This window comes from Mytilus californianus, unplaced genomic scaffold, assembly GCF_021869535.1.
Source record: "Mytilus californianus isolate M0D057914Y unplaced genomic scaffold, xbMytCali1.0.p SCAF_3, whole genome shotgun sequence".
Lineage (NCBI taxonomy): Eukaryota > Metazoa > Mollusca > Bivalvia > Mytilida > Mytilidae > Mytilus > Mytilus californianus.
In genome coordinates, this window is record NW_026262679.1 from 61,467,571 (window position 1) to 61,611,749 (window position 144,179).

The 144,179-nt window shown below is 32.3% G+C and overlaps 3 protein-coding genes and 3 long non-coding RNA genes across 7 annotated transcripts in view; 5 read left to right on the forward strand and 1 right to left on the reverse strand.

The window, feature by feature from the left end:
* Positions 1–5,446: 5,446 nt before the first annotated feature.
* LOC127734956 (uncharacterized) lies at positions 5,447–15,144 on the forward strand. 2 transcript variants are annotated; one of them, XR_007997884.1, is made up of 9 exons: positions 5,447–5,696; positions 7,449–7,668; positions 9,495–9,590; positions 10,739–10,759; positions 11,136–11,217; positions 12,199–12,274; positions 13,067–13,156; positions 14,299–14,382; positions 15,012–15,144. It is a non-coding gene; the product is annotated as an uncharacterized LOC127734956 (long non-coding RNA). The 2 variants fall into 2 exon arrangements; XR_007997883.1 differs by having other exon boundaries at positions 14,299–15,144.
* Positions 15,145–16,564: 1,420 nt separating this feature from the next.
* LOC127734958 (uncharacterized) lies at positions 16,565–20,048 on the forward strand. The gene is made up of 4 exons (XR_007997887.1): positions 16,565–16,834; positions 17,545–17,759; positions 18,361–18,547; positions 19,711–20,048. It is a non-coding gene; the product is annotated as an uncharacterized LOC127734958 (long non-coding RNA).
* A 987-nt stretch (positions 20,049–21,035) lies between these two features.
* LOC127733552 (uncharacterized) lies at positions 21,036–61,937 on the forward strand. Its single transcript, XM_052242897.1, has 13 exons — positions 21,036–21,074; positions 22,103–22,222; positions 38,202–38,270; positions 39,755–39,820; positions 40,390–40,452; positions 41,295–41,404; positions 47,111–47,200; positions 47,394–47,651; positions 57,050–57,750; positions 59,618–59,829; positions 60,107–60,293; positions 61,013–61,216; positions 61,641–61,937. Exons 1-8 carry the CDS (start codon positions 21,036–21,038, stop codon positions 47,590–47,592), a joined length of 756 nt encoding a protein of 251 aa, XP_052098857.1. The 3' UTR covers positions 47,593–47,651; positions 57,050–57,750; positions 59,618–59,829; positions 60,107–60,293; positions 61,013–61,216; positions 61,641–61,937.
* On the forward strand, positions 27,819–34,018 carry LOC127734950 (uncharacterized). The gene is made up of 4 exons (XM_052244999.1): positions 27,819–28,273; positions 29,171–29,350; positions 32,566–32,751; positions 33,318–34,018. Exons 1-4 carry the CDS (start codon positions 27,839–27,841, stop codon positions 33,639–33,641), a joined length of 1,125 nt encoding a protein of 374 aa, XP_052100959.1. The 5' UTR covers positions 27,819–27,838; the 3' UTR covers positions 33,642–34,018.
* A 232-nt stretch (positions 61,938–62,169) lies between the features above and the next one.
* Positions 62,170–64,346, forward strand: LOC127734960 (uncharacterized). Its single transcript, XR_007997889.1, has 2 exons — positions 62,170–62,455; positions 62,713–64,346. It is a non-coding gene; the product is annotated as an uncharacterized LOC127734960 (long non-coding RNA).
* Positions 64,347–101,100: 36,754 nt separating this feature from the next.
* The window catches only part of LOC127734945 (nucleolar complex protein 3 homolog), a 74,237-nt gene continuing 31,158 nt past the window's right edge, over positions 101,101–144,179 (reverse strand). Inside the window, exons 8-21 of the mRNA XM_052244994.1 lie at positions 142,166–142,285; positions 135,664–135,735; positions 135,343–135,399; positions 133,688–133,795; positions 132,171–132,251; positions 131,498–131,598; positions 129,068–129,140; positions 124,958–125,093; positions 120,682–120,752; positions 119,782–119,892; positions 116,680–116,808; positions 115,233–115,327; positions 106,940–107,036; positions 101,101–106,360 (exon numbers count right to left, since the gene is read on the reverse strand). Of these exons, the coding sequence (XP_052100954.1) occupies positions 106,292–106,360; positions 106,940–107,036; positions 115,233–115,327; positions 116,680–116,808; positions 119,782–119,892; positions 120,682–120,752; positions 124,958–125,093; positions 129,068–129,140; positions 131,498–131,598; positions 132,171–132,251; positions 133,688–133,795; positions 135,343–135,399; positions 135,664–135,735; positions 142,166–142,285 (1,320 nt within the window). The 3' untranslated portion in view covers positions 101,101–106,291. The remainder of the gene's footprint in view (positions 106,361–106,939; positions 107,037–115,232; positions 115,328–116,679; positions 116,809–119,781; positions 119,893–120,681; positions 120,753–124,957; positions 125,094–129,067; positions 129,141–131,497; positions 131,599–132,170; positions 132,252–133,687; positions 133,796–135,342; positions 135,400–135,663; positions 135,736–142,165; positions 142,286–144,179) is intronic.

Consider the following 144,179-nt stretch of genomic DNA (forward strand, 5'->3'; position numbering starts at 1 on the left):
GTGTAAAGGCTCTCTTCTTCAAGGTGAAATAGAATCCGGTCAGGGACGTCAATGCACGTGTATAGCTTTAGTAAACTATTCTTAACTCTAAATAATATCCCAAAGTCAGTACAGGAAGTCGATAATACACTCGATAAAGGAGCTACTACATACCAAAGTCTTGCTCGCGATGATAATGTATACTTTCTCATATCAGACTTTCCAGACAGGGTCAGCATTGAAAATGAAATTTTCGATCTTTTAGTCAGAAATTCAATTAGTGGTATGGTATTGCAAGAATTTGATCATTTAGATTCATTGACATTCAAACTTGATTCTGCTGTAGAGCAATGCTTTGATATGGCACCTACATGTTTCCTGACCACTGGAAATAATCCGGGATATACGATCGGGATTAAAAAGATTGATGAGCACTACTATGTTATAGATTCTCATAGATGAAAAGAGGCTATCTTCACCGTTGGGTAAAGCTATATAGTGTTACAATTTAACTCTTTTGAACAATTGGTGAAATATATTAGACATGTGTCATTCTTTATCAAATACCAACATGCAATATGAATGGACTCCAATAGTTATCAGGAAGGCTAGTGTATTGGCACCCTCGACAAGCCCTCAACCCACCGACGATACGAACAAAATCAATCAAAATAATCCAAGTCCTCAATGTTTCGAACCCACGGATATTGAACCTGTCGCAGATGATAATCCATTGCCAGATTCTGATATATCGGTAGATGGAGGTGGAACAGACTCGAACGTACAGCAAAACTTTGATGCTATAGATGTTGGAAATTCAGACCTACTTCTATTAACAGATGATCAAAAACACATGCTTATATGTAATAGGATGCCAGAACCTACCTTCAAATTTCCATCAAAATTGTACAAGGATAGTTGTTGCAAATCAGGTAGTTTCAAAAGATCTTTAGAGAGGGAAACACGCAGTTTCTCTCCCCGTTAGCTTGATTCCCCGCCTCAAGCTTCAAGAAGATATAGAAGCCGCCATACAATGGGAGAAAGACTGGCTCATGAATGTCATTTCACCCAAACAAATGAAACATCATGAACATGACAACCAAAAGAAATCCCATCCACTTATAGGGAACTTTTAGGGAACTACCATTTGATTTTTTTTTTGGGGGGGGGGGCTCGGATGAAAAATTTTGTCCTGCATTTTTTTAGTTGTAATCTCTATCCTGCCTTTGGATCAACTGAACTTGGCGACCACAATACTTGTATACCAGTATTGTCAACAATAGTCGTATACATAAAATGTATAAGTATTGTATTATAATACGAGTATTGTCCTTAAGTATTGTTTATATAAAACATAAATACATTTAAGTAGAGTGTAATTATTACAGCATTTATTCAAAAATATTCAGAAGTAATGTATTGATTTGAAAAATATGTATTTCATGATAGAAAATTAGAAATATTTATTCATTTTTGTATCTCATGATAAAGTGTATTCAAGGGAAATAACCCAAGGAATTTTAATTGATGCACAACAATTTCAGACTCTTTTTGTCCTATTTAGTTAGTCCTTAAAAGGACTGGTTGGCCACTTTGGGACTTTCCAGTTTCTCTTGGATGCGGTGGTATGCCTTCCATTGGTCAGAGTGGACAATGGATCCTGGTCTCACAAAACGTTGTATGATTGGTTGTAGGGTGTCTGCATCCCGTTTATCTACTATCTGCATGTATGTGATGTGATACCAAAAACCCACTGCTCTTTACTGGCCCGGCGTCCTCTGTTGTATTTGTCTTTGTGGCAATCATCTATCTCATCTATCTGTACCACGATACCTGGACCACCTAACTGGCATGGCGTATTTAGGAGTTTGGTGGTGCAAATATCTCTGTTGTACTGGTACACTTGTATAGTTGTCTTTTCAGAAATGCCTATTGTCTTGGTGGTCTTCTTCACCATTGTATCCTGACACGAAAGATACATAAAGTACAATCACTTAGCTAAGGGTACTCTATATCTTTTGAAAAATGAGCCAGACCTGATGGATCGAGTTGTGAGTCTTTAAATTGGTACACTTTTTGTTAATGCATCGGAAACCATAGCCATCTGTAGTGTCTTTTGTTGGTCGAAAAAACACATCAATGAAAATAACAAACCCTATTGATTTTTTTTTTTACAATACTTGTACATTAATTGTATACGAGTATTGTTGACAATACTAGTATACAAGTATTGTGGTCGCCAAGTTCAGTTGATCCCTGCCTTTTTATTTTTCACTTTATTCAGTCCTGCCTTTTTTTTTATTAGTGTTTCCTGACTTTTTTTTTTTACATAAATTGTCATCCTGCCTTTTTTTTAGCAAAGTGTCTCATCCTGCCTTTTTTATTTGGCAGTGTCTGCGCGTACCCATAGCCAAATAGGCCATCGTAGGCTACGCGTACCTGCAACCGATTTTTATATTAAACTGTCGTATGATCATGAATGAAACGTGAAAGATACACGAAAATTAATGATTATTTCCTGATTTTGTGAATTCAGTGAAGATAATGGCAAATAATATTTTTTAATTTGTTAATTTAATGTACTTAGCTAGAAAAATTAAAAAAAAATAAATATCTAAAACGACTAAAAATAAAGTCTGAGTGTATACACAATTTAAAGTAATACGACAAAAATTTCATGTCTAAAACTAGTTGCTTTTGATAATTATATATCCAATCAAAACTCCGGATTTATCGTTTTCTACTTCTACTGTTGCACCTGAAATATTTCGGGTCTTCATATATATGTTTGTAATGCCTTTTAAATTTTATTCTCAACTAAATAAATATCTTATATTCCTATAACTATTTTTAATATCTAAAGAAAATATTCAAAAACTAACCAGGATCGTTTCTATGAAAGTGTATTAGGGACGTAGTATTAATCAAAGTACTGAAGTACTGAACATCGGATGACCACAAGTTCTTGAGGATGGTCAAAAGCACTTGTCTCAGAAAAAAAACAACATATCTCTTTACCTGAAACTGAGGTTAATGTACAGAGATATATTTTTTTCTAGACAAGTGCGTGCGAGTATGATGAATAAATGACAGGAAATTCAACTTCACCGTAATAACTATTATATTGTAGTGATACAAATCAGTATACACTGATTTGTTGTTATATATTATATTAAAATAACAGTTACATATATATGATTTGCATCCGTTTGTATATCATTCTATTCTACTGTTCTAATAATAGTGCAATGCAAGTGCATGGTGGACACTTTTCTTTAAAAATTCGATTTTTCTAAGATTGGATACGAGTAGGCATTCATATTTTCCCGCAAAAACAATTACAGAGTTACCGGTCCTGTCGCAAAACGTTCTTTGAAATATTCTTCCGCATGCTTTAACACAATTTTTCGGTACATGTGCATTGATATTATCAATGATTTTTTACTTATATATATATATCTAACTACAAAACATTTTCACATTATTAATTTATGTTGTAAACAAAAATATTTTTATCAGTATTCATTGAAGAGATGTATTTATATCAAATGACAAGGAATGTTATTTTGCACTCGTTTATGTGCGCATATTTATCATGTTTATAGATCGGTTACAAACCCAAAACTAATTTACATAATGGAAATCTAGGCGATAGCAATACATTGGAGTGACCTCAAGGTCATCGCGATGTAAAAATGAAATAGACATTGAACTTTTTTTTTCAAAGTTAAAATTTTTGACATTTCAAATCTTAAAATCTCTGTGCCTAATCATTTTTTTTTCACTTATTGCGATAATTTAGGGTTTATTTCACATTTTGTTCCAGATCCGATGACATTGAATTATAAAACCAGAGGCAGGTACACTGCCTTTTTATTTACTCAAAACTCCTGTCCTGTCTATTTTTCCCATAAAAATCAAATGGTAGCTTCCTTACTACAACATGTATGGACACATCTTAGAATTAGTAAAACATGCAAAATATCTTCAGATCTAAAATGGAACACCCACATCCAACAAACAGCTGCTAAAGCAAATAAATCTTTATGTTTTATCAGAAGAAATCTCAAAGTCCAGTGACAAAAAAAATGAAAAAAGAGCATACCAAACTCTCATAAGACCCAAATTAGAATACTGCTGTACTTTATGGGACCCATATACAAAGGATCTTTATAAAAAGTACAGAGACGAGTGACAAGGTATGCATGTAACAGACATCACAAGACCAGTAGTGTGTCTGCGATGCTAGACACCATGAAATGGCAAACATTATTAGAACGCTGACTTAGAACAAGGCTAATAATGTTCCACAAAATTATAAACCAAAAGACTGCCATTCCATCCCAAAATTTATTACAGCAAAGTCAGTCCAATACAAGATCCACCAATAAAGATGCTTACAGACAAATCCAATGTAATGAAGACAGCTACAAATTTTCCTCAGAACAAAAAACGCCACTACAGAATTTTTTTTACCTTCAATGGTGCACTCACTCACGATGTGCTCCTTGAAACCTATCCACACCTGAAGTAATCAGGCAATCATGTTTTTATCTTAAATTGAAAGTAAAATAAAAAATGAAATATTCGAAAAAAAATTAGAGAAATTTACATGAAAGTGCATGAATACAAAAGTCTTCTATTAAATATTAATACCCTGTTCATAAAGTATTGATAATAATAATGATTATTTTGTTTTTGAATTTTGTGTAGTTTATATACAATTAAATTACAATATTTAGCCTTTTACCAATTGTTATAATTGTGTTTGTACTAATAAAATAGTGTCTATAGTATTGTCTATTGAATAATAGACCATCAAACTGATAAGATTGGGGATACATGTAATTAAAAAAAAAAACAAATATAAAGGGTCACTTAAGACATAAATTTTTTAATAAAAGTAGTACACTTGTGCATATATTAAAGTCCATTAATTGAGGTTCACTTATGATATTTCCCCCCTTTCCAAGGGAGTGGGGTTGGTGACAAGCATTATACACCCTCTGGGGGCCCCTTCCTTTATACAAGGTAATAGGACGTTCCGCTGGAAAAGGTCATCTTTTCAACCTTGAAAATATGTGAATAGGTCGGGAAGACTATCAGAAATATATGATTAGGTCAATAAAGTTCCCATAACTTCTTCATCTGTCATCTTTCCTGGTGTTCCTGGCTGTTTTTTATCAACCAATTTTCTCTCTTTTGACAATTTGGTACATGTATTCCACTTTTACATTACACAACACAAGAAAACCCAAACAATATGGGAAAAGGTAACATTTTTACCTAAGGAATATATGAAAAGGTATACATTTTTAAAATCTGAATTATATTATAAATGGTGGTGTAAAAGAACTCCAGCGGCACCCCCTATCATTTAAGTATTGAAGTACCCCCCTTCCCCCCCCTATCGGAGTATACACACAATTTAAATATGCCTCTGTCTAGAAGATGAAATAAAAGCATGATATGTTGAACTGAAATTTCTTGTATTCTTATCATATCATGTATCATTTTGAATGAGGTCAGTTGTATTAGATAACTATTATTTTTTCTTTAGATTTGCAAATTTTAGAACGCAGCATGACAGTAGACCAGGTCAGACTGCAGCAGCAGTTGCATACAGAAGGAGGACCAACCCAGTCTACTCTTTAAAGTTGCATGTTTGGACGGCCCTGAATTCACCAGTATAAATCCCATGATGATTAGACACTTGAGTAAGTGTGGTTTAAGTATACATTATTAACTCACAGTTTGGAAAGAAATTACATAATTCCAATACAAGTTACAAAATTTTACATAGTGTGTGATAATGATCTCTCAAAATAATTGTAATTTTAATCTGAAATACAAGGATTTGACAAAACTGTCTGGTAGTAACAATTTTAATAGCTGATTTAGTGTTATTTCCAATAGGTTGCAATTTTTACCACAACCTGTGATCCTGTATTGCTTGTTGCCATTTGTGTTTGACATTGCCTAGCTAAGAAATCAGTGATGCACAGATTTATATTGTTATTTGCAAAAAGAAGGTCAAGAGTTTAGAGTAATTATGTAATAGTTATACACCGAGGGATAGGTGTGTCTGGATAAGAAACCCTGTCGGCCGGAGGCCGGAGGGGTTTCTTATCCAGACATGCCGTATCCTGAGGTGTATAACTAACTTACACCCCATTCTAAACCCTATATTTGTTAACATTGATTATTAAAGGAAAAAAAAAATAAAAAAAAAAAACGATAGCATATTTATTGAAAATATCAAACCATGATTTATAAGAATATTTTTATATTACATGAAACCCCACTAGAAACCTTTCTTTGGTTATCTTTGTTCAAACTTTGACAAGTGAGTATATTTTACAAATGTCAAAGTTGTTGTTTTGCATATTCCTGTTAAACTGTGTGCTAATATGGATCAGCAGGTCAAGGTTGACTGTTTCGTGTATTCTTATTACAAACAAAAAATTCATCATGCTCCTTGTATACAGTTGTCAATATGGACGGGTATAGGACGGACAACATTTTGTGGCAAGCGTTGGATTTGATAGAAGAGACTAAAGATAAAGGCAATATTACAACCCAAAGTACTTACCTGTATCAGTTTAATAAAGGTAATCATAGCTGTATTTTATATCTTACAATTTTATCAAAAACAAAAGCCCCCCCCCTCCTCCTTCTCGAAAATAAACAAACATTCATATTCGAACATACTAAGGGATAGGTGTGTCTGCATTAGAAACCCGACTACCAGACAAGCTCAACATACAATATTTAATATAGAGGAACTCCCTTTTGGGGGACAATCAGGTAATGATCCAATCGGGGGTTCCCAACTCGAGAGAAAGCGGGGGGGGTTCCAACCATTCAAATGCATTCATCTTTAATAACCGCGGAACCCCCAACCCCGGATCGGCCACTGGATAACCGGGGGGGGGGGGGGGTGTCCGGGAGTTAGAATCCCCATTTTTTTTTAAAGATCAATGCTTTAGAATATAGACATATGACTGGGATAAATAAAGTTACCTTCAAGCAAATGAGTATTTAAAGGATTATTTTTTGTATTCAAAATAGATGCTTATTGGAATTTCCTAAAATGTGTTTTTTTAATATCTTGAAACAATTTGTAGTGAACACTATTAAGACTATATAGTTTTTTCTTATGTTCATGCTATTTAAAAAATAATCAATTTCTATTGTTACAAATAACAATGGACTTTGTTTGCGGGATGTAGAAGCAGGGGTTTCCAGAAACCCCCCTCATCACACCCTGTGGTCATAATCCATTGTTATTCGTAACAATAGATCTATTCAATTTACACTTGTTTCAGAAATAGAAACGATGAAGTATAACAATAGAACTGGGGTGTAAGTTATATGATTTTAATTAGGTTTGAATAATTTTACAAATCATATTTAGTTAAGAATTTCCATAAAAAAAACATTGGCAAAAATTAATTTCTTATTTACAGGATCCAGGAAGATTGTAATATCACGGAGTGACTCTGTAATAAACTTTAAGAAGAGAGTCATAGAACTCTTTCCAAAATTAGAAAGGGTTGATTTTGAGTTCTTCCAGCAAAGTTGAGGGAGAAACACAGACTTGAACAAGTAGTGTTTAATTCCTTAAAGGATCTTAAGGCCAATGTGAAATTCACCCTCTATATTAAACCTGCACCACAGCTAATCAATGTGAGTACAGTTAACTTGATGTACCTTTTATCTCCTCTAAAGAACAGGTTTAGATATTGTCTGATATATAAAAATAAGATTGTGGAATTATTGCCAGTGAGACAACAATACACCAGAAACCAATAGAACCAAATGATGTACATATAGGCAACTATATATATAAAGGTTACAGTAAAATCTTCAACCATGAGAAAAACACATTCTATTAAATGGGTATGTAACCTTTTTTACAACTTATATGTGATTGTTTACTTTTCTTATTTTTTTTTCAACAAACTTATTTTGTTCAGTCCTGACCAGGGGTACGGACTCCAATCTTTCATTTGTAATCAGCATTCCAATTCAGAAAATGACTTATTGGGTTTGAATTAATATAAAAATTTGGGATGTCGACGAGTACTAGAGTATCGCTCAAAAGTACCAAGTATCGAATACCAAAATGATACTTGACTAATATAATCAGTTTCTTTAAGAATGTTGTTGCCTTCTTAAATGAAAAATATTTTTATTGAGAGCGCTCGTCCAAGGAAAATAAAATATCAAAATTAAATATGTTTCTAATGTTCAAATTAATTTTCATTTGAAATTCCCTCGGACAGAGGTAGGCTATGAACAACAAGGATATTTCCAAGTCATACACTTTTAACTTATCGTGTTTTAGTCATTCGTCTATCACTGTACCGTCAGAGCAAATCTTTTCATCAGCAGGTCTGTGAGTTATGTTACAAAGTTATTAAAAGAAATCAGTTCATCCAAGAAACAGTTGAAAAGATAATATATCTAAATAAGAACAAATTCATTGCACCCTGTGTCGACCCTCAGAGAATGGTTAAAGGCATCAGTAAGTCACCCCTTTGTTGATCACTAAATGTGTTTTTTTACAATTCACAAATACTGTTGTTTAAGTTATCAGTTTTCTATAGATGCTTATTAATAGATTATTCTGGGTATAGTTTTGTGTTTCCATTTTGTAGATGTTTTTCTGATCGAGTACTCAAGTATCGCTCTGTAAATCTAAAGATTACTCGATTAGTAAATCCTCATCCAGATGACATCCCTAGTAAAAATAAAATTATTCTTTTATTTACCAATCCATGTTAAGTGTTGTTGAAATTCTCATTTTGATATCTACTGGTAAATTTAATGTATTCAACATGACAGACAGAATAAGGAATAGTCACTGCTTTAACCAGGAAAGTAATATCAGACAAATATTAATTTGGAGATATTTCTCATATCATTTCAAAATTCTATCTCATAGATTTATTTTTAAATAAAAAAACAGATATTTCATGAACAATCTATGCAAATTTGGGCGATTTTGCACGACTTGTAGCTTGAAGAATAGTAGAGTATGTTACCCATACTTTTTATTACAATTTTGACAAAAAGCATGGTAAAATCTACATTTTGGCAGAGTATAAGAAAATTCTATTCGAGAAAATATATGCCAATGAGCCACCTTAACATTGGCTGTTCATCTTAAACTGTTATAATCACAAACTTTGACATCTAAACTATAATTTAGATTAATTTGAAGGGAACCATTTATGATAAGTCAATGGTATTTGAATTGGTTATCATTTATATAAGCATTGGCATTTCCCGTTAAATTCATGGAGGATATAAGTCCCTGCACCTTCAGTCATGGTTCATTGGCTTAAAATGTTTTCCACAGTTAACATGGTTGAATATTGCCTATTTGATTTCAACATTTGCATTATACATCATATATCAAAATTACAAAAAAAACAGAATATCTCTGTGTCAGTAGTTTATTTTGAAATCTATTGTGTCTAAAGGCATATTTTTTTTGTATACCATAGATTTCTGAAGGTGAATCGGATGGAGAAGAGCTTCCACCATTGTTCCCTCCCAGAAGAAAAAGACAATCTGATGATGCTAATTTGACAGTACAAGTGGTAATTTTTAGAACACAGCCTAACAATATGCTATTCCCAAGTTACTTAAAGCAATGTGTTATCCCAAATAACATCTAGAATCATGAAAGCATGTAAATTGAAGCATGATCTGTTAATGTCTTTAATGAATTTTCAACACCTGTAAGTTAAATGTGAAAAACATTATTGCATAGATAATTATGGAATTTAATTTAGAAAAGTGCAGAATTATTTACTTTAATGAATGCTGTTTAAGTACAAGAGATCATACATGAAATTTTGTGCTTTCATGTTTGAATATTTTTGAAGTAAAGACGGAATAATGTGTCAATGTGTTCTTATATTAACATCCTGCTCAAGTTTGAACATGTTATATTCGTATCAAGGAGAGCCGTGTAAAATAATTAATTTACATGTTCCATCCTCATTATATATATGCACCTCAACATTATGGACAGCATGGATGAAGACTAAATTGGAGCATAACTTTAACAGTATTTTGTTCAGTTAAATTTTCATGATAAATTAGCAATCTTATCAATGTATAATGAATTTTTATTTTAACTAATACTATGGATTAATTTATTTTCGTGGGTACTAATTTTCTTGGATTGAGACAAACTTGCATTTTAGTGGATATTTGATTTCGTGGTTTTGCCAATGTCTGCATAAAACCTTATAGAAAATTTGTAATTCGTTGAACGTTTTAATTCGTGGTATATCTGTACCTATGAAACCCAAAAAATTGGAACCCCCACAAAAAAATAATTAATCCACAGTATACTGAGATCAACTTTAAAACTGAAATTGGTAATAAGCATTTATGTTTGATAACTAAAGAATTAGTTCAATAGTTTATAGTTATGAACACAGCAATCTTTTTAAATTGACAACACCCGTTTGAAGTCATCTACATGTATAACCATGCACATGCCCTCATCACCTCTATTTCCCCTTGTATACAAGGGTTTAAGGAAAAAAATTTAACATGAATGGGTAATTTAAAATATAAAACCATGTTCAGTACTTTCTGTTGCATAAAAAACTAATACAAAATAAATGTTTCATTGGTCTTGTATACAACTTTATCAATTTTAAGTTTAAAATTAAGTCTACTACAAATTCTTGATTTTATACAGCCACCTTAAAAATAAAATTGCATGTTTCAGATACACTTCAGATGAAAGCATGTAAGTAAATAGAAAACTAACAAAATAGAATGCAATTTATAACAGATTACTTAAAGTTGAAAGCTTTGTACAACATATCTTATTTAGATGCAAAAATTATATTTCGTAATGCCAAAGAAATAGAGTATATTACAGTTATATTGGAAACTTGTAAAGTGCATGATACTGAAAAGTAGTTGTCTTCCATTTAGTTAATGTTTTAACTTTAGTGACAGGTTTGCCCTATTTGCAGTTTCAAAACAAATACTTTTTAAAATGAATTTCAGGTCAAACATGATTTTATTGACCCAGCCATACTGGAATCATATGTTCTTTCAGGATTTTAAGACAGTGCAAAATAATGAATTAATGAATTCTGTCTTCTTTTATTCTGCAGTCAACATCTGACACACCAGATTCGTCAAGAAGTCGTCAAGAGAAATAGTACACTGTCTCAACCAGGTACCAGTGGAGCAAGTGTAAGTGAAAACTAGAACTGCTGTGTAAAATTGATAACTTCAACTTATTTTTTGGAGGTAATGACACCCTGTTGATTAAAAATATAGTTTTACTTATAGTGTCAATACCAATAAGTTTTATGCAAAGATTTGATTAAGGAATTTGGTTCATAATGTTTTTGCGAAAATTTTGTCTTCCACACATCATCATGGGCTACTTAAATACTTTGAAGGTATATTATAAGTCCATGAAACTTATGTTTAATAAAAAAAAGTAGGGAATTTCATTAACCATATGTGTATTTATCACATGTTTTATTTTTGAAGACAACCGTTACATCTGAGAGGTCAAATTCCTCATCCACTCAAATAACAAGTACATTGTCCTGAGACGTCTGGTAGAAATAGAGCAACTGTAAGTTACTTGGAATGCTCTTTAAAATTATAACTTGAAACTAGTTTCTGGTATGATAATCTGTTAAGGCATAAAGGCAACACAACACCATTTTCATTTGTTGTTCTGCAGATGTTTTGAAGATAACAATTAGTGCAAGCATATGCAACTTTCTATAGTAGTTTGCTGCTGGAAATCCCACTTTTAATATAAAGCAAACTCCAAATCAAAATTTAAAAATGTTAGAAATAAAACTTTCTTTTTCAGAATTATTCAACAAAATAACTTTGGACTAAATTATCATTTGACAAAACCCATTTGAAGGGGAGACAAATTAAATAAAGTGTTAGCATGTTCTATCTAACTTATTAAATCAGGGAATGTGGTATGAATGCCAATCAGATAACTATCATAAAGACTTAATAAGAAAGAAGATTTGTAGCCAGCAGCATGCTTTACAATTCCGTGAAATTAAATGTCTTACTAAGAATTGATTCAAATTAATGTCAATAATAGTTCATGTTCCAATCAGTTTATTGTACTGCAAAAAAAAAAATTGTGTTTGCTCTTTGAAAACAATGAAGAGATATTTAGCTTTTGCATTGTAGGTAGCCCTGGAAGGCTCCAACACACCATCATCAAGAAGAGGCAGTCATATCATCTCCTGTTGCAAGAAGATCTAATGTGAGTTTTTAAAGTACACGTCTTGACTATTCTCAACTCGTACAAGAAATTTGTCTGAGATGTAAAGACAACTAACACAAGAAATATTCTATTTTGAATCAAAAATACTTCGACATCATTATGCAAGTAACATTCTTTGATTTATTGACTAAGTCTTTGGTTGAAGTCTTTTATTTGACTCATCCTGCTTGAAATCCTACTTTTACCCCCACGTGGTGAGCAGGGGACAACAGTTCTAGTTATATAGATGTTATTATTGACAGTTCATAACATATATGTACACAATCTAATGGAAGAGATTGATAATTATAAATAAAAAAATTACATTCACCTGTAATTTATCTGTACATAATCAGCGCAAATAAAAGACAAAATCGGCGCAAGTGAAATGCTAATCGGCGCATATGCAAAACGCAGACTTAGTGTCACAATACTAAGAACAAAGTATAAAAATTAATTGAAATTAATATAACTCTCATCAGATTGGTACTAAGAACCAAAAAATATAATGAAAGACAAAAGATATTAAGTTTTGGTCTTGGAGTTCTCACAGTTGCTGAAGGCTGGTTAAACTCCAATTTCAATTACTAAATGAACTCTTTCATAATGGTATCTCTCAACCTCAATTCTTTTTGAAAACTTTGATTCCTTTAGTTTGCATAATTCTACCACAAAGTATATATTGTCAGTTGTCATCAAAAATTGATGAAAATTTCTGTTGTTTCTTCTGTGAACATTTTAGCAAATGCTTTTCATTTGAAGTCTATTATAAATTAGGTTATTCTTTTGTAGGCCACACCATGCAGAACTTGTTTATCATCTAACTCTGGTAGGCAAAGAAGAAGAACTGCTATAGCTGCTGATGATTTTATTCATGCAGTGGTATGTCGTAGTAAATTCTCACACCTCTTCAGTTTTGTATATGTCATTGCTTAAAACCAACAGTATGAAATTGAAACCTTGTGCTGTATAAATACTTTTGGCCATATATATATATATATATAATAAGAATATGTGGTATGATTGCCAATGAGACACCTCTCCACAAGAGACCAAATCAAATGACACAAAAATTAACAACTTTAGCTCACCGTACAGCAATGAGCAAAGCCCCTACGGCATAGACAGCTATAAAAGGCTCATGAATGACAAATGTAAAATGTAACATTTCAAACAAGAAAAACTAAAAACAAACATGATATACTGCAATAAACGACAACCACCTAATGACAGACTCCTGAGTTGACATTAAAAGGTTTCATACCTTGTGGAATGAAAGTCAAATATAAAAAAATGGTCAATGTCCCATGGAAGTAGTGGTCCAAATGATGATTTAATATGGTCAACTACATTTGATGGCAATCAATACTTGCAAGAATGTAAGCTTTCTGTCAAATGGTTTTAGAGGAGTTTCAATCACCAAGTGTCATTGTTGTATTCTAGTTAAAAAAAGGTCCAATTACTCCTGTAAAAATGTTATATCAAAATGGTAAAAAAAAACACAAGATGACAAAACAGTCTACAGATCATAGGAAACAATGATTTACCAAAATTAAGAGGCATCAATGTGGTCAACACAGGAAGAATTAACACTAGTCAAGATTAAATATTGCAGGTGTTGATTAATATCTTGATATTACCAACCAATCTTACAGGAAAATATATTTATGTTTTCAGTACAACTAACTATGGTCATATTGGAATTTTAATAAATAATAATTGATGATGAAATTGGTTACTTATTCAATGTCTTCTGAACCAAAATGAATACAAAAAACAATATATATCAGTTTATGTACTATTTTGTACATAAAATACAGACAAATCAAATAATCTGGATCATAATGCATGAGGTTTTGTGTTGGTAAAAGTTCTTTCATGGTTAAATTGTCATCCATGGAGATTCCTGGACAAAATTCTTAAAAAACAGTATAAGGAAGATTTTAAATGATTTGTGATTCAGTCTGTTTTTTGTATTACCAATAGTTCATCATTTTAAATCTAATTCATTAACTTTATTGCAGGTAGCTCCTGAAGCTTCCAATTCACCATCAACAAGAAGAAACAGAGCCCTATCATCTCCCAGGGTGGTTGCAAGTAGATCGAATGTGAAAAAAAAAACTTCATGTCAAATTTGGCTAGCTAAAATACTACTTTTGTTTAAAGATACTTTACCAAGTATTATTAAATATACAATAGAAACATCCACAAATGAAAATTTTAAAATTTAAACTGTAAAATATTATAGTCATATAAATCATTTACGTGAAATTTTAATGTAACAGTTATGGAAATCATTGAATCATTGAAGTCCTGTATGCACATTTTTCATATTTATTACAAATTATAACATATCAACAAATAATACTTCATTCAGTGACTGTTGATCGCAAGCTTAAAAAGTTTCTAGTTTGTTGGCAAAATTAACATGATCATGATATTTATAAACAACCAATGTAGAGCACGTGGGGCATGTGACGTATAAATGAATTTAATTTTTTCTTTATATATTTTCCATCCATTTTCATTTTTTTCATAAAAGTTTTCCTTAACAGTTGTTAAATGACGTGTTGTATTAAATTTATTCTTTAAGAAAAAGATATGACTATTTTCCTGCATTTTTGTTTACATTCTTTCACCGTTTTCCCTTCTCACTTGCCCTGTGTCATGATAATTTTATAGAGAAACTTTAAAATATATACAAAACTTCTATATTTTTTGCTTTGCTCTTTTTCAGGTAAGTGAAACTACAACTCAAGCCTATCATACTGCTGGTACTCCAACAGTCCTATTCCGATCAACTGCAGTTCCAACATCCACAGAACAAATGGCAACTGGACAATATGAACAACTGTCTACACCAGTCAACCCTCTGTCATATTGAAATGAAGAGATAATGAATTAATGTATGTGAGACATTGATCCTACAAACATGAATTCAGTTATTACACATTTGAAAAGTAGTATGTCCCATATCAGGGTCTTACAATTCAGTGGTTGCTGTTTGTTGCTGTACATCATATTTGTAACTTGTTCATTAATGTGTTTAGATAAATCAGGCCATTAGTTTGATTTTTTTTAACATTTTTTGTTTCACAGCCTTTTACAGCTGACTATGTAGTACGGGTTTTGTTGTTTGCATTGTTGAAGACCGTATGATGACCTATAATTGTTAACTTCTATGTTAATTAGTCTCTGGTGGAGAGTTGTCTCATTGGCAATTATACATTTTTGTATCACATCTTATTTTATATCAAAAAAAAATTGAGATCAAGTATTACATGGGAATTTATATATTAGTTAGAATATGTTTGCATCTTGCACATAAATAGTTTATGCATTTATTTTGTGTGTTTCAGGGATTTGGCTGTAGATGTAAACAATATCAATGCAATTTTTGAAGACATCCCAGAGGTTGGACTATTTGGAGAAATTGGGTAAAATTGATATTTTACAAAACCAAATAATTATAATAGCATTAAGATGAAGGTCAATCTTTGTTTTTGTCCTTGAAACTTCCCTCTGTTCACTTTCTTTTGTGTTCATGCTCTGACTTTTGATCAAGATATCCTGTTTTTAGGAAGATTACATATCATGTTTGGAAGGATTTTGATGGACCTGGTACTTGCTTCATCAATTTCTGATACAATAATACCAAAAGAACAAATTTGCCTGATTTTCAGGAAAACATGTAGATCATACTAAAACAGATAAAGTTCCATTGTGTTGGTTATTCTACCATTATCCTTTAACCTGAAAAAGGCAAAAACATTTGTTTAAAGTTAATTTGCAATTGCATTTTGAATGCTCTTTTCCAAATTAAATTCTCCAAACTTAAGTGTGAATGTTTAAAATTCCAGGTGAAAAATATTTTAAAGGTTTTTATTTTGCCTGCGACGAAATTGGCAGTATTAGAGACCTATGGATAACTGTCTTGGGGCAGTGCTGTAAACTATTTGTATAAAGCCTTATATTTCTGAAGGACAATGACCTGGATGCTTTATACCTTGTATGCAGATACCTTATGTTACGAAGTTATGTTACACCTTTTGGTAACAGCACATTTTGGATTGTATGTTAAGGCAAAGCTTGTAAATATGATACTAGTACTACACAAAATTGTACAAACTAATCTTCAAATACTATAGTTTTATGTTTGTACATGTATTGTTGCTTAAGAGGAAAGTGCTTTCATTGGAAAGAAATTTTTGAAAGATATGAAAGTGATATTCAAAAGACAGTTTGCTGTAAAATGACATCTGAAAGTGATTTTTTTTATTATTTTTAGGCAAAATGAGTGTACAGAAAATTTCAGAAAAAAAATTAAAGAACATAAGGAATTGTTCATCCACAATGACTCGGATGACCCATTACTGATGGAGGTGAGAAGGGAAAATCCTGTGCAGGATTCCTTGGCCTTCATCAGTATCAGCCAAGATGATCTGCACAGCCCACTAAGGATATCTTTCACTGATGAGGACGGTTTTGATCTTGGGGGATTGAGACGGGAATTTTGGAGTCTCTATCTCCACAAGATAACTAGTTCTGTATTTGTTACAGGTATGCCAAAATTAATATTGATTGAATAAACATTAGTTTTTAAATGATAAATTCACAAAGAGGTTAATTACTTTTACAGTTAAGATATTTTGCCATCTATCATTTGAACATTTTAAGTTTTCTGTGCTAAACTTTGGTTGTATATATGCAATCTAAATTGTTTAAACCTAGATTGGGATTGAATTGAAAATTTGAATCACAAATATTCTTAAATAGGGACCAAAGAGGGCCTGTGTGCAAATTTTTACAGAATTTCAAAGAAAAATACACAAATATATCAAATTATAAAATTTTGTTGTATGAAAATTTTTAAAATATCTTTTATTTTGACCTGCATTTTAATCTGGTTATATTTGGTCTGATGTGCGCTTGGATTGACAGTTTTGAAACATTTGGCATATAGCAAAATTACTTTTATTCAGGTCTATTATATTATCAATATTATAAGATAATGTCCTTTTTAACGATTTTAATGATCAAAGACATTGGATGAATCAATGCAAAGTTCCTGTACAGCATTGTTTGTATTACTGATACAGCTTATGTTAACTTTAATGATTTAGAATCCCATTGAACTTCTCATATAATTACATACACCACAATTACAACTGCTTAATATTGCTCTTAAGAGATTCAGTGATTGTATTAAGAGCAGTATAATGTTTCAACTGTATTGTTAGTATGATTTTGGTACTTTGTTCAAATTTCAGGAAAACCAGGATGCCAAACCTTGCGTGACAACTTTATTGCAAGGACCCAGAATATTTTTTTTCATCTGGGACAGCTGGTCGCCTTATCCATCATTCAAGATGGGCCAGGTCTTCCCATCTTTAGTGAAATAGTTACAGACTATATCTTGCTTGGGAAACCCTGTATTTTAAATGTAGATGATTTGCCAGAGGGTTTAAAGAATACCATTGTCATGGTAAGTTTTCTATTCATATTTTTCGTAAAATGAAGATGGGGTGTGAATATTGTATAAATAAGCTTGAACAAAAAATCTGAATGTAATAAAGGAATAGAAAAAAAAATTTCAGCATCATATTTTTTTAAAATTTATTAAATCTCAATTCATAATCTCATGTTCCATAACCTTTATGGAATACCAGTAACTGTTGCAATAAATTATTATTTGATTTTCATATAATACTCTTTTTTTTGTTCCATCATTTTTGTAAATTAAACTTGACCCTTCATTGGACAGGTTACTTAGCCAGTCCCATTCAAAAAATACAAAGTTTTTTGTCAACTTAAATAGATTGTCTGATTGTTGATGAAAGTGGCCAGTTGGGGGGGGATAAGATGATACATAATTCCAATAAAAACAGATAACACTACTGCAAAAAAAGGATTAAGATGAACTTTCAACTAAAAATTAGAGATTGCACAACATGAACACAACAAAAAGCTGGTAAGATTGAAGTCTCCTTTTCAAAGACTGCATACATACATTTGCTCTTTCATGTACAAGTACTTATTTTGTATCTCCTAACTGCAACTATAAATTCTATTAACATTTCTTTCAGATGCAAGATTGCACTTCAGAACCTGACCTACAGAATATGTACTCTGGTATATTTGATGAAGCTGTCGATGCCAGATTTATAATTCCAACTTCATCATTTAATTAAAAACATGTAAACATCCTTCAGGCTGCGTTATTGGAGACCCAACTTAACAAGTGTAAGAAAGAACTTGATCAGTTTATCAAAGGTATTTAACATTGGTTTATGACATATCTAAAGTATGCAGCTTATAATTTGGTATGACACTTGTTCTAAGCTTATTGGTTCATATTCCTATATTGCAGACATTCTTAACTGAACTAGGTTTTCACTGAGCTAATACACATTTTTTGCTTAAGGGGCCAGCTGAAGCCTGCCTCCAAGTGTGGGATTTTCTCGCTGTGTTGATGACCCTTTGGTGACCTTTGGCTGTAATCTGCTCTTTGGTCGGGTTGTTGTCTCTTTGACACATTTCCATTCTCAATTTTATTCTTAATATCTGGATAATGCTTTTATTATAGAAATATGTCTTGATTTGATTTAGGGCTTATATATATCAGTGATAATGCTTTTAGTTCCTGAAAATTTTTAGAAAATCTTTTGTTGAACAACTGGTAGAGAAGTTTTTCCAAAAAAAATAAGTTTCAATATGACCATAATATTTTGTATATTGAGATCTGATTGTCTTTCTTGATTTGAAAGAAATGATTTTAGGGCGCAACCCAGTTGAGCAATTAAGGTTAAATTGAGACAGTGCTCAACTATTTTTAAAAGTAGCATAATTTGGGTCTTTGTCAAATTTTCATGTTCACGATGGTATTAATTTTTCTTTTTCAGGCCCCTCCTATGATAGGAGAGGGGTATGATACTTTCTGGTTTGTGCACATCAGTTGTTATTTCTTTTGTCCATCAATCTGTCTTTTATATGTGAACATTTTTCACCAATTCAGTTAACCATAAAGTTTAGTCACTTTAACTTGAAAGAAATGTTCTTTGCAAATTCCCAGAAAAAAATACAGTTTTTACCCTATTTTTACTGTTAACAATGAACCTTGAAATGGGATAGTCTGAAACCATTACATACATAATTGTCTGGTTAAAGGTTAAAGTTGAGGTAATATATCTATAAGTTGTTGTCACGTCAACTTGAAAGTGGGAGCAGGGAATGATGTTCTATAATCACATATTCTTGTTTGACTTCCCATTTATGAAAATACATTAAGAGAGATGCCAATTAGTTACAAAACAAAATGGAATAACCTTCTGTTTTATGTCAGACTGATAAACATGCATATAATATGTATTTTAGAGAATATTTGATACTTATGAAGTTTTCTGGAAGTTTTCATGATCTAAATATTTTTTAAACAGGATTAGACACTCACCAAGTTTTAAGCCTGTTAAAACAGGATGTCAACATTGCCTGTGCTAGGACACTGTTCAGTGGAAGAGTCAAACCTTTAACAGTCCAAACATTAAGAAATCTGTTGAAGTTCAAGTACGATACAGGGAATGCTGCCTTAGACCAAAGGGCATCCGGTCAAGGATTTTTAACATTTCTTCAGGCCACTAAAGGTGAGTATTTAGAGCTAAACCAATTTATTGACATACAGCATGATCAGACGATATTGATTTGATATTTGGTATATATAGTTTCATCATGACCAGTTACAGATCAAGTTCAAATTTTATTTGGTTCAGATGTTTGTTTTTCAGTGTTATGAGTTTGAAATTTCTATTAACACTAAGCACATAATGATTTATAGCACAGATTTTTTTGAAAAGTGATGTACTCAATGTTCAAAATGATTCCAATTTTATTTTAAAAATTGGAAAGAATCGAGAAGGCAGATTTGAATATAACTAAGATTTTAATGGACAAATAATTTATTTAAGAAAAAAATTCATTGTTTTAAAACAGGTTCCTATGAACTACCAAAAACAAGAGTGTGATATGGGAAACATTACTTCCCCCCACAATATCTATTCAGATGTAATGATCAGGAGTTTTTGGTTCTTCAGCAATTTCAAATTTGCTGTTAATTATGTATGTTATAACATGGTCAGTAGATAAAGATTTTTTGTTTTAAACAGGAACATCAACTGTTGTAAATGGAATTGATATTGGTCCAAAGGAAGTCTTGATGTGGTTGACAGGGTCAACAGCAATTATAGCAATAGGCTTTCACAAGCCAATAGATGTATGTTTCGGAAGCAGGACATTTGTAAACACCTGCGCCTTGGCATTGACCTTGGAGGTTAGACCTGAACTTGCCCCAGCTGAAGCTGTCAAGTTTTACAGCGAGATCATAATCATAATTTTGGCCATCAGTCTCTGTCCTTGAAAACTTATAAATTGTATTGTGTGAAAGCTAATTTTAATTATTTAAGGAATGACTGTAGCAGATTATTTTAAAGTGTGCACTGCATTTTTTATGTTATTTCGAATAGACCATTTACAAAGACCTGAAATGAAAGTTTTATAGTTCTCCATGAAAAGGGAACAAATTTGACCCTGGAAATTATAAGGGTGAATCCATCAGTTCTTACTTTGGCAAGCTGTTTAATAAATTTTTATCTTTAACAGACAAATTAATTTCATAAAAAGTCAAATCTTAATCAACAAATATCAGATGAGTTTTAAAAAAATTGTTACATCTCCTTGTTTTACTCCTAGCTGAGATAAAAATGCAGAAATGAGTCCATTTGAGAACTTGATTCTGCATACTGAGTCAGTAAACATTGAATAAACAATTCTAAAAATTCTATTTGGAATATCATGTATCAAAAGTTTATTAAACAATCCTAATCGCCCTGCTTATCACATATTTTCACTAAAATCAGTAGTTGATCATTATAAACAACAAAATTAATATTTGCAGCTTTTATCGATCTTAAAAAGTCTTTGATACAGTATCGCTTAAAACTTTACACACTTCTTAGTTATATTAATCTAAGTTATTGAGTTTTTTGTTAAAAAAAAAGGGTGGTTTCACATGTCGCGTCGTATCTCAAAAAAGATTTATGATTATTGCTTAAAACTTTTAATCCCTCTTGCTGCCCGTAGTTTTTTATGATTTTCATTTTTTGTGCCAGAAAATATTAAAGCTCGACGTCTGTGACGTCACATGCAAAACAATGACATCATTCAAAAAATGCCGTAATGACCGTTCAATTTTGCATATGAAGAAAAATATTTCTCTAGTTTTTGTGCCATTTTAAAATTTCCAAGTAGGAGTGTGATAAAGGGTAGGCATGCGATAAAGGGTGTGATAAAGGGTAGACATGCAATAAAGGGTGTGATAAAGGGTCTGCATTAAAGTTGAGTGATACAGATTAACCAGCAGGCTATTTATCAAATATTCAAAACTACTGTATTTACTTCTAAATATATGATAAATTATAATAAAGTATTTATATCATCTGGCATTATTTTTCCGAATTGTTCTTGTGAGATTGGGATGATTTACAACCTATTACCACTTTCCATGTGTTTCCGGATAACGTTTTTTTTAATCAATATTGAAATAGATTGTATATTAACTTTTTCTACATCATTATTCAGGTAACTGAATCTCTTATTGTGAGAGAAACTTTACTTAATTCATGTACATATATTTGTAAATCTCTGGAGTAAAAAAAATATAGTTTCTATGATTTGGATTTTCTTTTGTTTTAGATTAATGTGAAAGAAAGAGGACCTTTTGTGTTATGTGTTGTCAAAATGGGACCACTAGTTTATGTATTTTTTCTTATTTTTTAGAACTCAATTGAAAGAAATCCTGCCCAAATTCAATCTGCAGCTGAACCTCTCCCTCTCCCTCCAATAAGACGTCCAAGAAGAAGGACAGCAACTGCAGCAAATGACTTCATCAGAGCAGTTGTAAGTAAATCAATCCAAGATATGTTATTTTAGAATTGAGTTTCAGCTTCATTGAATATTGAATATTGTGAAATATAATCCACTCCATCTATCCTGATAATTATATTCGCTACAGACATAAATGATGGTAAAATTTAGGTAAATGGTAAAAAGAAAGTCACAAAACTTGAAGACAAAAAAGTCACAAGAAGAAAGTCAATATATGACAGAGTAAAGTTATTTACTTTTAAAAAAAATAAACAAAATAAAATGAAAAAATATGTTTGAATGCATAGAAAAGGAACGATAATATTTTTGTTTGAGTTCAATTATTTGTGGTAGATATTAATGGTAGATTTTTTATAATTAAAAAAAAAAATATTTTAGCAGATTTTTATTAAAAATTTCATATATTAAAATATATGTCTGAATGTACCTCTACAGTTTCCAGATCAAAACTTGAGAATGGTGTATGAACAATGGATTTTTGGCCAATGACGTTACGTTATATTGTTCATAAACCAATCAAAATGATTTGGTGTACGTTTCACCCACAATGCATTGGATTCTGAGATGGCAAATTGGAGAACTTTTCAATTTTATATTGTTCTCTATGATATATAGGTTCCATAGAAAATAGATTTACTTATGTACACATGTAATGATGTACAAAACCTTTCGCTATAAAACCATGACTTACTTACATGTATCCTATGTGAAGAATATTGATCAGTTCAAAATGACTGATACATATAATTATATAATATACTTTATTTTGAAACACTTAGACACATACATGTGTAGCAAGAGGCAAAATACATAATCATATTTGTGGTTGCTATAAAACAATGTTGACATAACCATATAGAGTATAATAACAATATTTGAAGTATTATTTCTTAATGAACAGTGATAAGTTCCTCATAACTTTGATATTGAAAATCAAAGCATTCCTTTCATTTTCTCAAGACATGGATAAATGTAGATAAAACAGAATTAACATTTGCATTGTCCGTTAAGCTATGACTTCATGTTTTGAATAGGACGCATTGCCAAACATTGCAATATTTCAATACATTGATCCTAATACACAGGTAGTAGTTTTAATTTTGTGTTATTGTTTTCATTTACATATTCTACTTTTAGGACTAATGTCCAAAGATAACATAGTATAGACTGCTTCATGAGTTAAGTATTTATACCAAAGATGTTCATAAATATGCAATGACATCTTGACGGTGAAACTTCAAAATGAAAATAACTTGAAGCAATTTTCAGAAGTATCAAAATAAAAAAAAAAAAAAAAAAGATTTTAACACAAATTAACTTTTACCAATCAAAGGGAAATAACTCAAAAAATATTCATTGCATTTGAAATTTTTTTTTTTGAAACAAAGAGTGGTGCTATATTTAAAAAATATCAACAAATTGAAACTTGAAAAGAATTATGTGAAGAGTGCAGCTGATTAACTCATAAATCTAGTTATATTTTCAATTCAATGTACACTTCGTAATGTAAACCATTGATCGAAAGTATTACAAATACCCCCTCCAGCAGAGCATAAACGGTAATTTCATTAAACTGGGTGACTATACCCTTTGAAGGTTTATATTTTGTATTTTTTTAACTTACTCTTATTTATTATTTTTATTTATTTTTTACTCAAATTTTTTTCATTTCTTTTCTTTTCCATGTTTTATTATTTTGTTTATTATTTTATTGGCAAATATAGGCAATGATAGGTATAGAAACTCATAGCAGCAGGATTACTATTGGTATCATGTTTGAATCAGAGACCAGACCATTAATTACTACATAACATACATTGGTTAGATATTCATTACTTATTGTCAGTTGTGTGGGACATTTTTCAGTCATTTTATATTTAAATTATGTTATCAAACCAAATGTGTCATATATACTCTGAATGAAAAATAATCTTATTCAGATTGTCTCATACAACTGCCAAGGACTAAATTCAATTGAAAAACGAAGAGATGTTTTAGACTATCTAAGAGCAAAAGATTGTAACATGTACTGTCTTCAAGATACTCACTTTTCTGAAAAAGACGAACAATTTGTTAAGAATCAATAATGTGTTTTTAGTTCCTTTTCTTCAAATCAAAGAGGAGTGGCCATTTTATTTAATGATAATTTTGAATATAAGATTTTACAAAGTAAAAAAGATCAAAATGGTAATTTACTAGGATTGAATATTAAAATTGAAGATAACAATGTTACTTTAATTACATTATATGGTCCAAATAGTGATAGCCCTGATTTCTATGACAAAGTAGGTGAAATAATTGAGGAATTTGATAATCAGACTGACATTATGACGGGAGATTATAATTTAGTGCAAAATCAAGACCTTGATACTTTTAGTTACTTAAATTTAAATAATCCAAAAGCCAAAGAAAAAGTTCTAGATATAAAGGAAATTTATAATTTAACTGATCCCTTTAGAGAATTATATCCAGAAAGTAAAAGGTATACTTGGAGGAAACCAAACCATATAAATCAGGCCAGACTAGATTTTTTTTTAGTTTCTCAGAGCTTTTACCCAAATATACATGACTTAAAGATACAAAATAGTTATAGATCAGATCACTCGCCTATTATTTTACAAATAAAACTTAATAACTTCAGTATTGGGAGGGGTTTGTGGAAATTTAACAACTCTCTTAGTAGACTCTAGTGATATCGAGTTCACAATTAGTGATCAATTATTTTTAGAAACATTATTAACTGAAATAAGGGGGAAAACAATATCATATGCTTCATTTAAAAAGAAAGAAACAAATAAATTAGAATATCTGCTAGCTGAAAATATAAACAAGTTGGAAGAAATAATACAAACAGATGAAATTTTGGAACAGATTGAAAAAAAGAAAACAGATTACAAAATTCTAAGACAAAATAAATTGAGGGGTCAATATATAAGGTCAAAAACACAATGAGTAGAAGAAGGAGAGAAACCATCAAAATATTTCATGAATTTAGAGACAAAAAATTACGTAAATAAAACAATTCCTAAATTAATTGATAAATCGGGAAATATAATTGAAAACCAAAAACAAATTCTAAACAAAGCCAAAAATTATTACAAAAATCTATATTCCAAAAATGAGACAATAAAATATATTAATTTAAATAATGCTATACCCCATAAAGATATACCAAAATTATCGGAAAATATGAAAGAGTCCTGAGAAGGGGAAATATCATTTATGGAGTTGACTGATGCAATTAAAAGAATGAAAAATGAGAAAAGCCCTGGATCTGATGGATACACAAATGAATTCCTAAAATTTTTTTGGATAGATATAGGTAAATTTGTACATAGATCAATTAAATATGGTTATAAGGCCACACCAATTTGATTAATAGTTCTTTGGATTTTCCCGCTCCTGTTTTGGAGAAATCAAGTTTTTAACAAAAAAAATAACTACCGCTTCCATATTTTTTTGGTCCGCATGCTGCTCCGAAATTAGTCTTGCCTTGAAATTTTTTTTTCTCACTGACGCTTTCTTTTTGCATATAATCAAATCTCGGTTCAAACGCACTTGTGATCAATCAATAAAATGTGAAAGGAAATATAAAAATTTATCAAAATGGCAAGTCCAGTTGTTGTGGTTTTGGCTCAATGCTGTGGACAGACAATCATTGAACAAACAGCTATCCGTTGTTCGTCATCATTTACATTTGAAGATATTTTCTATGAAGCGAAAAGGGTAAAGTTCGTCAATATTTCTTTTGATGATATCAAACACATACAAATTCGTCAACAACCGTCGGCATCACCTATCAATGTTTGCACTGACTAGGATATTTCTGTGTTGGGCGAGTTAAACTGTAAATTTGTGAATTTTGAAATAGAAAGACGAACACCCTCAGATCCAAACAATAATTTAAGTGAATTACCAAGAGGTCCCCCTAAAAAGAATGCATTTGCAATGTTAATGAAAAAAACAATAGAACTTCCTAAAAAACCTAAACCAAAAACGTGTGAACAGGGCAAGGAGAAATTGATAGGCCCAGAGAAACTGTTGTGTGACCTTATTGACATAGCTGGTACAATGGAGTGTGGGTGGACATCAGATACTTTGGAATCGGGAATAATTGTATTGAATAAACTAAAAAATGCTTTGTGGTATATAGACCATATCCATAAAAGACTGCAAGAAAATGGATGTCAAGTTCCAACTATGTTTCAGTCGTTTCACGGGTATAATAGTTTCTGGAAATTTCATCATAAGGCACCTTCTGTGACATCTGAAAAACTTGATATTATTTGTTCTGATCTTGCAAAAGCACTCAGTTTTCCATCAATGCAAACTAAACGAAATAAGATGTTGTATGATAATATTGAGGCTCTTCTTCAGTGTTTAACTAAATATAAAACAAAACTAGACAAAGATAATTTTAGACATAAAATTGTGCATCATGAAAGAATGGAACCAGCAAGAACTGTAGAACAGGGTTCTATGACTAAATGCATTCCTGCAGTGCAGAATGTAGATAACCGATACGGAAAACTAGATTCTGCCAATAAGAAAGTTGCTAATTTACAGTTTATTGATCTTGATAATTATTCACCAGAAGATCATATAAAACGACGGATTTATGTTAATGAGTTGGGACTTTCTTGTCCAATTATGCTTTTTTGAATGGCATATGGTGGTTCAATAGGCACTCTAAATTTTGTTTGGCCGACCTCATCAGAAGATAGTGTTGAAACCTCAGAGCGTAATGCCAAAATAATTGCTAAAATTACTTAACTTTGCCTAAATATTCTAGTAGAGCTTTCAGAAGAGATTTTATAAACAAGTATTCACAATTCATTAAAACTCCAAAAAGTGTTTTGAGGCATATGTTTTCTGACTTAACTGGTTGTGAAATTCAAGCTCAAAATAAAGTACAGGATGAAGTTAATCAACGGGTAACTGAAATATTACTAGGAAGTGATGACCCTGAATTATTACTTGATTTCAGGAAGCTTAATGGCAAAGAAGTTGATACTAAATTTGATGTGTTTTATGTACAATTCACACCTAATAATGCTTTCCAAAAATCTGCTTTCTAATATAGTGGAAAATTTGATGTTAAGTTTAGAGTTCAGACATGCCAGGCAAGGGTTAATCATCAGGATGCACGTTTCGTTGCAACATACTTTAAATATTTGAAAGAATTTTGTGTCAAATTAAGACAATTTGTAACATTTGTTTGCCTGGATGATAAGACTATTGTACCAGTTGGAGAACCAGGATGCCCAATATCTACAGGTGTAAGAGGTCACAACAGGGTATTAGCACCAGCATCAGGTCCACAACTTGTAGTTACTGATCATGATTTTCATCTGGCTGGAATAGTTCCATCAGTGGCATTAGTTACCACCATCCCAATACACTGTAATGACAGCTTTTTTCAAGGGAAAATATTTGTAACCACAAAAGACAAAGTATTCGAAGCTTCAGGTCCATGTAGACATGCCACAGAGATCACTAAAAAATTGAGGGAACATTATTCTGATAATAATGTCGATTTAAATACACCTGTCCTTTGCTTACTTACTGATGGTGGCCCAGATCACAGGGTCACATTTGAAACTAAAGATATCTTTGGTACAACTATTTATGCAGCTAGATTTAGACATGCTAGTTGCAATAAGGACAGCTCCAAATCATAGCTGGATGAATCCTGCGGAACGCTGTATGTCCTTATTAAATCTTGCTCTTCAACATGTAGCTTTAGAAAGAAACACCATGGATGAGAAATTTGAAAAAGCTATCAAAAATAAATCTTCACTAACAGCTATATGTAATCTAGCCGAATATAAAGAAGGCTTTAGAGCAGCCTTTTCAACCAGCATTAATCAAGTTATTGACAAAATTAATAACAGGTTCAGTAGAATGAAACTAAAAGGGGAAAACATAATAACATACAAAGGTGTAAAAAAGGAGGAAATTGAAGACAGTCTAGATATTGTATGTCAGTTTGTTCAAGCAGACCACACAAAACTCAATTCATCAATGAACAGTAAAGAATTGCACAAATTGAAAGATTTAAAGGTATGTTTAACATATATTTGTATTTTACCCCCTTTAAGATATCAATTTTAATATTTATGCTTTGTAAAAATGTTTTAAAAAGACATACTTCTTATTATTATAAGAAAGCATTGAAGGGACATGTTTATTTGAATAAAAGGGGATTTGTGATATAAATCTATGAGACAGTAACCCAGCAACAAAAACAATCAAAAGACCAAGAGGACATTCTCAGGACAACATACTGTCTTCAGCAATAGACAATTGTTAAGCTCTATATTGTCATGAGTCTTTAACCAGAAGCAAGATCTGCCGTCATCTGAAACCTAAAAATTCTTCAAATATTTAACAAAATGATTAAAAAAATATACTGTCATGACTGTCTAAATATATAATGCTCTTAATTAATAAAATAGCTTTTTACATGTATCCCCTTGTAATCATAGTAATGAAATACAAACAATTTAACATTGTAAACATTTTACCGACACAACTTTAAATTGGATGTTCACCAAACTTGCTATATGCTTAAATATAACATTAGCAAGAAACTTATTGCAATGCAGTCAGAGGTCAAAATCATACATGTACATGTAGCATCACTTCTAAATTTTGAAATAGGTTGCACAATTAATACATGTACATGTGTATGTGTTTTTTCTGTTCTTTATTAAACACAATTCAGAAGCAGTGTGCATAGGAGGTGTAATCAATCAATTCAGAAGCAGAAATCATATACAGTGTACTTGTATTGCCCATTTAGCAAATAATTGCTTTTGATATAAATTAAATTTGTTTTCCTACAAGTAGAAGTTCTTTTTTAATATCAGTAGACATATAATGTGATATTGATTGTACATACTTCATGTACTTGATTATCTGTGTAATTGAAATGCATTTAATTTATATATAAAACAGGATTTTATTGAATGGCATGGGAAGTCTTGTCACTACGGATTTCAACTGAAAAAATGTGGAAATTGTCCATATTGTGTCTTAAATCCAATAAGACTTGATGATGCTGTGTTCAACAAGCTTCATTTTTTGCCAGATCCTATTCCTGATGAAACAGGCCAGCATTATAAACCATTTGATCAGGTATTGATATACAATGCAATAGTTAATATTAAAATAAAAAGATGTGGTATAATTGCCAATGAGACAACATTCCACCAGAGACCAAATGACATAGAAATTAACAACTATAGGTCACCTGACAGACTTCAACAATGAGCAAAATCCATACGGCATAGTCAGCTGAAACTCAGAATGTTTTCTCATTTACAATCAATCAACTTATGTTTGAAACCTTCACCAGAACACACTTCTTAATGATTTATAATTATTAATTTGGGTATATATACATAAATAACTAATTCACATTTTCAGTTTTGCATTATAATAGAAGTAAATCAAATTTTAATGTACACCCTGGACCCATTAAAAAACAGTTTTGTATGTTAAAGGCCTTTTTGGTCTCTGGACACATCTGTCCATGATATGATTCAGCTCTCAAAATTTGAATGAAAAAAAAATCTGTGTTAATATCTTCATACAATATTTATTAGACAACAGGCATTTATATGATAGAAAGCCAATAAATTAATTGAAAGATGCACTTTTACTTCTTTATCTATATTAACAAGATCCTATCAGCCAATTCTTTTTTAGCTCACCTGGCCCGAAGGGCCAAGTGAGCTTTTCTCATCACTTGGCGTCCGTCGTCCGGCGTCGGCGTTAACTTTTTACATTTTGAACTTCTTCTAGAGAACCACTGAATGGAATGAAACCAAACATGGCATGAATGTTCCTTATGAGGTGCTGACCAAGTGTTGTTACTTTGTAGCCGATCCATCATCCAAGATGGCCGTCAGCGGGGGACTTAGTTTAACATAGGACCCTATGGGAAATGCATACAAATGACTTCTTTTAGAGAACCACTGAATGGAATGAAACCAAACATGGCATGAATGTTCCTTATGAGGTGCTGACCAAGTGTTGTTACTTTGTAGCCGATCCATCATCCAAGATGGCCGCCAGCGGGGGACTTAGTTTAACATAGGACCCTATGGGAAATACATAAAAATGTCTTCTTTTAGAGAACCACTGAATGGAATGGAACCAAACATGGCATGAATGTTCCTTATGAGATGCTCACCAAGTGTTGTTACTTTGCAGTCGGTCCATCATCCAAGATGGCCGCCAGCGGGGGACTTAGTTTAACATAGGACCCTATGGGAAATACATACAAATGTCTTCTTTTAGAGAACCACTGAATGGAATGAAACCAAACATGGCATGAATGTTCCTTATGAGGTGCTCACCAAGTGTTGTTACTTTGTAGCCGATCCATCATCCAAGATGGCCGCCAGCGGGGGACTTAGTTTAACATAGGACCCTATGGGAAATGCATACAAATGACTTCTTTTAGAGAACCACTGAATGGAATGAAACCAAACATGGCATGAATGTTCCTTATGAGGTGCTCACCAAGTGTTGTTACTTTGTAACCGATCCATCATCCAAGATGGCCGCCAGCCGGGGACTTAGTTTAACATAGAACCCTATGGGAAATGCATACAAATGACTTCTTTTAGAGAACCACTGAATGGAATGAAACCAAACATGGCATGAATGTTCCTTATGAGGTGCTGACCAAGTTTTGTTACTTTTTAGCCGATCCATCATCCAAGATGGCCGCCAGCGGGGGACTTAGTTTAACATAGGACCCTATGGGAAATACATAAAAATGTCTTCTTTTAGAGAACCACTGAATGGAATGGACCCAAACATGGCATGAATGTTCCTTATGAGATGCTGACCAAGTGTTGTTACTTTGCAGTCGGTCCATCATCCAAGATGGCCGCCAGCGGGGGACTTAGTTTAACATAGGACCCTATGGGAAATACATACAAATGTCTTCTTTTAGAGAACCACTGAATGGAATGAAACCAAACATGGCATGAATCTTCCTTATGAGGTGCTGACCAAGTGTTGTTACTTTGTAGCCGATCCATCATCCAAGATGGCCGCCAGTGGGGGACTTAGTTTAACATAGGACCCTATGGGAAATGCATACAAATGACTTCTTTTAGAGAACCACTGAATGGAATGAAACCAAACATGGCATGAATGTTCCTTATGAGATGCTGACCAAGTGTTGTTACTTTGTAGCCGATCCATCATCCAAGATGGCCGCCAGCGGGGGACTTAGTTTAACATAGGACCCTATGGGAAATACATAAAAATGTCTTCTTTTAGAGAACCACTGAATGGAATGGAACCAAACATGGCACGAATGTTCCTTATGAGATGTTGACCAAGTGTTGTTACTTTGCAGGCGGTCCATCATCCAAGATGGCCGCCAGCGGGGGACTTAGTTTAACATAGGACCCTATGGGAAATACATACAAATGTCTTCTTTTAGAGAACCACTGAATGGAATGAAACCAAACATGGCATGAATCTTCCTTATGAGGTGCTGACCAAGTGTTGTTACTTTGTAGCCGATCCATCATCCAAGATGGCCGCCAGTGGGGGACTTAGTTTAACATAGGACCCTATGGGAAATGCATACAAATGACTTCTTTTAGAGAACCACTGAATGGAATGAAACCAAACATGGCATGAATGTTCCTTATGAGATGCTGACCAAGTGTTGTTACTTTGTAGCCGATCCATCATCCAAGATGGCCGCCAGCGGGGGACTTAGTTTAACATATGACCCTATGGGAAATACATAAAAATGTCTTCTTTTAGAGAACCACTGAATGGAATGGAACCAAACATGGCACGAATGTTCCTTATGAGATGTTGACCAAGTGTTGTTACTTTGCAGGCGGTCCATCATCCAAGATGGCCGCCAGCGGGGGGCTTAGTTTAACATAGGACCCTATGGGAAATACATACAAATGTCTTCTTTTAGAGTACCACTGAATGGAATGAAACCAAACATGGCATGAATGTTCCTTATGAAGTGCTGACCAAGTGTTGCTACTTTGTTGCCGATTTACTGTTCAAGATGGCCACCAGGATATTTTATTAAATAACGGGACCAATATTAATCAAAATTTGGCCTCAATCATTATTTGGGTATCTGTTATGATTTTTATCTATCTTTACATGATTTCTAAAACCAAAGTAGAGTCAGGTGAGCGACACAGGCTCTCGAGAGCCTCTAGTTTTTTGTTGCAGAACCTAGTTCATAGTTTTAATGAAAACTATTCACTATAATATTAGTTAAATATTGCATACTGCTCAAACAGTTATGCAGTTCAAATGTCAATGCTACTTTGGTTGTCATTTATTTTCAGCTCTATGGAATGATGACTAATGACAAACACAGACCTTCTTTTGCAAATGTGCAGGGGCTAAAAGCTGAAGCAGATAAAATCAACAGGGATGTTTTAAAATCAGGAAAAAGTAGAGATGTGATTTTGTGTAGTGAATGCTTTAAACCAAGATGTGTGTATAGCAACACTAAAATGACAAGAGAGCAGGTATATTATCATTTATTTTTTAACATTTTATCTGATAAAAAGTAAAGGATTTATAATAGAAAATCAGCTTTTCTCATTTAAACACAATGATATGAGAAAGAATGAATATGGGTTAATGGCGCAAAATCACTATTTAATGTTACACACATAACAGACCTCCAAAAGTTTATAAAGCATCTAGAATGTTTAAGGTTCTTGACAGTACAGATAGGCCTAGACCCAGTGTAAATCCATTCTCTTTTTTCTCATTTTGATACACAGGAAAAATGCAAACCATCTTATAGAGATTTGCTTTACAGATTTTCATTTGTTTGATTAAATCTTATATTATTTAGCAAGATGTGACTATGAGTACTCATAAAACTGGTTTAACCCCACTTTATTTTATGCACTAGGCCCACTTCAGTATCATAAAAAAGAATGTCCATATGAAGAATTAAATATAATATTTTTCAATCCTTATATTTACACTAGTAAAACTTTCTTTATTAAAAATCTTATATATATATACATGTGTATTTTATGAACAGTGCATGTAGATTTTGAATTTAACTCTTGTGTTTCAGGATGGAATACTTCTTTGTATTAGAGAAGAGGATAACTACACATGTGGAGATGCCTTTCCTGTAGATAGCGGACTGTTTGTTCGTGAAAGTCTGTCATGTAACTCTGAAGTAGAAATCAATTATTATGGTGCTACTATGCGACATTTTGTTCCACCATGCTGCATTTACTGTGGAAAAACTGAAGATTTACTAGATGATGTGGATGACTATATACAAAACTTATATACTATGTTTTCAGTTGTTCGACCATTATGTAAAACCTGTAGAACTGCAGGAAAAGAAGCTAAAACATGGGGGAAAAAGCTTTTTGCAAAAAGGTCATAGACAATTCAAGTAACTTGATTTGAAGAGCAGTACATTTTTACTGTGAAATGTGTCAAAATCCTACTATCAAAATAAAACTATCTGATATTAAGAATTTATTCATTCCCAGAGTGCATCTTACAATTCACAGTGGCTGTATGTTTTGATGAGAACTCATATCCTTCTGTTTGTCTTTTAGCATCAAAGCAGAGCTCTTAATATAATAATAAGGAGATGTGGTTAATTGCCAATGAGACAACTATCCACCAATATTCAAAAGAAGTGGATGTAAGCAATTATAGGCAACCAAACAGTCTTCAACAATGAGAAAATCCCATGTTTTGTTTTGGTGGAATTTAATTAAACCTCAAACATCGTCAAAAAAGGCTGTTCACCAAAAAGTAACAAACTGAAAGTATCAATTGTCATGTGATTTGCATGCTTTTTACATTTGTGAAGGTCATTGGCATTGCCATTTCTAAGTCACATTTAAGAGTTTTTTTTCAAATATTTGCTGCTGCAAGGTGTAAGAGTTTACAGTTGTTTGCTTAAGAGTCAGAATAATGTATTCAAATGGGATAACAGGCCTTCACCTTTGAAAAGGAACCATGTTAGATAGCCAATTGAATATCTTGCATGTTCTAATGTAAACCAAGAAATATTTCATTCACTAATTATTTTGGTCCTGAACTTGCATGAATATTTATCAAATAATCTCATATATATATACTGAATACAATAAAAATTCATACAAAGGCTTGATTAAAGAAAATGAATAAACAAAAATAAACTATACGACAGTGGATCAAAAAAGACACTTATTTGCTGTGATGTAAGAGTATTTGCCTGGCATTGAAGACCTCATTGTAACTTTGAGATGAAGAACAGCAATAAAAGCCCTATTCCTTTGATTTTTGTGTCATAGATGTGTACCTTACATCCTTTCTTTTCAATGATTTGGTACAGGCAAATTTAATTAAACCTCAAACATCGTCAAAAAAGGCTGTTCACCAAAAAGTAACAAACTGAAAGTATTAATTGTCATGTGATTTGCATGCTCTTTACATTTGTGAAGGTCATTGGCATTGCCATTTCTAAGTCACATTTAAGAGTTTTTTTTTCAAATATTTGCTGCTGCAAGGTGTAAGAGTTTACAGTTGTTTGCTTAAGAGTCAGAATAATGTATTCAAATGGGATAACAGGCCTTCACCTTTGAAAAGGAACCATGTTAGATAGCCAATTGAATATCTTGCATGTTCTAATGTAAACCAAGAAATATTTCATTCACTAATTATTTTGGTCCTGAACTTGCATGAATATTTATCAAATAATCTCATATATATATACTGAATACAATAAAAATTCATACAAAGGCTTGATTAAAGAAAATGAATAAACAAAAATAAACTATACGACAGTGGATCAAAAAAGACACTTATTTGCTGTGATGTAAGAGTATTTGCCTGGCATTGAAGACCTCATTGTAACTTTGAGATGAAGAACAGCAATAAAAGCCATATTCCTTTGATTTTTGTGTCATGGATGTGTACCTTACATCCTTTCTTTTCAATGATTTGGTACAGGCAAATGAATTTTAAATGTACGCATCATAACATCAGTGCTTTTCCTTCATATTCATTTTGATAATCCTAGCATGTATCACTTTAAAAAAAAAAAAAGATATCGCTCGCTCCTCTTGCAGACCACTCGCCTGTCAAAAACTCATTTTCAAGAAATATATAAAAACAAAAAATTTCGCTCGCTCGCCCCATTTTTTTTTAGAGCAAATGTCCGAAGAACTATTTATCAAATTGGTGTGGCCTAATCAAGGGGAAATGTCTATTACTCAAAAACAAGGTATTATAACTTGCATACCAAAAGGTGACAAACCAAAGCAATACATGAAAAATTGGCGTCCGATCAGTCTTTTAAATACTATTTACAAATTAGCATCAAGTTGCATTGCAGAAAGGATGAAATCGGTTTTATCAATCTTAATTAATACAATCAGACAGGATAGATTTATTGGTGAAAATACCAGATTGATATATGATTTACTACACTACACCGAAGAAAATGATATCCCAGGCATTCTCCTCCTCATTGATTTTGAAAAAGCTTTTGATTCTATCTCCTGGATTTTCATAGAATAGGTTCTTGATTTTTTCAACTTTGGAAATTCCATAAAACACTGGGTTAAAACTTTTTTTACAAATACCAAATCAGCAGTAATACAGAATAATTTTCTTTCAGATTTTTTTTACAATTGAGAGAGGTTGCAGGCAAGGGGATCGTTTATCCCCTTAATCTTTTTGTAATGTGCTGAAATTTTAGGAATACTACTTAGAAAATACCAAAATATTAAAGGTATTACTATTGAAGACTCAGAATTTTTTATATCGCAATATGCTGATGACACCACACTTATTTTAGATAGTTCATCAGAATCCTTAGATGCATCTCTTTGTGTTTTAGAATTATATGCTGAATGGTCTGGTCTCAAGATGAATTTAGAGAAAACAAAGGTAGTTTGGATTGGGAAAAAGAAATATAGCCAAGATACAATGTGTGCAAAGTGGGGATTGGAGTGGGGTTCCAACAGATTTACGCTCCTGGGTATTAAATATTCGGTTGACTTACAAGAAATGGAAACACTAAATTACGAACCCAAACTTAAAGAGATAGAAAGAACAATGAAAAGTTGGTCAAACAAATATTTATCCTCAATTGGAAAAATTACTATAATTAAAAGTCTTATAATTTCAAAACTCAATCACTTATTTTTAACTTTACCAAATCTTAACAAAGGATTACTTAATCAATTTATTAAAAATTTATTTTATTTTATTTGGGATGGTAAACCAGACAAAATTAAAAGAGAAACAATTGATCAAATATATGAACTGGGTGGACTTAACATGTTTAATCTAAACCAATATATAAAAGGATTAAAACTAACTTGGATAAGAAGAATAAATAAACAGACTAATAATCATTGTAAGTTATTAACTTGTTCTGAAAAAATTAAATTAAATGAATTGCTCAATGTTGGTCCAAGAACACAAGTAAGAAATCCATTTTGGCAGGAGGTTTTTAATGCTTGGACTGGACTCCAAACTAAAGTAGCTGTTAAGAACGAATATGATTTTACCGTATCTAATCTTTGGATTAATAAACAAATTAAGATTGATAATCAAATCCCTCTGTATAAAAAATGGACTGAAAAGGGAGTCTGGCTAATAAATGATTTAATTGATAATGATGGGCATCTAATGAACTGGCCGGAATTTCAAAAAACATATAATATTGATACCAACTTTCTTATATTTCAAGGAGTAATCTCAGCAGTTAATTCCTATATAAAAAGTCTTAATATTAAATGTAATCAGCTTTTAAAGCTTTATGGGCCAATTATACCAACTACTATTGCTAGATTTCTGAAATCTACAAAAGGATCAAAAGACAATGTTTTAAACGAAAAAATAACAAATATCACATCACAGGAAAAGAGGTCGGTAATCCTAAATAGACAGAATATTATTTGGAATAAAGTATATAGACTGCCGTTTTTACATTACTAAAAATTCAAAATTACAGTGGCTCCAATACAGGATTAATCACAGAATTTTGGGAACAAATAAATTACTCTACAAAATTGAAGTCTCAAAAAACAATAAATGCACTTTCTGTACGGACTCGATAGAAACTATAGAACACATATTTTGGACATGTCCAAAAGTATTTGATGTTTAGGAAGAACTTAATAAATGGATATATTCAAAAGTCCAAATTGAACTAACACTAATTTAGATATAGTCTTATTTGGGATATTAGAAAAAACAGAAAAAAACTACATAAGAAACCTCATAATATTATTAACTAAATATTATATATACGAAACAAAAATGCAATGTGGACAAGTAAATATTGTAGCCTTAAAAAATTATCTTAAAGAAAATTTGTTTATTAAAAAAATAATATTTTATAAAAATAAACCATTGCAAAGAGCATACTCCTGCTGGAACCCCTGGCTCCAACTAACAGAATGACTATACAAGTAAACTTTTACGTAATACATATATCTACCCAATCCATGCTACCCAGGTTAGTTTTCTCTTTTTTTTTACCATTATTATTATTTTTAAGTTTGTCAAATGATTCAAAATATCAACTATATGTACTTGTCTCAATTTTGCTGATGTACTATGGACTTACTTACTATGATGATTTATATTCATTAGCTTTTGCCAATAAACACATTACAAAAAAAACAACAACTTGAGAATGAATATATCATTTCCATAAAGATTATTTGGCCTCACATCTTCAGTCGTGATGCATTGAAACTGATGGTTTTTTTACATTTAAAGATTAATCTATCAAAAGTTGGATATAGACAAGACATATGATATCTTTGTCAACCTGTTTTTTGAGATATTTTTTTTTTATAAATGGTATTTTTCTAACACAGAAAAAACACTGTAATTCCTACATCCACAAAAAGTTATTGCACATTTTTGTAGGGTTTCAATTGATTTATAAATTAATAGTTATCTAGACATGTTTTTGTTTATATTGTAGAATTCTACAGAAAGTAGTAGTAGTAGAAACAGGTCTGCAAGGAGTAATTTAACAAGAGTAACAACACAGGTATTACTTACTTTTGTTAGCTATTATTCGTATGTTTCTCTGTCCTATATGTTCTCCCATTTATTTGTATTGTAGTCCTGTCATGTAATGTTGTCATTTTAATGTTATATTTAACATTGCCATAAAAGCGGGAGGTTTGGCTAGTCACAAAACCAGGTTCAACCCACCATTTTTTTCTTAAAATGTCCTGTACCAAGTCAGGAAAATGGCCATTGTTATATTATAGTTCGTTTCTCTGTGTGTTACATTTTAATGTTGTGTTTCTGTTGTGTCGTAGTTCTCCTCTTATATTTAATGTGTTTCCCTCAGTTTTAGTTTGTAACCCGGATTTGTTTTTTCTCAATCGATTTATGAATTTCCAACAGCGGTATACTACTGTTGCCTTTATTTACAACCTGGTTCTTTAAAACATAGTAGGCTTATTGCATGTGAAGTGTTTATTGTGTTTGTTCTCTCTTGTACCTTGAAGGGAGATAATTGTACCTAATCTCTTTTTGTATAATTCATTTACATGACCATGTAAGTGAAACTCCTAAACTAATTAAAGGATCCTAATGAAACGTGGACTTTCTGTACTAACGGGACTGGTCACTTATAACGATGTCTATACAAATTTTCAGACTGAACTGTGCCGTCGCTGATGTCACATGACTTTATAGCAAATCATTTCATATTTATGAAGTGTTCTTCATAACTATATGTTCAAGTTTAATGAAGTAACATTTTAATGAAATTTAATACATTTTGTCATTGCAAAATACTGCTTTTGAAAAGATTCCTCCTATAGTTTTTTAAATATAGATCTTTAAACTTTGAGGCATTGGTTAGTAAATTTCGAGTGGGTGCCATCTTGCTTGCTCCTTTTGCATGACTGGAGTGTTTTTTAAAACTCTATGTCTCAGTTTAATAATTTAACATTCTTTTAAAATCTTATATTTTTTGCCATGGTAAATGGATATTAATAAGATTTTATATTAACACATATTAAATTGAAATATACTTTGAAATACGCAAATAATTTCTAGCTTCGTATATCAGAGATACGAAACTAAGTTTATTGTTGGGGTGTAGCTTTACACGAACGGCTTGGTAATTAGATAAAATCAATAGATATGAGTCCCGTTAGTATAGAAAGTCCCTGATTAGATGTGATGAAGGATAATCCTATCTAGATGTGCATGAAGAAGAAAAGTAAAAGGGAGATATTGATACACTTTGTTCCCCATGATATGATCTTCTAATTTTAAGGCCAAATTAGTTTTGACCCCAATTTCGCAATCCACTAAACATAGAAAATGATAGTGCGATTAGGGCATCTGTGTACTATGGACACATTCTTGTTGAGTTCGTTTTAATTATAATGATGTTTTGCTAACAGAAAAACATTGTTGATTGAACATCCACAAAAAGTTAAAGAAATATTTTCGTAGGGTTTCAATTGACTGATTATTCACCAGTTATAGACATGTTTTTTTTCTCTGTAGAATTCTACAGAAAGTAGGAGAAACAGTCCTGCTAGACAAAGTGATTTGGCTGAAGTTATAACACAGGTATTTTTCACATCCTCAGGATTAGAAATGTAGTATGTTAATATCATGTGAAGTATTAGTTGTATTAAATATTTTTTGGCACTTTTGTATCTGTTCAAAGCTTAATTTTGTATCCCAACTCCTTAGCCATTGAAAAAAAATATGTATCTCCGATGAAGTTTATGGGGGTAGTTATATATCGAAATCACCATGTCTGTCATAGTTATACAATTCATCAATATAACATCATATGTGCAACTCATCCTTAACTGCTGCTCAGATTTTAATAAAAAAAAAAACTGCCCTTTAGAAAGTACAGCATATGAAGAGAAATTAGAATTTATTGCATGAAGAGAAATTATTCCTCTCTAGTACCTTCAAAGGGTAATTTTACTAGCACTTTTTTAGTACAATTTATTAACCACTTGTCAATAAATGAAGTGTGAAAAACAGTAGATCAATATTCACCAGCAAAACTACAAGGACAAACATTGTTGATCCAACATTAGTAAAAAGTTATTAAAATTTCTTTGTAGGGTTTCAATTGACTGATTTTTGAACAGTTACAGACATGTTGTTTGTTATTGTAGAATTCTACAGAAAATAGGAGAAACAGTCCTTCTGGTCAAAGTAATTTGGTTGGAGTAACACAGGTATGTTGAAACCCATGCATTTTCAAATGAAGTAGGATTGTTGCTGGTGTATTGTTTGTTGTGTTTGTAATACTGAAACTCCTCCTTGATCATTGAATAATTTAATTTTGGATGTAACGCGTCTTCCAATTGGCTGACGTTGTTTTGTTTATCAGCTCATAGACATAATTTTGTCATGTGACCTTGACGTCATCAACGTTTTTTCATGATTTACTCTGGTTTAAAATGGAATTAAGAATTAAATTAAAAGAAATGACTAATATTTTGTCTGTCTATTCGAAATAACATAAAAAATGTGGTGCACACTTTAAAATAACCCGCTACGCAGGTTATTCAGTGTGCACCTCATTTTTGATGTTATTTCTTCATAGACAGAAAAAATATTACAGTCATTCCTTAAATAAAATTTTATGAAGCTAAGAGAAATTGACATTTTGTCTCATTCAACCATGCTTATATGCAAGTTTATTTTTGTTTAATTCAAGGGTAATTTTTTCAATGGCTTCTTTATCAATTCAGGACATTTTCTTTTTATATAAGTGACTTGCAAAATATTTCAACAAAACAATGTTATATTTGGATTTTTTTATCCTGACTGACCTGTATTTTATATTCAGTTATTTTTATTTTGAGGACTCAATATTGCATTTTGACTGTGGCAATTCTCCACTAAAAAAGTTCTCATGTCTTATCAGCAAAACTTCCTAATAATGTGAATCCATGAAAATAGGGGATATTTTTCCTACATGCATTGTCATTATGCATGAGCTCCAATAGGTATTGAAATACTTATACAAATATTTTTTTACCATAAATAGAGTATTGTCCATATTTGGTTTGAGGAGGAAGTAAGAAGAGGACATACGTATCAAGAGCTTGGTACACCAACAGTCCAAATTAGAAGAGAAGTTGCTGAAACAGCCAGAAGATCTATTTTGGACTTATCAACAGAGTAAGCAATTCATTGTATTTGCATATATAGTAATTTGTTGTTGATTTCATTTTTAAATCCTGATAGTTACGCAACTGGGGTTTCAAGATTCACTAATTTACATATATTAATGGACTTTTATGACTTCACTTGTTCTAGACCAATTATATAGCAGGGTTATATATAATACCAAATTAATGTCTCTTTCATTTTACCCATACCACTCTTTAAACACAGAAATGATAATTCTTGCCTTGAGTTGCTGTCTCATATGCATTATTTTAAAACCCAAACCTCAATTTCTAAAAGACACATGTCTGCAGTTTGTAATAAACTATGTGTGATGAGAAGTATACTAATATATACAAAGACTAAGTACTAAACTATTATTTATTCAAGAATATAAAACATGTAAACTAATTTACAATATGGCAACTGGGGACTTATACAACTGCATAGTAAAAACCAATAATGTTCTATCTCCATATGCAAAGGGAGATAACTCTAGCTAAATCTTGAAACTTGGAATTCAGATACATTTTTTTATAGATTGACTAAAAAATTTGTATCGAAATAGCCATTCATAAAATAAAGAAAAAAGTAAGATTTTAACCAACAAATATAATAGGTTAATAAGTACATTTTGTACCAACAATAGCAAAGTCTAAACCATACATAGAATAGTATAAAAATAATAAGATGCTTAGACCATACGTCAGTATGGTATCAAAATGAGATGCTTAAACCATACGTCAGTATGGTATCAAAATGAGGTGCTTAAACCATACGTCAGTTTGGTATCAAAATGAGGTGCTTAGACCATACGTCAGTATGGTATCAAAATGAGATGCTTAAACCATACGTCAGTTTATTATCAAAATGAGGTGCTTAAACCATACGTCAGTATGGTATCAAAATGAGATGCTTAGACCATACGTCAGTTTGGTATCAAAATGAGATGCTTAAACCATACGTCAGTATGGTATCAAAATGAGATGCTTAGACCAAACGTCAGTATGGTATCAAAATGAGGTGCTTAAACCATACGTCAGTATGGTATCAAAATGAGGTGCTTAGACCATACGTCAGTATGGTATCAAAATGAGGTGCTTAGACCATACATAAGTATGGTATCAAAATGAGGTGCTTAGACCATACGTCAGCATGGTGTCAAAGAGGTAATTTAAACCATGTCATTATGGTTTCAAAATAAGAAATTTAGACCATACGTCAGTATGGTGTCAAAAGATGTGTTTAGACCATATGTCAGTATGGTGTCAAAGAAAGGAACTCAGGCCATACGTCAGTATGGTATCAAAAATAAGTTACTGGTATCAAGAGGTAAATTTAACCATACGTCAGTATGGTGTCAAAATGAGGTAACAAGACCATACTTCTGTATGGTGTCAAAAAGAGATACTTAGGACCATATGTCAGTATGGTGTCAAAATTAAATACTTAGACCATACGTCAGTATGGTGTTAAAATGAGGTACTTAGACCATACATCAGTATAGTATCAACAATTAGTTCAATGGTTAATATTTTTTATGTCATTACAGTACAAAGAAAATAAAAAATTCTTAATCAAATAAAATAATGACAAGCAATTGTAAAAATTCTAACAATAAACAGCAAGTATATAATATAAACATCAAACTATGTAACAACATATACAAAATTTAAAAACAAAATAAAATCAATGAAAGTCCCCATGGCACTGACAGCAAGGAGAGCGACGGGGAGGTGGTAGCAAAGAGCTGACCAAAACAATAGAAGTTCATGTTTTACTTGCAGACACATATCATACACAAACATCGTGTGAAGTAATGACGTAGCAAAATTAGATTAAAATTGAATGTGCACTGTGACGTCATAGACCGTGTGTAAAGATAATTAACTGCCCAATAGAGTGAGATGACAAGTTCTTAATAAACTCCAATTATGATAAATATAAATTTAATTTTATGACTTCACTTGTTCTAGACCAATTATATAGCAGGGTTATATCTAATACCAAATTAATTTCTCTGTCATTTTACCCATACCACTCATTAAACACAGAAATGATAATTCTTGCCTTGAGTTGCTGTCTCATATGCATAAACCCAAACCTCAATTTCTAAAAGACACATGTCTGCAGTTTGTAATAAACTAAGTGTGATGAGAAGTATACTTATATATACAAAGACTAAGTACTACCGGTAAACTATTATTTATTCAAGAATATAAAACATGTAAATTAATTTACAATATGGCAACTGGGGACTTATACAACTGCATAGTAAAAACCAATAATGTATAATGTTCTATCTCCATATGCAAAGGGAGATAACTCTAGCTAAATCTTGAAACTTGGAATTAAAATAATTTTTTTATAGATTGACTAAAAAATTTGTATGGAAATAGCCAAATACAGATGCTTGCAGCTGTAGCCCCAAGTTGAATAATGAGAAAAATAAAAATCAATCCACTCCTTGCTGTCAGTACAAATTTTAATTGTTCAAAGTAGAAGTCATTTGAATTTGAGCTTGTCTAAGTATATCTGGAGAGGTATGAATATATTTGGTATAACAATCTGAGGACCATTGTCCCAAAGTTTGAATAAGATGATCTTCCAGTCGTGCTTTGTGTGCAGTAGTTGCAGCACCACTTCTGAATGAATGGCCGTTATACTTTTCACTAGATAATCCTAATTTGTCTAATTTAGATATAACTGTATTGTATTTGAAGCTTTGCGGACATCCATCGGTAGTTTTACTGTCACAAATTTAGTTTACCTGGCGATGCGTAGCGGAGACAGGTAATCGGGTATTTGCAACAGTAAAACTACCGATGGACGTCCGCAAAGCTTCAAATACAATACAGTTATCTCTATTCCAATGCAAAATAAACAAATCATTCAATTTTAGTCATTATTTCAGTGTAAATTTTTCATTAAACGAAAATTCCACGAAATGATGTTATCTTATTTGCCGCCTAAACTAGTTGACATCATATGTGTGCTTCCAGCATCAAACGTAAACACCGGGCGTTTTCTGGCTTCTTGTCCGCTTCAAAATGTAATAAAATTTGATGAAAAGAAGATTTGTAGGTCCAAATGTGAGTTTTTTTGCTTATTATTGGAGAAATTACATGTCAATATATTCAAAATGTCAGCTTCCTTAGTTACAGACAGGGAGATAGAGAATTTTACGCTTGTCGACTTCCAATCAGAGCCATTGATACAAAATAATTGCATTAGAATGTACATTTTACATGAGAAATGAAAAAATTTCTTGACAATGGATCACCTTTATTAGTAATAAAAAAGTACTCAGAATTGCTAAAAATACTCATTCTGAGTCTATAGTATTTCTGAAGTAAAACTACAGGACATATATCTGAAGAGTTTTTAAACAAAGGAATAGTAATACCATACCTAAAAGGATCAGTCTTAGATTTCTTTAGGTGCACAAAAATACAGTCATTTGATATTTGAACATCACTAAGACACAAATTTGATTCAGGATCAAATTTTTTGGTATCATGAACAGAAAATTCACCACATCGTAAAAACCCGAAAAAAGCTGTTACACATGCAGCTTCTATTAAAACATCTGTAAAACTATCAAAAATACAATTGCGTAGTAAAAAACACATTCTGTGTAAAATATCAAAAGTTATAGGTAAATGAATTCTCTTAGGCATAATGGCATGCTTCTTTTTTAAACCAAAACTGATTTTAATTTTGTAATGGTTTACCGACAAAGTTCTCTAATGGATTAACGCCCCCTTTTAGTAAGTAAAAGAAACGTATGCCACATAGGTAGGATTTAATGGTGGAATATCTCAGATGCTTATGAGTTTCGCAAAAGGCTATAAAACGCATCAACAAGTTTTCAGAAACAGGTGGTAACTGGAAAGTTGACCAAGTTGATCCTTGTAGTTGTAAGAACTTAAGATAATGTTCATATCTTTGGTACATAAAGCTTTGGTTGAATCTGCAACAGCGAAATTTTGTAAATTTTCTACTGCGATGTCCAAATAATCTCTTCCAGGGTTGGACAAGGAGTTGCTGCTTTCTCTGCCTCTGGTGCTAACTGATGAAATTTGTTCTTCTGTAAACGAGATAAAGAGTCAGCAATTAAGTTCATTTTTCCCGGCACATGTTTGCTGTTAAAAGGAAAGTTAAATTTTGCTGCACACATAACAAGATGTCTCATCAGTTTCATGATTATAGGATCTTTTGAACGACCTTTAGTCAGAATAATAACAGTCACTAGATTGTCGCAGTGAAATTAATACGCTTTTTAGACCATTCTTTTCCCCATAAAACAGCTGACACAACGATAGGATATAACTCCAAAAAAGCAATAGATAGAGTTTTATCTGAAATAGTTGGAAGGTCTTTTGGCCAAGTGTCACAAAACCATTTCCCTTGATAAAAACCTCCAAAACCAATGGTAGATGAAGCATCCGTAAATAAATGCATGTCCGCTGCAGAGGTTAAATGAGATTCATAGAACATGCTCATTCCATTCCACGTTGACAAAAATTGTAGCCACATTGTCAAATCGGATTTACACTCTTTATTTAAATGAACATAGTGGCGACTCTCTTTGACAGAAGACATCAGTCTATAAAGGTAAGTAACGAATGCCCTACCTGGCAAAATTACTCTTGTAGCAAAGTTAAGATGTCCAAGTAATTGTTCGAGTTCTCTACGTGTGCAAGATTTTTTATCTAAAACAAAACTTATGAATTGTGTGATTCTGTTTACTTTGTCTAAAGGAAGTCTAACCTGCATATTAATCGTGTCCAAAATAATGCCTAGGTATTCGAGTTCACAAACTGGTCCAACGGTCTTCTTACATGACAAAGGAATATTAAGTTTGTTAAAAATTAGGCTTAACAAAGCCATTTTTCTTTCTCCACAATCATCAGGTTTGTCTACAGTTAAAAAGTCATCTAATAGATGGAAAATAACTTTAATATCATAATTATTCTGAGCTATCCAGCACACACTAGTAGATAAAGAGTCAAACAGACGGGGACTAGAACGACACCCAAAAGGTAAACAAACATAATGATAGTACTGACCGTTCCACTTAACACAAAATGGATGCCACTGGTTTTTTTTAATCGGAAGTTGTTTGAACGCATCTGAGATGTCCACCTTACAGCATAGGGACTTTGACCCATATCTTTGAATCACATTAATAGCATCATCAATTTTAATGTATGTCAAGGAACATAGGTCTTTATCTGAGAATTGAATGTGCACTGTGACGTCATAGACCGTGTGCAAAGATAATTAACTGCCCAATAGAGTGAGATGACAAGTTCTTAATAAACTCCATTTATAATAAATATAATTTTAATTTATTGTTTTTGAATGGTCATCTGTTAAATATTTTAGATATACAACCACCCACATAAAATTCCTTCCCTAGGGGTTGTAAGGGGCATAGTATTTCTGGAAATTTTAAGTGTTAAAAAAACAAGAATTTTCTGGGTGTTGTACACTAACTAATTAATTCTTTGAATAATTTTGATAACACTTTGATAAATTATTTTTTATGAATAAATGTGAGCTTCCTTAATTTTTTTTGTTAACTTTAGTATATAAAACTTCTCCTTATCCACTAAATGAAATTCAATTGATAGGTCTTAATGCATATATACTTGTCAGTATAAAAAATGTTTAAGCGGCAACACCCATTTCAATATCTTTTTTTCATTTCAGGAATGTTGTTAATCTGGATGAAACCTTACAAGATGATGTATCTGCTGTTGCTGATTTCATTCCAGCTGTTCCAGCTTCTGTAGTAACAAGGTATTATTAAAGCCTTTTAAGTTTCTTACAAATTGTCTAGTCAGATTATGACCAAATGAGTAAATTATAGCTTTGCAAAAATCACTTTGATTGAGTGTTTTCACTGGATTTCACCTATTCTGCAAGAACTGTATGTTTTTCATCTTTCAAGAAATCTGATCATTAATACAATTTTTACTTTTTCTTTTTTTAGTTCTTTGCCATCAGTAACTGAAATATGTGATGCCATTAAAGAACATAAAAAGAACTTTATTAGTGGTGATGAGGAAAATCCTCTTCTGATGGAGGTAAAAAGGGAAGATGTTCTCAAAGATGCTTTGGGAATTATAAGATTCTTCCAACAGGATCTGCACAATCCCTTGAGAATTTCTTTGTTGGAGAACTTGGAGTAGATTTAGGCGGCCTTCGAGTCTGTTTCTGTACAAACTCTCTAATTCTATGTTCATGAAAGGTACTTATCATATTTGTCAGTCATATTAATTTTAAGAAAATGGGATAAATAAAACATCTTCAGGACTCACACTACTTCAGAATCGTAAGGAGAAGTGACTTCTCTTTTTGAAACTGATAGGGAGATATGGTGAGATTTGAAAGAGATGTGCTTGTTCTTCACAGCGCTACAATGTTTGATTTTTATACGACCGCAAAAAAATTTATGGTCGTATATTGGTATGATGTTGGCTCCGTCATCGTCGTCGTCATCCGAAGACACACTAGTTTTCGCACTCTAACTTTAGTTTAAGTGAATGGATCTCTATGAAATTTTACCATATGGTTCAATACCACAAAAAGAAGGTTGGGATTGATTTTGGGGGTTATGGTACCAACAGTTAAGGAATTAGGGGCCAAAAGTAAGCATTTTTGTAACTTCCAGACATAACTTGTCTGTTAGTGTATGGATCTCTCTGACATTGTACCACAAGGTTCCAAATCACAAAGGGAATGCTGGGATTGATTTTGGGGGTAATTGCCTCAAAATTTTAGGAATTAGGGGCCAAAAAAGGGGCAAAAACAAGTATTTTTCTAGTTTCATGATAATACCTTGTGTGTAAGTGTATGGATCTTTCTGAAATTGTACTACAAGGTTCCATATCACAAAGGGAAAGCTGGAATTGAGTTTGGGGGTAATTGTCCAAAACGTTTAGGAATAAGGGGCCAAAAAGTGGCCAAAAATAAGCATTTTTCTAGTTTCCAGACAATAACTTGTGTTCAAGTGTATGGATCTCTCTGAAATTGTACTGCAAGGTACCATACCACAAAGGGAAGGCTGGGATTGATTTTGGGGGTAATTGCCTCAAAATATTAGGAATTAGGGGCCAAAAAGGGGCAAAAAACAAGCATTTTTCGAGTTTCAGGACAATAACTTGTGTGTAAGTGTATGAATCTTTATGAAATTGTACTACAAGGTTCCATATCACAAAGGGAAAGCTGGGTTTGAGTTTGGGGGTAATTGCCCTAAACGTTTAGGAATTTGGGGCCAAAAAGGGGCCTAAAAACAAGCATTTTTCTAGAATCCAGACAATAACTTGTGTTCAAGTGTATGGATCTCTCTGAAATTGTACTGCAAGGTACCATACCACTAAGGGAAGGCTGGGATTGAGTTTGGGGATGATGAATCATAAGGGGGTTCCAAAAATTTGGGGGAGGGATTTTTTTTTTCTTTAAAATTTTTCATTTTAAATTGGTTATTTCTGATTTATATATAAAAGCAAATAATAATGATATGGTTTGAAAAGGTAAATTAAAATTTTTTAAGTTCTTAGACCACATTCATTCTGTGTCAGAAACCTATGCTGTGTCAAATATTTAATCACAATCCAAATTCAGTGCTGTATCAAGCTTGAATGTTGTGTCCATACTTGCCCCAACTGTTCAGGGTTCGACCTCTGAGGTTGTATCAAGCTGCGCCCGGCGGAGCATTTTATTTTTCAAACGTACAACAAAAAATTAAAGTTGGCATTATTCCAAACATTTTATCGACCAGACTCAGCAATATTAGTTGAAGTCTTATTAGATTGATTAATTTATTTTTGGGAAGTAACACCATATTTGGACCATTTATTTAAATACATTGTATATATACATGTTGATATCCAGTCAAATTAAAAAGTAGAAACTGAACCTTCAGACTTGTTTGAATCGACTGCTAAAAAAATTGTCCTTAGAACCTATACAACAAAAACAAATGATACAAATGCTGCTTCAGATCCTGTTATTTTTATATTTTAAGAGTTTAATAACATAAAAAATTAAACTTATCTCTTTAAAACTCATATATTGGTCAATTGAAATACCTTTGTAATGAGTCGTCACAACAGAGATGATGTGTTTGAATAACAAACAAAAAGTACTACAGTTAAGACATTAAGTACACTTCTTACCCCTACATTTATATTGTTACATTTTCAAAGTCAACTTTAGGCAGATTAATTATCTTATTCATGAAAATGTACTAGAAAAAAAAGTTAGCCATACCTGTTCACCGACACCCCCTATTAATTCTGCCAAAACCCACAGACTTCACTTTTGGATCTTCAATTTTTTATGCCCCCGCCGTAGCAGAGGGGGCATTAAGTTTTACCCTTGTCTGTCCGTACGTACGTCCCAAAGTTGGTTTCCGTTCTCTAACTTTAGTTTGCCTCAACCAAATGTTTTGAAATTATACACAATGCTTATTACCACAAAATACAGATCAAGTTTGAATTTTGGTGGTGTCACTTTTACTGTTCTAGAGTTATGCCCCTATACAAATGGAAAAATTGATGAATTTTTTCGTTTCAGTTCTCTAAATTAAGTTAGCCTCAACCAAATGTTATGAAACTTATACACAATAATTATGACACCAAAACTCAGATCAAGTACAAATTTGGGTAGCATCACTTTTACAGTTCGTCAGTTATGTCCCTTTATAACTTTATATGATATACAAGCGGGTCATCATCTGTGTCCCATGGACACATTCCCCATTTATTTTGTTTTAAATCCACCTTCTGAAATTTCTACTCTGCCCTTTCATGAAGTATTTTTGATAAAAAAAATTTAATGTTTACCAAACTTTCTAAAATTTGCCCAGTTGTGCAATAATTTTAAGTTATTTAAAGGCTTAATATTTATTAAATTATGCTTATTAGGTAGATGAAACATTTATCTTCCAAGTAGGTATTGCAATGATGCAATGTGAATAAAGTTTTCAAGTGCTGAATGACAATTTGTAATCTCTTTAATGTGTACCCTTTTCATGATTGAAAAAATTAATACTAATTATGGGGATACAATTTTGACGAGGTATTAATCTACCTGTTTACATGTATTGTAAGGCAGATATAAAAAGCTTTTGAGAAATCCATCATCGACAAACTGATTTTAACAAATACTTCATGCCAATCATCTAACAGTCTGTGCAGTATGGTCAACATATAAAAACCTTGATTTCAAAACATTGAAACATTTTGTCAAAGTAATCTGACAATTATAATTTGAAAATCTTTTTCTAAAATTTTAGAAAAATTGATATCACACTGACTGGTCTTTTTTTATCCAGCCATGCAGGTTCTATGTGATAACTCAGGATTCTATTAAAGGTTAAATTAAAAGGTGCAGAATTTTGAATTAAAGACATTTCATGAAATTAATGATGTGTTTTATGACTTCTAGAAAGTTTTAACACCTTTTTAATCATCTACTGCCAACTTTTAACATGTTAGTTGCCCTTAAATTAAGAAAAGAGCAGTCAAACTGCTACCAAATTTTAGATATATATATATATATACAATTGCATATAGTTCCTTTGTAAATTAAAAGTTATAAAATATTACTATTTATGAATTAATCTAAAAAATCTTGTGTAAGTATTTGATTAAAATTTGGTAAAAAAATGAATTGACACTTTATGAATTTAATGCATTGCAAGCGTTTTTCTAGATTTTCCTTCATCAAGAATGCTCAAAATCAAATATTAGAAAACCAATGATGTATAAGAACCAAAACATGTGAAGAGCAATATGACCAAAAGGGACCTAAAAATAATTGCCAAATCCATTTAAGGTTAACTTTGCCTGAGGGATTGAAACCTAAGTTTCTTTTAAATAATTTTTGAATTTATAAATGAGCAATTTCAGAAAGGTATGTTAAAAATCATGGCAGTAGGGAAGCATTGACTACTGAGCTGATGATACAACCTATGTATTGATATCAAAGTGGATTCCCATTGTCCCAATTCTTTCCTATGTAAAGTAAGAGTACTGATACAATACCAGTATGATTGACATCTGTTATGATTTACAAACAATTATACTGAAAGGTGTAAGTAATATAAGGCTTGGTTTAAAATTAAGAAGACAATTTATTTAGATAATCCCTGCACTTTACTTGAAAAATTACACTATGCTGTGTCAAATAGTTACTCAGAATCCAAATTCAGAGCTGTATCAAGCTTGAATGTTGTTTCCATACTTGCCTCAACTGCTCACTCCGTCCCTCTGTCTGTCTGTCCATCCGTCAGTCCGGCAAATCGGTTTTCCACACTTTTTTTAAAGATATTGATTTGATATTTGGTGTATTGTTTTATCATGGCAAGTTACAGATCAAGTTCGAATTTTGTTCTGGTCTCATGATTTTGTGCAGAGTTATGGTCCTTGGACTTAGAAAATTCACTCAAATAATCAGTTTTCCACACTTTTTTTCTTCATGCTTGAAGATATTGACTGAATAATTGGTATTATCATGACAAGTTACAGATCAAGTTCAAATTTTGTTCCGGTCTGATGATTTTGGGCAGAGTTATGGCCCTTGGACTTAGAAAATTCACTCAAATAATCAGTTTTCCTCACTTTTTTTCGTCATGCTTGAAGATATTATATGGATAGTTGGTATATAGTTTTATCATGACAAGATACAGATCACATTCAAATTTTGTTCTGGTCTGATGATTTTGTGCAGAGTTATGGTCCTTAGCTATAGACTTAGAAAATTCACTTAAATAATCAGTTTTCCACACTTTTTTTCCTCATGCTTGAAGATATTGACTTGATATTTGTTATAAAGTTTACACTATGACAAGTTATGGATCAAGTTAGCATTTTGTTCCAGTACAATGAATTTTAAACCAGTAGGGGACTATGTATTGCCATGCAATACTCTCAGAATGCTTGTTGTCTATACTTTATAATCATGCCTTAACAATTTATTGTAAATGTGTTTGTGCTATTAAATATTGCCTACTGTCTAAATTGTCTCTTCAGCTCAATAAGCAATTCTTGACCTCAGAAGTATACCTGCAATTACTTTTGATCTACACTAAATAAAAGTATTCTGTAAATTATGTGTCAAAGATGAATAATTAAGGTGGTATGGGAGTATAATTAAAAAATGATAGAATTTTTTCATACTTTGTCAAAATGTATCTTTTATTGTGCTATATGTTCCAAAAAATAATATAAGTGATAGGTCACCAAGCTTGTTTTCAAGCTACAGGTGGTGATCAAATGACACATTTTGTTCAGATTATACAGAGAAAAATCATCATAATGTGAATAGAACGAAAACTAAATGATAGAATATTGAAATAAAATTTGAGAAGATAGCTCTCAATGAAAATGATTTCAGAATATTAAAAGAAAAATGGGCTCACTTTTTTTTTTTTTTTCCTGCTATAAAATAGAATAGAAAAGTTTCCTGTAAATTCCTTTATAAATTTTACTATTTCTGAGTTACCTCCCATTAATACGCAAGTTAAAAAATCGAAATCAAGCAAAAATTTACTTTTGTAAAATTGTTATTAAATATATCTTAAAATTACATAAATTTGTTCATTTAAATGAAAATTCTTATTATCATATTGCACTCCTGCATTGAAATTTGCTCTCTTAATTAAAAATCAAGACCTATAGTGTTCTGCTATTTTACAATCCAAGAAAGATGGCGGAAGACACCCATACCATCTTAAGGTTGCACTTTGTAATTACTGCTGATTCACAAACACTTCTTTTGGGGAGATATTTAAGTGCCAATCTTTTGTTTCCTTGTCCTGTTCTGGTAATTCAAGATATAATTTGGTTGAAATGCACTAGAAATTAAAAACTAAGGGGAGCTAACTCCGTAATTTGCAATCATTCTAACCAAAATTTATCTAGAGATTTCTCGAATTACCAGACACACAGAAAAGAAAGACCTACCATTTCTAACTCAGGATGAGGGTACCTTCAAAATAGGATGGTTTGGTTGGTGGGTTTTTTTCTGCCATGTTTTGATTTTTTTCAAACTTGCCTGATTCTTACAAAGGCTGGCACTTAATATTCATAGATATTTTGTTTTGTTTACCTACTGGTTCCCATTTATGATCTCCATGTTTCATCTCATAGAGACACAACTTGGGAATTTTACCAGTATGAATACTGTTGGATAGCAGACAAATTAAATATTCAGGATGACATAAAGTAAAGGAGTACGTCTAAACACCGCTCAGGACCTCCTGAGTGCACTCAGGACATACAATGTGCACTCAGGACCCTTTATAGTCATAGTATTTGCACACAGGATGGATGAATATATTCGTTACACGCTGCTTATTTAAGAGTTAAATTTTGGTAGAATTTGAAATCGAACTTAGATAGATATGTTAATTCTTATGAAATAATGAGGGCACGTGTCACTGATTACAAAACTACTGAGCCGTGAATTATCCAATCAACGAATTGATTGGATTATTTTTATTGTTGTTTATGAATTGTGTTGTTAGTACTGTGTTACATTTAAAATGAATAACACGATGTTATTAAGTTTAGTGAAAGTTGCAGTGTAGAGAATGAAAAACATTTTCTTATGGAATGCACACTTTATGACGATATTCGATATAACCTTTTTCATGAATGTTCAAAATTTATTCAAGATTTTCACAGCCTTGATATAGATAACAAATTTATTGAAATTATGAACTGGTCCTATATTTTCAATGACAATATTTAGAATTTAACCTTAATAAGACAGATCAGTATTTATTTATATGATTTGCTAAGTCTAATATCTTGGCTGCGTACGTGCTGTCCTTGGTATTTTCCTTTGGTTTGGCTTACGAGCAAGTTTCTGGGGTTTTGGCACTTCAAACTCTGTGCAAGAAGACTTAGTCGTGGTTTGAACGGATTTCATTTACTTACAAATTCTTTAGAAATAATATCCAAATATGATAATTTTCAGAAAACGGAGACAAATTAATTTTTCAGAATTTATTTTCACATTGGAATTCGTTCAAGGCTTGTATTACAGCTAGACAAGAACAACTTTATTGAGAAAGATAAATCTTACTAAATGCTGATTTGTTAAAACATTCGTATTACTCAAGAATGAAATTACTGGACAAGAACTATAAAAATGAGAAATAACACTAACTATATGAGATTTGATTATTTGAAAAGCGTATTTTGGTAAGTACGGCTTCTACAGTTAAGAACGGGTTCCATTTACAAAACTAAATCTTAATTCATGGAAAGTATGACAAATTTATTTCCCTTTTCAAACTCGTTCAAGGAACTTATTACTGGACAAGAACGAGTTTCAATAGGGGAATAAATCTAACTAAATGAAATTTTTATTGAATCGTTATGTTATACATTCACAGCCTCTCATTGGTCAAAAAGTGTTAATTATTTGAATGAATCTCAAAGACAAGAAAATAGAACAAAACACACACACACAATTATATAATTTGAAATAAGAATTAGAACGCAATGATACCAATATTTTTTTTTTAATTGAACGCTATTTTTAGTGAGCGATCAGATTAACTGTTAGCTTGAAAGTAAATTATAAATGGTGTTTCACCAATTCTTTTTTTTTTACTATGGAACAACGCAATTAAAGTCTATTGTAATATATCTAGAGAAAGAAATATTCTTCTTAATTTTTGAACTTAGAATAAAACTAAACTTTTTATTGCACGAAATTTTACTAAAATACGAAAATCTATACAATGAAAATAATGACGATATTTTTTTTATCTATTAAGTTAATGAAATGAATTGAATGAAAATTTCCCAACTATATATGTAGATTTCTCATATTTCTCGAATGGCTTCAATTATTACAAACAAAAAGAAAAATGTTTATTTAACGGTCTTATATCTTCATTGTTCTTTATTTTTCAAAAGACATCTTGATTTTGTTTGTTTGCCAAGCTTACTTGTATGAGGTTAGTACCATCACTTATCACTTCTAATTATTAAAGATCAAACAACCTAATCAACATGATAATTGGTATTCAATATAATCCTCGGTCATGCCTGACATATTTCACAAAAACGGCGTGTGCCGATGAAAACTTCTATAACTCCTTAAATGTTAAAATGATTTTATCAAAACAAAAATTATTAGATGAAGAATTAAATTATCTATCGAATGCATACCTTCACCACTCACTAAAACATATATTTCATGTCCTGAGTGCACTTTGTATGTCCTGAGTGCACTCAGGAGGTCCTGAGCGGTGTTTAGACGTACCAAAAGTAAAGGGAGGGGTAGTACAGAATTTTAGTATTTGTTAAAACTTTTAGTTGTTCAAGGCTTATAAATGTTGAAAATATGCTGCACAAACCCTATGATTTGACCTTTGCATAAACTAGTGCATATGATCTTTCCATTCAAGGATATCATTTTTACGAAACTTTATAGTAAAAGTGGCCAACCTTTAGCCGTAAAAGGAGTTACATGGGAAATTGCATTGTATATATTTACAAAAGTGCAACCTATAGGAAAAGTAGTTGTCTTTTTTCAATCTCAATGACAAAAAATAGAATCACAATACGGAAATGCAAGCAGGGTCTGTTTTACTTGTAAACTCAGTGTCATAATCTTCTGATTTAGTTAAATTTAGTTACAATTATCAGTAACTTGCTTTAAACAATCAACAAAATGATTAAATTGCAAAACAAGACTGAGCACTTCCTGCAATAAATTTATTTGTTTATACCCCTTATATTGCTATTTAGCAGTATAAGATATTTGTACAATGTATATATGAAGGTTGTTTTACCAATATGCCTGAGAATATGATTTGAAATTATGCTCACAACTCTTCCAATATTTTCATTAATGATTTCAAACCTGGGTGTCTATTGTCAAGTACCTCAGGAGACGAAACTTTTTCTGAAAATTTCGTGAGCTGGAAGAGGCAATTTTTTAGTGAAATAATAATGAAAACGAGGTTCAACTTTTTGATCCTTATATAGTATCTTTTTATTAGACTAATGTTTTAAATTGTCCCTTGGTATCTGCTCTCTATATATTGTAGTAATAATAAGAAACTGTTTATGGGCCAAATCCTTTATTTCAAGATTTAATGGCCGTCTTGAAATGTTTAGAGAAGTTGGTATAAAGAAAAAACATTGAAAAATGAGATCAGAGAAATGTCTGACAAGCTTAAAAATTTGCTTGATCACAGCACAGATGATGATTTAATTGTTGGGACACTTTTTTGCTTTTATTATATTTATCTTTAGGAATACTATACTCTGCTGATAAATTTATATTTGGTACAATAAATGCTTTGCTATATGTTTCACAAAAGCAGGAATGCTAGCAGCACCAATTTTAAATATTTATTTTATTCACATTTTTTTATTTTCTAGAAAGTAGTTTAGAAAATTCAAAAGTCAGGCTAAACCAAAATAGTGAATTTTTACAAATAATACCTCAACTTGAGACTTTTTGTTTTGAAAATTTTTATTTTTGAAATTGTTTCAGATTGGAAAACTTTTACACAGAGTTCTAAGTGTCCTAATATTTCTTGCTGATAATAATAAAAATTCATATATATATTCACTTTTCATTGAGTTTAAATTCATTTTGATGTATTTTCAGTTAACAAAATGTCACTTGATGAAGAAGAACAAACTGTACACATCTCTAGAAGAAGGTTGTCAGAACTTGAAATAAAGGCAAATGCTGCAACAGATTTCATCCAACATTTCCAGAATATTGATAAAGAATTTAAAAAAGAAAAAGCTAAAGTGAAAAAGTTCACTAAAATGTTAATAGATGATCAAAAAGTTATTGAAAAATTGACTTCTGTAAGGTGTATTAGTGCCAGTGATCTTTCCTCATTAGACTCAAGGTCATTGATCTATAGAAATTCTTCACTTGTTACTCCACAATCAATTATAGAAACAGATGGCAGTTCAGGATCTTCATTTATCTTTCCAATAAGCGATCCTTTCCTTTCCCCATCACCAGAACCTTCATCAAAGAAACCACCAACTCAGCTAAGTGCTACCCCTCTTGAACTTACTACTCAATCTAAGACGACAACTACAGTTTTTAAAAATCTTCGTGAAACAGACTCAATAAGTAATTCAGGCAGCATTTCACTACCATATAAATGAAGTGCGTCTGTGAATGTAAGCATAACTGGTCCAAAAGCAAATAATGTGTTTGCTGATGTTGTGGATGACAGAGGTAAATCTGAAGCAGTTTTCCTTAATCTAGTTAAAGAATTGAAAAGGACAAAACATTGTTTAAATCAGCTGATGTTAGAAAAGGGCCTCACAATGGAAGAATTCATGGTAAATATTTATATGGTATAAACAAATGTAACCTGATGCATTACAGTAATTAGAGGAGTAACCATTTGATTTTTTTTCTATTTGTTTATTGATGTTGTTATGTAGTATGTCTGAATTATTTGCCATATGAATAACCAAGTTCTCGAAAAGTGGTGGTCCAAGGTTTTGACCACCAAAATTTTAATTTGTTGATATTAACTCACATCTGTGTCAGAATCAATGAAATGGTATGGCATTGTAGACATCCGGTAAAAAATTCTAATAAAATCTGTGCCAGAAGCCATCTTAAACTTACAGTGAGATGTTAGTTTTTGCTCTGCTTTGAAGCTAAGGCCTCATCATGACTTTGAGATGAAGATTAGCAATATAAGCACTGTAATCCACTGTCCCTTTTTTTTCAAGTACCTGTAGGGATTTTGTATTGTTGAGGTAGCTGGGGTGTCAAATGTTCGAAGAGAGATTTTTCTTAAACTTCTGTAAAAGACTTCTGGGTCAATGTACTTTCAAAATTTCAATATAAAAACTAGGGGTCACGGATGTTGTTTCTTTTGTTAAAATACTTTGAAATTAACAAAATTACAGTTATTTTTCATGGGTTATATAGGGGAAACTTAATTTTTATACGCCCGTTTACGGGACGTATTATGGTATACCGTTGACCGTCTGTCCGTCCGTCGTCAACATGTCGGACATTAACTCAAAAAAGTTATAACCAATATGCATGAAACTTTGGTGAATTGTTTATATTTATTGACGTGAGCTCCCTTTCGTTTTTTATAAATTTCAGATTTACTGTTTCTGAGTTTTGGGGTTTTATTCATTAAAAAAGGGGGGATTTTCCAGTTTTCCGACAATAACTCAAGAATGCTTTCACCAACTTGCAAGAAATTTTGGTGAATTGTTTATATTTATTGACATGAGCTCCCTTTCAATTTTTATAAATTTTAGATTTTACGTTACCGAGTTACAGGGTTTTATTCATAAAAAAGGGGGGATTTTCCAGTTTTCAGACAATAACTAAAAAAATACTTTTAGCAGTTCTCATGAAACTATGGTGAATTGTTTATATCTGTTGATGTAAGCTCCCTTTAGAATTTTATAAATTTTAGATTTTACATTTCTGAGTTATGGGGTTTTATTCATTAAAAAAGGGGGGATTTTCCAATTTTTGGACAATAACTCAAAAATGCTTTCAGCAGTTCTCATGAAACTTTGGTGAATTATTTATAGCTATTGATGTAATCTCCCTATTGATTTTCATAAATTTCAAATACGACATTGAGAAGAAATTGAACTTGATGTGTTTATAGTCTGACAACAGATTTACTAAGTATTGCGCAACAGCACATACAGTGTATTGCACAACAGCAAGAAATCTTTAATTGAATATAAATTCAATTCATATAACCAATTTCAAGTTCTTTGACTACATTTATTCAGAAACCTATAATATGTCAAATATTTAATTACAATCCAAATTCAGACCTGTATCAAGCTTGAATATTGTGTCCATATTTGCCCCAACTGTTCAGGGTTGGACCTCTGCGGGCGTATCCAGCTGCGCTCAGCGAAGCAGTTTATTTACATTAAAATGGCAAAATGTATCTTATTTTCTTTATAAATTGTTCAATTCATATCTGAGTATAAAATGAAAGTAACAGTTCAAATTCAAAGTCAAATCTAGTTGCACAATTATATTAAGTCCTTTTTTCAGAAACTATCAACTAAATATCTACAACATGTAGCACTAAAAAGATTTTTTTTTAATCAAATAGGAAAAGAAAGTATAATATATGAATAAGAATTCAATTAAAACAATTCAGTTTATCATTTTTATGCATATTACAATTAACTTTATTTTGTACAGGTACTCCAGGAGCCCAAACTTTCCAAAAGAACATAATAGAAAGGTTAAAGCATACCTACTTCTACCTTGGCCAGCTTGTGACCTTGTTCGTGCTAGAGGATGGTCCTGGAGTAACAATTTTATTTGATGCAACAACTGATTATATCCTTCATGGAAGGATTAAATCAGTTGTTGACAGTGATGTGGGGGAAATACAGGAGGTCTTCCAAAAGGTATTTTTGAATAATCTGAATAATGGAGAGCCATCCAGATTATTTACTTTGCTGTAAAGTTGAAGTTAAACAAAGAATTATCAATCTATCAATCGGCCTGTAAATGTAATGAATATAACTTTTATTTTATTTCATCTTATGTAAATATTACAAGATTTGGTTGTTCACATTCATTCTTGCAAAATACATGAAATAGCATTCACTAAATTATAAATAATACAAAAATTCCATAATATATTTAAATCTTTGTATTGTGTTATTTTATTCTTTATAACAGATGGAGAGTTGCGTCACAGGTAGTGATTTGCAAGCACATTATTGTGACATCATAGAAGAGGCCTCAGCTGTCGGTTTCCTTGTACCAGTGAACAAGATGACAAAAGAGCATTTGCCAGTTTTGAAGACAGCGATGGTTCAAAACCATATCGAAGGTGCCAAAGAAGAACTGGACGATTTTTTTAGAGGTAGACACATTTTTGTATCCCCAAAAAAAAATTAAAACAAACTAACACTTCATAGACTAAGATGTCTTAGACGAGCACAGTGAATACATTTTTACAGGACTTACAAGACATGACTGGTTTTTTTTTAAGTTACCTTTAGGAGGAAATTTTAAAAATTAAGATTCAGTCTTGTGAATCCTGAACCAATTTTGCATACACTGTGAGCATTTCAGGCTCATAGATGCCTCCACACTTTTTGCAGATATGGCTTAATCATCTAGCAGGAAGTATGAGATTTGACTTTACTCAGGGACTGTGTTTTTGAGTTCCACTTGAGTTTGTATAATAACTCACCCATTAAGCCACATCAAGATATGACCACTTTGGCATTTCCTCTGTCAACAATTTTTGTCAACCGAAAAATTCTTAAGTATAAGGTGCAAGGTCCTCCTGCCTGTCAGACAGTTTTCATTTGACCTCAACCTCATTTCATGGATCAGTGCACTAGGTTAAGTTTTCTCAGTTAAGTCTATATCTCAGATACTATAAGCAATAGGTCTTCAATATTTAGTGTTTGGAATGATTGTAAGCTGTACATGTCCTACTGGCAGGTGTCATCCCACATTGACCGTTTTTGTGTTTTGGTCTATTTCTCAGATACTGTAAGCATTCAGTCAATTATATGTATGTAGCAGGACAACATCTTCTACATCATTATCTAGTTAAAAATTTTATTTCAGGCCTGGATACACATCAGATTTTGAGTTTTTTGAGAAGAGATGACAACATCCTTAATGCAAGGACCCTCGTCTGTGGAAGAATTAAACCACTAACAGCACTTGCATTAAAAGACCTTCTCGTGTTTAAATACTCTGAAGGAAATAGGAAAATAAAGGAATTAGCCACAGCTCATGGTTTTCTAACCTTTATTCAAGCGTCTAAAGGTATGTTTAAAGCACAAATTAAATGAAATAAAACCTGACTTCAAGTTTAGGAGGGACCGGTCCGGAACATAAAATGCTGTTTTATAAATAAATGCATTCTTAACACCTTTCCTAGTGAAAATTTTGGATAGGATCACATTTGCCATACAAAAAATGGGTAACTCCTTCTTAACCACTTATTATAATTTAATGAAACTTTCTCATATTTTTTACAACTATAACATGTACAAGAACAGACAAGATAAGATATTTCAATTTCTTTATTTAATCTTATCTGAGTATATTATCCATGCAACTTACAAAGTTTCACTTATTCACTGATATTTCTTCACAACATCATGCAGTGTTCCATATCTCTAGATTATTGGAAACACACAATATTATTAGGCATAAGAAATGATAATAATATTTGATTACATTTTAGGTGATGGTGCAAGTGTTAATGGAATTACAGTGAAACCAGAAAACATTCTGATGTGGCTAACTGGATAAACCCACATACTAGCAGCTGGATTCCATAAACAGATTGACGTTCTGTTTGGGGATGCAATCACCATAAATACATGTGCATTGTGTTTCACTTTGAAATTGAGTGATATGACAATAGAACAGGCTGTTGAACATTATACAGAATATTTGATCAACAGTCAAACCTTTACTGTGGAGTAATACACTATTTTCATATTACCGACTTTTGACTCCGGATTATATAATTTGTCGACTGGTTACCTTGGACATCATGGTACCAAGTCAGGTAAGAGCAAGCTGAAGAAGTAAAACCAAGCTTTCACTCGGTACAATTTTGGGGGAAAATTACCTGCTTAACATTTTTTTTTCACTACAAAATCATCGGAAAACAGTAAACTTTCCCCTCAAATTACACCGATTATATGTTTGATTTTACTTATTTTGGTTGCTCTTACTTGACCGAGTACCATGATGTCCAAGGTAACCAATCGACAAATTATATAATCCAGAGTCAAAAGTGGGTAATATGAAGATAGTCTATTAAATAGGAACTTTGATTATAATTTGATTATATTGTTTGTGTCTTCTGTGTCAGTTTTTGTCTCACCTGTTACATTCTCCCCGACATCATGGTGAAGTGTAATATCAGTCACATGATGGTCAAGTGTACTGTCAGTAACATATGATGGTCAAGTGTAATGTCAGTAACATATCATGGTCAAGTGTAATGTCAGTCACATGATGGTCAAGTGCAATGTCAGTAACATGATGGTCAAATGTGTAATGTCAGTAACATATGATTGTCAAGTGTAATGTCAGTAACATATCATGGTCAAGTGTAATGTCAGTATCATATCATGGTCAAGTGCAATGTCAGTCACATGATGGTCAAGTGCAATGTCAGTAACATGATGGTCAAGTGTACTGTCAGTAACATATGATGGTCAAGTGTAATGTCAGTAACATATCATGGTCAAGTGTAATGTCAGTCACATGATGGTCAAGTGCAATGTCAGTAACATATCAAGGTCAAGTGTGTAATGTCAGTAACATATCATGGTCAAGTGTAATGTCTGTAACATATGATGGTCAAGTATAATGTCAGTATCATATCATGGTCAAGTGCAATGTCAGTAACATGATGGTCAAGTGTAATGTCAGTAACATATGATGGTCAAGTGTAATGTCAGTAACATATCATGGTCAAGTGTAATGTCAGTCACATGATGGTCAAGTGCAATGTCAGTAACATATCAAGGTCAAGTGTGTAATGTCAGTAACATATGACGGTCAAGTGTAATGTCTGTAACATATCATGGTCAAGTATAATGTCAGTATCATATCATGGTCAAGTGTAATGTCAGTAACATATAATTGAGTGCAATGTTGGTATTATATGGCCGAGTGTTTTGTCTGTAATGTAACATGTCAAGCTTCAAGAGTAACATATAATGAAGTGTATTGGCAGTATTATGTGGTCAAATGTAACGTCTGTATCACATCATAGCTATTATGGTAAACATATGGTCAAGTGAAATGTCGGCAACATTTCATGTGTAAATTTTTGCAGAAACATTGTCAAGTGGTCAAGTGTAATGTCAGTAGCATATGATCAATTGTAATGTCAGCAAGATATCATGGTCAAGTGTAATGTCGATTACATATCGTCAAGTGTATTGTCATCAGTTTTTTTAAGCTGTCAGTCCTGCCAATTTGACCATCGTTATTTATGAAATACAAGGAATTGTCTGCTGTGTGAAGTCTTATTCCTGCCTTAAATGAACATAAAGACAATGTTTTGCAATTTTTTTGCATTTAGTCATACATGTATGTAATGTTTTTATTGTAAAACTTTCATCTGGTGCAGCATACACCATCTGTTTTTTTTTAAGTCCATGTGCAGCTATATATATATAAATATATGTACTGTCTTATAGTCTACATATCTATATGTGCTACATTCTCATTTAAGTGTGGCTTAATGTTTGGTTTATATTTTATCATAAGTATGTGCTATAAAATATTAATACATTAATACTTTTTATAAGCTTCTACTGCTACCTTAGTCTTAGTATACTGCTATACATGTTATAGCATCATTTTTTTGGGTTCAAATCTAGAATAGTTGGAACTGTCAAAAGGTCCTGTCCAATACAAATTAACTTGCTGCAAAATTTCATGAAGACATATTTATCAGGCAAAAGTTTGACTCTAAAATATTCCAAATCTGTCAGTAGGGTTGCTTTTAGCTTGCCATTTTTTAAAGCTGAATTTTCAATGTTTTATAAAACATGTAATGATGAATCCATTCTTACAAAGGTAGTTCTTAATCAATCTTCAATTCCAGATTTTGTAGCTTAATTTTTTGATTTGTGTTATCAGTGGAAAAATATCAATAAATATAGATGCATTGTGAAGAGCGGTATGTGCCAAAAGCTCATATTGGAAAACATAATTTAATGTCCTGCAATTTTTTTCCCCATAATATGTCTGATAATGTATTATTTATGATTAAACTTTTGCATGTTAGCAGGTTACATGTATGTCAGATTATGTAGTGTTTGTAATTTATAATGTATGTAAATATATTATATAATGGCTGAAGCTGCATGACCTTGAAAATAAATGAGCAGACATGGTTTCAATTTAAAATCAACATACACATTGTTTTGTTTGTAAATTACTAGGGATGTCAACTCGGTGAAGATTTACTAATCAAGTACTCGTTGGATTTACCGAGCGATACTCGAGTACTCGCTCTGTAAAACATTAAAAAATGGAAGCACAAAATTATACTCATTTTATGTATTGTGGGTCGTTGTCTTATGAACGTAAAACTCTAAACATTATTACCTAGGACTATTACCAAGGAAATTTATACCATAATTAATAGCTCATTAACTACATGTACTAATTATGTAAACTGGCTATAAATTAATCAAGTAATTAATTAATATCTATAGAAAATGATTACTCAAACAACAGTATTTGGGAACCATAATAAAACACATTTAATGATCAACAAAGGGATTATTAGAACTTATTATTTTCTGAAGTTTGACACAGGGTGCAACAGATTTGTTATTTTTTTAAATTATTATCTTGTCAATTTTTACTGGGATGAGGCGATTTCTGAACTGTGCCGTTAGGTATCTTAACAGACCTTTTGTTGAAAATATATGCTCTTGCGGTACAGAGGTGAGGGAATAACTAACATTAACTAAAAGTGTAAGCCTTGGAAAAGTGCTCTGTTTGGAGGAAAACAAAAACATTCGAAACATATTTAAATTTTTATCAAATTTGAATAATAAGTAATTTCCCGGGAGGGGCTTAATGCCTTTTATAAAAATATTTGCTGTTAAAGCTCAAGAAAGCAACAACATTCTTACAGGAAAATGATTAGTTGAGTATCATTTTGGTATTCGATACTCGGTACTACCGAGCGATACTTTGACATCCCTATAAATTACACATTATATAAAGGTTAAAAAAGTGCACAAAGGTCTTAGTTTAGTATATGTGCATGTATTGGATGAACAATTTAGTGAACATAATTTTTACCAACTCGTTTCATATGACCAAGTTTGAATAAAATCTTTTCAGTGGATGGAAGCATTAACTAGGCAACAACATTGAGCCAAGAACTATTTGTAGCTTAAGGTATACCGTATACCGTTAATAATCCATATGATCAGTAGGTCCAGTTTTCCTGTTTGACACTTGGAAACAGGTATTTGGAAAATGCTTCAATTTCAACAATATACCACCAAGATATAATAAATTTTATTTATTTAGAACTCACCAATAGATATTAGAAGATGTGATATGAGTGCCAACATTTTAATGAGACAACTCTCTATCCAAGTCACAATTTATAAAAGTAAACCATCATAGGTCAAAGTAAGGTCTTCAACACGGAGCCTTGGCTCACAACGAACAGCAAGCTATAAATAAACAAGTTTCAATATGACTATGATATTTTGTATATTGAGATCATAATTTGGGTCTTTGTCAAATTTTCATGTTCTTGATGGTATTAATTTTTCAGGCCCCTCCTATGATAGGAGAGGGGTATGATACTTTCTGGTTTGTGACTTATATCTCTGAAACTAAAGCAAAAGTATAACAGTTGCATTATTTCATGCATCAATTGTAAATAAAAATATCAGGTGAGCGACACCGGCTCCTTGGAGCCTCTAGTTTATATTTATGCTTTACATGATAATTTTGACTGTTGGAAGCTACAAGTTTAAACAGATAAGTTCAAAGTTATTGTTTTTAATTCAATTGGTAAACCTTTTTTTGACAAATATCTTATAAAGATTCTTGTGTTGAAACTGTTAGGGTACTCATTATTCTTATTTTATTGTAATGAATTGTAATGGTTATTTCAATATAGCCATTGATACTGTTATGGAAAAGGCAAGAAAAGCCTACTTCAAAATAAAGAAAACTGTTGGTCTGAATAATCCATGTAGACTACTTGAAAAACGGTTTGATTCATTAATATCACCTATACTTAGGTACTGTTGTGAAATTTAGGGTGTTTACTCATCCTAAAGGGACAATTACACATTATATTTATCAAAGAAGCACTTGTGTTCATTTCAAGACTTCATGTAATGCTTGTTGTGCTGGGCTTGGTCCAATTCCACTCAAATGTAAGATTGTATTTTCAAGCATAAATTTTTAGGAACATATAACTTTTTTCCAAAAACACACATGTAAATTAAATTTTCTGTGCTACTGGGTTTTCAAATCCCTGGATCAACAAAACCAAAAATATTTTACAAAATTTAAGATATTCATATCTTGTAGATAAAAGTTGTTTAACAAACTTAGGACAAGTAAATCAAGGAATTTATGATCAGTGCTTGCAAAATCAATTTGCAAATATACCAGAATCTTCTAAACTTAATTTATTTCTTAAAATCTACACAATGTGTGAAAGATTATCATATGTTGATATATTTTAAACAAATTTGAATGATAGAGCAGCAATATGAAAAATACGCATGATTGCACATTCTTAAATGATTGAAAGCTGAAGACATCTTAATATTCCCAGAGAGGAAAGATACTGTCCTGTATGTAATAATAAGGAAATTGAAGATGAAAAACATTTAATATTACAATATGATAGATTCACCTCAAAAAGAGAACTATTACAAAATAAAATAAGTATTTTATTTAAAATATAGCGTTACAAACATTAACCCTGTTAAAAAATAATATGTCTATTGGTAGACAATAGCTCAGCATTACTGTGTAAATATAAGGAAAAGTGAAATATCAATATGTAACTTTTCATTCTGTCATGATGTATTTACATGTAACTTTTCATTCTATCATGTCAATTATTATAATTATCTATAGCAATAGGTCTTAACCATTTATTGTTAATGAGTATGGGCCAATAAAATATATGTATTTGTGAAGATTGCCTCAATTTGATTTGTTAAGCGATGTCATACAATACAGTTTTGATACCATGATGTTGACAAAAATTTCTTTTCCTTCAATTTTTTTTCACCTTAACAATCCAAATATGTAATAAAAAAATATATACCTTCATGTGATACTTTAATAGAATAATTGGGGTTGAAATTTTTGACATTTACTTAAAATTTTGGTTTTTTTTTACATTTCTATCCTTGGATTGACATACATGTACCTTACTTTTTTGTTTTAAAAGAAAAACACAAGTGGATTTTTGTAAAAACTTTTGGAAAATTTTCTTTACATAAGTATGCTTTAGATTTGTTTAACAATTCTTTGGAAAGAAAATATTTTTATCAAAGTTTCAGGATCATTGAAAAAAACATTTTTAGCTGTATATTTATCTAATTTTTATAAAAAATTATTGTTGACTTTTTCATGAAAATTGGTACAAAAAATCTTTATACATAATGAAACCAAATGTCATTTTAAAGAAGAGGGTCCATGAACTCGTTTTCAAGTTAAATCAGTTTGAATGATAAAACTCAGTCAAAAAACACATCTTTTCCCTATATATCAGTTTGAAAAAACAAATTGAACTACACCTATTTTAATTAGTTACTGAAGGTATAGGTTCCCTCTGATCTGAATTTAATGATTCAATGAATAATAAAACATCCTTGTATAACTGAATACCATGAGTTAAGTTTTTATAGTCTTCGGTTAAATTTATCCTGGCTCTCAGCTGTTGCATATCATCATCATCTAAAGGGCTATGAATCAGTGGTAATTGAATTTCATCAAAACTTATCTTCATGATCAGAGTCATTATCCTCTATTCCATAGTCATCCGTGATAGTGATATGTTCTAGTTTTCTATGTTGTGTCATCTGTACTATTATTTGTCTGTTTGTCTTTTTATTTTTGGCCATGGCGTTGTCAGTTTGATTTCGATCTATGAGTTTGACTGTCCCTCTGGTATCTTTCGTCCCTCTTTTCTAGAGAGTCGTTACTACCTGCCTGTAACAACAGGTCAGCAATTGAAACATTGCTTGTATTTATTGTTTATAAAACTCCCTTGATAAATAACTGATAAGGAGTTTTGCTTCCCTCTGTACTTAAGCCGTGATGATTATGCTAGTATACAAACATTTGAAGTGACTTGTTTATTCTTGGTAAAAAAAACATATTGGAATGCCCACAATTGACGTGCACATGTAATGTCTAACATGTAGATATCTTCCATATATGAAAATAAATCGTAGTACTCATTAGATACAGACTCCCAAAGATCAACCCATAATCTTTCAATTCTTTGGTTATGGGCGCTTTTGCATTTTATTGCACTACCTCTATTTGTACCACGATAACCTTCCATGAATGTGCATATATCTACATTTTCACCACCATGATCCACTCTGATACCGGAAGGAACTCCATGTTGTGTAGTGGCCTCAATAAAAAGATCATACACAGTCATAGGCGGATCCAGGGGGCCCAGGCCCCCCCCCCCCTTTTGTGGGAAAAATTTGGTTGATTATATAGTGAATCACTGAAGCATGACTGGAGCGGGCCCCCCCTTACAAAAAGTTCTGGATCTGCCACTGACTGTGGTTGACTGGTTATTATTGCTGGCATGTAAAAAAGTAACAAGGCGACTGTAGCCATCAATACCACCATGGATAACAATATTCCACCTAAATTAAAAAAAAAAATAGGAGATGCCATGAAAAGTCATGCAAAAAATTCCAAATCTAAGTTATTAAAATTTATAAAAAATATCAAAACTATAAACATGTGATAACGCAGCTATAGTCTAACACTTAATGATATACTAGGAATGATAAATGTATTTTAAAAAAGGTTTTGATATGGACATTATTATAGGAAGCAAGACAACTCATCCCACACCAAATCGCGCCACCTTTGCACCAACTAATCCCACTTTCATCCTACTCCTCCACTCTTGTTTGCCAACTCGCCAGACTTATGAAAAGTAATCAAATCCCCACGATTTCACTACTGACAAATCGATATTAATATTTTTTCATAAGTAGAGTGAGTTGGCAGACCTTTATTCATCTGGATTTTACCATTTATCTTAAGAGGCAATTTTGCAGTGCATGGGGAGAGTTGTCATGGATTCATATATTAGTTTATTATGAAACATTACTGGCGTTGATGAGGGTGTTGTCTCTTTGACACATTTCCTATTTCCATACTCAATTTTATTGTGATTTTGTTTGTCTTGTAAGTAGATTCATTCATTAAAAGTAATGCTAATTAAATGAACAGACAGTTTATAATCTTAACCAAATAACAATTTAAAATGTTGCTGTAAACGGAAACTATGACAAACCTACCACGATTAGTAGAAGTAAAACTCCAATTTTTTTTATTTTTTTAAATAACATTATTCGTTTCAATATAGCATGCATCGGACATGGTGCTTTTTAGCTCACCTGGCCCAAAAAGCCAAGTAAGCTTTTCTCATCAATTGGCGTCCCACTACTTCTCGTCTGTTGTTGTTAACTCTTAAAAAAATCTTCTCCTCTGAAACTACTGGTCCAAATTTAACCAAACTTGGTCACATTCATCATTGGGGTATTTAGTTTAAAATTAATAATTTGTCTATTATTTTGTTATAAATAGAGAAAATCTGACAGGGCAAAAATGTTCAGAATGATGAGCTATACCTATTGTCCATAATACGTCAAAACTATCAGACAACTTCTTATTTCCCTTGAATTACAAAAATTACTATTTTTGTTCAATTTTGCCTATTATCTTGAAAACTATATAAATAGATACATGTATAGAGAAACTTTAAATTGCAAAATTCAGCATGACATGTTCTACAAATAAACTTGCATGGTCTTAATCGTAAGTCGACTTCTCATTAGAGTTATAACCCTTTGATGAAACTTTTTTACCGATTTTTGTGATATTGCCTTTTACATATCTTAGAATTTTTAATAGACAGATAGAAACTTAATAAAATAAGCTAAAATGATCAGAGAGACAAAACTTATAATTAAAACGATATGGGGAAATTGTCCTTATTGTAATTATTGCCCTTTGATGACGATTTTATATTTTATTTTTGCGTTTTGCCTGTTATGTTAAAAAATAAAATTCACTTAAATATTAAGGCATGTTCTACTACATGTAACATGTCAAAGTTTGCAGATATAGTTAGTAGACTGTCATTCTTCGTAGGAGTGATTGCCCTTAAATGAACTTTTTGTTTACTCTCTTTCGGGATTTGAGCAAAACTTGATTAAAGAAGAAAAAGGGACACTAAATAAACTAAATGATCAGCAATACAAGAACAACAAAACACGATATTTTGTCATGAATTCTGTTCTCGTCAACAATGTCAGAGAGTGTCATTTGTTGAATATGCATATAGACTAAGATGAGTGACACAGGCTTAGCCTCTAATTTAATATACCTTATAAGTTTGTGGTTCCCATCTATATGCCACAATGAATTTGGTCCAGCAACTTTATATGTCCTATGAACATTTTGTCTTTCAATTGATCTCAAAGCACAGCCAACAGGATCAACTCTGTGGCAAGCATCTCTGAAACGTTGGCGTGAAATATCAGTATTGTCCATGGCAATACGAATCCGTATTGAGTTTGGACCTATTCTTTTATTGGTTCCATTTATGTTCTTGACTTTATCATCCAATTCCTCGTTTGAGATAATAGTTTCTTTTCCTTCTCTTAACTTTATGTTAAACTCTCTGAAAATAATTTTAAAGATCAAATGATTGTACAATTAAAACTTAAATTATGTAAAAAAAATTGTCACTTTGGTTGAAATTAAATTGACCTCACAGTTTCTGCTTCTCCAATCAATAATTGCCTCCTTCACCCTGAATGTCATGAACATTCCTACTACGAAAGACAGAGTCCAAATGATTCCTTGCGACTTAATTATTTCATGAGTTACATATTGCAAAGCCTTTTTAGGTCAACTGAAGCGAACACAAATTCAATCATGTTTCTTATTTGTGAGGCCATAATAATTCTTTAATACCGGTATATGAAGTGAATTTTTTAAAAATATTTTTTAAAGATGTTTAACACAAAGGTTAGGATTTATAATAAATGCACATTATCAAAAGACAACTGCTTTGTTTAACAAAATTTATGATGGGTTATGCAAACCTGAGTCTCCTGCGAATAGTGGATTCTGATATTTGAAGTGTTTGTGCCATTAATGGAGCTGTAAATTTGTACTTCGCAAGGAATACTAATTGATCCTTTGATATATCCAATTTTGGTGCTCCAGCAGTTCCAAGATGTGTCCTCTTTGTTTTGAATGCTGTTATATCTTTAAAAGAAAATATATATACGGAGTGAAGTAATGAAAGGAAACAAAAACCCAAATACAGCCTTTATTACAGGTACTCAGCATAGTATTGTTATATTTTGAATACAGATTACACAGCTGTTTGACGATGTCGAAGGCTGCCATTGAGCATGACATTAAGATATACTCAAATAGATCCATATTTGGATTTGTTTTTTATTAACAACTATATTTTGCTCACACAATGCCATAAATGCAATGTATATCATAATAGTCAATGTCTATATAAATAAGAAGTACTCTCAGATCTGTTCTCAGTGTGTGTTTTTTTGTTGTTGTTGGGATGTACAGTCATGCAAGATGGAGAGTTATCAGAAAAAATCTGGGTAACATATGGAGTGCCTTAGGGCGCCGTCATTGGCCAAATTTTATTCCTTAGATATATTAATGATTTTCTGGAATAGTTACAACATAGCACCATAAGGTTATTTGCTGATGACAGCATCATCTATAGAAACAGCAAAAACAAAGATGATGCATCAAAATTACAACAGGACTTAGATTCAGCGGCACAATGGGAAAAAGATTGGTTAATTTCATTCCATTCAGACAAATGCTCCATATTACTAAGAATCACACAAAAAAAGAAACCAGTCGACCATGATTACATCCTTCATGGTCACATACTTCAAACTGAAACGGCTGCTAAATATTTAGGCACAACCATCCAATCAGATCTCAAATGGAATAAACATGAAGATAATATAACCGCAATTCAGTGGTTGTTCTTTGTTCCGGTGTTACATTTTTTGTTTTTCGTTTATTTTTCGTACATTAATTACGCCGTTAGTTTTCTCGTTTGAATTATTTTACATTTGTCATTTCGGGGCCTGAGCTCTTCTTTCATATATGATAAAGATTTGGTAAGAAGTTTGGTTGTACCTGTCCAATACTTCTTAAGAAACGAAATATCATACCCCAATTTTTACGGAGATGTTGTTTAGATAGCTCGTAAATTTAGACAAGATCCGAGTAAACTAATTAATCCTTAGAATATTCTTAAATGAAAGGTTATCAACAGCGGAAAAATATTTACATATAGTTTTATCGGTACTAACATTGAATTTGTGTTTGAAAAATCAAAGCATAACTAAATAAATATTATTAAATATGCACACTTATGAGAACTCATGAGCTCGTACATCCTCTCGATACTGTTTACTTAATTTTTTGGCATTGCACAAGTTCATGCGTTGCTATGACGTCTTTGGTCTAAATCCATTGGACATATACTGATTGATACTTTAGTCTTGAACATGATTGATCTTTTAGTTGTAATTGGCTCCGAAATAACAATCAGTAACTACAAGTACTCTTTTTTCGGTTCTTCATGTGTATTGTTTTATATTAGATGTTTTTGTATCGAATTTTGAGTCAAACCAATTGCAACTGATTTGTGCAGTTCTTTTTTTATCATGTTGTGAAGTTATACCAGTGTCCCAGGTTAGGGTGAGGGTTGAGAGTTCACATGTATAACCCCGCGTCATTATTTATTTACCTCTCCAAAGTTAGGAGCCTGTAGTACAAAGGTATGTCTGTCATATTTGTTTTTCGTTAATTGTTTAGTTATACATTAGGCCGTTAGTTTTCTCATTTTAATTGTTTCACTTTTTTTTTTATATCGGGGCCTTTCATAGTCGACTATACGGTAAAGGGTTTCTCATTGTTGAATGCCGTACGATGGACTATGATTGCTTACATCCACTTCATTTTACCTTTGGTGGATAGTTGTCTCATTGGCCATCACACCACATCTACTTTTTTATATATATATAAAAATAAAACAGTTGGAATGTGATCTAATTCATTCGACATACAATATTCATCGAGAACCTATGGCTACTATCGTTTTTTAGCTAACTTTTACCAAAATCTGCATTTGAAAGGGCCTCAAATTGTGAAAAGTAAGAGTTATAGAACTTTTATTGGCTATTATATATTTCTTGAAACTTTTTTTTCATCTGGAATAACATTGAAATTCCTAGTTCTTCATTTGAAAAATTGCCGTCAGATGTGCGCTTTTCAATGTTGGCCTTGAAAGACTGATAATTTTATTGTCTACTATTTCGACAAAGTTTACAAATAAAATTTACAATAAAACACAGAAAAGGGTCGCTGATGCCATCTCGAATACCTTAAAAAGAAAGGGATTTGTGACGGTTTTTGTCAACGAATTGTACATTGATTATTTGTAAAAGAGCAACGAACATGACACACTCGGTGAAACGAACGGTACAGTAAGAGGAAACTTCTTTAGTATGATATCGTGTTTATTCTGTGTGTTTATACAACATTTAAATGCACCTAGTAATTTAACGTGTTGTTATTTATTATTTCTTAAAGTATTGCTACGCAAACGTTTATGTAAGAAAAGATATTCAACATTGTTTTCCTCATAAAGCGTAGAAAATTGCACCATGTCTGCGATTTGCGTCTAGCAGTTTTATCAAACGTTCTATACACAATCTGAAACATGCAACAACTGTATAATTGATTAGATAAACTACCATATGTACATAGACACATTGAGAGATTCCCACAAAAGTTCTAGAAAGGCATTCGAAATTGTTGTCATCCCAATTGTTGTCCTGATTATCGCTTCGAACGCATCAACGTCCGGATTCATTTGTATCGGGGTTATACGGGATGAATATGGGCGTATGAAATTTGCGCCGATTTTTTAAAAATTCGATCTTTCATTTGCGCAATTTTTTTTTTTCATTTGTACCGATTGTGTACAGGTAAATTTCATGTGAATATTATTTTTTATTCATCATTCTAAACCTTTTCCGTTAGCCAGTTGTACATATATATGTTATGAATTGTCAGTTAAAACATGTATATAACTGTTGTCCCCTCCAAATAGATTGTTGTCGGTTTGATCTTGCTCAAAACATAAGGAGTAAAATCCAGTCTGTTTGGCTAAGCACAGAGTATAAAGACAAATCAAGTGACCCTGGTAAATGGCTATTGTAAACTTTCGGGCTACCGGGCATTCCTTCCCCAAGATGAAATCGAGGACTGCTTCACGTTTGACATTATGTCTGACGCTTCTTCTAGTGATAAATGTCATACATTCTTAGACTACGTATTAAGTACTTATATATATATATATATGCTCAACTTCACGATATCCATCTTATTTCTGGGCAGCTGCGCTCGTTGAAAACTGTAAGGGGACGAATATAACGGTCCAGATTCGTTTCATTCTCAATACAATGAACAGATCTATTCGCACCACCCTAACATATATGTCTTTATGGATGTCATCAAGAAAATCCAGACCGTTACTAATGTCAACAGAACTTTTGAAATGCCAACGTCTGTACGCAAACCAGAGAAAGAAAAGATGGACTTCGTCAACAGTTGGCAATTACAACAAGTATAGAAGAGATGAAATTACAAGGAAGGAATTATACTGCAGATGTGTAGCATATAAATACCCGGCAAGACCAGATTCATAATTCATTGCATTCCGTTCTTAAGGATTTAAATGTTGTGCTTTTGATTTGAGTGGATGTATTGAAGCACGGTGCTTTTACCTTTAAATTTACTTATCCTGCTCGAAATTCTAATTTTGCCGAATTATGCATAAACGGTCAAGGCCCCCGACCCGTACTACCGTATTACATGGGATCCCAAGAAAATGAATATATTCGATTGACTAATATGAATGTAATACCAGTTTTCCCAGCAACCGTTGACATAACATTCGTTTGATTTCTTTTTTAATATGGAGGGTCAGCTTGTGTACTCCGGATTGAGATCTGTCTCTATTCTACTTGTTTTCGTGTTCAATCTCGTTTTCTTGTTAATTATGGTGATTGTAGATTGTTGTCAGGGTTGATTTAGGCGGTTTTAGCTACTTTTACCACAAAATATTTCTTGCCACGCTTCGCTTGGCGAGATATCTACATTGCACCCAATCAAGAAGAATAATTCGATAATGTTACTTCAACCCCCCCCCCCCCCCCCCCCCAAACCTACAATCCAGAATCCGCCTCTGTTCTATCGTTTTGATATATTTAAAATCCTGGATATTTTAAGCAAATAAAGACACATTTTTGTCATGTTTGATTTAGGTTTCCATAGAAAGATAATTACGTTAATTACTAGTTTTTTGATATTACAATGTTCAAGCAGAATTTCTGTAATCAAACAAAATTATATTCAGATCAGTTTTTTTCTCTCGCCCAATTAAATAATTAAATGCTTCCCTCGATTGTTTTGATCGTTGCGTAAATATAATTTGTTTTAGATAGGAACTATAATTTGTTTTTACAGAAATAATATAATTGCGAACTATCAAGATTGTGGTAGGCGAGATAACTCGACCTATAAACACGATAATAAATGTATTTATAGTAGCAAATCATTAATTTCTTTATTGAGTATAGTTAGTCACGGACTAATCAAACAATGTTTTATTGAACGTGCCAGTCGTGGACGTACTATCCGTTGACTGTACCGATCGGAGATCATTAGGCTGTTGACCACTGTTGGTTCCAAACGTCTGAATCGCGATTGCGTTTTATTAAAGGGACATCACTCTAAATAGAGAAACCACGCCCCACTGGTCATTTAACATGTAAAATTCCGTTAACGACCGCTTTTCTGGTCCGTTTTTCTAGTTAAAGACCGATGGAATTTTTTACTAAAGAATAAAGAATGTCATGTGGCCACGTGTTATCCAATAAGAGAAGCTGATTCTTAACCGATATGAGCTTTTGGTTATCATCTAAAGTATTAAAATTTTCATTAAAAGTTTCAGCAACATAAAATAAATGGTTTCTAAAATCGTCATAAAGAGGACATCTTCAATAAAACCGTCACATATATGGCATACTCTGTTGTTTAAAACAATATTTTCATATCTCCCTGTTTCAATCCTTAGGGGAGCAACACCACACCTAAATTTGGCGAAAGCTCTTCTGTGACTGAAGGGTAAAGCTATTTTACAGTATTCCTCCGGTACAAAATTTTCTTTAAACAATCTGTACGTTCGTAGCTTATTGCCACCTCTACCCGATATAGATTTATCAGAATGTAAAACACCATGCCAATTATCGACATGTTTATCGTGTAATTTTGACATAAATAGTTTTACAATATAGTTAGTGTCCATATTTTCAGGATACGATAAATGACTTAAATTTATTTCACAGAAGGTTTTCCTTACTAAAAAGTTCCAGTTTTTAACACACTTATGCTTAATACTCATACTATCAGCCCACTTATGAACTTTTGCATTTAACCGATTTGAGCTCATGTTATCAAGTTAATCTACACCAAAAACGAATAATATTTTTCCACTGCTTATCAAAAATAGGTGTTTTACCTAAGTCTCCAGTAACTGCAGCATTTGGTGCATATTTTCCTACTCCAAGAAAAAATCTGCATGCCCTATTATGTATGGAATTTATACAAGAATATGTTTTTACACCCCATATACCTGCTCCATATTCTATTATAGGACAAACCAAACTTTCATATAATTTTACAAATACATCGAAACAAACACCACCTAAAAGTTTACACTTGGCTATTACCAATCCTAAAGCTCTATTTGCTGGAGATGCAACGGCTTTTCCAGTAATATTATAGTCTAAATGCTCGTTTAAAACGAGACCAAGATAAGTATAATTACTTGAAAACTTAATAGTATGACCATAACAATTAAAAATTACATCAGATCTAGGCATAGATGGCGGTCTAAAATGTACAACGTTACTCTTGTTTGCATTAATTGTCATCTTGTGGAAATATTGGAAGAGTAGCTTGGATAATCTATAATCATATTCAGGTATGGTATGGACAAGAAAACCGTTTATATATATATATATATATATATAATTTTAAAAGATCCATTTTGTAACATCTTGTGATCCGTTTATTAGGCAATCGCCAATGGCAGTCAGCAGGGTTTAAGAACATCTGTTGTTCGACCTGTTAGTCAAATGCGTTTTGTTAAAATATACTTTTCACTTTTTTGGTCTTTTGGAAAATGTTGTTTGTGCTGTATTTAGACCCCTCTATCAAGAAATTTGTTTTGCATGCACACGTATAAAAATTGCGGTTTTTATCCAACGCAATCATAGGTTTGAACGTTGTTTTCAATTAAGACTTGTATTATTAGTTACATAGTGTGCTAGTGACCTAATACGGTATATATGGGGTCAGTAAATTCCATATGGGTGAGAGCGAAGTGACCTAATACGGTATATATGGGGTCAGTAAATTCCATATGGGTGAGAGCGAAGTGACCTAATACGGTATATATGGGGTCAGTAAATTCCATATGGGGTGAGAGCGAAGCTCGAATCCCTATATGGAATTTACTGACCCCATATATACCGTATTAGGTCACTAGCACACTATGTAACGAATTTATCTTATCGACTATCTTAACGTGTGAAATTTAGACTAGTGACCTATCAAATGAGCAAGTCTTCAATACTGTTAGCATTAAGAAACTACTTCCATTGATCCTACAAAAACAGATACCAACAATAACAACTTGTTAGGTTTAAATGTGTTTTATGAATTAATTTCAATCTTAATCATCACTTTCTTCGTCTGTTGAAACCTTTCGATTTTTTCTCAGTACCGTTTTGTTTTATAAAGGGACGTAACACCACTACTAACCGTGTATGAAATAAGCCCCGCCTCCCTACTACCTTATAAGGAATATAAAGGGACGTAACATCACTACTAACCGTGTATGAGATAAGCCCCGCCTCCCTACTAACCTAATATGAAATATACACGGTCTCCACGAGGGCGCTTTTAACCAATCACATTCCTAGAAATGTATAGGAGGTAAGATATATATAAAATGACTGAATAATAGCCAACGATAAATCTTACAGGGCGATGGATCATATAATTATGATACAGTACACTACAAAATATAATATATAACCAGTCTAAAAGGGTACAATATCACCAAAAAATAACAATAAAATGAACAAATGTAACTATAAATATTTCGGATAACAGATATCCTTCATCAGTATGATCACGATGTAAAATGAATCTTATCAACCTATTCTGATTATAAAACTATAGCAATCTTGAATTCTATACAACAACAAAAAACAGTTTTACCAGAACATCATAGAGACGCTAGTACAATTCTAAAATTTCCAAACATGGCGCAACGACATACCTAAAATAAAAAGAGTAATAATTTGCGATATGAGCTTGCACAACTTTAAAATTCCAAAGGTGACGACAGTTAAGATGTTACAACAACTGCGTAGAAATACATTCCCAATAAACAGCACTAACCGATCTAAGCTTGTATAATATTTCAAATTTGACAACGGTAGAGTAATTAAAACAGTGGCTGCGTTTCATCGATGATGTTGATATGAAATGGATTGAATCCCAACAAAAAATTGAATGATTTTATCAGACATGCAAACAACGCCCACCAGTCAATTAAATTTACATATGAAATTTCCGACTCTAAAATATCTTTCTTAGACACTACTACATCTATAAAGGACGGTGTCATATCAACAGACCTCTACTGTAAACCTACAGATAAACATCAGTACCTTTCTCCCCAAAGCTGTCACCCAAAACACTGTACAAAAAGTATCCAGTACAGTCAAGCTCTCAGAATAAGGAAGATTTGCTCCTCTGGGGAGGCTGTCACTAAACGGTTACAGGAACTTGGCGGATTTTTTACCAAACGAGGTTATAAAAAATGGGACATAGATAAGGGGTTTGCTTGTGCCAACAATAACAGCCGAAATGACCTGTTACAGTACAAACAGAAGAGTCGCAGTAAAATAGTTCCGTTTGTTTTAACATACAATCCTGCCTTTACTAACCTTTCACATTTGATCCGTGCTAATTGGCAAATTATTGCCAAGCACCCAAAATTATCCAAGATCTTTCCCAATCCTCCTGTCTTAGCTTTCCGAAGACCAGCAAGTCTGAAAGACTTATTTGTGAGAGCTGACGTCTCCTCTAATAAAAGCGGTTCAACTGCAAGATGGTGCAAGTCGTGTGGTAACAGACGATGTCTGACTTGCCAACAAATACTAAATACTCAAACATTTACTTGCCACTTCACTGGGTCTGTGTACACTATATTTTGCAATGTAACTTGCAAAACCCAAAATGTTGTATACCTTCTTGAGTGTCGATGTGACATGCAGTATGTTGGCGAAACAGAACAGACAAACGCATGAATGGTCATCGAAGTGACTACACCTGCAAGCCCGACCTCCCCGTAAGTCGTCATTTGAGATCACCTTGGCACGCCCATGCTGATCTCAAAAACCTTACCATTACAATCATAGACTACAACGAGAGTTGGTCAAGGGCCGACAGACTTGCTCGGGAAAGGTTTTGGATAAGAAAGCTAAGACAGTTTCCCCAGAGGGCATAAATGAAAAAACATAGAATGTTTCACTCATTTTCCCTACCATCACTCATTTTCCTGCCATCACTTATTTTCCTGCCATCACTTGTTTCCAGTAGTTCCGGCTTCTGTACTAGACTCCTACATTTTTAAGGAATTTTTTATTTAAACTAGTTTTAATTACAGGTTTCTACTCATTTGGGATGGATGTAAAAGTACGCAGTCACGTTCAATTATTTTTCTTATCATTATCAAACTGCTATTTATTTGGGGTGTTTAAATACGCAGCCACTGTTTTAATTACTCTACCGTTGTCAAATTTGAAATATTATACAAGCTTAGATCGGTTAGTGCTGTTTATTGGGAATGTATTTCTACGCAGTTGTTGTAACATCTTAACTGTCGTCACCTTTGGAATTTTAAAGTTGTGCAAGCTCATATCGCAAATTATTACTCTTTTTATTTTAGGTATGTCGTTGCGCCATGTTTGGAAATTTTAGAATTGTACTAGCGTCTCTATGATGTTCTGGTAAAACTGTTTTTTGTTGTTGTATAGAATTCAAGATTGCTATAGTTTTATAATCAGAATAGGTTGATAAGATTCATTTTACATCGTGATCATACTGATGAAGGATATCTGTTATCCGAAATATTTATAGTTACATTTGTTCATTTTATTGTTATTTTTTGGTGATGTTGTACCCTTTTAGACTGGTTATATATATATATATATATAAGTCTAAATTGAAAACACCGTTCAAACCTATGATTGCGTTTGATAAAAACCGCAATTTTTATACGTGTGCATGCAAAACAAATTTCTTGGCTGAGGGGTCTAAATACAGCACAAACAACATTTTCCAAAAGACCAAAAACGTGAAAAAGTATATTTAAACAAAACGCATTTGACTAAAGTTCAGATCGAACAACGGATGTTCTTAAACACTGCTGACTGCCATTGGCGATTGCAAAATAAACGGATCACAAGATGTAACAAAATGGATCTTTATTATTAATTTAATACCAAACAAAAAACAATAAACTTGCGGAAAAGATGGTATACCGCAAACATGAGGTGCAAAAATTTGTACACCATATCCGGATTTCGACAATTAATGTCTCTTCAGTGATGTTAGGAATCGAAACGGTATTTGGAAGGCCATATAATTTTCCTCAATTTAGGATAGACTCTTGAATTTTGAAGAGTCGAAATAGGATGAACGGATCATATAAACCCGAAGGCAAATATAATACAAGACCAAACGAAAAAATATAAATAAGTCTAAATTGAAAACAACGTTCAAACCTATGATTGCGTTGGATAAAAACCGCAATTTTTATACGTGTGCATGCAAAACAAATTTCTTGGTAGAGGGGTCTAAATACAGCACAAACAACATTTTCCAAAAGATATATATATATATATAGCACTATGGCAGACAGACCTTTGCATTTACTGCAGGTTTTTGTTTTTAAATATGAGCATTTTTTTGGTCGATAATCTGTCAATAACAGCTGGAAATAGTATACAAACAATATATTATATCCCAGATGACAGTGGGTACGACAATAATTATATTATAAAGTATGTGGTATAAAAATAGAAAATTGCGGTGCAAATAATGAATAATTCAATATCGAAATCCTGTATCAAGCACCTGTGAATAAGAACTGTCTAAGAATATACAAGCACAGGACGGGAACCTCATCAAATAAAATATACAGGACAAACTATTAAAAAAAACGATCCGAAAGTAGCAGCAAGATTAAAAACGTCTTATTACAGCACAGTAACGAACCAGGTTGTATGACTTCCATCCTAAACCAGATCAAACAACTTTGAAACAAACTGGTTTTATTTTAGTAAAGGCATGCTCAACAACTTTCGAAAGGGTTAATGACAACTCGTACCTTTGCAAAGTTGTACACTATTCTTACCAACTCCAGAGACATATAATGTTTTGTATTTCTCTGCCAAATTGTACCAAATTTTTAGTAATTATTTACATGCATTGTTGTTGTATTCTTTTTGCCACCTAATAGTAAAATATAAAATAAAACAAGATTTACATAGTCAAATATTTTAAGGTAATCTACACTTTCACAACAAATAACACATGGAAATCAGAGAATTATTTATGTTTGTGAAAGCATAGATATATTAGCCATAAATGGCTATTATATCTATGGTGACAGTAAGCATGTTTTCTTAATTATTAACCTGGATCAAATACCGTACCAGAAAGAACTTAAGTTTTGAAGATGGTACAACTTAAGATTCTCTCATGGTCATCCCCGTATGTACCAGTATGTTTAATGTACCTGGATTTTAAAGAGTACATGATACGCTGAAATGTCTCCTCTGCTTAACTGGTCGATTTAATTGATGCTAAGTCTTTAAGATAAAGGTATTACTACAAAAATCACATGAACTTTTAAATATCATCAATGCGGATTCATGTAAATGAGTGAAAGGTCGCAAGAACCGTGCAGGACAGACGTGTATACTGTACAATCATTCCAAACTCCAAACATAGTAAACATATTGCTTATAGTGACCGAGAAACATGTTTAACGTTGAAAACTTGGCATTGACCAATGAACCATAAAAATGAAATCAAGATCAGAGGAACCCTGTCAGACAGCTTAATACCAAAATTTACGATAAAAGAGATGATTTTTCATTTCCTATAGTTAATTATCCATTTTTAGATAGTGACGTTCCCTTGTCACCATCAACTTGTTCGATTCGCTCTTGTATGTAACAACGTATTTGATTTTAACGAAAGAAATCTCTATTACTGAAAAAATTATTACACCAGGGTTTTCGATATCACAAAATAGTCAAAACATTTACTAAATATTATCATCGATACAAGGACATCATTCGTAAATATAAATCAACATGCAGACATCTTATACGTTCAGGTATTTCACATCCAATATTTTATGATAATATTTTATACAAAGCAAAAAAATGTCGTCATTCACCTCAAAAGCTAACTAAAACTTTTAAACAGACTTATTCAGAGGGGATATAGTCACGAAAAAACCATATCCCCCCTTGAAGTTAAATGGTCGTTCTATAGCCAGTGTACAGAGATATGTGATTTCTTCCATCATATTCAAAACACTCACAATTTTCACCTGCATATCTTATTATTGTCAAATTTTATTACATTCTGAAGCATACAAAAAAATTTTAAAATGTCTTATGTTAAAGCTTGACGCTGCAGGACATATGACATCATATTGGTCTGTGCAAAAAGAGAGTCGAAAGATACCAAAGGGACATTCAAACCCATAAGTCGAAAATAAACTGACAACGCCATGGCTAAAAAAGAAAAAGGCCAACAAACAGCAGTACACAAAACACAACATAGAAAACTAAAGACTGAGCATCACGAACCCCGCCAAAAACTGAGGGTGATCTCAGGTGCTCCAGAAGGGTAAACAGATCCTGCTCCACATGTGGCACCTGTTGTGTTGCTCATGTTAGTACAAACCCAGTAAAAAGTCTAATTCGTTAGGTCACATTCATGGAAAAGGGGACTGGATTGCAGTTACAACAATTGGAACATATCCACTATCATCTGTGAAACAGATATTCCATAACGGTCAACCAACTCATGATGGCGTCTGTAAAATTTGCGAAGGGATGATTTCAAGCGATATTACGTGAATAGAAAAAACTAAATGACAGAATTTTAATAAAAAAAAATGGAAAGATATCTTTTATAAAATGTTTTAAGAAAATAGAACAAAAAACGGGTTCACTGTATTTTTTTCCTTGCTATAATACAAAATAGAAATAAATGGAGAATGTGTGCATGGGACACAGATGATGCCCCCGCTTGCATATAACATTATAATGGGGCATAACTCTAGAACAGTAAGAGTGAAGCCACCCAAATTCGAATTTGATCTGTGTTTTGTGGTAATAAGCATTGTGTATAAGTTTCATAACATTTGGTTGAGGCAAACTAAAGTTAGAGAACAGAAACTAAATTTGGGACGTACGTACAGACAAGGGTAACACTTAATGCCCTCTCCGCTGCAGCGGGGGCATAAAAAAATACTGTACATTACATCATAATCCATAAAACAGAATACCAGTAATCAATTAAGCAGAAAACTTTTGATAATCTTTTGACAATAGAACATATACAGTGCATCTAAAATCAAAAGTTACTGAAAATCTATGACAGAATCTCTCTAAACTTCTTCAACAGTAAAAACTCATTTAATAAAATCCAACAATAAGATGTCTCTGATGACCTGTAAAAAAAAAAAATTTCTACAGCAGAACATCTCTAATGACCTCTTACAGTCATCTTTAAAGTTGTAACTTGGGATAACAACAGAAAATAATGTGTATCAGACCAAGGGTGGATCCAGGATTTTTGAAATGGGGAGAGGAGTGGTGTAATTCCAGAAGACAGAAATAAACATATACATGAAGTCATGAACATAATTTTTGAAACGATTTTATGCTATAAAATCATATGAATCGTGGGATGAGATTTTTTTTGTGAGGGGAGCAATCATACGCAATTTGAACACCCTGTTTACACCACTGCAGACATGTACTAAAGTAACTTATTTCAATATATTTTTTAGCTAATGGTGTCATTATGACATCGATCATAGTTCAGATTTCTGACTCAGAAAATATATCTATTATAAATTCCACCTAATTCAGAACTTTATTATTTTGGAAATATTGACAGCATTCTCTTACCAAAATATTGTTTGTAATATGTACCAGAATTTTAACTTCACACATTTTTTTTTACCGCATTATGTTTTTCAAAGAATACCAGCTATACATTATGGGTTTCTCATTGTTAAAGGCTTACAGTGATCTATAATTGCTTATATCTTGGTTATTTGAACTCTAGGGGATCTATTTATTTTTATTCTGACATTTTATCTTTGATGACCTTACACCAAAGAACATTTGTAGTAATCTCTTTCTGACAACAAAACACATGGGAAGACCGCTAACAACAGAATTTCTATATAGCATTCTATAACAATAGAATTTTCTGTTTCAAGTCTATTTGAAAATTACTTCACATTATGTGGTGTTATAAACTCAAAGCTACTGTCTGTATAAAAGCCTTTTCTGGTTTTATGATGATAGGGCGCTGTTTCATTGATCTATATCCAACATTTACTTTTATTAAAATATTTATATATGTCAAAAACTGGCATTAAAAAATAGGCGTAAACTTTTGTTGATATTAAGTAAAGTTCTGTAAAATAATAGTATTCATAACTTGTTTGAAAAAGAGGCAATTTAGAGCTTGATATATGGTAAAGACACTTGTCTATTGTAGAGGACATATGAGGATCTCTTAATAACTTTCTTAATAGTTTTATTGCTGTCTAGTTATCACATATTTCCTTACAATAATATTCATATTTAAGGAAATCAATGAATCACAGAAAACCTAAGACTCCAGAATATCTTTCACAGATCATGCTATAAAAAGCTATAAAAGAAGTGGCAATAACTCAAAAAAAATTGTTCTTGTTCTTTTAAACTTTTTCATAAATATTCTACAAGAAATGTAGGCATAAGTTATCTAATAGTGTTATTTTCCATATAATTTCTAATTTCAAAGGGTATAACACCTGTAAAACATTTGATCTGTGCTGATTATCAAACTCTTCAAAGACCTTGCTGATAATAACCTTTGATATGAATTTCATAAAATCCAAAAAGAAATATCAGTGTGAGAGTGCTTAATAATGCAATGTTTAATATAAATTACTTTTCAAAGGGACTTAATTCTTTTAAAAATAGTGGATTTATTAAACTCGTCCAAGACATTATACTAATTAAAACCTTTGATATAAACTTAATCAAAATCTGACACTTGACAGCACTTACAGTGCAATTTCCTATAGAATTTACATTTCCAAGGAGCTTAACTCCTGAAAAAATAATTGATCAGTGCTGATTTTTCAACTTTTCCAAACATTACTAAAAACAATGTATATAATCTACCTTTTGTATAAATTTCATGACAAATTTATATTTCCAAGGGCATAACTCTTTTAAAAATAGTTGATCGATACAGATTTTTTAACTTATTTGAAACATTACTGATATAAACCTTTGATATACATAATTTCATAAAAATATGGCACTAATTTTACAAGTGAGAGTGCTTACAAGACCAGACAGACAAACAAAAATCAGAACAATGTAATAACAAGAATTTGTCCATAGTACACTTCAACTTCATCAAAAACTACCTTGACCAAAAACTTTAACCTGCCCACTCGCACTATCATTTTCTATGTTCAGTGGATCGTGAAATTGGGGTAAAAATTCTAATTTGGCATTAAAATTAGAAAGATCATATCATAGGGAACATGTCTACTAAGTTTCAAGTTGATTGGACTTCAACTTCATCAAAAACTACCTTGACCAAAAACTCTAACCTGAAGCAGGACAGACGGACGGATGAGCGGATGGACGCACAGACCGAAAAACATAATGCCCCTAGGTGGGGCATAAAAATAAAACAAAAATACTCTTTAGTCATATCATTCACATGATAACTCATAAGGTAACAGTCTGCAGATAAAAATGCCATCCAACTGCCAACAATGAAATATTGTTTGGATTCTGAATGGACAAAGCTTTTTGCTTAATCCTAAATGGTGTGTACCTTGTAGAGGAGCAGCAAATACCGATTCAAAAGGCAAGTAATTAAACGCACAACGTCCCACATTAAAGGCAAGCACGCTACTAAGATCACAACAAGGTAGTTAGTCATGGTGTCTTCCTCCTATTCCCACTTTTAAAAAATCACTATTCCTTCTATTCCCACATGTAAATAACAATAGATGTTTTGATAAATAATTTGTTTTTATAACAATCAAGGTTAATTAAAAATTTACTTAGTTTTACCTGTATTTTTTAAAAACAAACATATTTCTTACACTGTTTAAGTATATTATTTAAAAAAAATAAAAATTAATACAATTTATTTGTAAAATGTTTTTTCTTCTGCAAAGAATTACCTTAAAATAAGAATATTAGTCAGATAAATATAAGTAATATAAGATTAAAAAATCATTGAATTTGTAAACCTAAAAAATGGTCATCCGAACACATAAATTGATGATAGATAATATAAAAACAAACTTTCCCATCTTGCAAGATTTCCAAGTACCACAAACGCAAAACGAACCTAAAACGAACAAAAAAAAACGTTTATGATATCAACATAGAGGGTATTTGGGCACGTACTACCAAAGGTGACCAATTCTTGCTAACGGACGACAACACAGTTGGGTGTATGTTAATTTCAGTACTCAAAAGAATCTAACACATTAGCAGCAGCAGATATCTTATACTAGTATGGTAAAGGTACATTTTACTCCTTTCCAAGACTATTTTTCACACTTTATACATTTCACGCAATGGTTGACGGCGCAATGTATCCACTGGTACACAGTTTACTTCCAGTCAAGAGCGAACTAGTATACACAAGGTTCTTGACTTTACTCAAATTTAGGGTCCATACAAGAAAGACAACAACATGCATCAACTAGTACGCCGTGCCGCTGTCATTCCACTTGTACCTACTGCTGAGGTCGAAGATGTGTGATTTAATGCCCTAACCAACATAGATCAGATTTATACTAAAATCAACTACACGCCGTTTACAGACAAAGTAACAAAATACTGATGGGACTATTACAAAACACATGGACTGCGGACTACACATCATCTAAAGGCAAAGCAAAGCAAGCGGAAGAAACATTCCACATCCAAACATCATAAAACTACCGAAACATGAGGAAGCTACGCCCTGACTATGATCCAGTATGTAGCCGGTGGGAAGAGAGTGACCCAAAAACGAAAGTATGTCGAAATCAACAACAGGTTAGAAGAGCTTATGGATAGATACTTCAACCAGGAAGTCACAACAGTACAGTTTGGTGATGCAGCCTCCCACCTTATTCACGTTGAATAGATTAATAAACTATGATAAACTTATATACAGTGAATTTCTAATGTGTGTGCTACAATGTGTGGTTTGTTTTAGTGCTGTTAACTTGTATTGTTTGTTTCATATTATAATGCTTGCTTGACTCTACTGTTGAATTTGTGTTATAAAAGAAATTAAATAATTAACATTTCTTTCATATTTATTTGAATTAAAAACACAGATTTCATACACAAACAAAAATAACCTATTACCTATCATAAAAAACACTGGTCAATTAAAAGTTGATTAAACAATGTTTATACAGTATAATCCTTTGTTTGCACAAGTTTTCCTCCTATTCCCACATGAAATTTTAACTTTTCTCACCAGATTTATAAAAAGTGGGAATAGGAGGAATGAACCGTTAGTCATTTTCAATATTTATAAGAGGTGAATGGTCACTTCTGAATACTTGAAAAATATCTTTCTCATATTTTACAAAGACCAATTTAAAGTAAAACATAAATGATTATAACTTACAATTCGTATGAAACAGCTGCTTCATAATTTTATTCTTTTGCAAAAGATGTTTATGTCAATGTGCTTTGTCTGGAATTCATGTGGTTTCTACTCTGTTTGTCTGTCTTTTTATAGATTGACATTTGAACTTCGAAATATCACATGTACAAAAATATGGAGATGTGGTATGATTGCCAATGAGACAACTATCCACCAGATTTCAAATGAAGTGGATGTTACCAATTATAGGCCTTCAACAATGAGAAAAACCCATACCATATAGTCAACTATAAAAGACCCAGACATGAAAAATGTGAAACAATACAATCGAGAAAACTAACGGCCAAATTTATAACAATTTTTTTTTATGAAAAACAAATATGACAGACATGTGCCAACAACAACCTCTGAATTACAGGCTTCTGACTTCAGACAGACACATAAAGAATGTGGTGGGGTTAAACATGTTTGTGAATGCTCAACCCTCTCCCTAATATGGGACAGTGGTGTAACAGCACAGCATGAGAACAAACTGTAATAAAATGCTTCACAGAACGCAGCCTGATACGACCGCAGAGGTCGAACCCTGAATAGTTGGGTCAAGTTTGGACACAATATTCAAGCTTGATACTGTCTGAATTTGGATTGTGATCAAATTTTTGACATAATATAGGTTTCTGACACAAAATAAATGTGGTCAAAGATCTTAAAAATTTGAAATGGGACATTTAATTTACCTAGTATGGTCTGATATCCAAAATCTTACAACATGGTTAGATTCAGCATATATAAAAACACCAAAAATTTAATTTTAGTTGAAATCAAACAAAGTTTAATTTTGGACTCTTCAAACCTTAATATGGACTAATTTGAAAACAGGGCCCAAAATAAAAAAATCTAAATGCACAATAAGATTCAGCATATCATAGAGCCGCAATAATTCAGTTTTTGATGAAATCAAACAAAGTTTAATTTTGGACCTTTTGGACCTCAATGTAGACCAATTTAAAAATGGGGCCCAATATCCAAAATAGTAATACAAGGTTAGAACCCCCAAAAATTAAAGACTTAATTTAATCCCATTGAAATTGGTTAAAAGATTTGAATTTATTTTCAATTGAAGATTTCTTGCCATTGCGCAATACTGTGCTGTTGCACAATACTTAGTTAATCTGTTATATATAATAATATATATGTCTCTGGTTTAAGTGTATCATATCTAGTTGCACTATTATAATGCATTAGTTCCTCTGTGCCGGAAAATAAGATAAGAAACTTCCAGATTTGTACTGGTCCTTTAAAATTGAGAAGACATTACCTCTTGGAATTGTAGTAATACGTTTACACTATACAAAAATCTACATGTAATATCAATATTTATTAATGATAAAGAAAATTACTGTCACATTTTTTTGGATTTTGAGATGAAAATTTATGAACTAAAAGTAATTTTGAGTTTCTGTTAAAAAATATTTCCTACTTTTTCTTTCTTTTTAATATATCTTTTGGGTTTCAATTCTAGTGTTTATATTTTATCATCAAAGATGTATTTTGTCAACTGCCTGGAATTATTATTTTTTCATTGTATTTGATCGGCAAACCCGGAATTACCCTTATCCGCTTCGGAATCGGATCCGTTTTTAGCTCACCTGGCCCGAAGGGCCAAGTGAGCTTTTCTCATCACTTGGCGTCCGTCGTCCGTCGTCGTCGTCGTCGTCTCCTCTGAAACCACTGGGCCAAATTTAACCAAACTTGGCCATAATCATCATTAGGGTATCTAGTTTAAAAAATGTGTCCGATGACCCCGCCAACCAACCAAGATGGCTGCTATGGCTAAAAATAGAACATAAGGGTAAAATGTAGATTTTGGCTTATATCTCTGAAACCAAAGCATTTAGAGTAAATCTGACAAGAGTTAAACTGATTATCAGGTCAAGATCTATCTGCCCTGAAATTTTCAGACAAATCTGACAACCTGTTGTTGGGTTGCTGCCCCTGAATTGGTAATTTTAAGGAAATTTTGCAGTTTTTGGTTATTATCTTGAATATTATTATAGATAGAGATAAACTGTAAACAGCAATAATGTTCAGCAAAGTAAGATCTACAAATAAGTTGTCATGACCAAAATTGTCAGTCGACCCCTTTAGGAGTAATTGCCCTTAATAGTCAATTTTTAACAATTTTTTGTAAATTTTTGTAAACTTTTACAAAAATCTTCTTCTCTGAAACTACTGAGACAAATTTAACCATACTTGGCCATAATCATTATTAGGGTATCTAGTTTAAAAAATTTGTCCGATGACCCCGCCTTCCAACCATCATGGCCGACTTGGTTAAAAATAGAACATAGGGGTAAAATGCAGTTTTTGGTTTATATCTCTGAAACTAAAGCATTTAGAGCAAATCTGACAGGTGGCAAAAATGTTCATCAGATTTAGATTTATCTGCCTTGAAATTTTCAGACGAATCCGACAACCTGTTGTTGGGTTGCTGCCCCTGAGTTAGTAATTTTACAAAAATTTTGCAGTTTTTTGTTATTATCTTAGATATCATTATAATATCTAATATCTAATACCATTAATTATGATTTTAACCTTATTTTACATGATTTCCAAAGCATCAGTAAATACAGGTGAGCGACACAGGCTCTTGAGAGCCTCTAGTTTGTTATTTTCTTCATTTTCGGTTTATGGCATCCAATGTTTTTCAATGTTGTTTTGTCAGTCAGATACGATTTTACTCGGATTTACACATTACTAGTTGGCAATTTTCGGTATAAAGCTAGCGGTTGAACAAAATGAACCTCGCTGTCATGAATAATAATGATGAAAATAAATTTTGAGATTGTTTGGAAATTTTTGTTTAAAAAGGTCGGCAAAGTTTATTTTTATTTTCTTTCAAACCGAAGGTCCGTCGGGCGTAGCTTGTAACCAAAACGAGAGTCCGACTGCAAAAATGGAAGGTCTCGGACCTCGGACCACCGCTAATTTGAACCCCTGATGTACTCGAACCAAGGAACAGGGGGTCAGTGTATCGCTAGACTTAATGTTCTGATAGGCATAGCTTAAACGCAAGAAAGGTTTTCATAATTTAATCAATGATAACAATTTATATGAATGATGATAACAATCAATTAGTAAACAATGCCAAATAATAATAATCTAATTCAAGTACAAAGTATCAAATCTAAATATCAAATCCAAAGTAAAACTATTTCTCTTATACTGTAAAATATAAAATAAATGCCAAAACTACTAATTCATAAAATGAACTTAATCTCAAAATCAAAATGTAAAAGTCTCAAAAATATAATAATTCTCAAATAGATATTGCTAAAGGTAATAAATGTGAGTCAGAGATAAATTTTGTCTCAACACTAAACCGTCAACTGGTAGATTGGTAGACAGTCTTGTAGGTCCAGTATCATGACGTGAGTAGTGAGAGGTTATGGTTCAGAAACACTGACTGCCTTTCCTAAATTTCACAACGATATTTATACTAAATCCCAAAATAAATAAATATGTCTCGACATGTTAAAAGTACTCTCATTAGTAAAAATAGACTTTAATAAACATAAAGCCTAATCCTATAATGTTTGATAAAAACTTAAACTATCCTAGTGACGGTTCATTCCTCCTATACCCACTTTTTATAAATCTGGAAAAGTTAAAATTTCATGTGGGAATAGGAGGAAAACTTGTACAAACAAAGGATTATACTGTATAAACATTGTTCAATCAACTTTTAATTGACTAGTGTTTTTTATGATAGGTAATAGGTTATTTTTGTATGTATATGAATTCTGTGTTTCTAATTTAAATAAATATGAAAGAAATGGAAACAAATATAGTTAATTATTTTATTTCTTTCATAACACAAATTATGAGGCTGCATTTTTATTAATCTGTTGAACGTAAATAGGTGAAAGGCTGCATCACCAAACTGTACTGTTGTGACTTCCTCATTGGGGTATCTGTTCGTAATCTCTTCTACTCTGTTGCTGATTTCGACATACTTTCGTTTTGGGCTACTCTCTTCCCACCGGCTGCATATACTCGATCATGGTCAGGGCGTAGCTTCCTCATGTTTCAGTAGTTTTATGAGATACGGATATGCTGCATTTCGGATGACGACTTCATAGTCCAAGAAGATAGTGGTAGGCTGAAGTTGTAGTTGGGTGTTGGTGGCATACATCTTTGAGTAAGTCAGGAATCTTGTGTATACTAGTTCGCTCTTGGCTGGAAGTAAACTGTGTACGAGTGGATACATTGCGCCGTCAACCATTACCTGAAATGTGTAAAGTTTTAAAAATACCCTTGGACAGGAGTAAAATGTACATTTACCATACTAGTTTATGATATATGCTACTGCTAATGAGTTAGATTCTTTTGAGTTTTATGTACATGGAAATCTTGCAAGATGGGAAAGTTTGTTTTTATATTATCTATCATCAATTTATGTGTTCAGATGAAATTTTTTTTTACAAATTCAATGATTTTTTAATCGTATATTACTTCTGTTTATCTGACTTATTCTTTATTATAATGTAATTCTTTGAAGAAGAAAAAAAACTTTTACAAATAAACAGTGAAAATTAAAATGGAGCCCAACATCCACATATTCCAACATCCTTATGTAATTCATATCAGACATTACTCCACCTGATTAAGAAATAAAAGTACTTCATTCCTGGTGATATTTTAATATATTCTAGAAAATCACTAGAACTGACTGGAGAAATTTATATAATAATTATTGCTTGCATCAATTTAAGTTTTTTTTTTTTAAATAATATACTTAAACAGTGTAAGAAATATGTTTCCTTTTAAAAAATACAGGTAAATCTTGGGTGATTTTTAATTAACCTTGATTGTTATAAAAACAAATTATTTATCAAAACATCTATTGTTATTTGCATGTGGGAATAGAAGGGTGTCATCCTGGTTTGCCCACTTTTAATAACATGCATATGTAAACATAGGGGGATTTGTTGTTTTAACAATTATAGTTTATTTCTGAATTATAGTCATATTTTTACCTTTTATTTTACCTAAATTTAAAAAAAAGATACTATAATCTGCTATTAAATCAAGGAAAAAATGCAAAAATATTTTATATAGTTTTTAGCAGGAAAATGTATTGTATTTGACAAAAAAAAGTAAAAAAATAGACCAATGTGTGTATAGAAAATGTATATTATTTTTACACCTTATCAGCAAATAGTGTTCATTGTTGGTACATTCTGAAAAAAAGTAAAATAATGAAAGTGAAGATTAGAATAAATGTCATTTAAATTTCTCTTTATTATGCAACTTATTTTATTTTTTTTTAATTTTTAATAAATATACTGTTCTGAAATTTAATATTAAAAATGTCCAATTAATTCTAGCAAATAGAATATAAATGCAACTGTTCAGTAGCCAAGCTTTACATTTGACACACCAACATCAGTTACAACTTCACCAGAAACAGAATTTACTGACTACTAAACAGCAACCAACAATACAGCACGGACAGTGTTCTCAGGGGTAACCATAATTAAGGCTGATTCTTCCATTATACCCAGTGTATTTGGCGAAAGGCACAGAAATAAGGACCACAGTCGTACAGAGACATATATACACATATATATGTCTCTGAGTCGTATTACAAAGAAAATGAAGACATCACTCGACTTATAGGACGAGCTGCAGCATACCTCTGGTTCCAGGTGTAATACCACCAAATCATAGTACGTCACATGCGGAAAGAGGGTCGAAATAAAATATTCCCTTGATTTTGACAGTTGTCTGAGGAAATGTATCCTACATTTCATTGCAGTAAAAAAAAATCTGTGTCATAGACATATATCCTGGGTGTTTCAAAGCACCATTATTTTTTTATTTAGTGTTTCTATAGAATCTTTTGGAAACTTGAGATTACATGGTTACTAAAGCTTGTACACAGGAAGTAAAAGGATGACATTTGATTGGTCAACCTCCAGTGATGGTTATTTTCTTATATGCAATGAAACATTATGTGAATTTTTTCCATAGTACTGGACAGGATAAAACTTTACTCATGCCAAGTATTTCTTTATTTGAAACACAGATAAGTTATGCACAATTTTTTAAAAAGTGCAAATTTTACAAAGACTTATAGGGGGAAATCAATGGTGGTTACACATTCCAATCCGCCTTATTGAGGCTGTTTAGCTTAAAACTTTAGAAGACATTGGTGAAGCTGACAACATACCCGCTACAATTTCATTTACTGATGACGTGACAGAGTTCTGGGTTGAAGGATATCGCTTTCGATGGAACCACTACTACACAGAAGGACCACGCACCACCAATCACCTGGAAGGATGGCACATCAAAATTAAGAAGAGACTCCAACATGTCAACCCCAACATGTACGAGATCATTGAGTAACTGAAGAAGACCCAGGTACTGACTGATTGTAACATTATCCAGTATGCAGCAGGAGGAGCCGGCCCTCCAAAAAAGACGCAGATACAGAGTAATAGACACCAGACTCCAACTACTGAAAGTCAGATACCAACAAGGACTCATCGTGATAGACTACTCTGACGCAGAATCCCATCTTTTCCATTTGAACTGAACAACTTCGTGAAATATTGTAATTACTGACTTTGTGTATTTTTAAATATATTGTTTTGTGACATTTGAAATATATATATAAAAAAGATTGCATTTCCCATCATTATACATATAGTGCCCCATATTACTTATTTTACCATATAGCTTTATTTATTTCCTTATGCAATGCATTTATATAAACTTTATTCATATATTATATAAATTATGAATGCAATAAAAGACAACTTGTATTGATGTATTTATATGAAAATCATTCAAAAACTATGGAATTATTAAGACACTTTTATAACTGAATGTCAATGTTTAATCATTAGTAACTGTTGTACACAAATGAATCGATTGAATTGATATTAAATTATTGAGAGAAATAATATTCGATTTATTATTTTTCTATACAAATGAAAATGTAAATTTGATAAAAATACCCGAATATATAGAAAACACTAATAAACTATATACCCAAGTTGGAACAGACTATACAATTGTATGCTCATTAAACCTTTTGTCTTTTTTGTTTTCTTTACTAATAGATAATTGGTATAATTAAAAGTGGGCAAACCAGGAGTAAACCGAATAGAAGGAATAGTGATTTTTAAAAAGTGGGAATATATGTTTTTGACATTTTAAAATGCCACATCTTTGATGATTTTTCCATAATTATAGACTATATAGCATGCTATATCAGCTTCGTTGCTATGGAAACAGTTTAAGTCCAACATTTGCACAAATATGATCAAAAATGTGTTTTTTGTTATATTTAAAAAAGACATTATATAAATGATGAATGATAATTTGGAAATATTTGTTTTTTTCATTTTTGGTAGGTTGGTTTTTTATTCATTTTCAGAATGCTGTATACATATTTATTTATTTTTGATGAAGCGAACTCTTTTCAAAACTTACCTAATATTGTCCATGGGAACCCCTGTAAGAATTTAGCTAACATTGTCTGTCAATGATAAATAAATAAAATTCTTGGTGTACTTAGACATGCTGAATCTAACTGTGTATTTAGATTTTGAATATTGAACCATAATTGGTAAAAATCCAATTTAAAATTTTTCAGTTCTTTCACCACATTCATTCTGTGTCAAATATTTAATCACAATCCAAAGTCAAAGCTGTATCAAATATTTAATCACAATCCAAAGTCAAGCTGTATCAAGCTGTCATGGATAGATACCCGATATCCTTTGTTTTTCTATTGAATGTAGTGTCCAGACTTGCCCAAACTGTTCAGGGTTTGATCTCTGTGGTCATATCAAGCTGTGCCCCAGTGGAACATTTTATTTTCTATATTCAGTTTTTATGATAACAAAATTAGTCTTATTTTTATATACTGTGCAAAACAAAATGGTAATCTGAAATATAGCTATTGGATTATATTTCTACAGTAACCTTATAAACAGCCCTGTAAAGGTGTATGTTTTTTTAATTCAGTTGTTTAATTAATCCTTATGTGAATGTATTGCTAAATGTACTATTTTTGAAAGGATGATAAGAATAATTGTATATGAACTTTATATTTATAAAAATATAAGCATGCAATGGCGATAGATTTCATATTAGTCCATTTTTTTTTAGAAATTTTTTACCTTTTTTTACCTTTTTCTAGATTTTATATGTGGCTCCACTCCTTGCCCATTGACATTTTGGTTAAAAAGTAAAGAATACTATATATATGAATATGTCAGCAAATTATGGTGGCACCTCTATAAATTTTTGAGAATACTGCCATAAATTTTGCCAAATTATGCAAAAAATAAGGTTTTAACAAAATCCACCTACACTTATGATGTCACCGATATATATTAATTAGTGAAAATCTTTTTTAAATGAAGAAATAAAACATTTTAATGTATGTTTTCATAACAATATCACATGTATAAAATGTTCTTTTTTTTTTAAAGAAAAGCTGTACGATCTATATTATAAACTTTTATTGCTTATTAGATGCAAGAAGAACAACTGGAGGAATATTCGTTGTAATGTTTGTGACTTATGTTGACTGAAATGACTTTGTTTGAAATAAAGTGTTGCACCAAAAAATGTTATTACTTGTTTGAACCCAGTATTGCATGCAAATTAATCATTAACCAATATTACTTCATATTTGCCAACACTTTAATGGCAAATATTCTACAGCTGTGGGGCCTTTTTCCCTGTATGTAGATTTACTTCAGACACACTAGAAATAAACATGTAATATTTTTTCATTAGCCTCTATTTGTCCTTGATCAAGGTCCATAAACAAACAAACACGTGTCATAGCTGATTGATATTTTCTTCAGTACACACCTCTGGATGAGATACGAATGTCTCTGCAGCATTGAAAAATGACAAACATTTTGCTCACCACAAATCACTAAGTTTTGTGTGTAGGGTCTATGTACACTAACAAACTTTGTGCATAGTTCTGATTGAAGGCCTTTGTCTTATTTTGTCTCCACTGCGACGAAAGAGGCAGAATTCTAAACATAGTGTGGAAAACTAATTTGCTGGACTGACGGATGGAAGGACGGACAGACAGACAGACAGACTGAGTGCAAACTGAAGTCCCCTTCGACTTCGTCTTCGTCAGTATAGGGGACTAATGAGGTTGAGGTCAGATGAGCCCTGCCAGACCAGCATGTATACCTCAAAATCATTAGATACACTAATTTAGATGACTTTTTGCTTTTAGTATCTATGAAACGGACCCAACAATGAAAACTTAACACAACAAATGAAAAAAGAAGACGAGGTGAATGTCAGTTAAACCCTGGCATACGAACATGTACACTTCACAAACATTCCATACAGCAAATAAAGTTGACCTACTAATTCAAATATCTGAGAAGAGGACCTCATCCTCATCTGGAAAAGTTATAGCATTGACAAATGGACAATGAGAATAAGTTCAAGGTAAATTGAACCCTATCAGATGGACATATCATGCAAGGTCATGCGTTTCTTAGACTGTTTATGACGTCTTTACAATAAATCTGTTGGATGTTTAATGATTGATTCCTTAGTCTGGGAGAACATGATTTATTTATTAGTTGTAATTGGGTTTGAACTAGCTTTCAGTAAATGCACGTACTCTTACTTTGGTGTTTTGTGTCTTATGTTTTAATGTTAGTTATATTGTGCCTTGTGTCTATCCTTAGAGTTAGGCCAAATGCAACTGATTTTTAGTTTGTTCTTCTGTTGTGCTATGTCAAGCCAAGTTAGGGGAGGGTTGAGTGCTGACAAATATGTATAACCCCGTCACATTTTTCATGTGCCTGTACCAAGTAAGGAGACAGTAGTTCAATGGTTGTATTTGGTTCACGTCTGTCACAATTTTTCATGTCTGGGCTTTTTATAGCCGACTATATGGTATGGTTTATTTCTCACTAATGAAGGTCGTACGGTGGCCTATAATACTTGCTTACATCTACTTTATTTGAACTCTGGTGGATAGTTGTCTCATTGGCAATCATACCATATCTCATTATTTTTATATATATCCTATTTCCCAAATGAAACAAGAATGTACATGCCCGTGGCATGCTAGAATGCCTGGCATACCTTCCTGATCATGATACAGTTTAACTACAAGTATCACATGAACTTAACATTATAAATGATTCATTTAAACAGGTGAAGGTCAGATAAACCATGCCAGTCAATCATGCTTACCTTGCAATCATTCCATACACCAAACATAATGAACATAGTTGATTATAGTAATTGCGAAACTGACTTAACCTCATAAAATTAACCTCGACTAATCAACAAGGAAAATGAGGTCAAGGTTAGATAAACACTACCAGATGGACATGCACACCTTACAATCAATCCATATACATCAAAAATAGTTGACCGGTTGCTATGGTATCTGAGAAACAGATCTTATTTCCAAAAAAGCTTCAAATTGATAAATGAACTGAACTATGGAAATCAAATCAAAGTCAGTAGAACCCTGTCAGTTGGACATGCCCTTCTTACAATCATTGTATACACCAACTAGAGGCTCTAAAGAGCCTGTGTCGCTCACCTGCATCTTCAACAATGGCCATTTTTATTAAAAAATCAGCATGATAATTTTTCCTTTTAAAGTGTCTTATCAGTTGTAGCCTTTCTAGCCCTGCCTAAAATTATTGCTTCTCTTGTATCATTTTCACCAGGAAATTTAAAATTCACCATCTGATCCGTCTTTAATTTCATGCAATCATTTGCCTGTGACTCAGTATTTTGTTCCATATTTTCCATATTTTCCAAACGTCAGGTTAACCTTGTCTGGCATACATGATTGAACACATTTATAGATTAAGTTACATCTTACTAATAATAAGTGAGAAATTCACTTGATAATTAAACTAGTTTTTTAAGCAGTTGCTGAATTATGATAATTAGGAAAAGGACAACTGACATAAGCATGAAGGAAACTTCAGACCATAAGGCATATGAATACCAGATATGGATTATCCAGCTCTTCTGCATTCTGAAATATGAAGCTGTAAAGCAAGAGCTTATTAACAATATAATGAGATTGAGTACAACATAACACTGTAAAATGATCAAATTAAAAAAAAAATTGAACAGCAAAACCTTAGGAACCTTACTTGCTCACTTGATAAAAATATACATTAGAAATTTATGTTCACCTTATTGGTAATCACATTTTTTTCAAAACTAAACAATTTATTTTCAAATATTGTAAAAATAGCACCACATAGATGTTCCATAAGTTTAGATGATTTTTATTGGCAGACAAGAATCACATGGTGTTCTGAAGTGAGGTTTTATGTTCCAATGAAATAATGATCTTTTTTGTTGTTTGCAGTTTCTGTCTATCTAATGCTACCTTAAAGATGACTGTTAAAAGAGCTGAATTTTGTCAAAATTCATCATTTCAGGAAAATAACTCATATAAGGAGTCAATTGATGGATTAGGTCATACAGGTATTTCTTTAGATTTCGTTTTGCTGATGTCTTTTGCTGTTTACACTTCTTGTTCATATATTATAGTTTTCAAGGGACAATAAGTCCTAGAAGAAATGGTCTGATGGTTTTGCTCATATTAGCATTTCTAGTGATCTTGTAAAAATTACTGTTCATTTTTGTTGCTTACATTTACTTTCTTTCTATAATAATTTTCAAAGTATCAGCTAGGTAAAAGTTATAAAATTGGCCATTATTGCCAACCAAATGAAATATTTCCACATAGTCATCTTCTCTTGGTCAAAGGTATTTGAACTTTTGTCTGTTCTATTGTCCCATTGAATAAATACAATAGCTATTGTTCTCTGTGTAGTTTATTCACTGGGACCTTTAAATTTCTTCAAGGAGAAATCTATCACTCATTGATTAATTTACCTGATCAAAAAATTATCTTCTTTGTTGATTGAAATACATGTATAAACTCACAAAACTGCATGTGATGTTATATTTATTCAATATCAATAATATATTGTCAATCTGTTCAATACAAACACTGATTTAATTATAAAAAGGTTTATTTCTGACAAAATTTTTAGTACTGTTCCAAGGAATTTGCATTTTTTTTTGTGGTTGTTCAGTTATAGAATACATTTATGAAGGCCTTAATTTAAACATCATCATTTTCAAGATTTTATTTGTCAAACACACGAAAAAAAGCAAATTTTAATAGGTAAAATATTGAAAATTTGATCAGAAATCAACTTTTAATTTTTGAATCAGTGTTTATATTGAAATAATTGAAAATGTTTTATTGATATTGAATAAATACAACATCACATGCAGTTTTGCGAGTCCTAAATTATTTAGTATTGGTACATATATTTTTATCATTGAAAGTTAAATCTTTTGTTCAGGTAAATTAATCAGTGAGTGATAGATTTCTCTTGGAAGAAATTTAAAGGTCCCATTGAATAAACTACACAGAGAACAATAGCTATTGTATTTATTAGATGGGACAAAAGAACTTACAAAAGTTTAAATCGACAGGTAACTTTCAAGTGAATCTGTGGAAAAGTATCATTTGGTTCGCAATAATAGTCATGTAAAGGCAACTATTCCTACAAATCAATTAATGGAGGAGTTCAGTTTTATTGGCTCTTTTTGATGATCGTGTGATGCTTATCTATTTTGCTGTTTTAACATTCTCTGATGAATAATAAGCAGAACACAAATTGAAAAAAAACAACATTTTATTACAATTATACCTGAGTTGTCTGATAATTTTGTTTAATATTAAAGTGCTTGGCTCCTGTCACAATTTCTTTTGCACGATATTTGACATTTTGTTGGCATTTGACCCTTCTGGTTTTTTTTATTAGCAATGTCAGTAATGTTGGTTCATTGGCAAGAACAATAAATCACTAACTGTAAACTAGATATCCTTATGATCATTCATTCCAAGTGTTGTTGAAATTACTCCAGCAGTTTCATAGAAGAATTTTTTAAAAAGTTTGTAACAGATCACAAAAACAGACACAAAATGATGACAACAGCTCATATGGCAAATAGGACAGGTTAGAGAACATGATTACTCCATATCCATAAAACAATTATCTGACAAACTAATAAAATGTTCAACTGTTGCCACTTCTGTTACTTTTGTGCTATATTCTGGTGGAAATAATGCAGTGCCCATTGGTATGCCTGCTTTTTGGATTTGCATCAAAGGCGGTCTTGATGTTCTAGCTGAACAGTGAAATTTCCTGGCTTTGGACTGTTGTAGAATTCTTGAAATATTGATCTCATTTATACCTCCACCTTAAAAAGTTATTAATATAAAATGTAATCTTCAACAATAGAGAAATAAGAAAAAAAAACCACTTTCACAAGGATGTTTAACAATTTAAATTGGTCTAAATATGAACTTGGTTTAGACACAGAGATTGATTTTTATAAACATTTCACCTGTAGGTATTTTATATTTTATAATTTATGGCAAGCTGTTCTCGTCAAAACTATGTTTAAACCATTTTTCGAAAAATTTACACACTGAGAATTAAAAAAAAAAACACACTGAGTTTAAAAAACCTAAAACCAACACTGAGACTTAAAAATTACACACTGAGATTTCATAAAAACGCATTGAGATTACAAAAAATGAAAAACACACACTGAGAATTGAAAATTACAGACTGAGATTTGAAAATTACACAAAGAAATTTCAAAAAGACACACTGAGGTGAAATAACTGAAAAACACTCACTGAGATTATGAAATTACACACTGAGAATTTAAAATTACACACTGAGATTTGAAAATTACACACTGAGATTTCAAAAAGACACACTGAACCCCCCTAAATCTGAGTGCAAGTTGTTGGCATGATATTGGTTATGTTCTTCTCATATATTTTATGATGGTATGATACTAAAGCCCTAACGGGAGGGATTGTGCTTGATTTTCAAATAATGAAGACATAATCTTTCAATCAGTTTTATTGAGGTCTGGAGCTGGCATGTCAGTAACTGCTAGTAGTCCCTAATATCATTGTCATATTGCTTAGTTTCTTCTGTTACCTATTCTGACATCGGAATCGGACTTCTCTTAAGCCGAGTTTTTCTGTGCGTATTGCTGTGTGTTTGTTTATTCTACATTGGCTAGAGGTGTAAGGGGAGGGTTGAGATCTCACAAAACATGTTTAACCTCGCCGCATTTTTGCACCTGTCCCAAGTCATGAGCCTCTGGCCTTTGTTAGTCTTGTATGGTTTTTTAATTTTAGTTCATTTTTATGTTTCGGAGTTTAGTGTGATGTCCATTTTCACTGAACTAGTACATTTTTGTTTAGGGGCCAGCTGGGGCCAGCTGAAGCCCGCCTCCGAGCGGCTCAGAGTGCGGGATTTTCTCGATGTGTTGAAGACCCTTTAGTGGCTTTGGGCTGTTTTATGCTATTTGGTCGGGTTGTTGTCTCTTTGACACATTCCCTATTTCCATTCTCAATTTTATTTACACATACCATGTGGTAATTCCATGCATCAAACATAGTATCTGAGAAATGGACTGAACCAGAAAAAAATAACATTGAACATTGAATTGTGAAAACGATGTCAAGGTCAGATGAACCCTGCCTGACAGACATGTACAACTTGGAGTCATTCCATACACCAAATTGACCTACTGCTTATAGTTTCTGAGACATGAACTTTTGACTATGAAACTTAACTTCGTCTTTATGAGATCCATGAAATGAGGTCAAGATCAGGTAAACTTTGTCTGACAGACATACAAACCTTGCAAGGATCACATATACCAAATAAAGTTATCATATTACTCATAATAAAGGGAAACTTCATACGGCAAATAACTCAGTAACCTGAATAATCAGTTGTTGTTATATAACACTCACTATCGAAAAGCGGAGTGAATCTGAGACGATAAGGGCTTGAATTATTAGAGTTATTGCGTATAAAATAGTTTTTTAAGCAGACATTGAACTCTGAAAATGAGGTCAAGGACAATAAACATATGACTGATAGAAACTTTGTCACATAGGGCATCTCTATACAAGGTGATCTTCTAGCTTCTTAAATATAAAGCTTTATACACATAGTTAATGCTGTCACTGCTGCAGCAACTGGATTACCATCCCTAAGTCTTCCATGCTGTGGCTTTTGTACAAGGCGAGACAAACATTACTAAAGAATATTACGTTTATTTGCAGAAAAAAAGTTTTTCACACCTGAAATATGCTTGATTATTCAGTCAATAAATTTTCACACCTGAGTTAATTTATTTGTACATCGACATTAAAACAGGAATATTAGTTAATAATACAGTATAAATAGTATATGACCAAAAGGGGAGGAATCCGTTTGCATCAAAAATGCATCCATTTGCGCTACAACTCATTTGCCCCACTTGTTTTAAAAATACCTTGTATCATTTGCGCCACTTCTTAAATAAAATTTTATTTTAATTTTTCACTATACAATTAAATGCTGTTTTTTTGGAGGGAAAAATACGAATAATCGAAATGAAAGCAAGTGACAGCAGCACTTGAATGTACCAGCAGCAAAAAAAAATCTTATGAATCCTGAGACAACTATAGTAGTCTCAGATGAATCCCAGCAGAGAAGATTCAAATAAGCTTCAAAATCAACAATTACAATCATACTTTCAATATTTTAACTTTGCATTTTATCAAATTCGTTTAATGTTTTCCTCTGGCCTCAATACAGTTTTATTCTTTCTCTGTGCATTAATTGTAGAACAAGTTTCGAATCAGTCCTTTCACGTTGCATTCAGTATTCTGACACAAATAATACCTTAAAAAAATTAAATTTGGTGCAAATGATGTATCTTGGAAATAACAATTGACTGGTGATAGAAATTTCATTGTCAAATGATTAGAATTCAAAGGAAGATGTAGTCTTTTATGTACAAGCAAGAAAGACGACAGAAAAAACTCAAATTGTCTCAGACCTTACACTTGAGATCATTTTCATGGTCCAGTGAATGTTTAAAACTTTTTTTTATTTTATTACATTATTTTTCCAGGTTTCTGTGTAACAGAACATTTAATTCGTCAGATCATATGTTTTCGTACGTCATCTGAATTCGAACTATGCATGCTTTTTCAATGGAAATTGATATGTCACAATGCATTCTAAATAGCATGAAAACCCACAATACGAGCATATTTGCTATTTAGAATCATTCACCTGACATTGACCTCATTTCATATTACAGTGATCAACATCAAGTTTTTGTGATTACTGTAAGTTTCTTTCTTTGAAACTATAAGCATAAGGTCAGCTTTATTCTTTGGTGTATGAAATGATAGTAAGCAGGGTAAATCTGAACTTCACCTAACCTTCATGGTTCGTTAGTCAACATTAACTTTTTCTGAATAGGTCCGAATTGGTCAACTGAGTATGGACTACAGAATATAGGTCTAATAAGTGATAATAAGTTTACGACAGACATTTTCTCAAGAGGTAAGCTAAGGTTATATAGTTCATCTTAAATTCAACTTAACAATGTTAGATCTGCAAATTATTGATTTCCATTAGCAGAACTTGAACCCAAGCTTCTTTTCTATATTTTATATTCCTTCTGATTAGGGCTTTCCCTACATTACAGTTAGCACTTACTGTATCATTCATCTAGGAACCATTACAATAAAGAAACAAAACTTTAAGAAACAATTTACACTGTTTGGAGAATAGACAATTACTGATGCAGTCTTCTTAGAATTCTTTTATGTTGTGTATTTCTATCTTTTCTGCAGTTGTATATATTATTTTCTTTTTTACTGTTATTTATTTTATCTTTTATGCTGTTTTTACCACTGTTAGCATGATCAGTTCTACTCTTTTTCCATTGGTTGAACACATTGTGACTGTACAGCGACCAGTGTTTTCAAATATAGATGGAAAACTACTGTTGTTGCTCAGTTTTTAGTAATTTTTTGGTAGATTTTCAGTTTTTAGTTACAGTGGCAGTCACATGCTTATCAATATTATTTCAGGGCACCATAAAGGTATTATTTACACAAGGTAAGGTAGTAATTCTTCCAGATGACTTTGACAATTATTCATTGTTTATTTTATTAAATTTTTATTACATGCGTTTTACTCCTTCAAGGGAATAATATAAGTATCAGTGGTAGAAATTGGTCCTGTAGTTTCAGAGGAGAAGGTTTTTGAAAAAGTTAATGGACTACGACTGATAACAGACTATGGATGACGGACGCCAAGTGATGAGAAAATCTCACTTGGCCCTTTGGGCCAGTTGAGCTAAAAAAAAAAGGTATTTAATATTAATAGTAATATCACAACTATTACTATGTGAAATTTGTTATATTTTGGCCTGATTAATAAAAAAATCAAATCTAAGGCCAATATATAAACCCTCCGTGAACCTAATCCTTTACCGGTAATGGCATTAGGCCATCAACCATAATTCTTAAAAGGCTATCACTGATGTATAATTTTAGAAAGTTGGACAGCTGTTTTTCAGGATTTTTCCTTTAGTTTAACACTATGTTATTTCTTAGTAGCTGAAGTCATCAAATCTTCAATTTCAAATCCATAGATTTTTCTTAAAAAATAATACGTTGTTGATACATAAATTTCTATTTTAATAATGTAAAATAATAATAATAATAGGGTCACCAATTTAGATTTTTAAGGTATACATCATTCAAGTGGTGTTGTAGTCTAAATTTACCACAAAATGTTGAAATAAGCGTAACATCATAGCTCTGTATAATGTTGATGTTTGATATTTTATTCTACCAACTAGCTAACAGATTGGTTAATACACCAAAAAAGAAGACCTCAAGAGAGTTTTGATAGAACAAAAAAGGTTTTGAAATAAAAAGGATAAAAACTATTGATGTCATTTTATTATTTGCCACAGTGATCAGTCTGGTATTGAACTAAGTACTTGCACTACCATATCAGTAATATCTTCCTGCATGAACATCTTCATCTACAATAAAAAAAGATATAATAAAATACAATATAAACTATTTATGTGTGAACATTGTTTCTATAAATACATGCATTAATTTCTGAATTTACGTACTTAATTTGGTCATCTTCTGGCTCCATTCACACAGTTACAGCATTCAAAATTATGAATTGCAACAGTCAACATTGTGCTTAAATTTAAAGTGAAAATATTTTTATTTTTTCACAAATTAAAGATAATATATATCCAGTCATTGACTTTTAATGAATATTTTTATTCAAAAACAAGTTTAAATGTTTATATCATGTTTATTGCAAGTCAACATTATACTAGAATTGCACAACATAACTGGAAATAAACATCCAACACAATACATTTCTCTGTATTATTCTTAGTTGAATTCTTAAAATTGTGGTATGCTGTGACCCAAGAAAATCACGAAAATTGGTACACCATGAATAAAAATGAATCCACAGTATCCCTGTAATAGCAAGCCCTAAGTAAATACCCTGTCATTTAAACAGTTAGTAGCAAGGGTTAAATGGCAGATGTGATTTACCGGTCACACCTTTGATTTTTTGTTTTTCAAAAATATACCTTTTTACTTTTGTGTTTATAAGTTGATTTTTCTGCAACAGGTGGATTAAATACATCTATTTCTGTAGAATGATCATTATATAAATCACGTGGAGGTCTGAAAATAAATAATGCATTTAAATCTTCATTCATGTAACACTGTAACAATGTAATCCTTTTTACTGTGAGTGATCATGTAATATTTGACTTGTAAATGTTTTGATTAAAGAAGCATTTTATTAAGATAAAATAAATATGATACCTAGCAAAGTTATTTGGGCAAGGTGGGAGATCCTTGGGGGTGCAGGAGGTTGGAATGGAATTCAAGTTCAAAAATAGGACACAAGCAACTAAACTTTTTACTGTTTAATGTTACTGTACATCTATACTCAATACTTCCATTGAAACCAGCAACCTAGAATAACATATATTACATTTACAAAATCTTTTGATCTCTTTGTCTCCCGCTGTGAAGCAAAGATGGGGATATTGAAATGCTGATGGCTGACACACAAATTGAGTGCCATCCCATCTACATTTTTCATTGGAGTTTGATGGAATTTATGTTTACATTATCACTATAAAATTACTTTAAAGATCAGGGCAGATAGAAAATATTTTTTAAGGATTTACACCCCTTGGAAATGTACATAAAATGGAAAATAAACTCTGTCTTAAGGCGGAAATAAACTGACAATACCATGGCTATAAAAAGAAAAGACAAACAGACAAACAACAGTACACCAAACACAACATATAAAACCAGAGACTTAGCAACAAAAGAGTTGGGTTAATAAGGTGTTGTTACAATACTCAAACAAATGGTCAAAGTCCCATAACTCTTGTAAAATGGTCAAATCAAAAATGGCAGTACTATGAGATCAACTTCACATGATAGCAAACAATAAAACCAAGTATGAGCGCATTCTGTCAAGTGGTCACAGAGGAACTGCTTTCACAAGGTGTTGTTGTCACAATACTAAATAAAATGCTAGGCTGGGCGCAGCTTGATACGACCGCTGAACAGTTGGGGCAAGTATGGACACAACATTCAAGCTTGATACAGTACTGAATTTGGATTGTGATTAAATATTTGACACAGCATTGGTTTCTGACACAGAATGAATGTGGTCTAAGAACTTAAATATATTTAATTTACCTATTCAAACCATATCATTATTATTTGCTTTTATACATAAATCAGAAATAACCAATTTAAAATGGAAAATTTTAAGAAAAAAAAAAAGGAAAAAAAGGGAAAAAAAAAATTCCTCCCCAAATATTTTGGGAACCCCTTTAGGATTCATCACCCCAAACTCAATCCCAGCCTTCCCTTTGTGGTATGGTACCTTGCAGTACAATTTCAGAGAGATCCATACACTTGAACACAACTTATTGTCTTGAAACTAGAAAAATGTTTGTTTTTAGGCCCCTTTTTGGCCCCAAATTCCTGAACATTTAGGGCAATTACCCCCAAACTTGAACCCAGCTTTCCCTTTGTGATATGGAACCTTGTAGTACAATTTCATAAAGACCCATACACTTACACAAAAGTTATTGTCCTGAAACTAGAAAAATGCTTGTGTTTTGCCCCTTTTTGGCCCCTAATTCCTAAAATTTTGAGGCAATTACCCCCAAAATCAATCCCAGTCTTCCCTTTGTGGTATGGTACCTTGCAGTACAATTTCAGAGAGATCCTATTCACCTGAACACAAGTTATTGTCTTGAAGGCCCCTTATTCCTAAACGTTTTGGGCAATAACCCCCAAACTCAATTCCAGCTTTCCCTTTGTGATATGGAACCTTGTGGTACAATGTCAGAGAGATCCATACACTAACACACAAGTTATGTCTGGAAGTTACAAAAATGCTTATTTTTGGCCCCTTTTTGGCCCCTAATTTCTTAATTGTTGGTACCATAACCCCCAAAATCTTCCTTTTGTGGTATTGAACCTTATGGTAAAATTTCATAGAGATCCATTCACTTAAACTAAAGTTAGAGTGCGAATACCAATGTGTCTTCGGACGACGACGACAAAGACACCAATGTCATACCAATATACGACCCCACAATTTTTTTGAGGTCGTATAAAAATAAATGTGGATAGTGTCCACATGTGGACACAGATAATGCCCCCGCTTGCATATCATATAGTTATAAAGGGACATAACTGAAGAACGGTAAAAGTGAGGCTACCCAAATTTGAACTTGATCTGACTTTTGTGGTAATAAGCATTTTGTGTAGGTCTCATAACATTTGGTTGAGGCTAACTTAAGTAGAGAACAGAAACTAAAAATTCATCAATTTTTCTATTTGTAAACACGCATCACCTTGAACAGTTGTGTATAAGTTTTATAACATTTGGTTGAGACAAACTAAAGTTATAGAAGGGAAATGAAAAATTCAGCAATTTTTATGTTTATAATGGGATATAACTCAAGAATGGTAAAAGTTTCGCCACCAAATTTCGTACTTAATCTGTATTATGTAGTAATAAGCATTGTGTATAAGTTTCATAACATTTGGTTGAGGCAAACTAAAGTTAGAAAACCGAAACAAAAAATTTGTACTTGATCTTAGTTTTTTGGTAATGAAGATTGTGTATAGGTTTCATAATGTTTGGTTGGGGCAAACTTAAGTTACAGAATTGAAACTAAAAATTTTGCAATCTATCGATTTATAAAGGGGCATAACTCAATAATGGTTAAAGTGACACTACCCAAATTCAACTTGATCTGTGTTTTATCAGTGGAAGTCAAAATTAAACATTGCATTGTATAAAGCATTGATTGTACAGTGAAACTTCTCAAAACCGGCCGCCCGTCGGACCACGGAATACGGCCACTTTCAGGGGTGGCCGGTTTGTTGAAATTTGAAATCATCAAGAGTTACTTCCCTTTAATATTTGTGTATTTGTATATTTGTTGATGTATTTTACCTCAATCAGAATGTTTGTTTTCTTGTGTAAATTATAGTTTTATATTCTAAATATATTATAAAATAAATACTAAAACATCATTTGTATCTTTATAATTTTTTTATTTTGCAGAAATAATAAATAAAATACGCCTTAAAATATAAGTTTTCATATCAATATGCAATAACAATGCTATCATTAAACGTTCAAGGTACACCATGGGAATCATACGATGATACAATGGACAAAGTATTTAAACATGTCAGCACTACACAATTTATACATTATAAGCTATGAAAAACAAGAGGCTCTCAAGAGCCTGAATCGCTCACCTGTATTTCAGAGGAGAAGATTTTTAAATGTTAGCAAACTTGATGAACAAATTGTGTAAAATTGTCTTTAAAGGGCAATAACTCCTTAAGGGGTCAATTGACAATTTTGGTCATATTAACTTTTTTGTAGATCTTACTTTGCTGATCATTATTGCTGCTTACAGTTTATATATATCTATAATAATATTCAAAATAATAACAAAAATCTGCAAAATTTTGTTAAAACTACCAATTCGGTGGCAGCAACCCAACAATGGGTTGTTCGATTTGTCTGATAATTTCAGGGCCAATAGATCTTGACCAATTAAACAATTTTACCCCATGTCACATTTGTTCTAAAAGATTTAGTTTTTGAGATATAAGCCAAAAACTGCATTTGACCCTTATGTTCTATTTTTAGCCATGGCGGCCATGTTTGTTGATGGATACAAACTTGGGATACAATTTATAAACAAGATACCCTAAGGAACATTTAGTTAAAGTTTGAAGGTAATTGGCCCAGTAGTTTCAGAGGAAAAGATTTTTGAAATAGTTTACGACGACAGACGACAAACGCCAAGTGATGGCATAAGCTCACATGGGGCCCTTCGAGCCCCGGTGAGCTAAAAAGACATAAAATACAGAAGTTTAAAAAGCACTAAGATGAACACAAACATATGCATTTCATATTACAAATAAAATTAAGCACTAAATGTTACAGTTTATAGTCACATAGAACATCACACAAGGAAACTGTCAATGGCACATTGATTCTTTTGGCACTTCTTTTTCACAATGAGCGCTTCTAAATCTGTGATCATTGCCTGTGTTGTTGAAAGGATTGAAGTTGCTGATGTACTGGCGTGAATACTTCTGATTTCAGCTAATGTTTCTTCAAGCGTCATTTTCTGTTATGGTTCTTGTTCACTTTGTGCTGAGATGTCGTCGTCGTCGCTCTCGTGTGTTGGCTCTTGCTGGTAACTTCAGTAGCTACTGATGAGTTCTCTTTCCCAGTCGTCTGAGTCATCCTCTGTTGGTATCGAATCGTCGAAGCATGGGTCTATGTTGGGTGACAAATTAAGTTGTTTAGCAAGTTCACTCAGTGGTACATCATCGTCGTCGTCATTGTTATCATCTGTGTCTGGATCAGAAGATGGAAAGCCTGCCACTCCAAAGCACTTCTGAATTGTTGATTCTTTTGTGTTGTTTCACACTCTAGTTACCCAGTAAATGGCGTCTAGCACATTTATTTCTCTGCAGAGTTCAGCAGCTGATTGTGTCTGATCTATCTTGGTGAGTAAGGAGGAAATCATCAATTTGCAGTAACGTGCTTTGAACGCTCAAATGATGCCCTGGTCTAGTGGCTGAAGTACTGACGTAGTGTTTGCTGGTAGGAACTTGAGTTTTAGATTGCTTAGACTGAGTTCTTTTGAGTGGGAAGATGCGTTGTCCAGGAACATGAGTATGTGTCGGCACTGTAGTCTCATAGTTGTGTTGACTGTGCGTTACCAGTCGATGAAGGCATTAGTTGTCATCCTGGCTTTCTTGTTCGAGAAGTAGGTAACTGGCAGGTTTCCTTTGTTGACGTTCTTGAAGCAGCGTGGGTTGAACGACTTTCCTATGACAAGTGGTTTCAACTTTTCACCAGTTGAACTGCAGGCGAACATGACAGTGAGCCTCTCTTTCGGTTTTTGCCACCTTTGCAAGATTGATCTTTTACGCCTAGCGTTTTATCTGGCAAGGCCCTATAAAATAACCCGGTCTCATCACAGCTGAAGATGTCTGCTTGTGTGTAGCCCATTGTGATGTCTGGTAACCTGCTGCGATATTCCTCTACTGTTGTTGTATCTATGCTGGCACTCTCTCCATTTACTTTAAATGCGTGTACGGAGTAGCGGGACTTCCATCTATCTAACCATCCATTTGACGCTTTGAAGTCTGGAATGGTGAGTTCATCTGCACCTGAAGTGCCTTTTCCTGGATAATTGGTCCGGATATTGGTATGCCTTTGGCACGGGCAGTATTGAACCATTTCCATACAATGTCGTTGATATCAAAGAATTTGCAGTTGGCGTTAAATCTCTGCTTTGAAGAATTAGCTCTAAGCTCAAACTGTTGCAGATAGGTATCTTTCTTGCGTAGAATATCACTGACTGTCGACTTGCCTACTTTATACTTTTCAGCAAGCTCTCTCTGTGATGGCTTAGGTACTGATTCATGATCTTTTATCAATTTAACTTTATCACTAAGTGATAACTCTACACGTTGATGTTTCACTGGACGAGACATTATTGATGAATAATTGCAGTAACTACCCTTTTTATTTTACTTAAAGCGTGTATCATTAGTATAAATTAAACATCAATAGTTTATACCGACGATATCTATTTACGATTTATTTTTAAAGAATTTCAAAGATCAAAGTGATTAATTTTTATAATTTATAATTATTTCCCTAATAATTTATTATTTATTAAAATGATCAAATAAAGTAGCCAAGCTATAACTGTTTATGAAAATTAATTATCATCATTGATAAGCGTGGGTGAAGATCATAATCTCTCAACCGATAATAAATTCGGGTATTGATTTGAAATTGACAGGTAAACACTAATCAGTCGCAATGCAGGTGTTCTAATTGAATGGATGAACATGTTTGTTTACATAACAATAATCTGTATGGATGGATGATTTTAAATAACAAGGCCGGTTTTATGAGGTTAAATTTTATTGATTTTGATTACACAAATACACAAATAACGGCCGGTATCCGGTTTAAAGGGGTGGCCGGTTTTATAAGGTTACCTGACCGTTTATTTACGTACACGTCTGCCGGGACTTCTTGATTTAGTCGGTATGAAGTGAGAACCGGTATTAAGAGGGACTGGATTAAAGAAGTTTCACTGTAGTTGATTCAACTATAATCATGGACAAAGGAAGATAATTCCAATTTTAAAAATTACTTGATATTTAGAAGAAAATAAAAATTTTGCAATTTTTCCATTTATAAAGGGGCATAACTCTAGAACGGTTAAAGTGACGCCACCAAAATTAAAACTTGATCTGTGTTTTGTGGTAATAAGCATTGTGTATAAGTTTCATAACATTTGGTTGAGGCAAACTCAAGTTAGAGTACGGAAACCAATTTTGGGACTACGTACGTACGTACGTACAGACGGACAAGGGTAAAACTTAATACCCCCACCGCTACGGCAGGGGCATAAAAATAGTCGTAGTCCCATAACCATAAAAATGGATGGATAAAAATGAAGGCATAAGGCCATACAGTTGCCTATAATTGCTTACACCCACTTCATTTGAACTTTGGTGGATAGGTGTCTCATTGGCAATCATACCACATCTCTTTTCTTTTATATAATACGGTCAACTGCACATGATGGCAAACAATTCTCTCAAGTATGAGAGTGTTCTGTAAAATCATTTAGAGGAGTTGAGTTCACACAGTGTTATTTTAACAATACTAAAAAGAGAATATGTTGACATATAGTCCTACTAAGTATGTCTAAAGGTCTGAGTATTTGTGTGTTTTGGAAGGATGGACAGATTGACTGACAGACAGACAGAGACCATTACCATATCCACTGTGGCACCACATGACGAGAACAAAAATGCTTAAATTGGTAACAAATAATCATTTAAGACCGGAGTCAATAAATGGTTTAAATGGATTTTTTTATCTTGTCTGTTCACAGATATTCTGGTCTATGTTCTTGTTTCTATCTATAATAGCTTTCAAAATAGAAGGCAAAAAACAATAAAGGAGAAGGTCCGGGAAGGGCTAATTTTGGCCTAAAATTTAAAATACATCTGATGATAGATTTTTGACATTTTTTAAACACTTAAGTGTCTTCTTCAGTCTATTCAATTAGTTAATGTAAAAGATTTGAACTGATTTGATTAAAGACGCATAAATTCAAGCTTAAATATGAAAAATCTATCAAATACCCCACAAAACATCACTTTTCAGATGATTTTTGTCTCAAATGGAAGTGGCCACATTCGTGTTCAGTCTCAACCTTTATATATGTTATGAATCATCATCAAATACAACATATATTTAAATATTAAGACTGAACACACAAGTGCTACCACTTCCATTTTACACAAAAACCGTCTAAAAATAAGCACATATGCTAAAATTGTGAAGATTTCAGTAATTTTGCATGAATTAATGATGTTAGTACCTGATGCATGAGCATTGTATTGTCAAAATCAGCCCATATTTATGTAACAAAAGTATTCTTTTTTCCAATAAAGAGCTAACAGTTTACATTTTAACAAATTTTTGAAATGCTATATTTTGGCCGCAGAGTTCGGAAAAATGGTCGATCCTGTCGGTCCTGTCGGTCAAAATGAGGCTCGGACCAGTATTTTGAAGGCTAGTGCCGGTCCCGATGACCGATGTAAAAACGGCCGTTGTAGTGCATATTTCGGCACTTTTTTATATCGGTTATTAGATGTACCGCAACTGTTTCCAATAAGTGTTTACATCGGTACGGATTTATTATAAACAAACCAAAGCGTCGATCTACACGTGGCCTTCTAAATTTGTTCATAGAGCCATCTCTGGCAAACAATCGGCGATTGAACCCTACAATGGAGCAAACAAATACTGTAACAGCAGAGAAAGTGATTCAGATGATGAAATGGATAGTGAAGATGACTTTAAATAAAAACAATCAGAAGACCTGAACTGGTCCTTCATTGTTAACTTGTCTGTGGGTGCGAAGAATAAAACTAATATTAATAAAGTTATTTTTCAATAAAATATGTTATTAATTTTATTTCAGGATAAAATTGACAGATTTTGTAGGACTGGCTAAAATTTTGTAGGACTGACAAATAATCATGATTTGTCGGTCCCATGACCGACGGGTCAAAATAAGTTTTCGCGAACTCTGTTTGGGGCCAAAAAGGGGTCTTACTGGCCCTACTTCTTTTTAATACAAAAAATGTTGTTCAGAACAGCAAGGCTTTTTTGTATGATTGCCTATAAAAAATAACTGGTTGACAGAAACAAACTCTATGCTGTATCTCCTCAATCTAATAAGATGTAATAATTACTTTTTATATTGTATCGGTAACTGTCCTTCTCCAGACACAGGAGCCATTTTACCTAAATGTACTGCATATTTCTTAATGGCAGGATGATAATGATTCTGAAAATAAAAAAAAAATTATTCAAGCTAGATAAATATGTTGAAACCAAAAACAGAATCTAAGATCCAGGTTTTACCCAACCAGTCATTTTATGCATTTACATACTGTTCTCTATGAATCAGTGGAAAAAATGAAAATAACACTTTATAAATTTGAATGCTTCTGAAGAGCTTTTCTGGACTTACTTTCATCAGCAACACTAAACACAAAACATTTGAAAGCCCTCTGTCAAGTCTTAAAAATTGTTTGTCTTTTTTCACTTTGTTCAAGATTTATATTGAGAACCTTACAAATGCCAAGGTTAACATTGGCCTTGCAGTTTCAGAAACAAAACAAAACAATATAATATGTTAAGAATCATCATTTACAGGCAATAATAAAGACTATCCAAATGCTCAATCTAATTAGGAAGGCTCCTGTGGCCATGTTTTTTTTGTCTGAATGGAATCAAATGAAGATTTTAAGAAGAGCTTTTATGCAACATTCATGGTGTTGAAAGTGGCTTTAAACACTAATCAATCAATCAATCATGCAATATTGTTGAAAGTTGGGTTATTACACAAAGCAATTTTTAAAGAGGATGAAAAATGATTTAGGGAATACTAATTTTTCACCTTTTTTAAACGGACTAAATAACTACTTTACCTAAAACTTTATGACACAAACCTTTTAACAGTGTAATTTCAATCCCCCACTTGCTATTTTGTGCATATTTGAATAAAGAGGAAGATGTACTTATTTCATCATACACTATACAAACTTAACATTATTTTAAAAGAACAAGGAACTTTTTAATTTACCATTCAGCTTCCTGATCCCTGATCATGCACATGATAAATTTTGTTAACCTATTTCATAGTAAAGTGCACATTTAAAGTGGTCACAATAGAATGTAAATTACAATTATCTCCTTTATCAGCCAAGTCAGAAATCCAGTGTGATAAGCACAGGATAATGGCTGGTCAATAAACTATTTTCATATTACCGACTTTTGACTCCGAAGTTTATATTTTTTAGACAGGTCACCTACTCTGTGTGGTAGGACAATCTGGTACCAAGTCAAGTTAGAGCAAAGTAAAGTAGTAAAACCAAGCTTTCAATCGGTACAATTTTTGGGGAAAATTAACTGCTTTATATTTTCTTTACACATCAAAATCATCGGGAAACAGTACACTTTCCCCTCAAATTACACCAATTATATGTTTGATTTTACTTATTTTGGTTGCTCTTACTCGACCGAGTACCAGGATGTCTAACCACAGAAAAGGTAACCTGTCGAAAAATTATATAATCCGGAGTCAAAAATCGGTAATATGAAAATAGTCTATTAAAATTCTGCTTAAATATTTACCTTTAAAGAAGAGATTTCCCATAACATAGTGTTATGGGCATGACAATGTTCTGGTTCTGGTAATTCTGGTAAGTATATACCACTTCCTTGGCTTTCGTTGTCAAATAAAAAGTCGGTGTATTTGTATGTCTACAAGATAAGATCAAATTCACACAAATATTTACAATCATTCTGAGAGTATTGCATGGCAATACATAGTCCCCTACCGGGTAAAAATTCATTATACTGGAACAAAATGCTAACTTGTTATATAACTTGCCAAGGTGTAAACAAAAAGTAAATATCATGTCAATATCTTCAAGCATGACTAAAAACAGTGAGGAAAACTGATTATATGAGTGAATTTTTCAAGTCCAAGGACCATAACTCTGCACAAAATTATTAGACCGAAACAAAAATTTGAACTTGATCTGTAACTTGTCATGATAAAACTATATACCAATTATCAATCAATATTGTATAAGCATGATGAAAAAAACATTAGATATGATTAATAGTTCTCTAAAATTAGATATGATGTAATACAGTGTATATCTATTTTCAAATTATAATCAAATATAATTAATAGTTCCAAATATTTTTTCTTTCATTTGTCACAAACTAATATAGATTTGTAACTTATCTATAAAATGTCAACAACTTTTATCTACACAATGTAATGTATTGAAATATATACATAATAAAAATAGATTATTATCTAATTAAAGGATTTCTCTTCATAATTTTTTTTATATATATAGCATTCAGAAAATTAGTTTATACTAAATAACTAACAAACCTGCCAAAAAATTCTTCAAATAATTGAACAAAGAATGTCTTTTAAAAAATTAGTACAGAAATATGGTTTAACTTAGTACTCTAACATAGATATGGTCCAGAACTCTGGATTAAATCATCAAACCGGAACAAAATATGAACTTGATCTATAACTTGTCATGATAAAACTATATACCAAATATCAAATCAATATCTTCAAGAATGAAGAAAAAAAGTGTGGAAAGCTGATTTGCCGGACTGACAGAAGGACAGACAGACGGACGGAGTGCAAACCTAAAGTCCCCTTCAACTTCGTCGGTAGGGGACTAATAAATCTTTCTATCTAACTCTATTCTTCAGTAGGCAGAAAATGAATAAAATACATGTTACATTCAATTTAACTTAGATGAATGAAAGCAGATAGACACCAATAGAAAGATATATAGAAATAAGAAGATGTGGTATGAGTGCCAATGAGACAATTCTCCTTCCAAGTCGCAATGTGTAAAAAGTAAACAATTATATGTTCTTATTTGTTCTTAAAACAAACATGAAGTATTCAAATCTTACACACCAACACTTAAGCTAATACAAAACAAATTAATGTGGATAGTGTCCACATGTGGACACAGATGATGCTCCCGCTTGCATATCATATAGTTATAAAGGGACATAACTGAAGAAAGGTAAAAGTGACGCTACCCAAATTTGTACTTGATCTGAGTTTTGTGGTAATAAGTATTTTGTATAAGTTTCATAACATTTGGTTGAGGCAAACTAAAGTTAGAGAACAGAAACCAATTTTGGGACGTACGGACGGACATACGGTGGGGCATAACAAAAACACAATATTATTATGGGATCAGCTTGCAATTTATCAAGTTTATCTAAAAATAATGACAAGAAAGAAAATGACTAACCATCACATTTTGAGATACGGTATCTGTTGAATGTCTTTGGTTTTACTACATTACAACATGCCGGCTCTTAAAATTAAATTTATTTAAAAAATAATGCTAAAAAAGAAAATAACCATCATATTTTGACATATCTGTTGAAAGTCTTTTGTTTTACAACATACTTTCTTAACAAAACCAAAGAGTAGTATCAATTCATGAAAGCATCAGTTGATTTGTGCCAAAAAAGTTGGTTAATATTTTACAACAATTGGTCTACTAGAAGAAAGGTGGTAATTCTGAAACCAAAATTTCTTAAATTTCTACAGATACACTACAACCATAGTCCAGTGTTCTCCCTAGGGCCTTTTAGCATCATGGTAATGTGGTGCTATATTGCTAGAATGTGATGTTATCTGAAATTATTTTCTTAAAGATAGTTATGGATGTGATGCTATAATTTCTGGAAACAAGAAAGTATTTCATAATTCCCTGTTTACCAAGATGATACAAGAAATTTCTGAGGAGAAAACTGCATATGATATAATTTAACTGAAAAATATCTTTAACAGATTAGGGCAATAAAATTTATTCACCAGTTATATTTCATGTATTTATCTACTGTGGATTCATTTATTTTCGTGGGTATCAATTTTCATGGATTGCTGAAAACTTGCATTTTTGTGGATATTTGATTTCGTGGTTTTGTCAATCTCTGTATACAAAGCCTATTAAAAATATGTAATTCGTTGAACATTTTAATTCATGGTTCACCTCTACCCACGAAAATTGGTATCCAACGAACAATAATGAATCCAAAGTATATAAATACCAAAATAAATGGGGAATGTGTCCATGGGACACAGATAATGCCCCCACTTGCATATAACGTTATAAAGGGACATAACTCAAGAACTGTAAAAGTGACGCTACCCAAATTTGTACTTGATCTGAGTTTTGAGGTAATAAGTATTGTGTATAAGTTTCATAACATTTGGTTGAGGCAAACTGAAGTTAGAGAATGGAAACAAAAAATTCAGCAATTTTTCCATTTGTAAAGAGGCATAACTCTAGAACCGTAAAAGTGACACCACCAAAATTCAGACTTGGTCTGTGTTTTGTGGTAATGAGCATTGTGTATAAGTTTCAAAACATTTGGTTGAGGCAAACTAAAGTTAGAGAACGGAAACGAAAAATTCAGCAATTTTTCCATTTGCAAAGGGGCATAACTCTAGAACGGTAAAAGTGACACCACCAAAATTCAAACTTGATCTGTGTTTTGTGTTAATAAGCATTGTGTATAAGTTACATAACATTTGGTTGAGGCAAACTAAAGTTAGAGAACGGAAACCAATTTTGGGACGTACGTACGTACAGTCAGCATGTGAAAGCTATCTGATAAAATAAACCTCTAGATTTGACAAAAGGGTTTTTAATACAGATATCTTACCAACATAAAATTACGTATTAATCCAAGAAAAGCTATGGTTCCATTTGGCATCTGTTGCAATGAAAGAGTTGCTAATCTCTTTGTGTAGGACAGAATTCTTTGTTGTGAAATCTAAAAAATAAAAAAAAATAAACTTTTTAAAAAATATTTTTATTTGTGAAATATAATACAGATTGTTAACATGTTTCAACTCATTACATTTCTTATGGACTATAAAAATTTCTAAGTCAAAAACTACAATTTGATCAATGAACCAAAAGGAAAAAATCTTAATAAGGTTACTCCTGTCAGAAAGACATGTAAACCTTACCTCTGTGAACGATTCTATACACCAAAATGAAATTAACCAATAACTATCAAGTTACCGAAACTGACTTAGACTAGTGACAGGCCATGTGTAAATTTACAACAAATCTATGGCTTCCATGAAGCAACCTTAGTACTCATCAGTGGTTGTCTTATATTAATTCTTAATGTTTATAAGCCTGTCACAAGTCAGGAACCTTAGTACTCATCAGTAGTTGTCTTATATTATTTCTTAATGTTTATAAGCCTGTCACAAGTCAGGAACCTTAGTACTCATCAGTAGTTGTCTTATATTATTTCTTAATGTTTATAAGCCTGTCACAAGTCAGGAACCTAAGTACTCATCACAGTCATCAGTAGTTGTCTTATATTATTTCTTAATGTTTATAAGCCTGTCACAAGTCAGGAACCTTAGTACTCATCAGTAGTTGTCTTATATTATTTCTTAATGTTTATATGTCTGTTACAAGTCTGTTTAAATTCATTTGTACAAGATAAGATATCATAGCTGCTAATAGTTTGACATTATCATGATTTTTTTAGCTGCTATATTAACCATAATTTTCATTTTAATTCAGGCCTTAAAAAAATTACCAATCTTTTACGTCTGTTCATCATACAATCAATACAATCAATTACTAATGGCAAATCTTCACTGGAACATCCTAAAATAAAACAAATACAAAAATGCTCTTCAAAATCGTGACTCAAATATATTTTAAAAATTCTACCCTTCACAATATTTAACTAGAGGCTCCAAGGAGCCTGTATCGCTCACCTGATATTTTTATTTACAATTGATATTGTCTGACATGTTGGTTGGCAGGCAGGGTCATCGGACACATTTTTTAAACTAGATACCCTAGTGAAGATTGTGGCCAAGTTTGATTAAATTTGTCTCAGTTGTTTCAGGAGAGAAGATTTTTGTAAAAGATTACAATTGGTACAATAAACTGCTTCGCTGAGTGCAGCTGGATACGCCCGCAGAGGTCAACCATGAACAGTTGGGGCAAAAATGGACACAATATTCAATCTTGATATAGGTCTGAATTTGGATTGTAATTAAATATTTGACATATTATAGGTTTCTGAATAAATGTAGTCAAAGAACTTGAAATTGGTTATATGAATTGAATTTATATCCAATTAAAGATTTCTTGCTGTTGTGCAATACACTGTGCTGTTGCACAATACATTGTAAATCTGTTATCAGACTATAAACAAATAAAGTTAAATCAATTCTCAATGTCATATTAGAAATTTATGAAAATGTAAAGTCAATAGATATAAACAATTCACCAAAGTTTCATGAGAATTGCTGACAGCATTCTTGAGTTATTGTTCGAAAACTGGAAAATCCCCCTTTTTTTAATGAATAAAACCCCATAACTCGGAAACGTAAAATCTAAAATTTATAAAAAACGAAAGGGAGCTCACGTCAATAGATATAAACAATTCACCAAAGTTTTATGCAAATTGGTTAAAGCGTTTTTGAGTTTATGTCCGACATGTTGACGACGGACAGACAGACGGACAACGGTATACCATAATACGTCCCGTAAACAGGCATATAAATTTTACGAATAATTGTTAAAATTGATTTTAAAGGGCAATAATTCCTTATGGGGTCAATTGACCATATTGGTCATGTTGACTTATTTGTAGATCTTACTTTGCTGAACATTATTGCTGTTTACAGTTTATCTCTATCTATAATAATATTCAAGATAATAACCAAAAACTGCAAAATTTCCTTAAAATTACTAACTCAGGGGCAGCAACCCAACAATGGGTTGTCTGATTCATCTGAAAATTTCAGGGCAGATAGATCTTAACCTGATGAACATTTTTATCCCATGTCAGATTTGCTCTTAATGCTTTAGTTTCAGTGATATAAGCCAAAAACTGCATTTTACCCCTATGTTCTATTCTTAGCCATGCCAGCTATCTTGGTTGGCAGGCTGGGTCATTAGACACATTTTTTAAACTAGATACCCTAGTGATGATTGTGGCCAAGTTTGGTTAAATTTGGCCCAGAAGTTTCAGAGGAGAAGATTTTTGTAAAAGTTAACGGACAATGGACGACAGACACCAAGTGATGAGAAAAGCTCACTTGGCCCTTTGGGCCTAGTGAGCTAAAAATGAATGGAATAGTCTGACTTGTTTGATCAGAACATTAAATCCTAACAGATTTTAACAGCAATTTTTAATGTACTGTGGCATTTCAGTTTTAGTATATAAAATATTTCATCACTTATATAAAACAGATTTCAAAGGAAAGTTAAAGAGATTTAGACAAGAATGGCATTGTTTTGCATTTCTTTGAAATTATTGAACTTTAACAAAATTTATTCTTCTGAAAAATCAACTTATATGCATTCCAGCATATAAGTTATGTAGCATACTACTGGTAATAAAAATTTGTGTAGAAAATATGCAAGTATCATTGTTATTCTTATCATATTCAATTATATGCAATACTTGTAAATATTATTACTAAGCCACATGCAAACAATGTCTGAATTACATATGCAAATTTCATTGAACTCAACAAAATTGTAGAAATGATATAACTAACAGAAAAATTTAAAAAAGAATACTTCTTTCTATTTATAATCTAAATGCTATTAGTTTCTGAGAAAAATTAACAATAATTGAGACAACTTGATGTATATCAGCTGATTAACTGTGTATTTATTCTATTGTATCCTGAAGTCAACCTTTCTACTATGTAAATACAAGTTGACAGATAACATGAAGCTATAACTGCATAGTATACATTTATAATATCCTGGTATCTTGCTTCTGTTGTTGGCAACCAGTTATATTCAAATAACTGTTTACATTACAGTTCAATTTGGGGTCCTCATTGCGTTTCAGTCATGTTGACAAATCCAATGGTTGGGAATAAAACTAGAGGCTCTCAAGAGCCTGTGTCGCTCACCTGACTCTACTTTGGTTTTAGAAATCATGTAAAGATAGATAAAAATCATAACAGATACCCAAATAATGATTGAGGCCAAATTTGGTTTAATATTGGTCCTGTTATTTAATAAAATATCTTGGTGGCCATCTTGAACAGTAAATCGGCAACAAAGTAGCAACACTTGGTCAGCACCTCATAAGGAACATTCATGCCATGTTTGGTTTCAATCCATTCAGTGGTACTCTAAATGAAGACATTTTTATGTATTTCCTATAGGGTCCTATGTTAAACTAAGTCCCCCCCTGGTGGCCATCTTGGATGATGGATCGGCTGAAAAGTAACAACACTTGGACAGCACCTCATAAGGAACATTCATGCCATGTTTGGTTCCATTCCATTCAGTGGTTTTCTAAAAGAAGACATTTGTATGTATTTCCCATAGGGTCCTATGTTAAACTAAGTCCCCCCCCCTGGTGGCCATCTTGGATGATGGACCAGACTGCAAAGTGACAACACTTGGTCAGCACCTCATAAGGAACATTCATGCCATGTTTGGTTTCATTCCATTCAGTGGTTCTCTAAAAGAAGACATTTGTATGTATTTCCCATAGGGTCCTATGTTAAACTAAGTCCCCCCGCTGGCGGCCATCTTGGATGATGGACCGACTGCAAAGTAACAACACTTGGTCAGCACCTAATAATGAACATGCATGCCATGTTTTGTTTCATTCCATTCAGTGGTTCTCTAAAAGAAGACATCTGTATGTATTTCCCATAGGGTCCTATGTTAAACTAAGTCCCCCGCTGGCGGCCATTTTGGATGTTGGATCCGCAGCAAAGTAACAACACTTGGTCAGCACCTCATAAGGAACATTCATGCCATGTTTGGTTTCATTGCATTCAGTGGTTCTCTAAAAGAAGACATCTGTATGTATTTCCCATAGGGTCCTATGTTAAACTAAGTCCCCCGCTGGCGGCCATTTTGGATGTTGGATCCGCAGCAAAGTAACAACACTTGGTCAGCACCTCATAAGGAACATTCATGCCATGTTTGGTTTCATTGCATTCAGTGGTTCTCTAAAAGAAGACATTTGTATGTATTTCCCATAGGGTCCTATGTTAAACTAAGTTCCCCGCTGGCGGGCATCTTGGATGATGGATCGGCTACAAAGTAACAACACTTGGTCAGCACCTCATAAGGAACATTCATGCCATGTTTGGTTTCATTCCATTCAGTGGTTCTCTAGAAGAAGTTCAAAATGTAAAAAGTTAATGATGACGACGACGACGGACGACAGACGCCAAGTGATGAGAAAAGCTCACTTGGCCCTTTGGGCCAGGTGAGCTAAAAACTATAAGTTTAAAGCTTAAATGTTGAATTTCAGGATAAAATCAATATTCAGTACATTGTAGGAAAATATAAAATGTATTTGTACTAGCTACGAAACAAGAGAAAAGCTCAGCAATACAATATTTTTACATTGTAGGAGAATATAAAATTTATTTGTATGAGCTTTAGAAACAGAGAAAAAAGCGAGGCTTTTTATTTTTTGTTTACTGGTATTATCAAAATGTCTATAACTAATGAGCTATATCAATTGGTGTATTCTGTGAAACAGAATTTTGTTAAATGCTGATGAAGTAATTGTGTACACTGTTTAACAAAATAAGATATTTGAATACACTGTACACACAGTGTCAAAATAGAATTCCAACAATTTCTGGGAAGTTTTTTTTATGCACTTAAGAAATGCACTAGTTATAAGTAGCATCACAAATATTGTAATTTTCTGTTGTTTATCATACAAAAGATATCTCATCAAAAACAACAACACATCTTTTTTTAATTATATACATGTACAAAAGAACAAAACATTTTACTGATAAAAATATTTTTGCAACAATTACATTACTTTAATTGTGAATGTATATATTTGTGTATACCTGCATGAACATGTAAGAGTGTGTTGTACATATGTGTGTAGAACTTAAGAGGGTCAATGTTGAGAGCACTGCCTTGTCCACTGAGGATGGTAAATGCTGTCAGTATCACATGTAAAGATTCTCTGTAGGTCAGATCCTATGAAAATAAAATCATCATATTAACACCTGTATCATTTCTTTTTCTCAGTCAAGATACATTAGGAATGTGCTAATTATTGCAATATCTTAAGAAAGATATGCTACAAAACATATTTAGAGCTATTTTTCTAATGCTTGTAGTTTAAAGGTTTGGTTGGCTTGCATGCTTTCTGTTTGTATAAATGTTTGCTCAAGCATTGTAATTAAGATTGACATCTGCAATCAAATAAGATATTATAAGGTATACAAGCTGAAGCCCCATCTAATACAAATAAATTCTTATTTGATTTTTCTTATGTGTGTGTTTGTTTGATTGTTTTATAACTGTTTGTTTGTTATATTTCAATACATTTCATGAGGGCCTCAGGGTATATTAGTTTTATAGCTAACTGTGTAACCCTCTTTAAATAAAGAATTATTATTATTATTATTACCGGGTATTAAACAGTAGATAGGCGGGGCTTCAGCTTGTATACATTATACTTAAATGTTATTGGATGTTAAGTATATTGTGCAGTATAAAGTGTACAAGATGAAGCCCCATCTATCTATTGATTGCAGATGTCAATCTTAATTACAACTGAGCAAACATTTATACAAACAAAGCAAGCAAGCCAACCAAACCATTAAACTACAAGCATTAGGAAAATATCTCTAAAAGTTAGTAAAGTTTATATCAGTAAATTATCACTTGTACTTCATTATCCTCTCTTTAGCAGCCTTATATGCCCTGGTTGATTTTCACCATTGTGCCTGTTAATCAACTCAATTAACAAGTTTTATAATTTTTTTTTTACTTTTTACAAGTCTTACGGAATTAAATAAGCAAATTTACAATGTATATGTGGTAGGAAAAATAAAAAATAGACATATTGAATCCTGAAAATATGATAGCAAATGTGGGGATTAATGTTTCAATTCAATTCAGACATGGTTACCTAAACAAATACTATTTGAATAATGTAAACAATTCACAAAATTCCTATGTAACTAATAATTTGTTTTATGTGGTATGGGTGTAACTGGATTGCTGTCTTATTGACATACATTGCAACTTTTTTTAAATAATAACAATAATGCATTGTCGTGCCAACCAAACCCCAATTGATATTTCAAAGTATGAGAAAACAGGAATTAGGTGTCTGGTACATACATGTGCCTAAATTGCTCACCTTGTAAAAAAAAATCTCCAGTTTGCTAATTAGGATTTTAATATGCACAAACTATAGTTACTCTTTTGTTTTGCTGATCATTTTTGCAATTTACATGTTTAAACTAGCTCCTATAGTGTTTTATAAAACAATCAAAACTACAAATAACAGTCAATATCAACCTATCAGGGGCAATAACTCAAAAATGGTTTGTCAAATAGTTAATAGTCAGAGTAGATAGATCTTGTTATGCTGATCATTTTTGCCATTTACACTTTTAACCAAGATCCTAAAGTCAAGATAACAGCAAACAAGAGGCACACATGTATCACTCACCTTGTGGAAAATTGCGAGTTTGCTAATTAGGACTTTCATATGCATCTACTATAGTTACTCTTGTGTTGCTGATCATTATTGCAATTTACATGTTTAACCTAGCTCTTTATTTACATGTTTAACCTAGCTCTTTTAGTTTTTTTAGATAATAGCCAAAACTGCTAAATACAGTAAAAATCCTAATCTGAAACTTTCAGAGTAGAAAGATCTTGTCATGCTTACAATTTTTGTAGTATACATTTCTAACCTAGCTCCTATAGGTTTATACTCCAATACAACATGTACAACCAAAAACTGCCAAAAAATGGATATAACAGGGACAATAACCCCAAAACAGGCTGAGAGATTAATTTTCAAATTTGAAGGCAAATACATTTTGTCTTGCTGATCTGGCCCACAATTTAAACTTTTAACCTAGCTCCTATAATTTTAACAATAACAACCAATAACTGCTAAAAATTGGAAACAAAAATCAATATTTCAGGGGCAAAAACTCCAAAACATGTCATCAGATTTTACTCCAATTTTCAGGGTGGATACATCTTTTGATGCTGATCATTTTAGCAATTTACACTAATCAGCTAGCTCTTAAAAGTTAAAAAAAAAACATTTGGGGGGCAACAACTCCATAAAAGGTGGGCAGATTTTTCCAAAATTTTCATGGTTGATAGAACTTGTGCTGACCATTTTTAACATTGTCACTGTTTCTCTTTTATAGCTATAGTTTAAGAAATATTAGCCAAAACTGTACTTTGACCACTATGTTCTATTTAACAACAAGGTGGAGATCTTGGTTGATCAACCTGAACAAAAATAACAAACTTTGTAGCTGACATCCTCCCATAGACGAAGCAGAACAACCTTAATTTCAACCAATTGAGCAGTTTCAGATGAGAGGATGTTAAAAGAAAAGTTTACTAATGACAAACTAGGTGATTGCAATACAATGTATAGCCACAACTCCTAGAGTAATATTTTCAAAGGAAGACAAAGTTACATGCATTTGTTTTTGGCTGTATAGGAGAAATATACTATTCGTTAACTGTGCTTACAAGGTGATACAAAACTTTACTGTAAGACATTAGAAGAAGAACAGACTTCAAAAAAATTGTTACAGTCCTTGCCAATATACTTCTTGTAAATATGAAATGTTGCCCATAAAAAAGTTAATATTAAATAATCTCACTAAACCTTCTACATAACAATTTCAACATTTATGGTGTGTTTTTACTAGTGCTAATATCTAGATAAGAAATAATATGATCATCAGGCATACCATTACTAAAGTTCAGAAATTATTGCAAGGTTTTTATTGTGAATAATGGGACTGGGTGAGTATTGCAATAATATGAACTCGCATTCTGATATCTGATAAATATATCTGTATGTTGATTTTCTGAAAATTACAATAATCAAACTCGCATTATTGTCCTTTCTTAAAAAATTGCAACAATAAATGCACGCGATAAATTCTGAATTTACAGTATTGTCCCCTAGAAAAAAAACAGATAAGAATAAACTGCTTCACCGAGCGCAGTCGGATACAACCGCAGAGGTCATACCCTGAACAGTTGGGCAAAAAAGGACACAATATTCAAGCTTGATACAGGTCTGAATTTGGATTGTAATTAAATATTTGACATATTATAGGTTTCTAACACAGAATAAATGTAGTCAAAGAACTTGAAATTAGTTGTATGATTTGAATTTATATTCAATTGAAGATTTCTTACTGTTGTGCAATACACTGTGCTGTTGCACAATACTTAGTAAATCTGTTTTCAGACTATATACAAACGAATTAGCAAAATAAATTGTGACCCCAAATCTTTTTCTTTGGAAAATTGTCAATTTCTTAAATCTTGAGGGGAAAAAAATTGACCCCCCAAAAAAAATTTTGACACCCGCCCCTTTTCCAAAAAATTTTATTTTGGACAATTTTTTTTTTTATTAAATGTGGTACAAATTAAAAGACATCCATACACTTAAACACAAGTTATTGTCTGAAAACTAGAAAAATGCTTGTTTTAGACCCTTTCTGGCCCCTAATTCCTGAACGGTTTGGGCAATTACCCCCAAAATGATTCCTTATCTTCTACCTGTGGTTTTGAACCTTGTGGTACAATTTCAGAGCAATCAAAATACTTATACACAAGTTATTCTCCTGAAACTAGAAAAATGCTTGTTTTGGCCCTTAATTCCTAAACGGTTGGGACCATCAACCCCAAAAACAATCCCAACCTTCCTTTTGTGGTATTGAACCTTTTGTTAAAATTTCATAGAGATCCATACACTTAAACTAAAGTTATTGTCTGGAAACCAAATGTCTTCGGACGACGCTGATGACGACGTGATACCAATATAATTTTTGCGGTCGTATAAAAACAATGTTATTGTGCTTATTCTACAATTATATTTTTCCAATAAATTGAGTTTCCAACAATTGGATTATACATTGTAGCTCCTAACATACAATATAACATACCTCTGATTCTATTAATTCATTAAACACTTTATAAAGGTCATCAAAGAAATCTATGTTTATTAAGTGTGAAAACCTGAAAAAGTATAAATATAAATCAACATTTAAAATCATGCAATTATATGTACAGCAAAAGTGTCCCTGCCCATTACAAATCAGAAATTTTGATACCAATTTTAATTCCATTTAAATAAAAATTTCAGCTAACCAAATACAATCTTTTAAGCCTAATACTATTATATATAAAATCTGTTTTATCTGCATCCACCTGTCTCCAAATGTAGTCATAATTTTTTTTAACAAAATTCCCTATTGGTGTTTTTTTTATTTTTTTTAGTTTGCTTACATTTGTATTTATAGTTCGAAACTCAACTTAAATGTTTTACTTTTTCTGCATTTGAATATTGTACACAATTTACTTTAACACAAAACATGTGAAAATCCCTTATGAACTATCTAGATAATGCACACTCTCGTGAGGCATTAACTACCTCAGTTATACTGCACAGTTCAAATGCATTGTTACCTCACAATTACAACATACTTGATCAGTTGAAAACATTGTACAAACGTTTTACATTTTGCAATATATAATAAAATAATGGCTGAGGAATATTGAAAAACCAAAAATTTCAAAAAGTTTGCCAAATCTGACTCAGGCCTAGGGATAAAAAAAACTTAGTTTTTCAAATGATTTTAATATCTCATGAACAGTGATATTGACAGAATATGACAAAATCATGTCAAAGATATTCCATTTCAGCAGTGGAGCACTGAACACTGATCTTGTGATACCCTCAAGGACAAAATGTCCACTAGCAGTGTCATGGACCCAGTGGTTGGAAAAATTTATAAAAGATATTAAGGCAATCATTAATATATGTTAATGTGGATAGTGTCCACATGTGGACACAGATGATGCCCCCGCTTGCATATCATATAGTTATAAAGGGACATAACTGAAGAATGGTAAAAGTGACGCTACCCAAAAATTTTGTGGTAATAAGCATTGTGTGTAAGTCTCATAAAACTTGGTTGAGGCTAACTTAAGTAGAGAACGGAAACGAAAAATTCATTAATTTTTATGTTTATAAAGGGACATAACTCAAGAATGGTAAAAGTGTCGCCACCAAATTTTGTACTTAATCTGTATTATGTAGTAATAAGCATTGTGTATAAGTTTCATAACATTTGGTTGACGCAAACTAAAGTTAGAAAACGGACACAAAAAATTTGTACTTGATCTTAGTTTTGTGGTAATGAATATTGTGTATAGGTTTCATAATGTTTGGTTTGGGCAATCTTAAGTTACAGAATGGAAACTAAAAATTTTGCAATCTTTCGATTTATAAAAGGGCATAACTCAATAATGGTTAAAGTGACACTACCCAAATTCAACTTGATCTGTGTTTTATCAGTGGAAGTCAAAATTAAACATTGCATTGTATAAAGCATTGATTGTAGTTGATTCAACTATAATCATGGACAAAGGAAGATAACTCCAATTTTAAAAATTACTTGATATTTAGAAGAAAATAAAAATTTTGCAATTTTTCCATTTATAAAGGGCATAACTCTAGAACGGTTAAAGTGACGCCACCAAAATTCAAACTTGATCTGTGTTTTGTGGTAATAAGCATTGTGTATAAGTTTAATAACATTTTGTTGAGGCAAACTTAAGTTAGAGAACGGAAACTAAAAATTTTGCAATTTTTCCATTTATAAAGGGGCATAACTCTAGAACGGTTAAAGTGATGCCACCAAAATTCAAACTTGATCTGTGTTTAGTGGTAATAAGCATTGTGTATAAGTTTCATAACATTTGGTTGAGGCAAACTCAAGTTAGAGAACGGAAACCAATTATGGGGAGTACTGACTAACAAGGGTAAAACTTAATGACCCCACCGCTACGGCAGGGGCATTAAAGGTAGACATGCATTTTGGCTATATAGGACCGATTAGTGGTGCTCTAATTAAAACAGTTAGAGTTGAAGAGTCTTGTTTATTGAAAACTGTAGGAGTTAGGCATAAATGAAACAAGTACCCTTTAAGCATTTCAGGACAAAGTGTAGCAGTTCCTAGGCCTGCTCTCCTCTCTGGCAACACAAGTAACAATCAATCAATAAATTTTAGAATTAAGTGGTAACAGAACGTCAGAGAGTATAAAAAAACAGATTATAATGTCTATGATTATAATGCCATAACAACATTTTTAAGTCTTACATTTAGAAATAATGCTCCGTGTTGAAGGCCATACCTTGACCTATAATGGTTTACTTTTATAAATTGTAACTTGGATGGAGAGTTGTCTCATTGGCACTCATACCACATCTTCCTATATCTATATACAAAATCAACTGCTTGCTCATCTTAAGAATATTTCTTAAGACTCAAATCTTTTCTCAAATAGATCAGTTTAAAAGTCAGACATACTTAGCTAAACCTTCAAGGACTGATGGAAGCAAGGTAGACTTTCTGAATCCTTTCAAAACTTTAAAGTAAATCAGAAACACTGCTCCTATGATTTCTGTATGCTAAAAAAATAATTAACACTTCAATGACAAAGAATAAGGCAATCATCAGACTCATTTGTATATAGGTCTTAAATATTACATTTTAAATATGTACACCCACTTTACTGAACTCACTTTATCATTAAAGCAAATCATCACAAGAGACTATCAGTCACTATTGTCATGCCAAAAATATTACAATACCTAAAGTAAGTTTCATTATTAAATGGTTCTGCAGAGAAATGTTTTTTTCAAAGATCTTTGTTATGTCAAATACAATACAACTATCTTTACTTAGTTATTGACATTCCTGTGAAGTAGTACAAAGGATATAAAAATTTATCAAACATCAATTCGTCAATTTGTTTCACATATCAATGACAGCAGAAAAATAATATACGAAAATTACGCCTGGATAATTACAATGTTAGTATCTCATCCTCATTATAATATATAAAAAAAAAAACAATTAGAGGAACTTACAAGTTTAATATTTTAATTCAAATATTTAATACTGCTAGTCAGTCCAAAAAAGGAGGTGTACATTTTTATTCTTTCCAAAAATACATTAATAACAAAATAAATATACTTACAAGTTTCACCTTTTTCTTCTTATCTTCTGTTGCTTTTGTTTCTAAGAGTTCATGTTCCAAATTGGCCATCTTTTTTCTTTTCTGTAAGAATACCACAATTTATTACACTAAACACTAGAAGCAACTTAGTAGTGAAATTTAATTGTATGGAATGGCCAACTGCTAATTGTAAAAGGGCATATGGTATAATCTTCATTTTCATCAGACATTGCTTGGTAGATGTCTCGTCAATATATTTTATTGTAATATTCAGTGATTTTTAAATGTTAGACCCCATAACAAATGGTGATCATTTTCAAAAGCCCACACCTTCATAATATTCATATATTCCAATACCATCTGCATTACACACAGTATGTATTACCAACAAAATGATCCAAAAGGAAACAGAGTACCAATTTTGTTTTGCTTACTGCTTTGTTGTTTTCAAATAATGTAGAAGTGATAAATTACTATATAAAAAATGAAAACAATGTGTTATAAATTTCATGCACCCGATATGCTTTTCTAGATTTACCTTCATCAGGAACGCTCAAAGCCAAATATTTGAAAGCCAATAATGTATAATAACCTAAATAATTGAAGAGCATATGACCAAAAAGGACCTAAAAAATAGCCAAATTTGTCTAAGGTCAACTTTGCCTGAGTTTCTTATAATTTAAAAATTTATTTACGGACAATTTTAGAAAGGTTTCTTATAAATCATGTCAGTACCAAAGTACTGACTACTAAGCTGATGATACCCTCTGGGACTGATAGTCCACCAGCAGAGGTATCGACCCAGTACTGTAAAAAATGAAAACAACATGTTATAAATTTCATTCGACCAAAGCGCTTGTATACAATGAGTCATTTGTTTCATAATTTCTTGTCAAGTTTGGTAATTTTTTTGTTGGATAAGTCAACGCATTTCAATGACATAACATAAAACAAATGGATATATAGTATAAACAACAAGAATGTGTCCATAGTACACGGATGACCCACTCGCACTATCATTTTCTATGTTCAGTGGACCATGAAATTGGGGTCAAAAATCTAATTTGGCATTAAAATTAGAAAGATCATATCACAGGGAACATGTGTTCTAAGTTTCAAATTGATTGGACTTCAACTTCATCAAAAACTACCTTGACCAAAAACTTTAACCTGAAGCGGGACAGACAGAAGAACGGACGGATAGAAGAACGAACGGACGCACAGACCGAAAAACATAATGCCCCTCTACTATTGTAGGTGGGGCATAAAAATAATTGAACAACATTGTATAAAATAATAAATAGAAGATTTTGAACTTCTGTCTGGGCAAAACAATTATATGCAAATCAAACCTCAAACTACTTAACCTTAAGGTAAACCTTTCAATATTTACAAATAATGATGACTCTCTCAATTCCACAGTATAAGTATAGTTCAGATTATCTTTTTAAAGTGTATCACTCTAGTAGTTAAACATTGAATAAGAGACAAAATTGAAAAAAAGAAACTTATAGTTGACATGTTATGGTCATTACTACCTTCCTCTCTCTTCTTGACATGAATTCTCTTTTTTTCTTCTTGTTCTCCTCCAAATCTTCTAATGCATCTATCTCCTTAATCTTCAGAGCTAAGAATGTGTCCAGAACCTTTAGGAAAAATGTCAGTGTTAAACTTTGTTGTAATATGTGAAACGCCATGACATTTCCAGGCTTGTGGCGGTAAACGTCATAATGAAAAAAGTCGATGTAAAGTCACGTAATTTAATCGGGTAACCTGTTATTGAATGTCCATTTACATCATGCGGTAAAAGAAAGTTTAATTTTTTCATGACTTAAGAAAATTTGGATTTTGTATTAAGATATACAAAACAATTAGATTTTTTATGTAAAATTGATAATTTAGATTAAATCCTGTTTAGAATCGTGTTCTTAATTCACACAACTTATCTTTTAAATTTCATTGCGTAAATCCCTTTCTCCTGAATCATTAATATGTTTTCGACAATACAAAATGGTTTAAATTATATACCCATTGCATTGCTAGCTATTATTTAGAAAAATAAAAGTACCAAAATATTATTACATTCTCTATTAAGATTGCAGCATGAACGAAACTTACAAAAATGACCATAATTCTGTTATTTTAAAGAATATAGCAAAATAACTTGTCAGGACGTTTTGAATCTATGTATACTTTATAAAACTGCAATAAACTAATTTTGACCTTGGTACCTCTGTTAACCTGAAAATCTCATGGCTGGTAACATACAAGACAAATGGTAAATGATTTGAGTTTTGAAAAGGAATAAGGGTGCTCTCTCTAATTTTAACAACAAACAGGGCGGAACGTAAACATGAGTTGTGAAATAGAGTTTTTCTCTTATTTCTTGCTTACAGTACTTTATAATCCACTCACCTTCCTGGCAATTCTAATTTTGGAGTAAAAGACCTCGCACAATACAAACCCCGAATTCGTTAAACTAATGATATAAGTACAAACATAGATGACATCACCACATATGTACAACCTGTTGCTTATAATTTTTAATGGGTTGTGCTTCTTATGAGTCCAGTAGACAGTTTCTTATTTAATGTGTAGACACACACTGAAAGGTAATGCCTGCTTTACTGATTGTGATTAAGATTTCATATTGAGTCTTAATGATCAAGGATTTACTACCGGTATCACATTAATATAAAATAATGTGATGTGGAATGATTGCCAATGAGACAACTATCCAACAGAGACCAATGTGGCAGACTTAATCAACTGAGGTCACCATACAGTCTTCAACAATGGGTAAAACCCATACCATATAGTCAGCTATTAAAGGCCCCAACATAAAAATGTGAAGCAATTAAATTGAAAAAATTCAACTGCCTGATTACTAACAAAACAACAAACAAAAACAATTACGACAGATAGCAACCAACAACAACCACTGAATTACACACTCCTTACTTGGAACAGGCAAATACAGAAGTACATCACTTGATTCTCTTGTAAAATGGTCAAAATTCTTCATTTAGGGGATCACAACATCTTCTTATTCTTATATTGTAATGTCATTATGAAACCCGCTCTTCTCTATAAAGCCTCATCACTTCTCCCTGTTTAGATATCACAACATACGATTCTAATTTACTGTAGTATAAATATAATCCGTTATTGAAACCTTGCCATGAATACAAACCTTCCTCTGAACTCTAAAATCTCTTGCTTTCACCATTTTATTTATTAGTCTGACAATCTGTGAAAAAAATTAGATAATAATAACATAAATTAACTAAAATGACAGTTAGCAGATATCACCAATAATACCCTTATTCAAGACAAGGACTCCCCCTTAAAAAACCAAGAAATTACATACTAAAACATCTTGCATGTTTTATTGATGATTGAATATAAAAGTGTGTATAAGTAGAATAGTATCTCTGAGTATTTTATAACCAAGTAGTCCAATAAGAAGTTTCATACTATGGTCAGCTAATATTTTAGATGAGTATATACCAACCTCTAGGGAAACTTCTCCAGATTTATCTTCTCGAAAAACTTTAGAGCTTGTCTGACATACCATGTCTGATATCTGTCAAATATTAAAAATAATATACCGGTAATCTGAAATTTACCCTCACTAACAAATGTACAAAAAAAATTAAACATATTGATTCCTGTAGATAGAAATGACAGTTAAAACATATAGTCAGTGAAAACTCATTTCAAATAAACTAAGAAGTCAACAAATTGACCTACTTTTGTTATTTACAATCATGTCATTTTGCTTAGTTTTTTCTGTTACCTATTCTAACATTGGACTTAAGAGTTCTTTTAAACTGAGTTGTACTGTGTGTTTTGCTGTGCGTTTGTTAATTCCACATTGGCTAAGGATATAGGGGAGGGTTGGGATCTCACAAAACATGTTTTACCCTGCCAAATATATGGGCCTGTCCCAAGTCAGGAACCTCTAGCCTTTGTTGGTCTTGTGGGTTTTTCTTTTTCTTTTGGTTCATTTGTATGTTTCAAAGTTTAGTTGGGCGTCCATTTCGTTGAAATAGTATACATTATTGTTCCTGGGCCAGCTGAAGCCCGGCTCACCGTGCAGGATTTTCTCAGTGAGTTGAAGACAAATTGGTGGCTAAAACTAAGTCCATTTATCAGTAAAACACAGTACATTATTTTTCAAATTTCATTTTTTCTTCAGATGCTTTTTCTTTGTCTTGAAGAAGCTTCTGTCCAAGTTTCATAAAATTCCATGAAGGTTTAAAAATGTTATTGATGTCTAAACAAGCATTCTGAGAGTATTGCATGGAAATACATAGTCCACTACCGGTTAAAAATTAATTGTACTGGAACAAAATGCTAACTTGATCTATAACTTGTCATGGTGTAAACTATATAACAAATATCAAGTCAATATCTTCAAACATGACGAAAAAAAGTGCGAAAAACTGATAATTTAAGTGAATTTTCTAAGTCCAAGGACCATAACTCTGCAAAAAATCATCAAACCAAAACAAAATTCAAACTTGGTCTGTAACTTGTCATGATAAAACTATATACCAAATATCAAATCAATATCTTCAAGCATGACGAAAAAAAAGGCGGAAAACTGATTATTTGAGTGAATTTTCTAAGTCCAAGGACCATAACTCTGCACAAAATCATCAGAACGAAGCAAAATTCGAACTCGATCTGTAACTTGTCATGATTAAACAATGTACCAATTATTAAATCAATATCTTCAAGAATGACGAAAAAAAGTGCGGAAAACTGAATATTTGAGTGAATTTTCCAAGTCCAAGGACCATAACTCTGCACAAAATTATCAGACCGGAACAAAATTCGAACTTGATCTGTAACTTGTCATGATAAAACAATATACCAAATATCAAATCAATATCTTTAAGCATGAAGAAAAAAAGTGTGGAAAACTGATTTGCCAGACTGACAGAAGGATAGACAGATGGACAGACAGACAGAAGGACAGACAGACAGACAGGCCTTACCTTTAGAAATCAATAAAATTATTTCACCTAAATATTTTTTCCATGCTTCATAAAGGAAATTTGTTTTTGAAATTAATGCATGCCAGAAGACTGGAACTTGAGTCTCAAATGAAATTGAGTTATCTTTCTTTCGAATAGCCACCTAGCAATTAATTGAATGCCTCAATCATAAGTCCAATAAATACAGACAATGCAAGGATTGAAACTTAGGCTATCAACCAAGGGTCACCACACAAGGCAAAGTGAACGACTTTGCCACCCTAGGATTACTGACATCGCTCTAAAGAAGCTCGAAGGAGAAGTTTCTGTCACCCTCGATTTTCAGTAAAATTCCCCAATGTCGACTCTTGATTTTTTTTTAATAATTTACAAACCAAATGCAAAGGATTTCAACATTTGATGTAATAAATGTGTTACCCCTCAATTCGGGCTTTTTCTCCACAATTGAAATAGCAAGACAGGGTGCAGATTATAGCTACTATAAGCAAGAAACAAGAGAAAAACTCTATTTTACAATGTTTGTTTAAGTTGAGCCATGATTGTTATTGAAATTGTAGAGAGCGCTCTTATTTCTTTTCAAAACTCTAATAATTCACCTAATCCACATTAATATGCAATTTTAATTTATAAAGATATACTAATATCTTGAAAATTGAATCAGACCTTCATTAAGTCCCAGGAAACAACATATTTAAATTTGAAAAAAGTTTGTTAAAGCATTTTCATGTTATTCTGCTGACAAGCTGTTTGGCAGCCGCCGTAGATCCGCCCAGCCGCCCGCCGTATGTCACTATTTTAATAACCTATATTTCCTTTAAAATCTGGTTAAAAATCCAATATTAATTGATTAATATCAAAGTTAAATACTTCATTACAAATTTCTCATTTCGTTTCAAAGCATTGCATAACATGAACTTGAATCTGCATGTATTTAATGCTATGAACAAAGTGAAGTAGCCAACTGGAAACCAGCATTACAATGTATAAATTACAAAATGTAATCGGTTATTTGATCAGATTTGGTGTTTCATACTGCAGCATGGGTTATGGTGTAGCTAAAGGTTCTTTAGATATTAATGTGATTAATAAATTTAACAGTATTTTACTAAAGAACGGTGGGGTAGGTGTATATATTTTTATATCTATTAAGTACAGATTTTCCACCCACTCTCACCTTATTTGTTTGTGATTAACATGTTTGTATTCTATCTCTGGTTAATGACAACCACAATTTATATATATTTAGTTATATTATGCAATTTTGACACATTTTAAAACTCATGTTCTAAGAGTTCTAAAATCCTTTGCACACATTTTCAACTTCTACTTGATGATGAAATATCGCAAGCAATCACAAACGATTTGAAATTATCAGAATTTCACAAGACGTTTTCAATAAGTGTTTTTTTTTCTGAATTCCCTAAAAAATAATTTAACGAATAAATATATCTGTTTATTATAGTATGAAAGAAAGTGAAACCTTTTTCAAGATATTTAAACTTACTTAACAATCAAGGCTCACACTACTTCAGAAAGTGACTTCTCTTTTTGAAACTGATAGGGAGAAGTGGTGAGACTTGAAGAATCATATGGAGAAGTGACTTCTCTTTTTGAAACTGATAGGGAGAAGTGGTGAGACTTGAAAGAGAAGTGCTTGTTTGCTCATGGTGCTACAATGATTGGTTTTTACTATGATATAAAGGGCCATACATGTATGTGTCCTATTTACTTTACTTTATTTTATATTAAACGACAATAAAGACAACAACACCCATCAATTACCGCATGGTAGGAGTTTATTCTGGTCGACATGTTTCGCCAACAAGCGTTCATTTCCAAATTGGACAACACCCCACTGGCCATCCCTTACCAATTCAACAGGCTTCGCTCCGAGGGAGGTACTGCTTCCAATCGCGATTGGAACAGTACCTCCCTCGGAGCGAAGCCAGTTGAATTGGTAAGGGATGGCCAGTGGGGTGTTGTCCAATTTGGAAATGAACTGACATTTTATGATCTACTTTCATCATTTCTACAATATTACCACTAGAAACCTCCATGAGAACAACTACACAGACGTGTAAGAATAGCAGCTAACCACATCGTTAATGACTTTATTGACTAACTTTCACTTTTAACTTAACTAGATTCTTATTTTATTTTACTTTCACTTTCTATTTATATCTATAACGTCGTCATAACAACCTCTATTGTTACGTTACTTTCGGCGAACCACACAACCGCAAAATTTGTACTTCACTGTTTGATTTCATATGTAATATTGTCCTGAAGACGCCACGCTTGTTGGCGAAACATGTCGACCAGAATAAACTCCTACCATGCGGTAATTGATGGGTGTTGTTTTCTTTATTGTCGTTTATTTTACTTATATAGTGAAAGACAACTGTGAATACCTTTCGGTATCCACCCACTATTACCCAACCACACGATTACCACTTCAGGTGTTGGTTCACCTTGTTCAAATTCAATTTTATTTTATATTGTTCAATTCATACCTGAGTGTACAATTAAAGTAACAGTTGTTTCAGTTTATGTCTTAAATAATCACTGATTTATAGTTACTCAATTATATTTTTCCTCTTTTAAGAAACTACCAACTAAATATCTAGCACTAAAAAGAACTTTTTTTATATCAATAAACTGTTAACACAGAGATATGTCTCGCCTATTTGTTATTTTGATAATGCAAATGTTGAAATTAAAATAGCAATACTTTAACATGTAAGTTATGCAAATATTCAAAGTCAATGAACCATGACTGAAGGTACAGGGTTAAAAATCTCCATGGAAATGAGATGTGCCAATGTTAATACAACTGCAAACCAAATACCATTGTCTTTTCGTAAGTCGTTCCCTTTAAACAAACCTAAACACAAACATTAACTTGTAAACTATGTAAAAGTTTCAAAGTCAATGAACCATAATTAGGGGGTGGGGTTATAGAATCTCCATGGAAATGAAACTTGCAAATGCCAATACATTTGCATACCAAATATCATTGACTTTACATTAGTGGTTCATCTTAAACTGACCTAATCACAAACCAATACATGAAAACTAAGCAAAAGTTTCAAAGTCAATAGACCATAAATGAGGGGGCGGGGCCAAATAATCTCCATGGAAATGAGATATGCCAATGCTTATACAACTGCATACCAAATATCATTGACCTATCACTAGTGGTTCCCTATAAACTGACCTAATCACAAACTAATACATGTAAACTAAGCAAAGTTTCAAAGTCAATTTACCTTGACTGAGGGGGCGGGGCCAAATAATATCCATGGTAATGAGATGTGCCAATGCTAATACAACTGCATACCAAATATAACTGACCTACCACTAGTGGTTCCCCATAAACTGACCTAATCACAAACTAATACATGTAAACTAAGCAAAGTTTCAGTCAATAGACCTTGACTGAGGGGGCGGGGCCAAATAATCTCCATGGTAATGAGATGTGCCAATGCTAATACAACTGCATACCAAATATCATTGACCTACCACTAGTGGTTCACCATGAACTAGGCCTAATCACAAACTAATACATTGTTGATGCCGCCGTCGCCGCCCCCACCGCCGGAAACAGCATACCTATGTCTCGCTTTTTGACTCTGTCAAGGTGAGATAATAAGGAAAAGAAAGTATACTAGTCCCAGCATATATCAACTAAAATTCAATTAAAATATTATTTTGTTTATCATGTTTATGAAATTCATTGTTTCACATTAAAAAGATATATAAACATAACAAAGTTAAGCAACTTTAATCAATAAATTGAAACAATGCATTTACATGGAAATATTTACATTAAGCAAGGAGATCTAACCAAGAGTCTGTTAAAGTGCATGTGGAATGAGTAATTTTCCCTTTTGAGATCATTATTCTTCTGTCATCTGTGCCAGAAAATACTTCTTATAAAGTTGTCTGTTTGAAATAATATACAACCAATCTGTAAAGTCAATGCTTTCACCTCTTTTCTAAAGAAATAAATCCTTTATGTCTTTGAATTTCTTTACTTATAACTGAAAAATTGATGATTCATTGACTTGGTAAAAATTGAAAATTCCCGATGACAAAAGCGAATGAAAGCAACTGAAAGCGACTATTGTGAACACCAGGGCGACTAGATATGGCTTTTGATGGTAGGGCAAAGTTATGTGTCAAATGGAAAAGCGACTTTATCGCCCCAGTCCCCTGCTAGCGTGAGCCCTGACAATTGTTTGTTTTTTTTTTTAAAAAGGGGGGGTTCCTAGGTTCTTGTTAAAAGAAGATGTGGTATGATTGCTAATGAGACAACTCTCCACAAGAAACCAAATGACACAGAAATTAACAACTATGGGTCATAGTACAGCCTTCAACAATGAGCAAAGCCCATACTGCATAGTCAGCTTTAAAAGGCCCCGAAATGACAAATGTAAAACATATTAAACGAGAAATCTAACGGCCTAATTTATGTAAAAATAATGTTACTTTATTTAATGTTATTAAGCAAAATTAATGTTATCAATGTTATTAAGCAAAATTGTAAGCAAATCAAAACAGAAATTTGTTTGAAAAAGCTTCGAGATGTAGCAGAATTTGAAAATTGTATCATTTTTCAATTCCTTCAGACCACAAGGCAAGGAAATAACAACTTAACAGTTGTCATGCAAAGTACTCTGAAATATAATAAGTATATATGCTGGGTAACTTAATTCATGAAAAGCATTAGTGCATCAATTCTCCCTGTTTGGCTACCAGGGAGAAGTCGATTCTCGCTAAAATTCTGAAGTGTGGTGACCCTTGATCAAAAGTATGAACTTGAAGCTATTTTCATTATCATTATCCTAAAATATCACACAAAGTTAATTTCATTTTCAAAAATCCAACATTTCAGTTTCCTCACAAAACTCCAGTAGGAAACAGCAAAGTTCAAACACTAAAATGTACTTGCATTAATTTTTCTTAAGTGTATGGTCTAGTTTTGCAGTAATTTTGACTTAAACTTACCACTGAGTTGTGTTTATTCATCAATGGCACTAAAACTGCTATGATATTATTACGATAATTGAAATGTGGATGATTTGACAACATTTCACACATACATCTAACAGCTAATTCAGTTATGACCTAAAAAAAAACCAATCATATTAAGTTACATGTATACCTATAATAATTTTATTTCTTCATAACTCAAAAGTTATGACATCTTTCAGTAAATAGTACATCTATAACCTGGATATTATTTTGTGGTGTGCTTATAAGTACCCTGCCATGTTCACTCTGTGTTTTTGTTAGATGTATTTCTACTTTGTATCTATCTGACGAGATAAGCCCTTTTCAACTGATCTTTAAAGTTTGTTCTTATGTTGTACTGATACATCACTGTCAAAGGTTAAGGGGTGGTTTGGCGTACCTTCAAACTAGTTTAACGTAGCCATATTCTGTATGTGCCTGTCCCAAGTCAGGAGCCTGTAATTCAGTGGTTGTCGTTTGTTGATGTATATCATATTTGTTTCACGTTCATTATTTTGTATATAAATCAGGCTGTTAGTTTTCTCGTTTGAATTGTTTTACATTTGTCATTTCAGGGCCTTTAAAAGCTGACTATGTGGTATGGGTTTTACTCATTGTTGAAGGCCGTACTATGACCTATAGTTGTTAATATCTGTGTCATTTGGTCTCTTGTGGAGAGTTGTCTCATTGGCAATCATACCACATCTTCTTATTTTTATAGTCTTTATGAAGCCAATCGAATATTTGTAATGAAAGATTCATCTTCAAACTGTTTCTTTATTTTATATTCAAACAAATAAAAATTAAAGAACCTTTGTGAGGGAGCTCACATACCCCACGCCCCACATCATCACTGGGCAAACAAAATCTCACCCGATTCCTAAGTTTAAAGACTCCCACAAAAGTCAACTGATAAAAATAACTTGTGGATATGCACATCTACATATCATGTCCCTATTATCTACAAAGTTTAATGAAATTCTGTTGTATGGTTTCAGAGGAGTTGTGATGACAAACTGTTGCTGTAGTATATTTAGGCCAAGATTCTAAGTTCAAAGAGGCATAACTCTTAGAAAAAATTATTGAATAAAAATTTCCTGTCGATATGCACATCTACATAGTATGTCCTAACTATCTATAAAGTTTTATGAAATTCTGTTGTGTGGTTTCATAGGAGTTGTGCTGACAAGAACAGGACTGACATACAGACTGACAGATGGACGGGTCAAAAACATTATAGCCTACAGAACTTTGTTTCGTGGGGTATAAGAATGTACACAGTGTCTTGCCAAGCATATCTCATTAGTAATTCAATATTATGGTAAGCAGAAAGTGGGTGTATGACAGACCTCACAAATAACTACTCACCACTGCCAAGCTACTGACCAATTATGAAGTAATTCTGTTCAGTAGAACTGGAGGAATGTGTGACAAAACATTTGAAGTTCATTCATCATTCTTTAAAACTGAGTTTTACTGTGCATATTGCTGTGTGTTTGTTTATTCTACATTGGCTAGAGGTATAGGGGGAGGGTTGAGATCTCATAAAACATGTTTAACCACGATGCATTTTTGAGCCTGTCCCATGTCAGGATCCTCTGGCCTTTGTTAGTCTTGTATGTTTTTTCCAAACCAAATTTCAGAAATCCTTGTCAAGTAGTTCCTGAGAAAATGCGACGAAAATATTCATGGGACGGACGGACTGACGGACTGATGGATGGACTGACGGAAGGACAGACAGAGGTAAAACAGTATACCCTGACTTTTTGAAAGCGGGGGTATAATGAAGGATTGTCTGAAGAAAGCATGCAAGAAGAACATGTACACCTTACAACTATTCTATACAAGTAATATAGTTGACCCATTACTTATAGTATCTAAGAAACATGCATAAACTTGAAGACCTCACTTTTATCACTGAAGCATGAAATGAGATCAAGGTCAGGTGATCCCTGTCTGACTGACAAGTATACTTGCAATGATTTTATACACCAAATGTTTTTCTATA

What these genes read in the sequence shown, in the direction of transcription:
- LOC127733552 (XM_052242897.1), top strand. Translation starts at nt 21,036, where the DNA reads ATGAGTCCATTTGAGAACTTGATTCTGCATACTGAGTCA. An exon ending in TGGCTGAAGTTATAACACAG is followed by an intron (nt 39,821 to 40,389) that starts GTATTTTTCACA and finishes TTGTTATTGTAG; the next exon opens with AATTCTACAGAAAATAGGAG. An exon ending in ATTTGGTTGGAGTAACACAG is followed by an intron (nt 40,453 to 41,294) that starts GTATGTTGAAAC and finishes ATTTGGTTTGAG; the next exon opens with GAGGAAGTAAGAAGAGGACA.
- LOC127734950 (XM_052244999.1), top strand. Translation starts at nt 27,839, where the DNA reads ATGCAGCTAGATTTAGACATGCTAGTTGCAATAAGGACAGCTCCAAAT. An exon ending in ACAAATTGAAAGATTTAAAG is followed by an intron (nt 28,274 to 29,170) that starts GTATGTTTAACA and finishes TATATAAAACAG; the next exon opens with GATTTTATTGAATGGCATGG. An exon ending in CTAAAATGACAAGAGAGCAG is followed by an intron (nt 32,752 to 33,317) that starts GTATATTATCAT and finishes CTTGTGTTTCAG; the next exon opens with GATGGAATACTTCTTTGTAT.